Here is a 140,230-nt window from a genome sequence, read left to right as displayed (position 1 = left end):
GTGATTTCAACGCCAGAGTAGGTAAGAACTTTGAAGCCTGGAAAGGAGTATTAGGCAAGCATGGCGTTGGAAACTGCAACTATAATGGTCGCCTTCTGCTGGAATTCTGTGCGGAGCAGCAACTCACCATCACCAACACTATCTTTCAGCAGAAAAATAGTCTGTAGACAACCTGGATGCATCCTAGATCCAAGCATTGGCACCTCATTGAGTACGTCTTGGTGCGACAGAGAGATGTTTGCAATGTTCATCTTACCCGCGTGATGCCTAGTGCAGAATGCCAATCAGGCCATCAACTTGTGCACTGTAAACTTAACTTCAACCTTAAGTTCAAATCTAAAAGGGGTGGTATTCCAAGGAGGAGACTTCAAGTTAACAATCTTCAGTCAGCCACAGTGAGAGACAGCTTTCAGGCAAATCTTCAAACTAGGCTCGAAGATCATTCCAAAGATCCTTCTCCTGAAACACTTGGGAAACATATTAAAAATAGCATCCTGCAATCCTCTGAAGAGTCCTTGGGGTTCTCCTTCAAGAAGAACAAGGACTGGTTTGATGAAAACAATCAAGAGATCGAGGAACTGTTGAGGAAGAAGAGAACTGCTCATCAAGCACGCCTTGCTCAGCCATCTTGCCATGTCAGAAAAGCAGCCTTTCGTCTGGCATGCAGCAAGCTCCAACAGAAACTTTGTGACATCCAGAACAAGTGATGGATCAATCTAGCAGGAAATATTCAATTATGCGCAGATACAGGTGATTACAGAGGATTCTATGAGGCCCTGAAAACAGCATACGGGCCTACATACCAGGTTCAAAGCCCTCTGCTCAGTGCAGATGGCCAAATGCTTCTGACAGATAAAACCTCCATTCTGAATCGATGGTCTGAACACTTTCAAACTCTCTTCAGTACTAGCCGTGTAGTGCAAGACTCAGCAATTCAGTCCATCACATAGCAACCGGTGAAGAATGATTTGGACATTGCCCCTACTATGGGAGAAACTCTTAAGGCCATACAACAGCTGAAAACTGGCAAGGCAGCTGGGGTTGATGGAATTCCACCTGAAGTCTGGAAACATGGGGGCCAAGCACTCCATGCTAAATTTCATGAGTTTGTGGTGCGCTCTTGGGAACTAGGCGAACTACCATCAGACCTTCGAGATGCAGTCATCATCACCTTGTGTAAGAAGAAAGGAGTCAAATCAGACTGTTCAAATTACCATGGTATTACTCTGCTCTCCATTGCTGGCAAAATCCTGGCAAGAATACTTCTGAACAGACTAATACCCGCTAGCAGAAGGAATTCTACCTGAAAGCCAATGTGGTTTCAGAGCCAAGAGGAGTACCACAGACATGGTATTTGTTCTCAGACAACTGCAAGAGAATTGTAGGGAACAGAACAAAGGACTCTATGTAACCTTTGTTGATTGTTACAGGATGAAAATTGTGTGAACAATTTTCTTTGCATTTCTGTGTGTTTCACCTTAGCATGGCTGGGTGCAGATAGTAAAAAATGCTGCACCACTAATATGGCTGCAGGCCTTGTGCCAAGATGCCAAGGAGGAGTTTTGGCAGGTGAATAAAGTTTTCTCATCTCCTGTGACCACCTGTTGTGGTCCAATTAGCAGTGGACAGCAAAGCATGTTTTCCTTATGTAACCAATGTAGTGTGTACAAGAAGCTAAGCGTCATGAGCATTATATAATCTGTCTTTTTCCTAATAAACCCGGCATTTGCCTGATCATATTGATCCTGGAGCAATCTGTCCATACCCTTCCATCGAAAGTTGATCTCACCAAGGCTTTCGATACTGTGAGCAGAAAAGGTCTGCGGCAGATTTTGGAATGTTTAGGATGTCCCCCAAGCTCCTTAAAATGATCATCTTCATGAGGATCAGCGCAGCCAAGTCAGATATGGTGATGCACTTTCTGAGCCCTTTCTAATAACAAATGGTGTGAAACAAGGCTGCATTCTTGCACCAACCCTATTCACAGTCTTTTTCAGCATGATGCTCCAAAGGGCCACGGCAGACCTCGATGATCAGGACCGTATCTACATTCGATATCGTACTGATGGAAGCCTATTTAACCTAAGGCGACTGAAGGCCCGTACTAAGACCTTAAACCACCTTGTCTGGGAGCTGCTTTATGCTGACGACGACGCCCTTGTTGCCCACACAGAGGTAGCTCTGCAGTGTTTAACATCCTGCTTTGCTGAGGCTGCTGAGCTTTTTGGGCTGGAAGTCAGCTTGAAGAAGACAGAAGTCTTCTATCAACCTGCACCTCAGGAAGCCATCCATCATCCCCGTATCACCATTGGCCAATCAGAGCTCAAATCAGTCCAGCAGTTTAATTACCTAGGTAGCCTCATCTCCTCGGACGGTAAGATTGACGGAGAGATAGACAACAGGCTAGCAAAGGCATATAGTGCTTTTGGAAAACTCCACAAAAGAGTATGGTGTAATAAACACGAAGAAAAGTACCAAGATCGGTGTTTACAGAGCCATAGTGCTGTCTACTCTCTTGTATGGTTCCGAATCATGGGTCATCTACCGCCACCACCTGCGTCTCCTAGAACGCTTCCATCAATCCTAAACATCCACTGGTCAGATTTTGTGACCAATACATCTGTTCTAGAGCAAGCAGCAGTCACAAGTATAGAGGCCATGTTGATGAGAACACAGCTGCGATGGGCAGGGCACGTCTCCAGGATGAAGGACCACTGCCTCCCTAAGATCTTGCTTTATGGTGAACTTGCCACTGGCTGCCGCATGAGAGGAGCCCCAAAGAAAAGATACAAGGACTCCCTGAAACAACATCTCAGCCTTGACCATATTGATCACCATAACTGGTCTACTCTGGCCTCCAATCGGGAGGCCTGGAGACACGCCATCTATAACGCTGCTGCTGCTTTTGAGAACGCATGCAGGATCACTCTCGAGGAGAAAAGACAATGCAGAAAGAGTTGTCTTGCCGATACCATCTAAGGAGTCCTTCTACTGTGCCTTTTGCAACCAAACTTGTCTATCTCGCATTGGCCTCTTTAGCCACCAGCGCGCTTGTAGCAAATGTGGGTAGAACCCTTCCCAAATCTTCATTCACGAAGCCTAGCCATGATGACAAGTGGGCCAATATGATTGCTAGGAAGGGGATTTTTGGGTACAGGATTATTGTTTAGTTGTTTTTGTGTTCTTTTGTTGTTCTGCCAATACACATATATCCTTTAATAAAGGGCTGTTATTTTTTCTTTCTCCATACTTCCTCAATTGGAGTCTCTTAATTTCAGATTTACAATTGCTTAGAGGGAGGAGTTTGATCTTCCTCATAACTCATCCTCCTTAGCAAAACACTTCAGTCTCATTAAACTGAGTCAAATGCTTTTATTTTGATTGAATGTTACCCTTAAAATTTGCCAAGTTCCTTTATTGTCTAAAGTTTGCCAGTAAAAGTTTGTAGTTTAACTGCCTGTAAACATTGTCATGTTTTTCCCTTGTGCTCCCTCAGGGTATAAAAAACCTAAGCCCCTTTATGGAACTCACCAGCCGAGTCTGGGGCTTTACACCCTGGAACACAACCCATGCTTTTTTTATGTGTTTGGCACAAACAGTCCAACCGTCAATCTGACCTTCTGACTGCAGTTCAGCACTTTAAGGCCTGTGGCTTCTCTCTCACCTCTCCCAGCTCACGGTACACCTTAATGAAGAGGGAATGGTAAGACCCTCCATGTAGGGTGGTACTTTGGAGCAGCTGTGGAGTAATGGATAGGGTTAAAAGTTAAAGGAGAATAAGAATTACAGGAGACCCAGCTACTGCTTCCCAGATGAAATGTGGTCACAATGCCCCACAAAGGTTCCCTAAACACTGATAACCACCTGTTATTGGAGGATGCACTGGAGAGGAGAGTGATGTGAAGGCACTGTGGCCTCCCTCCACAAACATCCTGCAGGAAGGGGAACATTGTGACACTTTGACCATGCCATATCTGTCCACCAAGAAAGATAGATGCCAAGGACAACTACCCAATTAAACACTTATGACTAGATTCACTCAAAAGCCACCTAAACCTAAAGAAATAGTATGAAAGGAAGTTGGAAATGGGGAGAAACTGGAGGAAGATTTCCACCAAAACTGCTAAGATCGGCTAACGGGCTGAACCTGTCTTCCCTCCTCCTGTACAGGGACACCTGTTGGGTGAGAAACTTATGCTATGCGTGTTAAATACTGCTTTTAAGGACTAGAGATCACTTTTGCTCCATAATATATTAGTAGATTATTTTGTATTAGAGTTTGTGCTTCTGCTTGCTTTATAGTATCATTAGATTGCTTTAAATATGTTTTTGCAGTCAGACACTATCACCGATGACTACAAACCTTATTAACCTGTCACAATTTGTATTAATAAAGAGTGTTATTCTGTAAACTGTTAGAGTGAGTCCTATATAAGGTGCTGACAGTTTACCGGCAGCAGAATAACACATGGGAAGACCTGCTGAGGGGTCTCCCTTATGCTGTTGCATGGCAGCCTCTGCAAAAGGGTAGCCGAATTACCCTGATCTTGTAAATATGTTTGGTGAAGAGTTCCCTTATGGAATATCTGACAGACTGGGTCGGACTTACATGGTTTTGTTTTCCCTGGGACACTAACAGACAAATAAATCTCTGTGGGTTGAGAAAATCTCTCTCTAAGGGTCGGGCGAATTCCCCCCCCTTCACATGACAACAGCTGATCAGTAGCTCCCAAATGCCATGTTGGCCATGTGGTCCCTTGAGCCTCGAAGGCAGCTAAAGCCATCCTGACATTTGTTCTGCAAGATGAGAAGGCTTGGGAGGGACTGAGGTTGGGAGACAAAGCACAAAGGTACTTGTTTTCTAATGCACTGTGAATTAGCTCACTTTCACTCTCTGGCAGAATGGGCTGCCCTTGTCGAAAGAACAGTTCAAGCACTGTGTTCCTGGCATCTCTTAATTTATTAATCATTTATTGAACCTTGAAAGCACCTTGCACTGAGAAAGATTATCCTGATCCTCCAATCAGAAGCAGACAGGATGAGTACAGCTATGGCTAGGAAGAACTAACAGAACAAACTATTCCCACAATGCTATCTTGGTTTGGCTTTCTTGTTCTGCGACAGCGGTGCCACCAGCTGGCAGGACCTGAAATCTGTCACAAAGATCAGAAAAAGAACATGCACAAGAAGTGAAATGATGACAGCCAAGGAAACCTGCAGCAGCTGGGCTGGGAGTTGGAGGCAGGCAGCAGATTGAGTGTTGAAAAGTGTATTGGGACTGGCTGAGCTGCAGTTCATTTCCCCACAGTAGCCCTCACAGAGCTGTACTTTGCATTGGCAGCTAGAAGGGTTTTGATAACACACCGGTGTTTTGGCTACTGCTGAGCACAGCACCAACACTGTAACATTGTTTCCTCAGTTGAGGGCAGGATCCTGGGAGGGGACCCAAGTAGGCCAGCTGACCCAAACTGACCAAAGGGATATTCCAGATCATATGACATCAGCTCAGATATAAGAGCAAAGGCACAGAGCAGGAGGGTGGGCATTCATTGTCTCCAATGGCTGCCTGCTGAGAAACCATGACGTGTACTGAAGCCCTGCTTCTTGGGAGTGGCCGACCACTGCTGCTCATGGGAAGTAGAGAATAAACCCTGCTATCTTTCGCTTCCGTGTGTGCAAGCTTCACTTTCCTATAAATAAACTGTCTTATCTCCACCCACAAGTCATTTTCTTTTTTTTTTCCCACCTCTACCACTTCCCTGTCCCTCTGGGGAGTGATAGAGCGGCTGGGTGGGCACCTGGCATCCAGCCAAGATCAACCCACCACAGTCTATTTTGGCGCTGAACGTAGGGCAAGATAAAGCTAGTTATATATATATTGCCTGCTATAGTAATAGTGACACGGAGCCCCGGGCTGCACGGAAGCCCCGCGTCGCACACAAGCCCCGCACCACGCAAGCAGAGCCCCGGGCTGCCGGAAAGACCCACGCCGTGCACGCGGAGCCCCGGGCTGTACGGAAGCCTCGTGTCGTGCACGCGGAGCCCCGGGCTGCACTGAAGCCCCCCGCCACACGGAAACCCTGCGCCACACACAGAGCCCCGGGCTACACGGAAGCTGTGCCAGGGGAGGTTTAGGTTAAATATTAGAAAGAATTTCTTTACAGAGAGGGTGATCAGATGCCTTTTTCTGCTTGCCTTTGCACCCTAAAATTCAAAAATTTTTTGCCTTTGAATGGGAAAACCCGGATACAGGAAGACGATCACAGCTCACATGGACTGTTCTTCCACAAGGATATAGAAATAGTCCAACAATCTTTGGGAACCAGCTTGCCAAGGATCTCGAAAAATGGACTGCACCTTCAGACAGCGGAGTCCTCTTGCAGTATGTAGACGATTTATTAATTCCAACCAAGACACAGGAGGAATGTGAAAGCTGGACTGTGAGCTTCTTAAACTTTCTGGGGATGAAAGGGTATAAAGTATCTAAAAATAAAGCCCAGATTGTCAAGAAAGAAGTTACTTATCTAGGATATGAAATCTCAGGAGGACAACGTCGACTTGGACCAGAAAGAAAAGAAGCCATCTGTAAAATACCTTTGCCCCAGACTCCGAAAGAGCTCCGCACATTTTTGGGAATGACTGGCTGGTGTAGGCTTTGGATCTACATATATGGACTAATAGTCAAACCTCTATACCAGATTCTACAAGATGGAGATCAACAATTAGCATGGACTGGAGAAGCTAAGCAAGCCTTCCATCACCTTAAGAAGGAACTGATGCAGGCACCTGCACTGGGCCTCCCAGATGTAACTAAGCCTTTTTTGCTCTTTTCACATAAAAGGCAGGGAATTGCACTGGGGGTCCTGGCCCAGCAGGTCGGACAATATCACCGAGCAGTGGCATGCTTCTCTAAACAGTTAGATGAAGTGAGCAAAAGATGGTCAGGATGTCTGAGGGCCGTAGCTGCAGTAGTACTGAACATACAAGAAGCCTGAAAGTTCACAATGGGACAGAAAATGACTGTTCTAGTGTCACGCGTGGTTTCAGCAGTGCTCGAACAGAAAGGCAGTCATTGGCTCTCGCCCTCCAGGTTTCTCAAATACCAAGCCACTCTAGTAGAACAAGATGATGTTGAAATCATCACCACTAACATCATAAATCCAGCAACATTCTTATCAAGTTCAACAACCACAGAGGAACCGGTGTATCATGATTGCATTGAAACAATTGAAGCAACCTATTCCAGCTGACCGGACTTGAAAGATACACCACTACCTGAGGCAGAAATGTGGTTCACCGACGGAAGCAGATATATGAAAGATGGAATCCGCAAAGCTGGTTATGCGATAACAACCACAGATCACATCATTGAAGCACAAGCACTCTTTGCTGGCACCTCTGCACAAAAAGCAGAAATAATAGCCCTTACTAGAGCATTGCAATTAGGAGAAGGAAAAGACATTAATATTTGGACAGACTCAAAGTATGCCTTCGGGGTAGTTCATGCTCATGGAGCAGTGTGGAAAGAAAGAGGGTTACTCACATCACAAGGAAAACAGATAAAGCACACAGAAGAAATCTTAAAATTACTTGAAGCTGTCCAGTTACCGAAAAAACTTGCTATTATGCATTGTAGAGGACATCAAAAAGGGAATACAGACCAAGAAAAAGGCAATAGATTGGCAGATCGAGGGGCGAAAAAGGCAGCAGAAAACGGCCAGGTAGAACTGGCCTCCCTAGTTCCTGATGGCAAAATCATAGAGGTAAGCCCTAATGTATCATATTCAAAGGAGGTCTTAAAATTAATAAAAGATCAGCGAGCTCAACGCAAAGGTAACATGTACTACTTAGAAACAGGACAAATAGTGGTACCTGAAAGGGTACTATGGAAAGTTGTACAGGCAGAAGATAACAAAACTCATTGGGGGGCAGATGCACTACACAAATACCTAAGGAAACAAATTATAGGACGAAATTTATACACTACAATAATCCAGGTTACTAAACAATGCAAGACTTGCCTTCAAAATAATCCTCACACAACCAATAAAATCGAGATAGGGACAATTGGCAAATGTAATCTCCCAGGGCAACACTGGCAGATAGATTTCTCTGAGTTGCCTAGGAAAGGAGGTTACAGATACCTGTTGGTTTTGACAGATACTTTCTCAAATTGGCCAGAGGCTTTCCCGACCCGAAGCAATAAGGCTCGAGAAGTTGTCAAGGTACTACTTAACGACATTATCCCCAGGTTTGGAGTACCTGACATCATCTCCTCGGACAGAGGACCACATTTTGTAGCTAGCATAATACAAAGAATTAGCAGCATTCTGTAAATCAGTTGTCAATTACACACTCCATATCGACCACAGGCAAGTGGTCAGGTGGAGAAAATTTGATAAAACAGCAATTGGCAAAAATCTGTCAAGAAGTAAACTTACATTGGTACCAAGCTTTACCTCTGGCCTTATCGCGAATAAGGGTCAAACCTAAGACTAAAGAAGGGCTGATCCCTTTTGAAATGCTATATGGGAGACCCTATGAGAATTATTATCAAGGAGAAGATCTCATACAAGTTGGGGAAGGATATGTACGGGAATATCTGATCTCATTGAGTAAACAATTGTCAAAAATTAACAAACAAGTAATGAGTACTCGCTCAAGAGGAATAGACCAGCCCTTACATAACATTTCCCTTGGAGAGTGGGTGTATGTTAAAACTTTTTCAGGCCAACCACTAGAAGAGAAGTGGAAAGGACCATACCAGGTGCTTCTAACAACCTACACAGCAATCAAAATTAAAGAAGAGCCCACCTGGATTCATTATTCACGAGTGAAGAAGGCACCTTGAGAAACATGGATGTCAGAACCTGTAGGACCAACCACCCTCAAGTTTACTCGACGCTAACTGTTGGAACTCTGATAAGTATAATAACTGGCTCAAGCCATTACCTTAGACTGGCCATGGTCTAGGACTTATATTGGATATTCTGGTATGTCTGGAAAAAGCATTTCTAATTTAAACCTGGCCACTTTGGTCATGCACAAAAATAGACCATATTTTGTGTGGGAAAAAAGAAATGGGCTTAGTACCTTAACTGGAATACGTGGGAAAACACAGATAGGATGTAGAGGAATTAACATACCTGACAATGAGAAACAAATATCCCAGACACAAATCACTGTAAGAGAATCTATAAAAGGAAACCTGATTGGTAAGTCCGTCTGTATGTCCGATCAATGCTGGCACAACTTTACCATAGATACACCAGTTTCTGTAATATGTCTTTGGGCTACTCTGAAAGGAGACAAAGCACTATCAAAGAAATTTATAATAGACACCACAGTAACAGCAACATCACAGACTCCTGCTCCTTCATCACACCCTCAGAATATACAAAAAGAAATCATAATCTTTCCCTTGTAGGACCTTATGTAATTAGACAATCTAATGAGCAGAAGTTACTCTCGGACCCTACATATTCTCTGAAAAAAGTCCAAGTAAAAATACAAACAAATATATCCTCTATAAAAGAGGATTGCCAACCCTTCATTCTCCAAAGTCTTAAAGGGTGGAGTGCTTGGTTAAAAACTAGATCCCATCATGAAAGAGCCCAGAGAGATCTAATGGGATGGTTGGATCAGGGCTAGGAGTATTAAATTCAATAGATCAGGAAATGTTAATTAATAAGCTCAGCACTGTAACCTCTGATTTGGGAAAACTGGAGGGACCACTAAGATCATCATTAATGACTATAGCTGAAACAGAATCTCTTACTACAGATTTAATGATCTTGTTAACTGAACACACATCTAAAGATTTTCCGGTTGTGACTAATGTCTTTGGAAAATTACAAAAAGATGTTTCAGTAGCAATACAGTGTATCCAAACTCAGCAATGGATACAATCTGTATCGGCAGGAATTATAAGAGAAGGAACCTCTGGAATTTTACCTCAAGAGATAAGAGAGATCATATCCAGACAAGACACCACAAGCAAATTTGAAAAAGAACATCAAGCATAGTGGCAGTTAGTAAACTTCACATATAACACAGAGCAGGAGCAGATAGAGGCATATGTTCTTACCATCCGTGAGGCAAAAGAACAGACCATATTTCCTGTCTTAGCATTAGGAGCAATACATCGGGACATTGTAGTTAGACTTATAGGGCATAATGTCTGGGCAAGCTATGACAAGGACATGAGGAGGTGGCAAACTGTCAACACGAAGGCCTGTATACCTAGAGAACAACTAGGATATGTGTGTGAAAATGCTGTAATAGAGAAAGAGGATTTATGTTTAGATACAGAAGACAGTGTGTGTACATTTGAAATGTTCCCAAATACACAGGCACAGTCCCAAGTGTATTATGTGGGTAAGGGATGTGCCTGCATCAGGACACCTTGCACCAGTATAACAACTGATAATTGCAAAGAATTAACTAATGGTACTAACTTCTGTGTTTGCAATTCTACTAAAATAATAGGATGTGACTTTAGGTACACTGCTCCTGTGACCACCATGCAATTGATCTCGGAAAAATATATGTTATATCATGAAGTGCCTAAACTACAAATAGGCATGGACATTAATACCCTCCGGAAAATGCTCTATCATCCTGATATTGAACAAATGATGGAAAAGGTAAATGCTACTTCACGTCGCATGCTGTGGCAAGTGAAACACGATACAGCTGAGATAAAAAACATCGTTACAGAAATGGCAAAGACTGGAGAACATCATTGGTGGAGCATATTTCTGGGATTAACCAATAGACATTCACCCACGGCAGCTCAGCTATTTAACTTCCTGATTCACCCGATCTTGGTTTTGATGCTGGCAGCTCTCCTCCTTACAATCTATGGATGTGGTGGAAAATAAGAACTATAGCACAACAAGTACACGTGCTCTGGACTGTACAAAAAGTGATGCAAAAGAATTTGCATTAGTTAAAAGAAAAGGGGGGAATTAAAATGAAATAAAATTTAGCTATGTTAATTTAGCTATGTAAATGTGACTTTGCAAAATGTAAAACTGCTTAAAAGTTTCTGCCCAAACTGTGGGCAATTAAGATAAAAATAGCTTAGGGAACAGGAAAGGCTTTTTAGCACGTAGAGAGGGGTGGGGAACCTAAAACTGTTTGAAATGATAAAACTTTATGTAACTACTCTATAATGGTAAGAATAGGAGGTAAAACTAAGTGTCTATTTAGATAAAGCAGACTGCAAAAAGAGTGTGTGAATAGATAATTTTAAACTTGCTACTTACAAACTGTATAAAAAGTTATGGTATTCCTTTGCTCAGTGGAGTGCACTGGGGAAAACATCTGCCCCTTTTGCATTCCCCGGCCATAATAAAAGTGCTTTTCATATTGTTCAAAGGTTTCTTTGAATCACTTGGCTCTGCCATTCAGAAATTAGCGATGGCGGTATGATTCGGAGGGGTGCCACAACTAGCTGAAGGGGAGGAAGCTTGTGTTTTCACCTAATGACTCCTGAGTTTTGGTCTGTTTCGGGCAAGGTGGACATACCTGAAATAACTCCAAATATCAGAAAAATCTGTAGCATGGGGTGGGGAAGAACCCAGATGTATCCCCAGCAAGGGACAGGCTGTACTATGGTGTCTTGTCAGCTGTGTGTCCCTTGCGTGCAGTTGCAGTCCAACCATGTGCAGGGCAGCAAGCAGGAGTGTGGAGAAGGGAACTTGGGAGGTCCTAGGGCAGAACGAGAATTCCACCCTTCCTGCTGTCCAGAACCTTCTGATTCTCTGCAATGTCAGGAAATGAAGGAGCAGGTCTCTTTGCAAATAGGATGGCTGAAAAGCCAGCAGGCTGAGGATTTCCTTGGCTCTTGGATAAAACGTCCCTCTATCTCCCTGTTGTGGACTGAGAAGTGACTGTGACAGTGGAGTGACCCTGTCAGGTTCTGTGTGTACCGAACGGATGAAACAACTGTGACGCCCCTTGTATTTTTGCTGCTACATTTGCTCAGTGCTTCTCTTGACCCTCAGTCTGCAGGGGTGAGGGAACTGTCTTAAAACACCCCCACAGTTGGTGCTGTGAATACAAGTGGCTGAAGCCGGAGGCCTTGCTCTGAGTTGGCATTACACTGATGCACAGTATGCCCTTGTTTTCTTCCTTACCTGTTCACATCCTTGGAATTGTGTTTAAAAAGTTTGCTCAGCTGATTTTTACATGATCTTACAACTGGTTATTTGTTCTCCTTTATGCTGCTTTTGTTGTGAATTTTGTTCTCTTTAAAATATTTCTCTCTGGAAGTACATTACTGCTGCCTCTTGCCAGAATTTCATGGACAAAGGGACTAAAAATACAGGCAGATAATGTGGATCACATCTGAGGAACAAGCTGTAGGCTGGAATCTGGCCTTCTCCATCCTTCTGAGCTGCACATGTAGCTTGAAGCTGAGTATAGAAAGGAATAATCAGACTATTTTTTCACTGTTGTAGGCTCAAACATACTAAATATATTAGAAAGTAGGTAAATTAACTTTTAGGTAATTAATTTTTCCTTCCCTCTTGGAATAGTGGGCAACATTTCTACAGTGCTCTGAAGGGAAGGACCTTTGTGGTTATATTTTTAGTTTCTTACTGGTATAATATTGGTTATAACAAGTCATCGAGTACAGGTAACTTTGTCTCTTCTGTAGAAACCCAGTTTTTTAACTCTGTCTCAAGAATTCGGTGTACCTTTTAAAAGGTACTGTGAGATTTGCTGGGTCTTCTACTGTTGCATTCTAGAGCCCAGCTCTCCCATGGCTGCTGCCATGATCCAGCTGCATCCAGGTAATGTCTCTTAGTATGCTGTCTGTAAGGATTTTTTTTTTTTCACGGAGAGCTGTTGGATTTGCTCCAGACAACTGTGAGGAGAGTTCTTGTGATGGAGCAAACTGCTTCTCCACCCATCTCCAGTGGCAGGAAGTGAGTAGACAGGTCTGCTTTTGAGGATGTGGTTATTTTCTCTGCTTTATTTTGTCTCCAGAGATATTCTTCCCATTAATCAAAACTGACTCTGTCTCCTAATTCTCTTAAGAGGTTTTCTGCTTTTTGTGGGAGGGTAAGGTTTGGATTCTAACTATAAAAAAACAAACAAAATAATTGACAAAAAGGCTTCATGGCAAACAAATGGTGTCTCCCAAACTCTTTGTACTTAAAATAGATCCCTTTATTCTTATTTTTTCTTACTGATATCCTCAAGATATTTAATACACTGTCTACAGTTATTTATATTGGCTTCTCTTTTTTATTTTTTACAAAGTTTGTATGACTAACTTCTTTTTGAAATCAAGCAGTACTCTCAGGGATATTTTTCCCCCACTTCTGGGCTTATGCAGGGATGTTGAGTCCGTGTATGCCACTGTTATTGTCCCAGGGTGACTGAATAACATTTAGAACCAAACCTGTGTACTTGGGACCGAGCCAAGAGATGATACTGTTGATGAACCACAAAGTACGAAACTTTTGAAAGCCCATCTTGCAGACCAGTAGCTTTTCTCTTCAATAATAAGCAGTGAGCAAAGTAATTAATTTACCCCCCATAAAATGTTTTCATAGGATTATGTGTATGCCAGCCCTACTTCATCACCAGGTTGACATAATTTCTGCTACTCTGCCTCAAGGACAAATATGGCTTTGGCACTGACCTTGTTCAGGCAAAAATACCCATATGTAGTGAGTTTCTCAGCAATGTTTACAGATCACAGTGTCTGTTCTGTCTGGGCACAGGTTTTCACAGGTGTACCGCAGTACCAAAGACTTGACTTTGGGCTTTTAATAAGAAACAATAATGCTAACTCCAAATATTTAGAATGTTTCTGAGAGTGAGGTGCTATAAAGACTTTCTTTTTCTATTTTTCCCTTTCCTGAAAGCGAAATCTCTGCACTGAAACTTCTCCTAATAAGCTGTCCAATTTTTTTATGACATCAGGGGAAAAGCTATCAATTTTGGATCCCAGGGTGCTGCCAGCTTTATTTCCACATCTGGTAACAGTGTCTATATAGGTATCCAGTGTCTCCTATAACTTTTCTTTCTCTCTCAATTGTTTAGTGAGATGTTCTCCTCCCATCTTACTCTATCCTGTGCCCCAGCAGCCTGCTGAATTTAAAGAGAGCAGCATCTTACGGCAAAGGTGCTCCTGCACTTTATCTGCTACCCCCCTCAAAACACTGCGCTGTCAGTAAGACCCAGCTCTAAGATACCAAAATATGCAGTGAACAGGCAGGATGACACGTATCAGCTGAAAGCTCTGTTTGGCTCGGACTTTCAGGTTTGCTTTTTTGTTTGTTTGTTTGTTTCCTGTTAAGAAAATATTTTTTCCTCCACTGTAATAATTAAGGGAAGTACTGAGATATGAGATAAGAAAGTAAGTCATGGACTATTGCAATAAATGTGAATCTGAGAGTGCCTAAAAGATGTTACTAAATTACATTTCTAGTGACTGTATTGGTGGTGATAATACAGAATCGCAACTTTAATGTTTAGAAATTAGCATGTAGTACTTCTTGTTTCCTATGCCATGCTTTCCTTTTTAACAGTGCCCTGGGGGAAGAGTATCAACAGCTTAACTTTTAAGTGGACTCTGGTTTTTAAGAACATACTAAATGTGTTTTTGGTATCAGTAAGTACTTATTTTATTTGCCATTTGTCTTACATTTTATACACCTTTAAAGTGCCAGCTGTATTTTGAAGACATTCTTACAGTTGTTTCAAGTGAAATTTTGAATGCTACAAATTTGGAAAGAGATTATTTTCCTGTGAATAAACTGCCAAAAAAAAAAAGGGGGGGGGGGAGTGAGGAAAGACAGGTTCAGGAGATGGCCTTACTAACTGTTTTTTGAAGTTGTTTACCTAAATAGCCAAAATTATTTTGAGATGCATGCATAAACGTGGTGGAGAAGTAGAGTTTTTGTATTTTTGACAATTTTTGAAATTTTTCGCAGTGACTACTAACAGGTTTTGCTTTAGAAATAGAAGGAGTATATATTTATCTTTGAACTATAGGAATGTTTATATGTGTTTGAATTTTAAATTGAACATGAAGCAGAAATATGTTTGTGTTTTACAGGTTATGGGGGACTTCCTGAGGTGCAGGTTGATGGAGGACCTCTGTCTTCTTTAAGCTGACTTCTAGCCCAAAGAGCTCAGTAGCATCTGCAAAGCAGGATGTTAAATGCTGCAGAGCTGCTTCTGTGTGGGCAACAAGGGTGGCGTCATCAGCATAAAGCAGCTCCCAGACAAGGTGGTTTAAGGTCTTGGTGTGGGCCTTCAGTTGCCTTAGATTGAATAGACTTCCATCAGTACGGTATCGAATGTAGATACCATCCTGATCATCGAGGTCTGCTGTGGCCCTTTGGAGCATCATGCTAAAAAAGACTGTGAATAGGGTAGGAGCAAGAATGCAGCCTTATTTCACACCATTCTTAATTAAAAAGGGCTCAGAGAGCGTGTTGCCATATCTGACTTGGCCGTGCTGATCCTCATGGAGTGAGATGATCATTTTAAGGAACATGGGGGGACAACCTAAACATTCCAAAATCTGCCACAGACCTTATCTGCTCACAGTATCAAAAGCCCATCATCCCCACATCACCATTGGCCAATCAGAGCTCAAATCAGTCCAGCAGTTTAATTACCTAGGTAGCCTCATCTCCTCGGATGGTAAGATTGACGGAGAGATAGACAACAGGCTAGCAAAGGCATATAGTGCTTTTGGAAAACTCCACAAAAGAGTATGGTGTAATAAACACGAAGAAAAGTACCAAGATCGGTGTTTACAGAGCCATAGTGCTGTCTACTCTCTTGTATGGTTCCGAATCATGGGTCATCTACCGCCACCACCTGCGTCTCCTAGAACGCTTCCATCAATCCTAAACATCCACTGGTCAGATTTTGTGACCAATACATCTGTTCTAGAGCAAGCAGCAGTCACAAGTATAGAGGCCATGTTGATGAGAACACAGCTGCGATGGGCAGGGCACGTCTCCAGGATGAAGGACCACTGCCTCCCTAAGATCTTGCTTTATGGTGAACTTGCCACTGGCTGCCGCATGAGAGGAGCCCCAAAGAAAAGATACAAGGACTCCCTGAAACAACATCTCAGCCTTGGCCATATTGATCACCATAACTGGTCTACTCTGGCCTCCAATCGGGAGGCCTGGAGATGCCATCTATAACACAGCTGTCTCCTTTGAGAACACACGCAGGATCACTCTCGAGGAGAAAAGGCAACGCAGAAAGAACTGTGTCTTGCAGAATATACCATCTAAGGAGTCTTTCTGCTGTGCCTTTTGCAATCGGATATGTCTGTCTCATATTGGCCTCATAAGCCACCAGTGTGCCTGTAACAAATATGGATAGAGCCTTCCCAAATCTGCGTTCGCGAAGCCTAGCCATGATGATGGTAACAGGTTATATTTTCATAAAAACAGAAATGCATAATTAGATCTTACTCATCTAAGAGAAAGACACAAGAATGATAATTTCTTAGTTCATAAAACACAGTGACATGAAACTCAGAAGTATGTTTGTGTGAAAATGTGTTTGGATGGTGGTGGCCACCGTGAGAATGTGAATAGATGAAAATGTATGTATGTGTGTAGATAGATGATGATTGATATGTTTTGATTTTGCTCACAGATACACAAACACTCTTAAATAAAAAACAGAAGACACATAACCCTAAATTGGAGTTCCATTTGCAGAAGTATTTTTAGATTGAATAAAAGCTCTCATGAACAAACCCTATATTAGAAACACCTTTAAGCAAAAGTTAAGGAGCACAAACCGTGAGGTCATCAAGTTGTTAAGTTTGATTCAAGGCCATTTACTTATGGGTCGGTTCTGGTAAAGTGTTGAAAGGATAACTTAAATAAGGTTAATTTCTGATAAGGAATAATGAGAATAGGTTGAGTAGTCTGTTTAGACTGGTTAAACATGTTTTGTATTGATCCATGGTTATTTGGTTTGACATTGTTTGAAATTTTTTCTTTTTACATTTGTTCCTTGTTTACTTTTCTATATCTAACAAATGTTTGATAGTCTTTTTTGATTAGTTGAATATTTTTAATGTTAGTGCTAGATTTGGGAAGATAGTTATTGTGACATTATTTGGAGTTTTGTGCATTTTATTATGTGTCCCCTGTTTGATGTCGTGTGTTCAACGGGTGATTGGTCAGAGTTTCTTCCAAGCCTTTGTTTTTCAATTTAAAAACAGAAAGGGGAAATTGTACCAGGCAGCTTTGACCTTGAGCTACAGCTGTAGCCTGGCAAAAGAACAAGTAAAACATCATTAAGGAAGAGAGTGTGAGAAAAAGAAGAAAAACAGGTGCAGATAGAAAGATGTGTTTGGACATGAGAAAAGCTGCTGACGACCTATCAAGAGGCGAGATAAGTCGCGTGCACAGAAGCAAGAAACCAATTAGAGATGAAATATGGGCATGTGGACAGGGAAAAAAGGGATAAAAAGAATGAGTTTGTTTATAATAAAATCCTTGCCTGCCAACTTGCAGTCTGAGCGCATTATTGTCCATCGTCAAGAAGCAGCAGCAAGAGTGACCCTCTAGGAATAGAGGGTAGCTTGAGCAGTTCAGCTACAGCTCATCCAAATCCATGGCTGTGACAGGAGGCAAGCCAGGAGCCACAGGTTATACTGCTACCAATGCCTTCTAGCTTTATCCTACCACACATCTAACCCATCATCTCCTGCCTGTCTCCAGGGCCATGGATACTGGGGTTTTTTTTGCATCTCTCAGTTTTGATATAAGGCTCAGTAAGATGACAGGATAGTATTCACATGCCTTTTAGACTCTCCTCTGTAATGCCTGCTACAATGCTACAGGGAGCAGAAATGACAAAGCTGAATACATGGTCTCCCATAGCTTGCAAACAAAGCTGCAGTTTGTCCATGACCATGGAAACAAGCACCTCAGGGTGAGGTCAAGTGTGAAGATAGGGATGCAGGAGCTGCTTTTAGACAATTGATTTTAACCTCCAACATTAAGCTTATATCTTTTAAGGACATTCCTCCTCTCCAAAAAAAATAACCTTCCCAATTCTAGGAAGGCAAGAGGAGGCAGGGAAATAGGACAGGTGGACAGAGGCCTCACTCTCCTATGCAATGAAAATATGGTGAAAGATCTAGGGTTACAGCTATAGTTTTGGTACATAAGGTCTTCCTAGAACTCTTAGTCCTATACTTAACTGTCCACCGATAGGTATCTGTGCTGTACAATATTTCTAAGAAGGTAAAAATAACATGATTAAAAGGAAACTCTTGCCTCAGAACAAATGAGGTATCAGAAGAAGAGAACAGGAAGGACATGCTTTGAAGAATGTAACAGTCCCAACTTTGCCATTAGATACATTTCCTATGGAAGCAAGGAGTGTTATTTCAGCTGTACAAAGAACAGGACTGATGTTTAAGCTATGAAACATAAGAATAAGATGAGAACCTGCCCTTGGGATATCAATCCACTCACTGGTGAAGGAAAAACAACAGTTCACTTTGTTTCCTTTGAATCAGTTGTGTCCACACAGAGGCTGGACTGTTACAGGGAGAACCCTGCCATGGATTTACTTGCAGTGGGATGATTACCAAATAAAGGAAACCATCAGCCAAGCCAACACACTCTACAAATACATTTTATTTAGAGATACCCATAGTAAGATGCACGAATACTTTTTGTTCACCAATTTTCAGATCACACAGCCACAAGTAGTAGAAAAAACAAACTGCAGTTAATTACAATTATCTATGTAACAGGGCAGTACTAAAAGATCCATTTGTCAGACTACAGCATGTTTAATGATAGATGAAAATGTACAGATCTAGGTATTTAAAAAGTGCATGGGGCATTGCCACATACACAAACATGTTTTTTCAAAGAGCAACATCTTTCTGGCATGTGAACACAGTAACCCAGTTAATACAAGATGGAAAATTAGGCTCTTAATAGATACATAGAATCATAGAAGATTAAGGGGTTGCAATGGACCTTAAAGATCTAGTCCCAAACCCCTGCCATGGGCAGGGACACCTCCCACTAGACCAGGTTGCTCAAGGCCTTATCCAACCTGACCTTGAAAACTGCCAGGGTTGGGGCATCCACCGCCTCCCTGGGCAACCTGTTCCAGTGTCTCGCCACCCTCACAGTAAAGAATTTCTTCCTAATTGTGCTGGTTTAAAAGTAAACCATCAGGAGAAATGAACCCAACTCAAGAGAGATTATAAGTCAGAGTTACAATTTACTAAAAATAAATTACAGTAGATGCAACGATACAGAGAAAAACTGGTTTTAACCCACAAAAGCAGATGTATAACCAAGGCCCCTGGGACAAGAACAGAACAGTGTTTGTTGATCCCTGTGCTGAGCACCACGTGGCCCCCCTGGGTGCAAAGTAAAAGGAAAGGAAAACCCGTTGGTCCAGATGATGGTGGCAGTTCTGTTGAGATAATGATCACAGTCTCGTCGCGAGTGGCAGTGGCAGTCCTGTTGGAGTTCTGGTCCTCCTCTCAATCTGATGAGTGGTACCAGAAGTCCCAAAACCCCAACATTATATATGATCAGGTTCAGGTGGGAATATCCAGTACCTTCCCCAGGGTGGGGAGTTTCACAATGGATGATTTAACTCTGTGAGTCATGGAATATTTTTGGAATCTTTGATGGTCTAGGTGTTGCAGCTGTCTATTGTGCCAGTCGGTAAATGAGCCTACCAGGGATGGGGCCCCGCTAGACCTGTTGTTCACACACAGAGAGGGGTTGGTGGGAGATGTGGTGGTCAGAGGCCGTCTGGGGCACAGTGACCATGAAATAATAGAGTTTTCAATACTCAGGGATGCAAGGAGGGCCATCAATAAAACCTCTACACTGGACTTCTGGAGGGCAGATTTTGGCCTATTCAGAAGACTAGTTCAGAGTGTACCCTGGGAAACAACCTGTAGTGGATTTGTAACCCTCCCTGGGAGGGAAACGGAACTAGGGTAGGTCACCTGATGTATATTTTACCAATAAGCTATTCCATACCATGTTACATCATCTCAGATATAAAGAGATGAGAAGGAAACAACTTCCTTCTTCTCTTCTGGGACAGTTGCGCGGGATAGACGGCTGTTTTCAGAGGAGGAAAATACCTTTCATGGGCAAGTAGTCTTTACTGTGAGTTTTCCCTGTGTGTATAGTGCTTATAGTTCTCTTTTTCTTCTCTGTGTAAATATAAAACTGCCTTTCTCAGCAGCTTTGGTTTTGCAAGTTTGGTTTTTTTTCTTCCCTTCCCTCCTCCTTCTCCCTCTCGGGGGGATTGGGCAGAGTCTCAGTGGACACCGGGTATTCAGCGAAAGTTCCGATAACACAGCCCTTGAAAACAAAGGGGTCCAGGAGGGATGGACATGCTTCAGGAAGGAAGTCTTGAACACAGAGGAGCAGGCTGTCCCACTGTGCCGAAAGACAAGCTGGCGGGGAAGACGACCAGTCTGGCTGAAGAGGGAGATTTTGAAGGAAATTAGGCCAAAGAAGAGAGCCTACCAATTATGGAAAAAAGGGCTGGCTACTTAGGAAGAGTTTAGGAATATAGTTAGGTCATGAAGAAAGAAAATTAGAGAGACGAAGGCACAACTTCATCTCGCCACTTCTGTGAAGGATAACAAAAAGTCCTTCTACAGACACATCAATAGCAAAAGGAGGGACAAGGAAAACCTCCATTCTTTATTGGACATGGGTGGGAACATAGTTATCAAAGATGAGGAAAATGCTGAAGTATTTAACACCCTTTCTGCCCCAGTTTTCAACAGTAAGACAGGTTGTCCTGAGGACAGCTGGCTTCTGAAGCTTGTAGAAAGAGATAAGAATCTGAATAGCCCCCCTGTAATCCAGGAGGAAACAGTTAACCTGCTGAGCCACTTGGATCCTCACAAGTCTATGGACCAGATGGGATCCACCCTAGGGTGATGAGGGAGCTGGCAGAAGAGCTCACCAAGCCGCTCTCCATCATCTTCCAACAATCCTGGCACACTGGGAAGGTTCCAGATGATTGGAAGTTGGCGAATGTCACGTCAATCCACAAAAAGGGCCGGAAGGAGGACCCAGGAAACTACAGGCCTGTCAGCCTGACCTCAGTGCCTGGCAAGGTTATGGAGCAGATCATCCTCAGTGCAATCACACATCACCTACAGGATGGACAAGGGATCAACCCCAGTCAGCACGGGTTTAGGAGGGGCAGGTCCTGTCTGACCAACCTGATCTCCTTCTATGATCAGGTGATCCACCTGGTGGATGAGGGGAAGGCTGTGGATGTGTCTACCTAGACTTCAGCAAAGCCTTGCACACTGTCTCCCACAGCATACTCCTGGAAAAGCTGCAGCCCATGGCTTGGACAGGGGCACTCTGTGCTGGGTTAGGAACTGGCTGGAAGGCCGGGCCCAGAGAGTGGTTGGGATCCGGTCACCAGTGGTGTCCCCAGGGGTCAGTGTTGGGCCCAGTCCTGTTTAATATCTTTATTGATGATTTAGATGAGGGGATTGAGTCCACCATTAGCAAATTTGCAGATGACACTAAGTTGGGGGGGAGTGTCGATCTGCTGGAAGGCAGGAGGGCTCTGCAGAGGGACGTGGACAGACTGGAGAGTTAGGCTGATTCCAACGGGATGAGGTTCAACAAGGCCAAGTGCCAGGTCCTGCACTTTGGCCACAACGACCCCCTGCAGCGCTACAGGTTGGGGACAGAGTGGCTGGAGAGCAGCCAGGCAGAGAGGGACCTAGGAGTTTGGATTGACAGGAAGCTGAACATGAGCCAGCAGTGTGCCCAGGTGGCCAAGAAGGCAAATGGCATCCTGGCCTGGCTCAGGAACAGTGTGGCAGCAGGACCAGGGAAGTGATCCTTCCCCTGTACTCAGCGCTGGTGAGGCCACACCGCGAGTGCTGTGTCCAGCTCTGGGCTCCTCAATTTAGGAAGGATGTTGAGGGGCTGGAGCAGGTCCAGAGAAGAGCAACAAGTCTTGTGAAGGGACTCAAGCACAAGTCCTATGAGGAGAGGCTGAGGGAGCTGGAGTTGTTCAGCCTGGAGAAGAGGAGGCTCAGGGGAGACCTCATCAGTCTCTACAACTACCTGAAAGGAGGTTGTAGCCAGGTGGGGGTTGGTCTCTTCTCCCAGGCAAGTAGCAATAGGACAAGAGGACAGAGTCTTAAGCTGTGCCAGGGGAGGTTTGGGTTGGACATTAGGAAGAAGTTCTTCATAGAAAGGGTGATTGGGCATTGGAATGGGCTGCCCAGGGAGGTGGTGGAATCACCGTCCCTGGTGGTGTTTAAGAAAAGACTGGATGTGGCACTTAGTGCCATGGTGGTCTAGTTGTCAAGGTGGTGTTAGGTCATAGGTTGGACTCAGTGATCTCAGAGGTCTTTTCCAACCTAGTTGATTCTGTGAAAGCCTTTAAATTGGATCAAGTCAGCAAACAGTCACTGATGCACCTTCGATTTTGTCTTCAATTTAGTTATAATATTGAGTAGCAGCAAAAGATGCCAGTTCTCTAGTTGACTAAAGCATCACTGATCAGATTAACAAACAAACTTGGTCCAGATGCAGGGCACATCCACTTCCTGATCTGCTGACAGCCACTCTATAATATGGATGCAAGAGAATTACAGATTCTGTAGACTGTGCAGGAGTGGAGTCTCCCCTTCCAAGGTAGCCAGCCAGCCAGTGAAGTTTAGCCCCGGACTGATCTTTCTACAGTGGGCTACAGGTTTTCTTTTTATTATGACTCGATATTTCTCATACTAGGCAAGCAGCTTTGAAGTGACTGTTAAAGGCAAACTAGGAAGAAATGGGAGGAGAGGAAAGTGCTAAAGATTAGAAAACAAAGTTAAACCAATCTGTTCTACTCTGAAAAGTGACTACGATAAAAATAGGACCTTACCGAATTTGAAGAAACTCCAAAGTTAGCAAGAACTAAAAAAGAGAACTCCAGATTAGGTCTGCACTGGGATACAGAGAGAACAGATGCAGTTAGCACAGGAAATACACATACATTAGAGCTCCATGACCATTTATTAATGTCAATACACTGATGACTAATTATGCTGATTCTAAATACAAAGGTAGTCTCATGGATCAACAGAGTGTGGTACTGTACTTCAGTTAATCATGTCCATTGAAGGCCACAGTAAGTGAAGAAGTGTTCCTGTTTCCATGCTCTTACGAACAAATTAACCTTACAGCTGGGAAGGGACATCTTGTATCAATCACACCATCCTCTATCTGCATAAGAGACAGAAACTTAGCCCAAACTCCAGATGTCAGTTTAAGAACAAAGATATCTTTTGCCAATTCAGAAAACAAAGCACAATTTGTAGTGTCTTTGTATGAAAAATAAAAATTACCCCCCCCACACTTTTCAGAGAGAAGAAACAATTTACAAGGTAACTGAATGCTGAGCCCCATGTGCAGACAGACTGGTTTCACATATCTGCAATTTCCCACTGTTCCATTTGCAAGCTGCGTCAATAACTTTGAACAGTTTTACCTGACAGTTAAAAATGTGCACTGTAATATTTGAAGAGAGCTGTTACTACTTCACTTGACAGCTTCTGTGATAGTTCAGGATCCAGCACTGTTTCTGACACAGCTCATGAAAGAAACAGCAAGATAAGAAAAGCTCTGTTAAATGGGTGAAATTGCAAGAGTTGTTAACAAACATCAGACCCTAGATTCAGAGCAAAAACCAACAAGTATCAGCAAGCCCTGTTTTTTTTTTTTCAAAAGCTTTGGATCTTATTAAATATATTTGGGAAAAAACCATGAAAACCAGTTTGCTGTAAGACATCCTGCCCTCAGGCAACAAGTTGTGATCACCGCACATTTTAAAACACCTTGTGTAGTTTGTGCATCATATACCTCATAGGCAATGGGGAAGATCCAGTATTTGCGTGCACATTAACATACCAGCAAACGCTGATAGATGTCACAGGTAAGACTGATACCAAGACAAACCAGTGCATTAATTTCTGTCTACACCACATCCTAACACAAATGGAACAAGTCACAAGTAACAGTACAAACCTGTTGCAACTTCAACACATATATCTTAGAAAAAGACAGTGCATGTACCCAACCCTAAGACGATGAGTTTGTGAGATAACTTTACAAAGATCAAGGTACCAGAAGAGGAAGGCACATTAACCTCCAGTTAGACTGTTTTGGTATTATTTGGATGAGTCATAGTGATTTATATACCCTGAGACTGTGGGAGGCCTTGAAAAGGAAAGGAGACAGGTGAATGGGCAAATAAAAAGTACAAGTTTAATGAGATTTTAAGATTCAGCACCTGAATTTTCCCTTTTAATAAGGAAATCTAGAAAAGCAGTTCCTAAGAAAAGAATGTATTGACTCCTACATTTTTGTTCTGATGTCAAAGAATCAACATCTAGGACTATAGAGACATCACACACTATGTTGCAATGGTTTTTATACACTCTCTCAGTTTCAGTCCAATTACCAGAATTTGTATACAATCAAGTATACTTGGTGTTTTTTTAGGTTCAAAAATGGTCAGGCAGCCCAGATTTTCTCAACTCTGCCAACCCTGGCACCCTGTTTGTTTTAGATCTGTGTGTACTTTCTTAGACCACACCACTCCCAGCAGGATACTAGAGGGAAAGGTTGTTAGAAAATGGCACTCAATTTTTAATTGGGAAGATTCCTTTCTGTCAAGAGCATTCTTCTAATTAGCCAAGTACCACAAGTATCACATAAAGAAACCCAGCATCACAAGCAAAAAGATACTTCCTAATTTAAATCCTTGAAAATTAACATAGAGAAACAAGAACAACAAGGATATCTACTTGATTCCTCTAAAAATGTTTCTGATTAAGCCCTTTCACAAGTACCTCCTGAGCAATGAATAAGTATCCCCCCTCTATATTTTTAAATTCCTCAGGAGTTCCGAGAGCAATACCAAACTGTTGGACTTTCACCATTTCTCTTGTGCCCTTTGCCCATCCTCAACACGCACCAAAGTGCCCACTTGCAGAAGCAAGGGAGAGCATACACAGGAGATTCCTTCAGACAAGATGTGGCCATATTCTCCTTTCCACTCTCCCTTGTCTGCAACACAGACAAATTCCTGATGTCTGTGCTTCAGAGACTAAGTTACTGAAGGCACTGCAACACTCAGAAATGCATTATAAGTTGAGGCCATGCCATGGGCTCTGGCTGTAGGGTGGTCAGCAAAGCACAGGGATTTTTACTTGGCTTTAAGCTAGAGAGCATATGCCTGGCTAGCACAGGAGTCCAGGGCTCAGCATGGGTTGGCCTGAAGATCAGCTCCACCTGCATCACACACAGCTCTGCAACTGTTTCTAGGAATGAGCTGTACCTCATTTCAGCAATTTAGTCATAGCAGCAATTACAATAGAAGCTAAGAATCTCTCAGACACCTTGGAAAAATGGGTTTATGGAAACTGAGGTGATCAGACCATTACAAATAGATCTGAGAGCTCCCATCCGGCTGCTGAAAGACACTGCTGCTTTGCCAAGTTACAGTAACTGACAGCCCATCTGTTCTTGGTTTCTTGCAAGCAAAGAAAACAGGTGATCTCCATCAAGGCCTGCTTTATTTCATATCTGCACCAGGCAAGGGATATTAATTCACAAGGTCAGTAAGTGCCTCTCATCTGAGGGGCAGAAATTAAGACAACAAACCATCACTTGACATAGCTGGATCATAACTTTAATCTGTTAACTCTGCAGCTGCAAGCTATATACAAACAAGTGTTCAGGTGAAGGAAGAGGATGAAATTCTGGAGAAGAATAACTGAACATAAATATCTTAATCCTTAAGATACAAAAAGCAGCCAAAGACTTAAAATAGAGGCAGCAAATATATCCCCATAATGCAGTTCGGGAGTTCCCCTCATTAAGGAAGTCACAAGAGTCACCAGCAATGTGAATGTAACCTTTGTGGACAGACTAAGTCCAGTAAGATCACTGGGCACTCTTGCCATGATCATAAAAATGGATCTATGTGGAAAATGAACAATTGAGATTAGGAACAAACACCTATTAACTGTTCTTTGGTAATTTATTCACCTTGGACTAACACCAGCACAACAGATGAGGGAACCAAACAAATGGACTCACTTCTTTATTGCAATCCCAGAAAGCGCCCAAGGAGAGCACTAGCAATTCTCCCTACCGGACTTGACTGTACAAGGGAGAAAGCTGGAGGAATTACCAGAAATAAGGTGAAGAGGGCGAGCACCACCCTCATGCCTATGCTCAAGCCAACACTGCAAAGTAGTGTCTGCTTCCTTACGAAGGTCTATCACATAACACCCAATTGTTACTGAGGGGTTGCTACCCAGCAGAATCTATGATTCTACTCTTCACCTTATTCCTGGTAATTCCTCCAGCTTTCTCCCTTGTACAGTCAAATCAGCCAGGGAGAATTGTATTACTGAACCCATAATTAAGTCACTAGGTTTGATTACCTGTGATTATGAATACTGAAAATGTGATACCCAAATTAACTGAAAAGAGGTGAGCAGTAAAATTAACTACTTCCTACACTCACTGGCTGCACAGAAGATCCCACATGACTGAAAAATCATCAGCAGGAAGAAAAGTCTGAAAGTCTGTTATAATTAAAGTTCTTTTCTCTCTTTCAAGTGCCTAATGTGAGATAAACCAGAGTCTGTCCCCCCCCAGAAATAGACTGTTACTGTGTAATCCTCCCAGCAGTGAAACATGTACTAGGGCAGCTGCCCAATTCTCCAGTCTGAGCCAGCCTCAAAGGTCTATCCGGTTTAAAATAAAGCAAATTACAGGTCTCAAGCACGGCTTGACAGAATGCCAGCAAGCCCATTTCTGCTCAACAGAGGTCATCTCTGCAAGTACAATATTGCTACAGGAAACACTGGGATGATTTGAGGTGGAGGAGGCAACCCCAAACAAACCATTCAGATGGGCAGGAAAGAGCAAGGGAGGGAACTCGCTAAGAAACATTGGAAAAGACAGCCTGAAAATGCAAATGCCACTGGGTCTTAGCAGAGCACAGCAAACCATTCAAGAAGCTACTGAAACTCAGTCACCAGGCTTAATTCCATGCTATTTGAACAGGGTGTGCTCAACTTGCCTCCATGAAGAGATGAGAGATTCCCTACTGTACAGTCATTCCTGCACTACAATGGGAAACCACTGCTTCTCTCACCATGATCCCGGATTTCAATTCTGGTCTCTAAACCAGTAGGGGAATAAAATCAAATCAAGTAAGAAAACCTGGCTTTTTATCCTGTTTCTCCTATGACATATTTGGACAGTTGGCATATCATCACCTTTCTCTGCCTCAATTTCTAACACTGACTGGACCAAAAGTGACATATGACCAACTACAAAATATTCTGAAACTTAATATCTATATTGCTATATTGCTACAAGCATTTAAAGCCACGGAAACGGGCTAGGAATTAAGTTCCCTCTGGCCAAATTTGTGTGTTTGCAGCACTATCTAGTTTGTTCCCAGTTTTTGGGGGAGCTTTTCATATAGCAACTATTATAGATTAGGAAATCAGGGAAAATTTTCTTCCTTTCTTCCCCTGCCCCACTCCAAGGAAAAAAAACGGAGTGACGGATGGGGGGGGGGGGTAAGGGAGGTTATTAGCGTTACAAAAGATGTAGCCTGCCTAGGTTAATGACCCATTTGGAGAGAGGGAGGCGTGGGCTGGTTCTGTTCGGGGAGGTGAGGGGCAGACTGCGTGGCTGGCTCCCTGGGCGCAGACAGGCATTTTGGGGAGGGGGACCGGAGGTCTAGTTTTCTTTTGGCTGTTCATCCTGGTGAGCTCGACTTCTCATCCTGCTGGCTTCGACCTGCCTGACTGCCCCACTCCCCGGATCTGCTGTGCTTCATCGGAGAGTTTGCTTGCCCGCGGGAGAGGAGGAGTAGTTTTTGAGACACCACCACCTGAGACAGCGGTGAGTTCCCGTGGGAGTGTACTGCCTGCCTTCCTTTTCGTCTCCACGGAGGGAAGGACCCCTCATCTCCTTCTCGGCTTCCTCACGCAGTCCGAGACCGCTCTCTCCAGCCCCCCCTCTTCCCGCGGGGTGACTGCCAGAGCTCACAGCGCCCCCTGCCGACCACGACCAGGTACTGCAGGTCCTACACCTTCCAGCGGTCCAACAGCGCCCCCTGCAGGCCACAACAGGGCGTTGCAGACCCTGCACCTTCCAGCGGTCCAACAGCGCCCCCTGCAGGTCATAATTAGGACTGTGCTAAAGGGCAGAGAAGTACTCATTTAGACTTTTTGTTGTTGTTGGTTTTTTTGTTTGGTTTTTTTTTGTTTTGTTACTGTTTTTGCCAACATACATATATCTTTTAAAAAAGGGTTGTTATTTCTTCTGGGTTTTTTTCCACATTTTCCTCGAGTAAAGCCCCCTTAATTTGACATTACAATTGCAGAGAGAGAGGAGTTTGGTTTACCTCATAACTCATCCTCTTTAGCAAACAGTCCAGTCCCATCTGACTGTGACATTTTTGGCACCCAATGTGGGGCCTGGAAAGAGGAAAGGTGGAAAAAGAATTACTACCCTTTGTGTGAGTTACGCGCATTTTGAACCCCTTGTGTGATTGACACGCGTTTTGAACTTGTAGGCACCATGATGTTAGGGGTTGTTGCTTTCCTCTGGCATATAACCATGCCAAGATATCTGTCCCACCTGTCAATGTGTTTCAGTTCAGATACTAGTACTCTCATTGCGATAAGTACCTTTGAGTTTGTGCATTGGGTATATGACATGGCAAACTCAGCACCTGTGATTTTCATCCGGAATATGTCCTCAAGGATGCACTACTGCTCTAGCCTAAGCTGTTTCCTCTGGGGTTTTAAAGATAATAGCACCCATTCCTATGGAGAAACACAGGGGAATGCATGCGCCCAACCCTTTATTCAGTTCCCTTTTGGATACAATACCATGGCCTCTGGGAAGTTTAAATCCTTTCTAGATGTCAGAGACATTTCAATTGTTGGGCTTTTCATCCTAGTTTGTGCCATTATAGTATACCTGATATACCAAGCCAAGGCCAAGAATTACCGAGAAGGCGTTCAGGAGCCTGTCCCAGGGGTGGAAAACCTCGAGTGGCATGGGTTATGGGAGGACATGGGTAAATTCCTAGAAAGTTGTTCAGCTCCCATAACATGGAAGCTCACCCTTGAACAACTCCTGAACCGTACAAAAATAATGAAAGCCGTGAGGGAGAGAGGTCGTGATGGATCCATGGAGAGGCAGTTGGCAGCTGCATGTGGGGCCTTGGCCATTGCCTACAGGAAGTTGCTTGGTATGGTGCAGCACTTCCAGGGGAAAGGAAAAGATGAGAACAAGATGCCTAATACCAAGGTGACTCAGGATAAGGCCAAAACTAAGGGGCAGACCAAACCAACGGAAGTTGCCCCTATCCAAAGGAAGAAATATAAAGCCAAATCAGTTCGCCCAGTTGACAATGATGGAGGCAGGGTCCCCACAAGCGGCTGCTCCAGAGCCAGAAATCATTACTGAGTCTTTATCGTATAATAACCTCCGGAATTTACGGACAGACATTGCTTGTCGTCCGAGTGAGCCCGTTCTGGCCTGGGTGATCCGAGTTTGGGACTCTACAGGTGATGCAGTAAACCTTGATGGCGGTGAAGCGAGGTTCCTGAGATCTATTGCCCAAGATGTGGGTATTGAGGAGGCGTTTGTGAGGGAATCGAAGCCCCTGTCTCTCTGGGCACGGCTCTTGGACAGTGTGAGAGAGAGGTTCATTTACAGAGATTCCTTGCAGGCTGGAAGACCATAGAAGGAATCCTATGGCTGAGAGAAATGGCATTGCTGGAAGTACTGTTTGGAGGGGATGGGCAACCTACCAACGATCCTGACAAGGTTAAGTGTACACCACAGATGTGGTGGAGCTTCACACGTATGGGGCTGTCCACACATAAAGGTTACCTGACATCATAGCAGGCTGGGGAGAAGCGGGAGCCAGTGATGTCTGTAATAAATAAACTTCGGTTGTACAACAGTATGATCGAAGGACCACTACAGGCCTGCATCTCCTCTGTAGAGACAATGATTAATGAGCTCAAGGAATTAACTACAGGGTTGAAAGAGAGGATTGAGGGAAACAATGTCCATATGGCCCCAGTGAGAACCAGACGCCCCCCAGCTAGAGAGAGCGGACAGACCTCACGAACTGAGTTGTGGTACTTCCTAACTGACCATGGAGAAGACATGAGACGGTGGGACAGGAAACCTACCCGTGCCCTAGCAGCCCGAGTACAAGAGTTGAAGGAGAAAGAAAAGGGGAAGTCTGCGAAAGTGAGTGCCGCACCAGTATCCTGCGGGCAGGGATCTGACCTGCTAGAGGGCATCTCCTGTCGACATTCGCAAGAGGAAAATGGTGACTGGCAGGGTGAAGACAAATGTTAGAGGGGTCCTGCCTCTAGCCAGGTAGAGGCACGGGACAACCGTGTCTATTGGACTGTGTGGATCAGATGGCCTGGCACGTCAGATCCACAGAAATATCAGGCTTTGGTTGATACTGGCGCTCAGTGTACGTTAATGCCCTCAGGACATGTGGGACCAGAGACTATTTCCATTTCTGGGGTGACTGGAGGGTCTCAAGAGTTGACCGTGGTGGAAGCTGAGGTGAGCTTGATCGGGAAAGACTGGCAGAAACACCCCATTGTGACCGGTCCAGATGCCCCATGTATCCTAGACATTGACTACCTCAAGAACGGGTACTTCAAGGACCCCAAGGGACATAGATGGGCTTTTGGAATAGCTGCTGTGGAGACCGAGGCAGCTAAACAGTTGAACTCGTTGCCCGGCCTCTCGGAGAGCCCTTCGGTCGTAGGGTTGCTGAAAGTCGAGGAACAGCAAGTGCCAATTGCCACCACAATAGTGCATCGCCGGCAGTACCGGACGAACCGAGACTCTGTGATCCCCATCCATAAGATGATCCGTGAGCTGGAGAGCCAAGGGGTGATCAGCAAGACCCATTCACCCTTCAACAGTCCCATCTGGCCTGTGCGTAAGTCTAGTGGAGAATGGAGACTGACCGTGGACTATCGTGGCCTGAATGAAGTCACCCCACCGCTGAGCGCTGCTGTTCCAGACATGTTGGAGCTCCAGTATGAGCTTGAGTCCAAGACGGCGAAGTGGTATGCCACTACTGACATCGCAAACCCATTCTTCTCCATTCCCTTAGCAGCAGAGTGTAGGCCACAGTTCGCTTTCACCTGGAGGGGCGTGCAGTACACTTGGAACCGACTGCCCCAGGGGTGGAAACACAGTCCCACCATCTGCCACAGACTGATCCAGGCCACATTAGAGAAGGGTGAGGCTCCAGAACACCTCCAATACATTGATGACATCATCATATGGGGGGACACAGCAGAGGAGGTTTCCAAGAAAGGAAAGGAAATCATCCAGATCCTCCTGGGAGCTGGTTTTGCCATAAAGAAGAGTAAGGTTAAGGGACCTGCCCGAGAAATCCAGTTCCTGGGGGTGAAATGGCAAGATAGGCGTCGTCAGATCCCGACAGAAGTCATCGATAAGATCACAGCCATGGCCTCACCAACCAGCAAGAAGGAAACACAAGCTTTTCTGGATGCCATAGGTTTCTGGAGGATGCATATCCCGGAGTACAGTCAAATCGTAAGCCCTCTCTATCTGGTTACCCACAAAAAGAATGATTTCCAGTGGGGCCCTGAACAGCAACAGGCATTCGAACAGATTAAACGAGAGACTGCACATGCTGTAGCCCTTGGGCCAGTCAGGACGGGGACAGATGTGAAAAATGTACTCTATTCTGCAGCTGGGAATGAAGGTCTCTCCTGGAGCCTCTGGCAAAAGGTGCCTGGTGAGACTCGAGTGTCGTGGTTTGGACTTTGATTTTCCCCAGAGGCTGAAAAAGTGGTAGACCCCAAGGGGTGGAAACCCTTGGAAGTTTTGAAGTTCTGCCCAATGGGCGCTCCTGCAGAAATGTAAACATATCACAACCAGACCGGAAGAGAAGAGTTGTAGTTTTGGTTGAGAAGTGGTGGCCATGTTGTGAGCCACGAGGTAGGGGCTCTGTGCCCCTTGGGGCCTCTGGCCCCCTCCCAGCCCCAGCGGGGGGGGGGGGCTGCAGGGACCTGGAACAGCATAAAGCTGGGCCAGGTGCCTGTAGTTATGTCGGGAGATGTTCTCTCCATGGGCGCAGAGTAGCAGCCGACACTGGCCGGAGAAGGTGGCAGAGAGCCAGGAGATAAGACCTGAACTGAAGAAGCAGCAGAAACAATATGCAGCACCGGAGAGAAGACTCCTGGAAAGGGAGGAGTAGAAGAGCAGCAGAGAGACAGAGTTTGGGGTAAGAGACTGTACCAGATCCCCCAAAACTCCCTTGGAGACCCTCTTGGAGAAGAGGGACATGGACTCCTATTTTAGAAGAGCCTTGGAGTGCTACAGCACAGAGAGAGAGGAGCTGAGAAGCTCAAAAGACGTCCTGGAGCTGGACCAGGACGGCCAGATGGAATGCGGGGGGAGTTGACCTTGGTTCTTCCCCCCCCCTTGCACTGCTGCCGCGGTGGCAGCCTGAGAGACAGAGCACGGAGCTCTGCAAACGGGAATTTGAATCCCCTGAGGAAGGGACTTTCACGAAGATGCCCCTGCATTTCGTGATATGCCTGTGGTGATGCGAGTCTTGTCCCTGCTGGCAGTCCACAGGTGAGGCCTTCGCTTGGACCGAAGGAGAGCCGAGGGGCTTGGAGACCCCCTTGTGTATGTTGAACAGAGATCCAGCTACAACAACCCAGTTACTGCTGCATGGAGGACAGAAGAGGAGCTGCTGCTTAAGGACTGGAAGGGATCTGTCCTTCTTTCCCTCCTGGACTTTTATTTGGAGGGGAGAGGAGACCTGATCCACTGTAAATACTATATGTCATGGTAGAGATAGTTGTAATCATGTCATGTGTATAATGTGATGTTATATTTATTTGTACAGTCATTGTAATATATTCCCTTTCCCCCACTTTGAGTCTGGTGTGTTTTGTCTGGAAAAACCCATCTCACATTAGGTTGAGATGTGGGAGGGGGGAATGGAGCTAGGGAATTGGATTTCGGGACTATCTCAAACCATGACACTCGAGGCTGCCCACTTGGGTTCTGGAGCCGAAGCTACAGGGGATCTGAAGCCAACTACACCCCAACAGAGAAGGAGATCCTAGCGGCTTATGAAGGAGTACAAGCTGCCTCTGAGGTGATTGGCACAGAAGAACAGCTGCTCCTGGCACCTCGACTACCAGTGCTGAACTGGATGTTTAAGGGAAAGGCGCCCTCTACACATCATGCCACTGATGCTACATGGAGTAAGTGGATCGCTCTGCTCACACAGCGTGCCCGTATTGGAAATCTGAATCGCCCTGGGATCCTAGAAGTCATCACAAATTGGCCGGAAGGTGAGAGTTTTGGTCTAGCAGATGAGGAAGAAGAAGAGCAGGTGGTACGGGCTGAGGAAGCCCCAGAATTCGATAAACTACCGAAAGAAGAAGCACGCTATGCCCTCTTCACTGACGGTTCCTGTCGCCTTGTAGGAATGAAGTGCAAATGGAAAGCAGCTGTATGGAGCCCCGCCCGACAAGTTTCAGAAGCTACTGAAGGGGAAGGAGAATTGAGCCAATTCGCAGAGCTCAAAGCTGTCCAGCTGGCATTGGACATTGCTGAACGGGAGAAGTGGCCAAAGCTTTACATCTACACTGACTTGTGGATGGTAGCCAATGCTCTGTGGGGATGGTTGGACAGATGGAAGAAGGCCAATTGGAAACGCGGGGAAAAACCATCTGGGCTGCTGACACGTGGCAAGACATCACTACCTGGACAGAGAAGCTCACTGTGAGAGTCCGTCACGTAGACGCCCATGTGCGCAAAGGCCAAGCCAATGAGGAGTATCGCAACAATGAACAGGCAGACTGAGCTGCACGAGTCAAGGTGTCACAGGTGGACCTGGACTGGCAGCACAAAGGAGAGTTGTTCCTAGCACGGTGGGCCCATGATGCCTCAGGCCATCAGGGCAGAGATGCCACCCATAGATGGGCACGAGACCGAGGGGTGGACTTAACCAAGGACATTATTTCCCAGGTTATCCATGACTGTGAGACCTGCGCTGCCATTAAACAGGTTAAGAGACTGAAGCCCCTATGGTATGGTGGACACTGGAGTAAGTACAGGTATGGGGAGGCCTGGCAAGTCGATTACATCACACTGCCACAAACCCGCCAAGGTAAGTGCTATGTGCTTACCATGGTGGAAGCCACCACTGGATGGCTGGAGATGTATCCGGTGCCTCACGCTACTGCCCGAAATACCATCCTGGGCCTTGAAAAGCAAGTCCTGTGGCGACATGGCACCCCAGAGCGCATCGAATCAGATAACGGAACTCAATTCAAAAACAGCTTAGTTGCCACCTGGGCAGAGGAGCATGGCATCAAGTGGGTGTACCACATCCCATACCACGCAGCAGCCGCAGGGAAAGTTGAACGACATAATGGCCTGCTGAAAACCACCCTGAAGGCATTGGGTGGAGGGACAGACAAGCACTGGGATCAGCATCTAGCAAAGGCTACATGGTTAGTTAACACCAGAGGTTCCATCAACCGAGCCGGCCCTGCCCAGTCAGAGTCCCTCCACACCGTGGATGGAGATAAGGTCCCGGTGATTCACGCGAGGGGTGTGTTAGGGAAAAAGGTTTGGGTTAACCCTGCCTCGAGCAAAGAAAAACCCATTCGTGGGATTGTTTTTGCCCAAGGGCCCGGCTGCACCTGGTGGGTGATGCAGGAAGATGGAGAAAGTGCATACCTCAGGGAAACCTTACTCTGGGGTGAACTGGTTGTAACTGTATACTTGTATCTGTATGTAACCCTGTACCTGTATCTGTATTTGTATCTACCTATTAGTGGATGTGTACATAGTTGGAATACTGCATGTACGTATGAGGATCGAAGATTTAATCTGATAAAGTGTGGTAGCATGGGAAAGAAAAATTAGGGGTGGATAATGTTATAGATTAGGAAATCGGGAATTTTTCTTCCCCTGCCCCACTCCAAGGAAAAAAAAAACGGAGTGAGCGGGGGAAAGGGAGGTTATTAGCATTACAAAAGATGTAGCCTGCCTAGGTTAATGGCCCATTTGGAGAGAGGGAGGTGGGGGCTGGTTCTGTTCGGGGAGGTGAGGGGCAGACTGCGTGGCTGGCTCCCTGGGTGCAGACAGGCATTTTGGGGAGGGGGACCGGAGGTCTAGTTTTCTTTTGGCTGTTCATCCTGGTGAGCTCGACTTCTCATCCTGCTGGCTTCGACCTGCCTGACTGCCCCACTCCCCGGATCTGCTGTGCTTCATTGGAGAGTTTGCTTGCCCGCGGGAGAGAAGGAGGAGTTTTTGAGACACCACCACCTGAGACAGCGGTGAGTTCCTGTGGGAGTGTACTGCCTGCCTTCCTTTTCGTCCCCACGGAGGGAAGGATCCCCCATCTCCTTCTCGGCTTCCTCACGCAGTCCGAGACCGCTCTCTCCAGCCCCCCCTCTTCCCGCGGGGTGACTGCCAGAGCTCACAGCGCCCCCTGCCGACCACGACCAGGTACTGCAGGTCCTACACCTTCCAGCGGTCCAACAGCGCCCCCTGCAGGCCACAACAGGGCGTTGCAGACCCTGCACCTTCCAGCGATCCAACAACGCCCCCTGCAGATCATAATTAGGACTGTGCTAAAGGGCAGAGAAGTACTTATTTAGACTTTTTGTTGTTGTTGTTGTTGGTTTTTTTGTTTGGTTTTTTTTGTTTTGTTACTGTTTTTGCCAACATACATATATCTTTTAATAAAGGGTTGTTATTTCTTCTGTTTTTGTTTTCCACATTTTCCTCGAGTAAAGCCCCCTTAATTTGACATTACAATTGCAGAGAGAGAGGAGTTTGGTTTACCTCATAACTCATCCTCTTTAGCAAACAGTCCAGTCCCATCTGACTGCGACAGTCCCTCCCCATGAGAAGTTATCTTTGCAAGAAAGCACTCTGAAAGCAGAATACACAGAAGCATGTGAAACTTGGGAAATTTTACATCATTGTCCAGACTCTTCTGAGAATTGTCCAAAGCTTCCTATGCAGAAAAAAAGGGAGGAAAAGGGCACTTACACTACCAGGCTTTAGGACCACACATTGAAGTACTTGTGGAGATCAGAGTCAGCAGAGAGGGACATTTTCCAGGGGTGCCAAGGTGACCTCTTCAATAACCTAGAGACTGCTGACTGCAGAAAGATCAGCCTCCATGTTTAGAGACTAAAGCTCAGTCCATACAAATCCCCTTTTGGCCCCCTCACTCAGACCTGGAATTTTCTTCAAATTAATAGATCAACATCAGGGCCAGGGTTTCCAGATCAGGATTTTGGCACTGGTGACACTAAGCGCCTAAATACTTGTTTCAGCAGAATTAGAGGACACTCAGACTCAAATGTCTAGTTTCTTTAGAGGAGAGGAAAACCAAATAGGCATCTCAAATCAAGCCCAACAAAACAACTAACCAGAAACAACTAAACTGTGATAAGAATGATCTTACATAGTAGCTGGAGGAGTAATCCTAGAAATACACATCCTGCCATACTTCACCAAGATTTGTTTTCCTCTGTATATTTCCACTTTTCAAAGCCCCTAAAATAACCAAAGCAGTATGCTGCCATCACAGAACAACACAGGCACCATTACATCTTTAAAAAACAATGAACAACTCTACATAAAATTTGAGAGCTCCTTTGCTACATCATAGTTTATAATTTCACCATGAACTGAGCAACCAACCCACAAGGGAAGTAGAATTATGAAACACAGCAAGAGGATCTGTTTGTGAGGTACCCATGTCAGTACTCAGTGTAAATTATACTTCTGAGACAGGTGCACATCTGGGAGACCTCTTATCTTACCAGGATTTTCACCTGGATGGGAGAGAACTGCATTCCTTGCAGGATTTTCATCCAAGTGTCCACTACCTACTGGAAATTAAGCCCAAGTCTCACTGCTTGGCATTACTGATGAAGTTAGAGAGTACAGAGACAAGAGGGACCACAAAGACACATGCAGACTAACTCTAGGCAATTTGGTGGGAACTGCATATGGGACTAGAACTACTCTACAGCGGTGGCTGTGATCTCCAGCAGACACAGGAGAACAGAGCATGTCCCAGCCTTGTCTTTCTTCTCAGCTTCAGCCAACTGCCCATTTGGCACCAAAACAGTGGGATATAGATACACTCTGCTCCACTGGTGACAAGGGCAGGGGAAAGGCATTCATCTCAGCAGAGGACAGAGGTGTCAGTAACAAGCCAAGTTTGGTGCCTGCTAAAAGGCTAGGAGGAGCACCCTTGAGTCCTGCATTTTAGTGAGTATTAGGTAAGACCAGCACCCTGGAATGCACACGCTTCATGGCTGGACCTGAAGAGCATTGGACTTATTCTCCCCACCTAGTCCCATGTGAAGTTTGAGGGAGTCTGAATGTAGAAGGCAGCAGGGGATTCGGGAAAAGCCTGAGCCTCTCCTACAGCAATCAAGATGACAACAGATGCTAGCTCAATGTGAGCTAACAGCAAGTTATCTTGCTACATGGAAAGCTTCTAGCTTGCATTAGACAAGACCAAGATGCACTCTTTAACCACAAAAAAAACTCCACAACGTTTTATTTATTCCATTGGCTTATTAGAGGAGATGGCCAACCAGAACAGCTAAAATGGGAAAAGTTTCCACAACCTGAGACATAAAGACGTGCTGGGTTTTAGGCAGTTTATGAAGAACCCATGAGCTACCGCAGCAGCATACTAAGGAACCTTGACTCATCTGGAAAATTGATAGATTTAGTTCATTTTGAAGAACAAGAACACTCATGTCCCTAGCCCCCATTTCCTCTCAGCACCTCTGCAGGCCCTCAATGTAATGTCATCCTGCAATAGCCACACTGCAGAACAGCCTATACAAACTCCTGTTGTGCAAGCCGATACCTGGGAGAAGCAGAAAAGGAACAGTGGATCAATTTTTGCTCTTGGCACTGCTGAAAACTACAATTCAAATTCAAACACATTTTTGAGAACTCCTGCACTTTGGGCTTGATGGGCAATACCCCTGGGGAATCTGTCCCTGGGCTCCAATTAGTGCAGCTTAAAATTACCGTATTCCTCTATGCATAAACAGTGTCATTAGACTTGTACTTTTAAAACATAAGATTAACCCAGGTTAGGGCCGGGCACTACAGATAAATTAGTAGTTTATCTCTTATAAATATTTTTAATATTTTTTAATTACAAGTACTCCTCACTCCAGGTAATGGAACTGACACAAAATACCTGCAGACACACAGCCCCTAGACTTTCACAGAAAGCCCAGGAGCAACCACTCTATAAGAAAGGAATCCTACCTCACAGCAAAGAAGAGGAGGGGACACATGGCCAAGAGAGCCTAAATGTGGGGGAAGAGTCATTTGGAGTAAATACAATAAAAAAAGGATTTAAAAACCCCTTCATATAAAAGATCAAAGAGGTTAAAGTAAAAATAATGGTTCAAAAAGATGTACAAGACTGTTAGAGACCAACAGAAAACTCTGCCAAAAAGTAACTTGCATTTAAACCAGAAATCAATGGCATCGCACAATTTGGTTGTTAAAACAGGAAAGAAAAGTGGAAATCTGTGTAAAGATCAGCATTTATGAAGAGTTATCATTAGCTCCAGAGACCAGCGTAATTCCCATGAAGTCCTGATGGAAGGGGGCCTCCTGCCACAAAGAGTTTTGTTCCAGACGAGTCATAACAGTGGGTGTAAACAGCATTTGGGAAGAAATGTATGTCAGAAAAATAATTCCTCCAGGTTTCATCATGATTCTGTAAAAGGAAAGTTTAGATTAGTACTGTTGTCAAACAAACACAAAACCTTGTTTCACAAAAGCAGAAGGTAGCTTCCAGAGCCTTAAAAGGGATCTTCTCTGTTAATACTCCTAAAGCTTCAGGTAGATCAATGAGAAGATAACAAAGTTCTCCTGAATCTTTTTCTGAGGACATTTGGGCCAAACATTGTAGAGAGGAGGTGAAGGGTAGGGAAGATATCAAGTTTCATTAAAGTTACATCACAATGATACAAAAGATAATGGAGAGAAGTTAGACAAAGCCATTAACTGCTTTATGATAACATACGGGAAATTGAATGGGAAAGTGCCTGCCATGTCATTACCTCAGAAGGCTAGTTTCTAATATTGCACACAACTAAATTAAATCTCTCTTGCTTTGAGTACCACATTAGAGTAGCACATTTTTAAAGGAAGACAATGTAATTTGTGTTTGAGGTTCTGAAAACTAGAAGTTAGATTACATTAGGAAATATAAAGATATAAAATCTAGTTCATTTATGAATCAGTGCATAAGAACAGTAGTCAGTATGCCTTACACTCAAGCAACCAACCATTCAATACCCTTTCATAAAGCTTTTGTAGAAAGCAATTCTGCAGCACTTCTTGCTTCTCAAGATTACAGTTATTGGTTACATGATCACTGTTTGACTGGGACACATTTCATACAATAACTTCCATTACTACAAAAAGAACCGGTGTAAACTCCTGTATAAAGGGTTTCATACAACTACAAGCTACTCACCAGCCAGCCTTTCCCAGTAGTCAACTTCAAAATTTCACTTCCTCCTAATTTCTGCTTCTGTCCATAGAGCGTACGTGGGGGCTTTTCATCCAGGAATCTCTGGGCTCGGATATCGTAAAACAATAAGGAACCTTGCCCCGTTCCCACTGTGATGATGTGCTCGTAGAAGCTCACCGATCGAATACCTGTCAAATAGAGAAGGGACACACAATGCAGTAAGGAAAATGGATGTTTTGGCCCTGCAGTGCTGCTGCTTGATGTTTAATATTTTCTTTAAGAGGAATTACCTACTAGTATTCTCAACAACACACAAGTTTGAAGCACACACTACCATGGAGCAATAAAGACAAATGCCATTGATGCTACTGAAACAGCAGCTTCAATTACATATACTACTTCCTTTCTCCTCTGATGTCATTAGCTACACTGATGGTGCATAGTAAGAAGCTTAATTCTCAGCAGGCCCCAGCTCTAACAGATAAACAAAGATCACAAGCCATTTAGGATCAAGAATAGCTTTGTTCTGTTTTTCACAAGCCTCTAAGTGAACACACCATGAGTACATGGCAGCAGACAGAGGAAAGAATGTTACATTGGTTTCCTCCACGAGCTCACACCGTCTAGCTACCTGCCAAGCTGTGATGTGACTATGTAAGAAAAATTACTGTCCCAGCTGCTACCAAGTGCATTTTGCTGGTCAACAGGTATAAGCATAATAATCACTAGTCACTTTTAAATAATTTTGAGGCTATCCCTGCTTAAATATTCTCACACCAGCACACCTTACTTGGTAGTTAGTACTTTTAGCACTTCACCGAGCAATGAAAACAGAATACTACAAGCAAAGCACCACCATGTTACACCAGCACATGGGAAGCTACAAGTTTCCAGTCCAAACAAAGCATTCTAACACAATTCATTTATGACATTAGATTGAGTAAAAGAGTACATCCTGTTTTCCCAAAATCTTAGTCTGAAGCCTCAGCTTCAGATTAAACTTCCTTCCCTTGGAAATAGTCTTGTGGAGATTCTATACATAGGAATTTGCAATTTGCAAAGTGTCCTGTAATCTCATCTCTATTTATTGTGCAAAAGGTTTGCTCTGTCTAAGTACTCTAACCCAAACAACTCTTCTATGCAGATTAAACCCCACCACATCTATGCTTCCCCTTTCTGCACAACATGAAGGCAGGTTATAAACCCTAGAGCTTTTTAACCTGTCTTTAAAGTACCACCGAATTACAGGAGGGGAAGAGTGAGTTATGCCAGCTACATTCACATGCCAAGCGCTGTCACTGTACTAAGTGAGGCTGAACATCACAAAACTTGTGACATACTGGAATACACCCAGCAGTACACATGACAGCAGACATCCAAGAAGTGTAGATGCAGAGACTTTCCCCTTCCCCTCTGTACAGAATCCTAACTAGAAACATATCCTCATTCTTCCACCTCCACAACCTGATGTTACGTCCACAGCCACCAGCATCTGTTACACACACTTAGAACAGGCAAGGCCACATTGTTGTGTTCCAGATATGAGGTGAAGTCTTGGCTGCAGGTTTAATAGGTGGGAAACCACTGTGCAAGTCTCACACCTGCTGAAGTAGATTTACCAGATTTGTACAAGAATCTCTAATTCAGAGAACTACAAGTGCATCTGAGCAACTTGGGAGACATCCCTCCCCCCTCATTGTTGTCCTGAACCGGGTTCTTTCACCCAGTGTGCAAGAGTCCGATCACCACAGAGTCCAGGTATTTGATTTATTTACAGTTCTGAGCAGTAAGGGGGGGCTGGGTGGCAAATCCACAAAGCCAGCACACCAAGGCAAAGGAAGGCCTACTTATATGGTTACAATCTTAGGCTATTAGCATATCTTACTTAAGTCACTACTTGGCTAAGTTGCTATTGGCTTATCATTTCTCTACTGCAATTTAAAGGCATAGTGTCCTAGTTAGAACAGCTGGGCCCAGTTCATCACTGGATGGGTGTAACCCAAAACTGTGTATTCTATAGCCTTCCATGCCATTTCCCAGAAACTGTTGTCAATAGACTATTTGCACCCTCTGCCCAGAGCAGTCTGACTCATCAGGCTACAAACTAGGTGCTAAGAGGCCTGCGAGATAGAAGGGTGTTTTTCTCCTCACACCCATTGAGGAACCCCCCCCCCCCCCCCCCCCCCCCCGCCCTGAGGGAAGTACTGAGCATTCCTGCCTGAACTGGAGAATATATAATCTTGGAGTCTTGGGACTTTTTTAACCCCTCCTGGGATCCAGAGGAAGACTGCAGATCACCGCTCTCAACCAGACTGCAGACCACCACTCTCGACTGGACTGCAACCACCACTTTTGACCAGATTGCAACAGCACTCTCACCAACAGGTTTTCCCCCTCTCCCTTTACTTTGGACTCAGGGGGCCCAAAGAACACCACTCTGTTCATGCCCCAGGGTGCTGGGTTATACATTTGGGTTTTGTTGGTTAAAACCAATTGTTTGTCTGTATAATCGTACTTATTGTATTATTTTATTAAATTGTTATTCTGACTTATAATCTCTCTTTTGGGTTGAGTTCATTTTCCCCTGCTGGTTTACCTTTAAACCAGCACACATAGTGTCCCAAGAAATCATGGCACATGCTCAATGAATAGTGGTCTTCTTGTGAGTAGGGGGTCCCTGAGCTAGGGGTGTGATTTTCACTATTATAATGAGCAAAGTTCATCCCTAGGGCAAGTTCTCATCACAGAACCAGTCAAAACTGGGGGTTTGTTGGCTCATCATTAGACATCCTGGATAAGAAAGGTGTTTTCTTTTTTGTTTTCCCCTCTCTTCAAGGACTTAGGCCATCAATTTTCTGTTTTCTACATTCCCATGGTTATTGCTTCAATTGCTTAACCACTGTTATTCATCTTGTTATTTGGAACTTTGCTCCTGTTATTCATCACCAGTACAAGGGCCTGGCTCTGGCAAATACATGCAGAAAGCTTTAAGCCCTCTGTAGTCAGCAAGAGCAGTCACTTGGATAAGAGGAGAAAGGCACAAGAGCAGACCTCCTCTTATTTTTGCTTCAAAAGTGCTTATTGACAAGCAACCCAATAGAACACTTACTTAACAGAGACAGGTGATGGAGTATGAAAGCAGATGGCATATACTTTTCAATGCAATTTATTAATAAAAAGCTATAAAATACAGAAGAACTGTGAATCTTTCTCTAACCAAAAATTTTAAGAAAACTGAAGGAATCCATGATGTACCTGCTACTAAGTAGATGTTTAGAACATGCTTTCAAGAACAGCATTTCAAATTGGCTCCTAAGGAGTTGAAGTACCTCAGATTAATCATTCCCATTAAACTAAAAGCACCACTTGTGCCTAGAATTGATCACAGTAAGCTCTCCTACATTCCCATCACTCTACCACCTGTGGGCCTGGACTATTTGGGTGAGCAAATTGAGTCTTACTCCTGAGAGGCAGGGAGCTCTACAAATCCCAAAAGGAAATGAAGATGCAGTAGCATGTCCTATGCAAAGAATAGACACAGTCTGTGCTGCACAAGCTCTGTCCACTGTATTAACATTGCTGCCTTCAGGATTATAAAGTCAAGGGCACACAACATTGCTCTGCAGGTCAGTCAAGCAGAAAGCAGTTGCTCTAACAGATCGAGAACTACAGTCCAGGGCCTGCACTTTCCCATACAGCTGCTAAGAAAAGCAACAGTCACAAGATGCACTAAAAAGCATTAGCTACCATCTCACATAGAACAGACAGGGTTATACTAGGTAAAAACCAGCCCCAGTTTCAGTCTGACAACCTTTCTCTGACCTGCTTTTGTATACAACACTAGTGAACTGAAATTAATGTGGACTTACCATGTTCATTGGGTGCATTTAGAAGCTGAAAGCACGTTCAAGTAACACTTCGAATCACTTAAAAGCCAACCCAGATTTTAGTTTGCAAATCAATAAACAGCCTACTTTCTAGAGGTGCTGCAACACTCCAAGTCCCAGTGAGACCAACAGAAAGCTGAAACAGTCAGTATCTTGGGAATTAATATGGTGCCTCCACCATCACACACACACACACACACACAAAATTTGCCTACTATGCAGAATAGAAAACAGCATTGAACAAAGGCTTTCTCCAGATATGAACTAGCACCCCAGAGATAAATGCCTAGAGTCAAGCTAAATAAGGACTCCAACTTATTAGTCTGGGATTAATATGGTTTAAAATGGGCATCACAGCACAGTGCCTTCTCATGCTTGAAAATAAAGAGTATGGGAAGAAGCTTATGGGACCATGTACCCTGCAAACCCTCAGGCTCAGCCCAGGTGTAAAGTTCAACTGGACATACCGCATTCACATCAGAAAAGGAAAACAGCACTCAAATCTGCAAACTTTTTAAAGAGTAAGCTTTTGTATATTTAAAGCAAATAAATACACACTGATGATTAAGTGTCTCACTCATGGCTTTAAAATTACAAAGCAAGCATTCACTCACAGCACTGACACCCAATATGATAGCATAGAGCAGATAGTATGCTTTTTTCCTGTTCCCAGAGAAAAATGCAAAAATAGACAATAGTGGTATAAAGACTGGATTTACTTTGAGATGAAGTAAAACAGAATAAGACAGTAAAAAATAAGCAGAAGTAAAATGCACAGTGAAAGTTCAGTAATAAGCAAAATGTATGCTTTCAAAAGTTAAGTAATATTTCAATGGTGTGCAATGTAGTTGATCATAAAATCACTGATGTTGTCCTTCATTAGATTTCAGAGTTGCTTTTATGTTTGGTTTGTTGGTTGCTCAAGGAATAACGTCATAAAAGCAAAACCTATATATGCTTTTAATGATTTAGTCTATCACATGAAAAACCCTTCCTATTTATTAGAAGCTTACCTTATTGCAGTCTTAATAGCTACTTCTGCAAGCAAACAATTTGAAGCACACTCTGACAAATTTCTTACCACTGCCGCGTTCTTTGGAACAGATGGATTTAACATTGTGAGAAGGCTGCCTCGGATCCAGAAAGGAGACATGTGCCTGTGATCCTACTGCATACACTGACCACTCCTGACCATAAGCCAAACACACATTCTCCCTGCAGTATGGCAACTTTGTGGAAAGTAACTGGAAAGAGAGGAAAGACAAATCAATACATTATGAGAAAAGAGCAAAACATTAATAGAACAATTCTGTAAGCTATGTTCAAGGAAGCTGAAGTGAAAAAAAACAAAATGCAGCTAAAAAATAAGTTCATCCCAACAGTAGAACTTTAAGAGAAAAGCAACAACCTGACCCAGAGAGAAAAAAATCTGAAGGAGATTGGATGCCTTATCTGAACCAAACTGAGATGATAAAGGTTGAAGCCAAGTATTATGCAAAGAAAGACATTTTGGTATATTGTTTTACATTTTTCTAAGCTGCTGTTATTTCTTCAACAGGTATACACAGACATCATCTCTCAGCTGAAAAAGCTTACTTCATACAGTAGTATAGATATTTCTGAGTTTGATCTGCAATTACATTTAACTAAGTACAACTTCCTTAATGAACGCTGCAAATTAAGTATCCGATATACTCTATAGAAAAGTTCATTTGAGCTCACCCAGAACTGGCAGAAAGTTAAGAGCATCTCTTACCCTCCAAAATAAGATGAGTGGGAAGTTTCTGTCTCCAAGTTTTATTATTTAGGACATTGCATTTTACATAAAGATTTTAAGTGTTTGTCATGGATAAGGAATGGTATTCCCCAATTTAGTGTTCCCACTGAATCACCCCAGACCATGTGCCACTCACTCACTTCCTCCCTACCTCCCCGTGTAGCAGGATGGAGAGGAGAATTGGAGGCACAAAAAGGTAAAGATCACAGGCTGAGCTAAGAACAATGTGCTAGAAACATCAATGAAATAAGAAAACGAACAGTAACAACAATACTAAAGACAGGAATAGAGGTGGATTCTGCCCCTATATATCTTAATGGCATCAGGGTACATTGCGCACTGGTGTCAACCAAAGCCTTATACTCTTGTGGTTCTTATGTGCCATTGAATCCACACAGTCCAATAGATCCGAATGTCCCTTTCCTCCACCTGGCTGGAGGCAGGGCCCCTCTAGTTCTGGTCATAGTACTTGTTGCTCACTTCTTGTAAACATGAACTGGAGGCCCCTTCAAGAGGATCAGAAGTAACATCAGCCCTTCTATTCTGTCTGAGGACTTGCCCACTGGAAACTGGAGGGGCATTTATTTGAAAAATTTCCTGTGGTGGTTGTTCTTCCTTTCAACTCATATCTGTGCTGCAGGGCAGAGGTGTATTTTCCATCCCGCTCCCTCATGTCCTCTCCGTCATCATGAAGGTAAAACCTCGTGGTGTTGTCCCCTCTCTCTTGAGCAGGAGGGCACTTGCTCCAAATAGCAGAGACACTGGTCTGTACTGGAGGGGTATGGGACATTTTCTCTAAATTGCTGGAAGTCCTTGGACAGTCTTTCCACAGCCAAAACGCAGGCCCATAGGGAGAAAGAGAGACTTTCTTCATATTGCTGGAGTTGGACAAGCAAATTATCCAGTTTGTTCTCCTTCTTTCCATGACATCACTGCCAATGAGTTGGGATACAATGATGGCACGCTCCGTAGGAACTTCCGCCACGTGGTTTGTGTACAATGGACTTCATCTGAATCTACAGGGGACTGCTTGTTACTTGAATCCTTATAGGTTACCTCCAGCACAGCTAATTCTCTCAGGTACTGGATACTTTGCTCCATGGTGTTCCACTTGTCTCAGTGCACTAATAGATCGTCCTTGAAAAGATAACTTTCTCTCATGTTTGACAGGAGTCGCCTCCAGAGGCTGAGGATTTCTGTCCTCTTCCCAATCCCCTTGTCAATGCCTGCAGCCCTGGACAGGGATTGCAGCTGCTTGGCTTCACTACCCTCTAATTTCCAACTGTGGGTCGCACTATTCCAGCATCAGAGCAGCAAGGTCACAATGTGCTCACCCAGATGGCAGCTGAAATCTTTTCGCATATCTCGCATCTCACCCCAGGGACAGGGATTGGGTGATTATCTCTGGTCCTGCCTCTTCCTCCTGTTGTGAGGGCCCTGTTTCCTCTTCATCCCTCACTAAGGGAACTGATTTTGTCTTGCATTTCTTCAACTGTATAGGTACGACTGCTACCAGCACGGGTTGTTCCTCTGGTTCAGCTGCAGTTTGAGTGGCCACAGTGCCTGTTGGTCTGCTTTCCTCCTCCTCCCCCTGAGGGTGCTGTCTAGTACTGAGCAATGTCTGGTAAATAGTAGCCAGGGCCCAGCCCATTGAATAACTTTGCGCCTCTCTGGAATTACCACAGTATTTTCCTTTCAAATATTCTGCCACTTTATCAGGGTCCTGTAGTTGTTCAGGGGTGAACTTCTAAACCATTGGAGAAGTCCCCAAAAACTTGCCCATGTCCTCCCACCTTCCATGCCACTCATGACTATCTACCCTCAAGGCAGATCTCTGAATGACCTTCCTAAAATTCTCTTTTGTAACTCTAAACATGGTGTGGACCACACTGAGGAGACCTGGCAGACTTAGCAACAAGAACATGCTTTCCTTAACATCCAAGGGGAATTCAGAATTGCCAAAAGCTGTTGTACCAGGCCTGAAGGAGGAAAAGGGGGTGAAAAGCTGGAGAAAATCATCCTCTCCTTTTCCCCCCACAGACTGGGTACGATTATTAATGAATTCCCAGAGGTAGCACCTGAGGTAAGGGCAGGAGAGCAACACTCAATACACATCCCAAATGACCCTCATTGCCCTTGATTTTATCATGTCATAAACTGAACAACAAAGCAATCCTGAACCCTCTCTCTGCTCTGAAAAAGGGCGTTGCCAAGAGCACATAGTGAATATATAAGAATATACACAGGGTTATGTACCACAACCATGTGAACAGACCAAGCAACATTTGACCAGTGGCTCCATATCTAAAACAGCAAATGCTTAGATCAAATTTGTTTCCAACCCATGCTGGTCAGATTTGTTGTTATCTCAATGCTTCATGCCACACGTTGGGTGCCAAATTGACTGTCATGGTGTAGGAATGGTACTCCCCAATTTAGTGTTCCCACTGAATCACCCCAGACCAAACACTGCTGCTCTTTCTTCAAGCATTTAAAGGAGATAAAGAATAGTGAACAGCCTTAAATGCTCAGCCATTTTTTAAGTTTTACAGCAACAGAGAAGCACCTTTGATAATGTGTACTCTGCTTTCCAAAGATGAAAATAACCATCCAGGGACACAGCTCCCAGCTCCTATTATTAAAAAAAAAAAAGTAAGAGCATTATTTTCTGTATTAGAGATGTCCTTACAAACTCACATTCTAGGTTGATTCTCCAGTATATTTGATTAAGATTATTTTTTTCTTTTTCAAATACATATGGACAGTTTTAGGACTACTCAACTGTCTTGCGTATCTTACTGACCTTGTTCTTATTGTTGAAAGCCAATGCTCGGACTTTGCAGTTGTCAGGATTGGTGTTCTCCTTAGGGATATCCTTCAGAGCCCTGTGTGTTATGTGGGCATAGACAGGAACTTGAGAGACATTATGCCTGGCATTGCTTTTGGACAACACGTCCTCTGTGACTTCCCAGAGACCCATCGAACCATCCCGGGAACCTGAATAAATAGTCCATAACAGCATTTCACATATACATAATTCCCCTTTTTAAAAAATGAACTGCAATAAACAGTAAGGTCTGAAAGAAAGAAAGGATACTTTAGATTAATTTAATCTAACCAAACACACTGTTGGTGTCTATATATTAATTATTGTTAACAAAATCATGATTTTACTGAGCTGTAAAGTTGATAACATTGCAAACTCATTGTCAACTGGTTTGTCTATGTGGTTTCCAAGAAGCTAGATCACCTCATCTGTTTTCAAATTTATTAGGATGCATCAAAAAACCACAATCCTGTACATTAGAGACTCACATGTAGAATAAACTCAGAGGCAACTGAATAGCCTATGCATTCAGCCTGAGCCTGGCTTACCAAGGCCAAGATTGACAGTCTGTTAAGCCAATACAAAAACCTCCAAGAAAACTCTGTTGGGTTTACAACAATTTTAGATCGCTTGATTTCTGACAGTATGTTTATGGATATGTACATGCACATTAGTGAGCTGAACAGAAACATCTATTTAAAACAACAATTTGTACCAAATCTATTTTTAATTTCTTTTTTAAACTCATGCAATCTCTTATTTAAAGAATATAACACAGGAACTGAGTCTGAACAAGCAAGAACTCATTTTATTTTTCTACTGAATTTGAAGATATTAATACAAAATATGAATCAATAAGAGTACCAATACTGAATGAAGGAAGCTAAATGTCTATGGTTCATAAATCAACACAGGTTTAATCCAAGGTCCTATACCCATCTCTTCTGGTGTTTAGGTAACTCACTTCTAAATCAGCTCTGACAGATATGACATGTACCTCAATTTCTTCCCTACACAACGTGACAATGTTTTTTTTAATGCAGATATTTGGGTTGGAAAATTTCAAGGATCAATTCAAGGATTAGCTTTTTTTTTTATATTACTGAATTCTCAATTCAAGTATTTCATTTTTATACAAGACTTACAATTTTCTGTCACCTGCAGTTTGACACCTCCTTGTACAGAATACTACAACCCTCTCAGCACAGAAAGACAGTAAACTACTACATTAATTCAACTGCATATTGCTGCCTTTACCTAAGTTAAGTAATATTTTATGAAGTTACACTGATTATCCAACTACACTGACTAAAAAGTCAGTAATTGACCTTTTCTATTACAACCTTCTGTATTAATTACCATAGTATTTATGCATATATATACACACACACACCACTTTACTGATAGCTTGATAAAACAGAGTTTTTATTAATCAGTCTTTCATAAAATTTCAGGAAACCAATACTGTTCTGCTGTATTCAAAGTTGTTAACTGACAACCAACATCCCTCTTGAAATTATTCTTGTGTAGGATCCTTCCCCCTTGAACTTACTGTGTTTAGACACCTGCTCATGGCAACACCTACTGTAAAGATAGCAGTATTCCCTCTAATACTAGAAAAAAAAATTCAATCTAGACCAGGGTCCTACAACAACAACAAAAATAACCAAAACAAACAAACAAAAAGACAAAGCACTGTACTAAGACCAAGAATGGTTTAAATAGGCAAAGTAGTTCCAAGTGATTTCAAATGCCTTATAAAAGTGCTTCCCTAAGACCTATCAAGTGCTGTAAATCAGTATAAAATTCTGGGAAAAATAATAAAAATTAACTTTACCAGAAACAGCCATAGTATCGCTTATCCATGCAATTGAAAATATCCAGTCCTTATGTCCATCCTAAAAGTAAAGAAAAAGACAGATTTTCTGTGCCATTATATTCTGCAGTAGTCTCAAGGCAGACCAAAAAAAAATCAAAGTGAAGAATACTTAAGTGCAAACTCAGAAGGAGAGACCTATGTTAAAAACATATAAATAAGTTTCCAGTATCAAGCTGGAGCAGTTGTATCTAACAGTAATTTTAACTTTTATTGATTTTAACCTGTATAATTAATAGAGAGCAATTAGGTGATAGAAAAAGATCTCTGATCAAGGACAAATTAATCTCAATTCTGAAGACTTGGATTTTTTCCATTTTGAAAGCAGTGTTCTTTACTTCTATAAAGTAGCTGCATACTTTTATTTCCTCAAATGCACATCCCTACTATAAAAAGAAACCAAAACATTATGATTACAATATATGACCTACAGATTAATTTTTCAGGAATTTTTTACTCAGCAGGTGAGAAGCCTATGGAGAAAAAAAAGACCATAAGGCTCTAGTTCTGTTTGAAAAGCTGCAGTCACAGTGGCACACAAATGAATAGCAAGTCATGCAAATCTTCAGAGTCAAGCCTTTCTGCAGCTGGTTATCTCCTGCTGCAGAAACTCTGACCGAACCTCTGCTGTTGTAGTTAATGTCTATGCAAAGTCCTGAATCAAAAAGGAAAAATAAGAGAGAAGTGCTTACAGGACAACACCATACTCATTTCAGCCTTTTTTCTTTTTAAGAGTGGGTGTTTTAAAAAGGTCTCACAATGTTTCAGAAATAAAAACAATACCAGAGTCTATCAAACTGCCACGAGCCACTGGGTTAGAACTAATCCTCAAAGCCAAATTCTGTCTCTGAAATAATACATATATAAGCTACACTGGAGAAGGGAAAACCTTGAATCATCTTTACAGTTTCTCAAAAGACCTTTTTCACTAAATCTAGTTTCAGAGATCATCATCGCCACAATTAGACTTTTAACAGTTAAGATCTTGTTACATTTTCAACGCTTAAAAGTAATCTGAAGTAGACCTGAATGAGGGTAAGGAAGAAGAAATCTGACTCAGAATCCTGAGAATCGACTCGCATGTTTATGTACTCACTCATATTTAAGATATCTTGTCAAAAAAGACAACTTGATCAGGAATATTTTCAAGCTTTCAGAAATTCACTCTCCACTACAAAACTCCCAAATCTTAACCTTGCTCTGACCTTATGCACTTCAAAGTAGTAACTCTTGGGACAGAATACACTTTTCCCAAATACTCCCACTTACATCTCCCACACACACAGGATCAAGTGTAGGCAGATGATAAATTGCAAGACTGTTGGGGTTGTCTCCACCTGTGGCCAGAAGGGTCCTTGAGGGGTTGAGCTCAATGGCATGAATACCACATCCCTGCTGGTTCACCATGCCAGGTTCACGATCTTTCAGAATAGGAATCTTGGTAATTTGACCGGTCTGGACATCTATTACAAATAACTGGGGGGAAAAAAGCAGATACAAGTCATTATTGAACAGATAAGAAAACCAAGATGGTCAAATATCCTCCCTATTTTGAACTAACATTCTTTTAAATGTAGAATCCACAAATGCTGCAAGTATGGTTGAAAAATGCATATATTCCTTCCTAAAACAACTAAACTAACTTAATTACAGTGGGTTTTACTTTAATCACCCATCCTGGTTTTGGCTAGGATAGAATTAACTTCCTTCTTAGTAGATGTTACAGTGCTGCATTTTGGATTTAGTACGAGAATAATGTTGATAACACAGTGATGTTTTAGTTGTTGCTTGGTAGTGCTTACTCTAAATCAAGGACTTCTCAGTTTTCCATTCTTTGTCAGCAAGCAGGTGCACAAGATGCTGTGAGGGAGCATAGCCAGGACAGCTGACCTGAACTGGCCAAAGGGATATTCCATACAATATAACATCATGCTCAGTATATACAGTGGGGGGAGTTGGCTGGGAGCTGCCAATCACTGCCAGGGGACAGGTTGGGCATTGGTCAGTGGGTGGTGAGCAATTGTATTGTGCATAACTTGTTTATCTTGGATTTAATTTCTCTTTTTCTTCTTATTATTATAACAATATTTTATGTTATTTCAATTACTAAACTGTTATCTCAACCCACGGGTTTTATGTTTTTTCCAATTCTCCTCCCCATCTGTGAGGGACTGAAAAAGGTTATTAGAGTTATTATTGTCTTGAAACAACTCAGTGTGTGAGGGGAGGGGACAGATTGGGTTCTGCCAAGGTGGAATGGTGCTCTACCCCCCCATAACCCCACCTCCTTGAGAGCCTCTAGTGCAGCTGTCAGTCACTGGCACACTGGGAGCACTGCCCCACACCACACCCCCTGAAGCCCCTAATCCAGCCTCAGAATGGCTAGCACACTGGAAGCCCAACCTGGAGGGGGGGGGTGGTGTGGCCACAAGAGTTCAGAGCAAACAAAACCAACACCATGTGGCTACTGCACAGTCACAACCTTACTGTCTGGACACATGGAAGCTGGAATTGCACAGAAATCAAGGTAGTAGCTATAATTCTCTTTTTCTCTCTTCTTCTCCTAATCTCCTTTCTTGATATTTGGGTAACATAAAGCTGGAGGGGTTGGATTTTGCTAAGTTGTATGGGTTAGCATGTGCTAAGTCATTGTTTTGTGAAATGATTTATTTTGGTTGAATGTTGCCCTTTAAACTTTTGCCAAGTTCCCTTATTTTCTAAAGTTTGCCAGTAAAAGTATGTTATTTGACCTCCTGGGAAATGTGTAGCTTCTTCTCTCACGCACTCTCTCAAGGTATAAAAAGAACTGAAGGCCCTTTAATAAATCCATCAGGTGGATTTTTGGAGCCTTGTATATTTTTGAGGTAAAACCCCTTCAATGAGCTTGTTGATTTATTTGCTCTCACAGTTGTTGCACTTGTTCTCAGAGTTGTGTTGTGTGGGAACAAGCTTAGTCACTCTGCACCTGCATTTAGTTAATTGGAATCAAAAGGGAGGACTGACCTTGGCTGAGTGTTTTGACAGAGAGAATGTTGTGTTTCTCAAAGTGGAAAACCACTTAATGGTCCGCATGATAGCATGTGTTTCTGCTCATGGCTGAACACAGCCACCACATGATGCAAGTGTGAATGTGTGGGATCAAAACACTGGTTTAGGATGATCCTGGGAATTCTGGTTAACTAAAAGACAACACCAGGTGCTGTTTATGAGAGAATATGAATAAAAGGGGAACACCGAAAAAGATCAGTGGAGAAATCCCAAAATCAACTTCTGTATGTGTATGCAGCCTCATCCTTTCAGCACCCATAGTGTTGTGTAACACTTTACTTGCAGCATGTGTTCCCTGGAGTGGTGTTTATCTATCATCCTTGAGGCCTGGGCCAAGGTTATCATTTTGTTGTACTTTGTAATGCTGGCCTATGATATGATAGAACTGCTGGTTGTGAAACCAACCTGGTATGTGTACTCAGCATTGCCATCCTATCTGTACTTTGGGAGCCATCTATTGGGAACTATTAACAGTTACATCTTTTGCCTTTTCTCCTCAGATAGCCAACCTATGGGGGACACATCTTCCAATATACATCCATCCAACATCTTCCTTCTCCTCCAGGATGATTACAGTAGTGTTTGAGAATTTTAAAGATTTTGAATATCCTTTGAATACCCTTGAAACCAACCTGGTCCTTTTGCTAGGAGCCAGCATGTTGTTGCATGTAGTTCAGATCTTGTTTAAGGTTAAACAACTATTTAAGAACATCATCCAGAGATCTGCCTCGAGACTGAATAGTTCTGAGTGTCAGGGTGTGTGGGAATAGTATGGGCAAGTACCTAGGGCAGTGGGCACCGCCAGTGTTTTGGAACCTCATCCCTAAACAAGTGCAGAATTCAGAAAAAACAGTAAAATATTTGCAAAAAGTGTATTGTCACCCTGGCAATTCCAAAGAGACACAAATCACTGCAATGTCCTGGGACCTGACCCAGGCCTATCAAGTCCTCTTCAACATGACTCAGTATCCTCAAGAGGAAAGAAGGTTTCTGAACCCGATGACAAAATGACAGGCCCTGCAGCTACTCTACTCCAACCCCGGCAACAGACACTGCAGCAGAACTAGAGAACCAACCTGTGCCAGTACTAGTTGCCCCTGTACACAAGAAGAAATGGACACAAAAAACACCTCAGTAAAGGAGGATAAAGCAGGGCCATCACAGGAACAGGAGGAAGAGACAGAACAAGACCAAGAGGTAACCAAGTATCTATCTACCAGAGCCTGAACTGCAAAATCTATCTTCCCTTATATACAATACTGTGAGCAGAACAGTTTGCCAGGCTCTTTCATCAAGTATACTTCCATTTTTTGACCTGCATTTCAGAGACAACAGTTTGGGGGGAAGGAGGGGGGGAAACAGGGACCCAACAAAGTTACCAATTAATTAAATATAAGTGCCCTTCCCATGCATCTTAAACTGAAAGCATTGACTTTATACAGCAAGATTAAAACCCAGGCCTATTAAATGCCATTTCAAGGTAGCATGTAGACTCATGTCCTCTGCTGCTGCCCCTGCACACAGAACAGCAGATGAACAGGCAGCCCTATCTTTTAGTTGATGATACGAATCAATCAAAGGGTGCCACCTTGAGCTACAGCATGTTTTTATTATGCAAGCAGGACAGATGTAGATTTACAAGGCACAAACAACACACATGAAAGAGACTGCTTATTCCTCACATAAGAAGTGCTTGACATGCTCTATGCTCCAGCTCTTCACATACTGCTCTCAGAAATCACAGGCATGTTCTTGTCATTCGTACTAACATTTGAAAGAAACCCAAGATAAACACATTGACCTGCTAAAAATAGAATCACTAAGAGAAAATCAATTGTGATGAAGTTTCACAATTGGCTTAAGCCAATCTTTGAGAATCCACTTGCCTCTTCCTCATCCACTCAGTCTCACCACTCCTGTGACAGCAACTAGTCCTCAGGTAGCTGTAAGGTCAGCTGGATTCTATTTCAGGCTTAATTACTGTTAAAAGACTTTTCTTTATATAGCTAGGCCTTGCTTCTTAAGAGCTACTACATGAAAGCCTCCTGCTGTGTAACTATGAATAATAACAGAACATCTGAATTAAAAAAAAATACACACACCCCCCCTCAAAAAAAACCAAAACAAAACACTGTCCCACACAGGTCAGATCACTGAGCATGGCTTTTGCAAAAAAAAAAAATCTTGAGGCAAAGAAACAATCACACCAACTGATATACTTTGAGGTTTAAGAGCTGCTTGATGTATACATTCTTTACAACACTCAATTCATTTCTGTGGCACTAACCAACTTGCAAAGAAGAAATTTGGGATTTTGCACTAATTCAATCAGAATTTCATACATGAAATTGCAACCTCAGCCAATGAAGTTGGGCCACTAACTCCAGCAGAGAGCATTACTTAAGAAGTGTGATCTTCTCCATTTATTAATCACATAGAACATTATTTTAATATTTCCCTATAAAGTGATGCTTTGGAAATGTGAAATCTAAAAGAGTCAGAAGTGGTTTCAATTTTTGCTAAAGCATCTAAAGATACATAAGCAAGGGAAGTTATTTGAACACTGAAAATAGATTTAGAGTGGAAAAAAATTACAAAGTGAAAACGCAAAGGATAATCCTGAAGATCTGAAATTAACTTTTTTCAGCTCTGAAGAATATCTAGAGTTTAACCATAGTTTTTAGTTTTGTAGTAACTTTTTGAAGTCATAGAATCACAGAATTGTTAGGGTTAGAAGGGACCTCTGGAGATCATCCAGTCCAACCCCCCTGCCAAGGCAGGGTCACCTAGAGCAGGTGACACAGGAACACATCCAGGTGGGTTTTGAATGTCTCCAGAGAAAGAGACTATATGACCTCCCTGGGCAGTCTGTTCCAGTGCTCCCACCCTCAATGGAAAGAAGTTCTTCCTCATGTTGAGGTGGAACTTCCTGTGTTTTAGTTTATGTCCATTGCTCTTCATCCTGTCACTGGGCACCACCAAAAAGTCTGGCACTGTCCTCTTGGCACCTGCCTTTGAGGTATTTAGATGCATTGACGAGATTGCTTCTCAGTCATCTCTTCTCCAGACTAAACAGACTCAGCTCCCACAGTCTCACCTCATAAGAGAGATGCTCCAGACCCAAGTCAGCAGCACAGAACCATACATAAAACCAAATGATAAAAAACTTAGAATAACGAAAATAGAGCTTTACTAGCAAGTTTTGCCAGGCACGTTAGCTACCATTTAGCAAAGTTAGCGTTGTTCTGACAGTGTGAGTAAAGTTTCTATTTCTCCTATCTCAGAATGCCCAAATAAGGAACAATATAATCTTAGAGAAGTCCTAGAGAATAAGATAAGGGATGTAACTCAAACAAGATGTAAATTAAGGTCTGTGTACCCAAATAAGATAAAGAACAAACGCTACGTTTTTTGTGGTGAAACACAGTGATGCTGTGCCTGCTCAAGAACTGAGGTCAAGACAACAAAGAAGACCCAGAAGGACCAAAGAAGGACTTCCAAAAGGGGTGTGACTATGTAAAGCAAACTAATGAATATGTATTAAGTAAGCAAGAATATCTAATGAATATGTAAAAAGTATGTGTAATAAAAAGCCCTGTCTGTCATTTGGTACTTTTGATTAGAGGAGCTATCCTCCAGCATGCTGAATAAAGAATGCCCTTTTTAACACCTACGAATTGGTGTTAAGGAGTTTGTTTCTGCTGCTTTTCAGTATCAGTTCATTAACTTTACATTTGCAGGACAAGAAGAAAGATCCAATTCCACTGTTGCTTACCATCCTACAAATAGATGTAAATCGCTCTATGTGGATTAGACAGATGCTGCATAAGGTACAGGCCTCGCATTCAGGTTTCCAGTCATCTGCATAGTGCCATATTTTCAGAGGAGAATGGGTGATTGTTAAGCATTACCTTCATTCAAAATTAACTGTGCACAATTTGGACTCCGCACCTAATTACTTCCTAATATTTTCCTTGGCAGTCTACATACTTCAATTATGATAAGCATCATTTGGGAGTGGAAAAATTAACAGAGAGAAGAGAAAGATAGGTGGCACTTACTGTGTTGCATTTTGTTCCACACACCACTTGTCGGTGGTTCAGCCACTGGGAGGCAAATACTTTATTAAGGATTCCAAGGTGAAATTCTCTCTCCTTCAGGAGGCTGGGAAGCTGCTGGGCTGCATACCCATGCAACAAACGGTGGTAGCTGGACTCATTCTGCATCCTGACCTCTCTACCTTTCAGGTAGTACACCACAGACCTTTTCACTGGGGGGAGTCTTTTCCTTTTCTGAACTGAGTGATCCCACCCATACTGTGGAAAAGAAGCATGGAACTTAGATAAAGCAACTAGAACAAACTAAAGACACAAAGCCTTCTAAATTCAAAGATATTCTCAGCAAAATACTGAAGCCTTCCAAACTACCCATGGCATACTGTACACGAAGATTAACTCAGAAATACTGATAAAGCCTTCAGCAACGTAAAATTAAACATAAATATTTCCTAAAGAAGTAACACTGCCATGATATTGAAAACAGCACACCCTGGTTTGGCACCGTTGGGACACCAGAAGCTTATAGAAACAAGAGGAAGCCAAGAAGTACTTTAAATGGAAAAGCAGCCCCAACAGACTCCCGCCGTGAGCTCGGCAGGTTTGAAGGTGACACTGCGGGGGCCATCTGATACTGATCGCGCCGTTCATCGGCCTCTTACGGCCCGGCCTGGGGTCGCCCCGCAGTAACGCTCAGCTCTGGGGCGGCGGGGACTCGGCGGTTACGGGCCGAAGAGAGAGCAGGGACAGGGCTGCCTGCCGTATGGCACCGAGACACCCCTCGCCACCGGGGCCAAGACTATTCCTCCCCACCATCCCCCACCACCTCCCGTCCTCCCCAGGACACCTTCCCCAAGCACCGAACCCCCCCCCCCCCCCCTTTCCCCACCTCAACCGGGCACCGGGACACGGCAACCCCCGATCAGGGTCACCCCAGGCACGGGCACGTAGGCTTCTACCCCCATACACCCGTTTCCGCTCCCCAGTCTACCTGCTCCCCCTGGAGCCCCCCGGCGGCAGCCGTCGCCGCTTTCCGCTTCCTGCTAACTGCTTTCCGGGCCATAGTAGAAGAAGGAGAAGAAGCCGGAGAAGACGAGAGCCAAACCCAGGCCCCACATGGAGCAGGAGGGGAAGGGAGCCACCGGGATACGGGGCATGTAAGTGCGGGGAGCCGGGCCCAGTCACTCCCTCCGCCACAGACCCTACCGACTGCGCTTCACGACATTTTCCCCGAAATGTTTTTACGACAGTCGCACCGCTCCTTTACGACGGCTGCCCCACCCCGCCCCGCCCGAAAGCCTCGTTTCCTAGCAACTGGAGGAGGCAGGGCAGCGAGCTGGCCCACACTCTTTGTGGTTGCCAGGCAGCGTGGCCGGGGCGGCGCCCCCTGGCGGCGGCAGCGGGAGCTCGGAGTGAAGCTTCCCGGCTTCGCCCTATGTCCGTTACCCGGTGCCCTGCATGGATCGGCGGGGCTGGCTGGCAGCCTTCCCGGACTCCGTCAGTTTGAGCATAAGAGAGGCCCTATATTATTAACACCGTTTCCAGCACAAATCCAAACCCGAGCCCCATACTAGCTACTGTGAAGCAGATTAACTCTACCCCAGCCAAACCAACACAGTGAACGTTTACTGAGAGCCAGCCTGTGAGCATATTCCTGTTGATTGTTGTCGTGGGTAGAGTGGGAACTTCAGGCTAAGTTTATTAGAGAAGCCCTCCCGTTGATTCACAAGGTGCAGAAAGGAATCCCTTGCTTTCTAAATTTCTTCTCAGAGAGGAGCCTGGCTGCAGCTGGATCCAATCTTAGCCCCAGACTTTGTTTAAGTCTAAGGAATTATAGAGGTGTGACTGAACCTTTGTACAAATTTGTCCCACAGGATTAAGGATGGCAAAACAGATATATTTATATAAAAATGAATGATTTATTATGATAAATGATTAGACAAAAATATCTTAATCAGAATTATTTACTTTGCAGTCATCATCACCATGGCTAGGCTTCGCGAATGAAGATTTGGGAAGGACTCTACCCACATTTGCTGCAAGCGCACTGATGGCTAAAAAGGCCAATGCGAGATAGACAAGTCCGGTTGCAAAAGGCACAGCAGAAAGACTCTTTAGGTGGTAACTACGCAGTATAGAAGCTAAAACTACTAGTATAGTATAGTGCACTATATCAAAGCAATTATATGAAAGCAATTATATTAAAGCTAGAAAAACCCCCAAACAATTATTAAGTAGAGATTGATGTTACTCACCCACACCAACAACCAGCTGTGTCAGCTTTAGCATTTTTAGATAAGGATGCTTTACCATATCTGCCACATCTTCACCTCAATATCAGGATGTTTAACTTTGGGGTTGATGAGTCAGACTGGTTTTAGCATAATTCAACACCAAAAGCAGCATGATACACCCTCTCAGTCCACCACTGATAGCTTTGCAAAATAGGGCATTGTTCAAGTTGTTTTACCCCCTTCCAGGCAGAGCATCCTGCTACAATTGTAACATGCACAATCTATACTGAAATTCTCCATCTCTCCTGTGGGAAAATCTGACCACAAGCATAAAACACCTCTTCCTCCCCTTCCACTGCTAGCCCAGAGGGACTAAAGCCTGGCACTGGCTTCCCTTAGATAGACCCTTTTAACTAGCTTGGCTTTATCACCTGGCTTCTCAGAGTGAATACAAAAGCCCAGTGCACTTTGCTTGGTGCACGAGGGGCTTGGTCAATCTTTTAGGTACTCTACTCCACCAAGAAACTCCCTTATTATAGGGGAATTAAAGGGCATACAAAATATTTGTACTTGATTATGCTGCTTTAAAACTGATGTGGATGGATGTGTGCTTTTCCTTATGTTCACGTGGCTCATATGTACTTTTTCCTATGCTTATAGAGGCAAAAATTAAGAGTAACCCAAACCCAATGATCACCAATGAGTGACATTGTAGAGAAAAGAAAAAAGAATACAGGAAAAGAAATGTGATGTACAGGCAGACTGCAAAGAAAGCCACCTCCTGACCACTTGAAACCCTCTGGTGTCTCAAGTCACATGAAATCAGTAAACATACTATTTTCCTAATAAAGATGGCATTTCTTTTATGCCTTTTTTTGGGTACGTTTTCACCTAACAAACCTCAAAGACAAGTGTAAGGGTAGAAGACCCTTCCATAAGATTTATGGCAAGGAGATCAGAGCTTGTTTTACTTAAGAAGACTTTCCTTCCTAAAAGAGGCATCTTTCCCAGAGACAGTTTTAGATGTTTTCTCCTCCTGCATTCCAGAGAAATTCTCCCTGGTATGAGCAAAAGATAAGTCCTTGCAGACTTGTCGAAGGCCTCCACAGAGGTAGGGCAGGGATGATAAAAGCCCTGAGAAGAACAGGGGGGGTCTTTCCCCAGGGCCCAGTGTTTGAAAACCATTAAGATTAATGTTCTGTAAGTCTAGTGTTCTCAACTTTGGAAAAAAATTTTCCTACAATCCTTCTACTGCCTGGCATTTTGGGGGTACCTGCATGTTATCTTACTTCACTACAAGGGTGCTGTTGTTGCAAATGGTTTGATAAAATAATCAAGATTTGATAATATAAAAGTAGTTGTGATTAAAGGTAGAGAAGCACAATGTATTAGAATTGTTAGGGGTATTGTGTTTGAAAGAATGCAACCACAGGAACTTTGCCAAGAAGTTGCTGGACCATACAAAGTTGCTTTGAAGTCCCCCGCACCCTCCCCATCTTGTTCCAGGAACTGTGGATCCCAATTAGTATAGCTAAATAGTATAGACCAATGATTGTTGTAGGATAATGAAATAGACAAAATAAAGCTTAACCATGTTAGCATAACTTTTTGAAACTTAGCATGAGTGTGGCTTTGCAAAATGTAACTGTGGGCAGTTAAGATAAAGGGGATGTAAAGGCTTGCATGAATGGGTAAGATAAGGGAACGTAATGGCTTGCAAAAGAGACCTAGAGGAGGCCAGAAAAGAAGCGCTTCAGCACAGTAGTAATCAATAACTTTGCAAGGGAAACAGGAGATGGGTGGTGGTATGGTTGCTTGAAATGATAAGGCTTTATGTAAGAACCGTATAGTAATAAGTATAGGGAATAGGTAACCGAATGTATAATAAGACAGCTACAAACCGGACTTTGTACCGATTCTCAAAGAATGTATATGATAGATAATATCTGAAACTTGCTTTCTCCAGTGTATAGAAAGCTCTCATTTTTTTTTACTTGTCGGACACACACATGGTGGTTCAACCCCTGCGTGGCCCCAGCCGCAATAAAAGTGTGCTATTCTATACAGTACATACTGTGTAGAGATTCCTTTGAATCAATAAGACTATATACCTAAAAGAACCGATCCTTTCAAAGCTTAGATTCAAGAGTGGGGCAACTGGACCATAACTAGTATATAACTAAATAGAAGAATAGAACTTACCTAGGCATAACTAGTATAAAACTGAATAGAAGAATGAAACTTATGTAATGATAAGATCTATAAACTGTATGGATTTTGTAGTCGGATGAACATGTTTTGGAGGAGATATTCCCCTGTGTTTCCAGCGCTGAATAAAGGAATGTCAACTTATTCACATCAAATTGGTGTTGGATAAGTTTCTTTCGTCACATTTGGTGACACTGTGAAAAGCCAAATTGAAAAAAAAAACTAGAAAAGAGCCTCACAGTCTTTCCAGCTTCCCCTGAGGATAAAAAGCCCAAGGGATAATTGTCATTTGGCTTTTTTCAGTCGTGATTTACCATGATTAATGCTCCTCTCTACATCCTCCCTCACAAATACAACTGCCATATGCATTTTGGACAAACCACCTCAATTTTGGACCAAGTCCCTCACAAAAGGCTGAAAACTCACTGTAAAAGCTGCTCTTGGGGGAAAGTGCCATGGTCCAGTGCATCCTGGCAGAGGTGCCTCCTCAGTTGTGCCGGGTGGGTACACAGCCCCTCGTGAGAGGACAAGTGCAGGTGTCGAGGCAGCCATGTCTGCTGAGGGAAGGGGCCGAGACGTATGGAGCGAAATGCCCCCTTTGGGCGTGGCTCGCCACCTTCATCCAGCCCCCGTGGAAGCCTGGGAGAGGGGCAGGAGGGGCTAGAGGAGCCCCCAGGCAAGGCCGGAGCCTGGAACAGACCCGCAACCAGGACAAGAACAATGACAGGGACAAGCCCAATCGCCGCCACCTCCGCCCCGCCCCTCACAGAAAAAGACAGGATTCCCCTTGCCCCGCCCCTCTTCCCGCTGACGTGATGTCCCTGTGAGCGCCTCCTGATTGGGTCGGCGGGAGTAGGTGACCTCGCGGTGTGACGCCAGTGCGTCGCTGGGGAGGCGAGGCGAGGCGAGGCGGAGGGCAGGTAGGCAACATGGCGTCTCCCGGTTGAGGGGCTGAGAGTGGTGGTACGGTGCGCGTTTGGTAAGGGCGTGACCGCGGGGCAGTCGGAGCCGTCAGGTGCCGTGCAGGTAACGAGCGGGCCGGTAGGGAGTGGGAGTGCAGATGCTGGTCTCCCTTGTAGTGGGGTCTGGATGAGGGGCGCAGCGGGCCGCTCCCCGGGCCCTCAGCCCCGCCGCCGAGTTGAACGTCGCTGCCGCTTCTCCTTGGCCGAGGCGAGGGACCATCCACGCCCCTGTTGTGATTCAGCAGATATGACGTGCCGGCGGGGCGCCCGCGGAGCCGCTGGCCTCTCGGGGGCGGGGGATCGCACGTTGGGGGCTGCTCCCCCGGCCGTGGGGGGAAACGAGCCTGTGAGCGCTGCGTTCCTCCATGACCTTGTTCCACCGTCACGGCCTCTCGGTACTGCTTTTGAAGGTACAGTTTAATGGAGATGAGAACCTGCGCGGTCAGTTCAGAGGGACAGAGTCCTGGCACTCTATCCTGGGCTGGACCCGGGGAGCAGAAGGAGGTCAGGCAAGTAAGGTGACACTCTTTTCCCTGAAATCTGCTTTTCAGCAGTTTCGGGGACTGCCTGAGTCAAGGGAATACCTTTCTCCTTAATAACCCTTGATGAATTTGTCTCCTAAGAGCTGATTGCCGTTGAAATCTGAGTAAACATTTAGTGTCTATGATATTTGGAAGTAAGTTCCTCCCCATGGTAATTAAATCTTTTGTGAAGAACCAAAACATCTGCTTTTGTTTGGGGGAGGCAGGGTGTGTGTGGTTTTTGCCGAGTTTGCCTTCAGGCAATTTGTTAACTTCTGGCTCTTGTGTTGTAAAAACCATAGTACTCATCTTCCCCATGACATTTGTGACTTTAGATTTCTACTGTATTTACTCTTTGGTTGCATCTTCTTTTAGGCTCAAGAGCCAAAATCTTGTTTACTTCATGGGTCATAGCCCCCCACATCTCTGTTTATGCTTATTACCTATTTTTTTATATTTTTCACTTATCTGATCTACTTTTGAATGGGAAAGAGGCTCACGATTGAGATGCAGACATATCATGGATGTGTATGCTGGTGTAAGAATACTTCAGTTCTGTAGTTTCTAACTTCCTGATAATGCTTTATGTTTTGTTTAGCTCAGTGCTTACAAGAAGTAAAACATTCAACACTTTTATGAAGCTATTTAGTATAATTCAAGAACTGTCTTTCTGAGTTTTGATAGCTCAGAATTTGTCTTTTTAAAGGGAAAGTTAAGATTGCTTTGGTTTTTTACTAGTAAAAGAAATTACAATAGATGGAAATGAATAATCACCTTATCAAGTGTTTTTATTCCCCACATGACTTAAAAATTCCAAACAAACCAAAAAAAAAGAGTAATCTTACAGAAATCTTATCATGTTGATGCTGTATCATTAGAATAGAGATAAGCAGGTGGACTGGCACTTAGCTGTGCAACTAATATAGCTGCCATCCTTTACTCAGTGAAAATATATTCATATTGATTTTAAGCACTTTGAGGTGGATATTCCTAAATGACAAGTTATTGCCAAATTAAGGAACAACTGACTTGTGACTGGTGATGTAACTTCAGTGGCTGTGCTACTGATAGAAGGCATGCTGCATCTCACAGCCTCTTATGGGGTTAAGAGGCTTTTGTGGGATCTTGGTGGAGGCAATCTTACTCCAGCTGTGATCTAGGGTGTTAAGGAAAAAGAGGAAGAAGCGGTGCTGCAATTAGCTAGACCTCTTTCTTGCTTTCCTTCCTTTATCCTCAGAGCATGGGACTTTCTGCCCCTGTGAAGCACTCCTGCAACTGCTGGCTTCCTAGGGCTGACTGTGCATAACTGGCATCTCTGCTCTGTAATAGTATTTTTCAAGGAAGACAAAAAACCTGATTTGACCTCTTTCTGTCCTTTTCTCCATACAGAACAGAGCTATGTATGTAGCACTGTACTAGCTATGGGGAAGGGAGTGAGACTGAGATAGTATGTGTGTGTGGTGGTAACGTATCAGAGTTGGACTGATTTATTCAAGGCCACGTGCAGGATGGTGTTAAGTTGTAGTACCACAACTGTACTGCTACTTAATGATTTCAGGTTTTTGTACATGCAGAGCTGTGATTCAAGTGTGTCAGTGGTGCTTTAGATCACCATTGCAATTGGGTGATTTAAACTTTTTAGACTGTCCTGGTTTCAGCTGGGATAGAGTTCATTTTTTCTCAGTAGCTGTTACAGTGCTGTGCTTTGGATTCAGTATGAAAATAATGATGATAACACAGTGATGTTTTGGCTGTTGCTCAGCAGTGCTTACCCTGAGTCAAGGGCTTTTCAGCGTCTCATGCTCTGTCAGTGAGGAAGTACACAAAAAACTGGGAGGGAGCATGGCCAGGACAGCTGATCTGAACTGGCCAAAGGAGTATCCCATACCATAGAATGTCATGCCCAGTATATAAACTAGGGGAATTACCCAAGAGGGGGCCAACTGAGGTTCAGGGATGGGCTGCGTATCAGTCAGCGGGTGGTGAGCAATTGTGCATCACTTGTTTTTCTTGGGGTTTATATCTCACTTTCTTTCCCTGTTTTATTAATGTTATTATAATGTTAAATTTTACTTTGTTTCAATTAATTAACTGTTCTTAACTCACAAGTTTTACTTTTTTTCTAATTCTCCCCATCCCACTGGGGTGGGGTGGAAGTGAGGGAGTGGCTGTGGGGTACTCTAGTTGCCAGCTGGGGTTAAACCATGACACACCCTTTTCTTGGTGGTGACGTAGCTTCTAGAGTAGTGAAGCTGATCTCAAGAGATCTTTAAATAACTTTGGTAGCAGTCAATAGTAGGAACTACACTAAACCCCCATCTGCTCTTGGAGTTGGCAGAACCTGTGTCATCCCCTTATTTGCTGTGTTTGGAAGTCAGGCCAGCCTTAGATGTTAGTTGCAGATGCTTTTCTCTTGTGACAGGACTCTCTTTTTGGAAAGGGTCCATTTTAAAAAGGTCACCCATTTGCTGCAACAGTTAAAAGTGAATTTAGAATAGGTGCATCTTCTAGACTCTTGTTTGGCACATCAGTCTCTGGCTAAAGGAAAAGCTTGCACTGATCTGCCTTGACCACAGGGCTGTGTCTATAAGTAATTTTCGATTTTCTTATGCTTTTGCCTGGAAAACTTGTAGTTCTAAAGGCTTGTGTGGTGTATAAGCTTTAACTTCATTGGAAACTTGTATGGCTGGTAAGTCATTCAGTGACTGAAAAACTGATACATTAGTGTACTGTGTTTTCTCAGTCTTGTAGTGTTTTCCCTTCATCATCATCATGGCTAGGCTTCGCGAACGAAGATTTGGGAAGGGCTCTACCCACGTTTGTTGCAAGCGCGTTGGTGGCTGAAAAGGCCAATATGAAATAGGCATGTCCGGTTGCAAAAGGCACAGCAGAAAGACTCCTTAGATGGTATATTCTGCAAGGCACGATTCTTTCTGCGTTGTCTTTTCTCCTCAAGAGAGATCCTGCGTGCGTTCTCAAAAGCATCGGCAGTGTTAAAGATAGTGTATCTCCAGACCTCACGATTGGAGGCCAGAGTAGACAAGTGATGAAGATCAATATGACCAAGGTTGAGATGTTGTTTCAGGGAGTCCTTGTATCTTCTCTTTGAGGCTCCTCTCTTGCGGCAGCCAGTGGCAAGTTCACCATAAAGCAAGATCTTAGGGAGGAGGTGGTCCTTCATCCTTGAGACGTGTCCTGCCCAATGGAGCTGTGTTCTCAGTAACATGGCCTCAATACTTGTGACTGCTGCTTGTTCCAGAACAGATGTATTGGTCACATAATCTGACCAGTGGATGTTTAGGATTGTGCGGAGATAGCGTTGATGGAAGCGTTGATAGAGGAGAGAAAGAGGCGGAGCCTCACCAGCAGGTGCTGCGCCCCCATGGAAGAGGAATGGGGAGCTTCGGGGCACACAGAGGTTTGCCCTTCCAGGTTTGGGGGAGGGGAAGGGTGTCGAGCGGGCCGTGGGGGTCCTCAGACTGGAGGGAATGAGAGTGTTTTCCCTTATTTCTGTGTGAAATGTATGGCAAATTAACTTATGTCCCAAATATGCAGTCAGGATCTTGAAGGAGGAATAGACCTGTCCATTATCAGTTAAGAACCTTAAATCTGTAACCAGCCCAAATAGTATGTGCTTTTAGCAAGTCCAGTGTCTTTAAGGAACAAAGTGGGACATGACATGAGGATAGCTGCGTAACCACAGGTGTCTAACATTAACGTAATGAATCCATATGGAACAACAGAGTGAGAGATGCCATGCTTCTCTGAGTGTGGAAGGGCTGTCTTCCACTCTTTAACTTCCCACTGACTGATATGTACTGAAGTAGAAGGTCTAGTTGCCCATTATGTCATGTTAAGCAATGGCACAATTTGAAGAATCAATTTCTCCTAATGTTTCTCACTGCTAGGATAAAGCTATCCAACATCTGCATGCCCTATACAGATGTTATTGCCATCACTAGAGTGTTGTCTCGTAATCCAGTAATGTGATATGTATGCAGACCTACTCTTCAGGGGCCCTTTTCTCCCTGTCTTTCCTACTCACATATTCTGGAAATGTTTTTAAAAGTGCTGTTTTATTGATTCCTGTCCTTCTGCCCCTCAATCATTGCACTGGAAATTACAAACTGAATTAGTTTGATGTTATGGACTGTCCTTCAAATTTAGATCACTTGTCACAGTTGCATGGATTGTTGATCCATGGGTTGTGTATGCAGCAGAGATCTCATCCCTTCCTCTCTCCACTGTTGCCAGTGTAACCCCTATTCTGCATTTGGTTATGAAGGGAGGAAGGGGTTGAAAACATAACATTGGTGGGGAGATAGGGTTATTTTTAGTTGTTTTCACTCCAAGTGACTCTGCAGCTGGGAAATGTTAAAGTGTGGGAAAATTTCACATATTGTGTTTTCCTTTGGGTTGTTTTCTGTCTGTTGAAAGAAATGGAATTCTCTCAAAGAAGATAACAGAATGTTGTTAAAGACTTAAAAGCATTCTTTCCCACAGGCTTGGGGAGAAGGGAGATAAGAGAGTTTAGAATTGTAAAAACACAGCCTGGTGATGAATTTGTGCTTGCCTCAGGCCTTTGATATGTAAGGCAAAGCCCAAACTGGGCTGGCACTTTTTGCCCTTGTTAAGATTGGACTTAGCAGTGTATGTGTGTCCCTTCAATGATGGAATAAATCTATTCTTCACACTTCAGCTGTGGGTTGTGGCCATCTTGGTATTACCTGCGTATAATCAATTTGCACAGGTTAAATGTAGGGTGACCACTTGTACTTATATCCCATAAGATGAAGACGTCATTAGATTTGTTTTAACCAGTGGCTATTGAAAATTGAATGGAAACTTCCTACCAGTGTTTGCTTCAAGGAGGGTCTGCTTTGTTCTTGTTGATCTTCAAATAGACCAAGAACCTTAATGTACTTTATTTCCTGGATTGCAGTAGATGCACTTAAAACTTTTTTTTTCTGTTAAGGCTAGTGAAAGTGATGCTTTTTCTTTTTTTTTTTTTCTGCAGAAGGTGTAGTTGCAACATGCCAAATTTAGTTGTACAACGACTTTACCCAAAGACCTGTTATCAGTGGCTCATATCACTGTGCTTTATGAAAGGGGAGTATCTCCATGCAGCTGACCATGCTTCTTGTTTGCAGAACCATTAGAGGTACAAAGCAGAAGCAGTTGCTGCAGATTTTGGGGTAATGTCATCCATTTGGATACTGCAATAAATTAAAACAGAATCTGTTTTGTACTGAAGTAAACTCTGATCAGTTTTTTACTGTCAGTCTCAGAGATCTCAGTTGCGTAACAATAATTGAATGCTTACATAGCTGGGAAGCTTTGAGAGAACCTTTACTTCTGTTTTATCTTAGCAACAGGCACTGTCTACTTCTGGTTTTGTTGCATATACAGCAAACAGAATTGTTAATCACTGCACACAGTAACATTAGAACAGGCTGCCAGCCACATTTCATCACCCCCTTTCCAAAAAACTTTGAATTAAAATAGTGGCTTGCAACTAATCAGATTTGATAGGCTATTCAGGGGCCACTGTTACAAACATCTTGCTGTTGCTCTGTCCTGCACTATATACATGTTATAGGTTAGAAATCCAGGAGAATTTTTCTTCCCCCTTCCTCCCACTGTAGGAAAGACAGAGTTTGAATGGAAAGAGGGAAGAGAGTCAATTAGCCTTACAAAAGAACTAGCTGGCCAGGCCGCATTCCTAACTGATGGCCCATCAGAGGCTGGTGGGAGAGGGGAGGAGTTTTGGGAGGGGGTGGGGGGGGGGAGAGAGGCAGACTGCAGAGTTTGCTCTCTAGAACGGAGACAGAGTCTGTGTGCGGGCATTTCTGGAGAAAAAGCCTGGAAACCGGGCTTTTCTGGCTTCTCATCCTGGTGAAGCCGGATCACTAGTCTCAGCTGGCTTTGTACACTGCCTTGTGACTCCAGCCGGAGCCTACTGTGTTTTCATTGGAGAGCTCTGTGCTCACTGAGGGAGAGAGAAGAGGAGCCTTGAGACACCATCATCTGGGAACAACAGTGCGTTCTGTTGGAGGTGGATGGCTTTCCTTTCCCCTTTTCTTCCATTGGAGGAAGGGACCCCCATTTTCTTTTTCGGCTTCTCCCGCAACCCAAGATGACCCCCCAGACCCCCTCCCCGCATGGTGACCGCCAGAGCCCTACAGCTCCCCCTGCAGGTCAATACAGAGAACTGCAGGCTCTACACCTCCAGCAACTCAACAGCGCCCACTGCAGGCTAAAAATTAGGACTGCGCTAAAGGACAGAGAAGTATTCATTCAGACTTTTTTTGTTGTTTTTTTGTTTTGTTTTGTTTGAAGGGGACTTTTTGGGTACAGGACTATTGCCTAGTTTTTTTTGTGTTGTTACTGTTCTTGCCAACATACATATATCTTTTAAAAAATGGGTTGTTATTTCTTCTGTTTTTTCCACACTTCCTCGATTAAAGCCCCTTAATTTTGAATTCACAATTGCTGAGAGAAAGGAGTTTGGTTTGTCTCATAACTCATCCTCTTTAACAAACTTTCCAGTCTCTTTAAACTGAGACAATACAGAATGCGGATGTTGGTTATAGCCTTTCACTTGTACTGAAACAAGTAGTTATAGTAAAAACTTAAACCACTGTTTAAATCTGAAATACCTGTGATGCTTAAGAAATCAGTCACTCCTTTTCACTGTTTTTCAGTGTAAAATTAGTAGTAGTTCATGAATGTAACATAGGCAACAAAAATAAATCTCTTTAAAGTTGGGTGGTTTTTTGGTATTTTTGTAGTTTTCAGAGTGAATGGTTCATCCTCAGTTGTGTGTACTTAGGCTACACAATGTGTATTAGCAGGCTGTACCAGGGTGAATTTATGCTGATACTTTTGGTCTGTGTTTGGCCCCAGCCATCTGCAGTAGTTTATATTCTCCCTGCCAAGTTCACTGATAAAACAGTGAATTCGTCCTTGGAGGGAGAACTTCTGTATAAACTGTTTTAATTGGTGTTCTGTGATTGGCTAATTGTCCTCTAAGGTCGCTTGAAAGAGAATTTGAGGAGGAGGAGGATGAAGTAGCACCCTCAGACTCAGTTAAGAAAGACCCCCAAAGCATACTGCGCATGCATTAGGGGATTTCCGAAGTTCTCACGCATGCGCAGAAGAGATGCACTTACATAACCAGGAGGTGGGACTGAGGGCCTGTGGCTGGGCTGTTGTAACAGGGAAAGGCAAATACTAAGTCAGGGGAAAAGCAGGTTCGAGAGATTCTGGAACGTGAATAAACCAAACACCGTTGCTAGTTGGCAAAAATAGCTATTTATTAGAAAAAGGTGGCAAACAAGGAAAAAGGAAAAAAAACAAGACGCCTGAGGGAAAAGGTTCAGGGCGGAGGAAAAAGTGCATAAAAGACCCTAGGAAGAAGGCTCCCCCCCCCCATACTCACCCAGGTGTCACCTGTAAGCAAGTCTTACCCATCCTAACCAATAATGAAGTCTCTCTGCAGCAGCTGCGTGTTCCGGGGGGGTGGCAGGCTCCCACTTCAAGCAGGCGTCCCTGCTAAAAGCAACTTGGTCCATCATGAAGAGCCGACCCGACCCCCCAAGAAGCGTCTCTACCTTTATAAAGATTTTGAGAGCACCTGCCCCGGGGAGGTGTGGCCAGCACCGCCCTGTCCGGGGCTCTCAATCCCACCCTCTTGGTTATGTAAGTGCACCCCTCCTGCGCATGCGAGAGCACTTTGGAAATTCTCCCACGCAGGCGCAGTGAATTGGCGGGGGTCTTTCCAATTGAGGCTGGGGGATTCCTTCATCACCTTCCTCATCACTTTGTCCTCCAACTGCCCCTGACGAGCAACTGACCAATCACAACAGACCAATTAAAACAGTTTACACAGAAGTTCTCCCTCCAAGGCCAAGTTCACTGCTTTATCAGAAGACTTGGCAGGAGAAAACATAAACTAACTGCAGGTGGCTAGGGCCAAACACAGACCAAAAAATAACATCCCAACTTCGTCCCGATACAGCGGTGCTGGCCACACCTGGGAGGTTGTGGTCACTCAGTTAATTGTATAAAAGTAGATAGTGCTTTCTTGGAAGGCAGTTAACTTCACACCAAGGACAACATTGCCTTTTGGCAAGGAACACCTGCCAGTTTTGTGAACTCACTGACTCTCCAAGGATGCAGCTTCTGCTATGGGTAATTATAGGCATGCTAGGTCGGTAAGGTAACTATGGGCAACAACTGGGTAACTGGGGAGGTTGTGCTGGGGGCTTATTTCTCTCCTCCTTCCTCCCTTTTGTGTTGGTTCGTTTTGTTGGCCACCTCTTGGTAATAAATATTGGGTTTTGTTAAGCTTTTAATGGTGTCATGGTTTCAAGCTTCAGTATGTCTCGAACCCTTCCCCAATACACAGGCAAAATGGAAGTTGCAAGATGAGATCTCTTCTCTGAAAATCATAGATGTGCTAAATTGATTATGGTTGATAACTTGAGGCATTTTGGTTTCATCTGACTGATAATATTTCTCATTTGTCTGAAGCTGAGAGTTACTTCAGAGAATTCCTCTGATCTGGAATCTAGGAACACTTGCACCCCAAAATGAAGCATATAGCAAGAAAAGAACAAATAGTTAAATTGACTTGAGTTATCACTGAGAAAGCTGTTTCAGGTATCATTACCAATCATGGCTAGGCTTCGCGAATAAAGATTTTGGGAGGGCTCTACCTACGTTTGTTACAGGCGTGCTAGTGGCTAAAAAGGCCAATACAAGATAGGCATGTCCAGTTGCAAAAGGCACAGAAGAAAGACTCCTTAGGTGGTATATTCTGCAAGACACGATTCTTTCTGCATTGTCTTTTCTCCTCAAGAGAGATCCTGCGTGCGTTCTCAAAAGCATCAGCAGTGTTAAAGATAGTGTATCTCCAGACCTCACGATTGGAGACCAGAGTAGACAAGTGATGAAGATCAATATGGCCAAGGTTGAGATGTTGTTTCAGGGAGTCCTTGTATTTTCTCTTTGGGGCTCCTCTCTTGTGGCAGCCGGTGGCAAGTTCACCATAAAGCAAGATCTTAGGGAGGAGGTGGTCCTTCATCCTTGAGACGTGTCCTGCCCAATGGAGCTGTGTTCTCAGCAACATGGCCTCAATACTTGTGATTGCTGCTTGTTCTAGAACAGACGTATTAGTCACATAATCTGACCAATGGATGTTTAGGATTGTACGGAGGCAGCGCTGATGGAAGCGTTCTAGGAGTCCCAGGTGGTGGCGGTAGATGACCCATGATTCGGATCCATATAAAAGAGTGGACAGTACAATGGCTCTGTAAACACTGATCTTTGTACTTTTCTTCAAGTGTTTATTTTGCCAAACTCTTTTATGAAGCTTTCCGAAGGCACTATATGCCTTTGCTAACCTGTTGTCTATCTCTCCGTCAATCTTACCATCCGAAGAGATGAGGCTACCAAGGTAATTAAACTGCTGGACTGATTTGAGCTCTGATTGGCCAATGGTGATATGGGGATGATGGAAGACTTCCTGAGGTGCAGGTTGATCGAGAACTTCTGTCATCTTTAAGCTGACTTCCAGCCCAAAGAGCTCGGCAGCGTCTACAAAGCAGGATGTTAAACGCTGCAGAGCTGCTTCTGTGTGGGTGACAAGGGCGGCGTCATCAGCATAAAGCAGCTCCCGGACAAGATGGTTTAGGGTCCTAGTATGGGCCTTCAGTCACCTTAGGTTGAATAGGCTTCCATCAGTACGGTATCGAATGTAGATACCGTCCTGATTATCGAGGTCTGCTGTGGCCCTTTGGAGCATCAGGCTGAAAAAGATTGTGAATATGGTTGGTGCAAGAACGCAGCCTTGTTTCACACCATTCGTTATTTGAAAGGGCTCAGAAAGTGTGTCGCCATATCTGACTTGGCCGTGCTGATCCTCATGGAGTGAGATGATCATTTTAAGGAACTTGGGGGAACAACCTAAACGTTCCAAAATCTTCCATAGATGTTTTCTGTTCACAGTATTGAAAGCCTTGGTGAGGTCAATAAAGGTTACATAGAGTCCTTTGTTCTGTTCCCTACACTTCTCTTGCAGTTGTCTGAGAAGAAATACCATGTCTGTGGTACTCCTGTTGGCTCTGAAACCACATTGGCTTTCAGGTAGAATTCCTTCTGCTATGGCGGGTATTAGTCTGTTCAAAAGTATTCTTGCCAGGATTTTGCCAGCAATGGAGAGCAGAGTAATACCACGGTAATTTGAACAGTCTGATTTGACTCCTTTCTTCTTATACAAAGTGATGATGACTGCATCTCGAAGGTCTGATGGTAGTTCGCCTAGTTCCCAACAGCGCACCACAAACTCATGAAATTTAGCATGGAGTGCTTGGCCCCCATGTTTCCAGACTTCAGGTGGAATTCCATCAACCCCAGCTGCCTTGCCAATTTTCACCTGCTGTATGGCCTTGAGGGTTTCTCCCAAAGTGGGGGCAATATCCAATTCATGCTTCACCGGTTGCTGTGTGATGGATTGAATTGCTGAGTCTTGGACTACATGGCTCGTACTGAAAAGGGTCTGAAAGTGTTCAGACCATTGATTCAGAATAGAGGTTTTATCTGTCAGAAGCGTTTGACCATCTGCTCCGAGTAGAGGGCTTTGGACCTGGTATGTAGGTTCGTATGCTGTTTTCAGGGCCTCATAGAAACCTCTGTGATCACCCGTATCTGCACATAGTTGAATTTTTACAGCTGGATTGATCCACCACTTGTTCTGGATGTCACGAAGTTTCTGTTGGAGCTTGCTGCATGCAAGACGAAAGGCTGCTTTTCTTTCATGACAGGATGGCAGTGCAAGGTGTGCTTGGTGGGAGGTTCTCTTCTTCCTCAACAATTCCTGAATCTCTTCATTGTTTTCATCAAACCAGTCCTGGTTCTTCTTGAGGGAGAACCCTAATGATTCTACAGAGGACTGCAGGATGCTGTTTTTAATATTGTGCCAAATTGTTTCAGGAGAGGAATCTGCAGAATCTGTGGAAAGTTTTTTGAGCCTTGTTTGAAGATTTGCCTGGAATCTGTCTCTCACTCTGGGTGATTGGAGATTGTTAACTTGGAGTCTTCTCCTTGGTATACTGCCCCTTTTAGTTTTGGACTTAAGATTGAAGTTAAGTTTACAGTGCACAAGTTGATGGTCTGTTTGGCATTCTGCACTAGGCATCACACGGGTATGGTGAACATCGAGGACATTTCTCCGTCGCACCAAGACATAATCGATGAGGTGCCAATGCTTAGATCTGGGATGCATCCAGGTTGTCTTCAGACTATTTTTCTGCTGAAAGATAGTGTTGGTGATGGTGAGCTGCTGCTCCGCACAGAATTCCAGCAGAAGTCGACCATTATCGTTGCAGTTTCCAACACCATGCTTGCCTAATACTCCTTTCCAGGTTTCAAAGTTCTTTCCTACTCTGGCATTGAAATCACCAAGGATTATGATCTTATCATCTGCAGGAACCTTTTTCGTGAGGCAGCGCAGGTCGGTGTAAAATTTATCTTTTTCAGCAGGGTCAGCTTGGAGAGTTGGTTCATATATACTAAAGAGGACAACATGTTGCTTGTTGTGTAGTGGAAGGCGTAGGGAGTTTATGCGGTCAGAATGACCTGTCGGCAGATTTTTGACTTTAGGAACAATGGAGTTTTTAATCATGAAGCCAACTCCTGAGAGATGCCTTTTGGTTCTGGGCTTACCTGACCAAAAGAGTGTGTAACCGGCACCATGTTCTCTAAGGCTGCCTTCCTCATGGAGATGAACTTCACTGAGAGCAGCTATATTAATGTTGAGACGTGAAAGTTCGTAGGCAATTAGGGCAGAGTGACGCTCAGGACGTCCACTGTCTGCAGATTCAAGCATGGTTCTGATGCTCCAGCATGCGAGAGTCAATTTGGGTACACCTTGTCAATTTGGGTACACCTTTGAAGGCAGGTGTATGCCTTTGTCTTTTGATCTTTCTGTGACCGCATGAGTAGAAGATGCCCATTGGCCGTGGTTAACCAACCGGGTGAAGGGGGAGATGAGCTTTGGTTAGGCCACCTTTTCTAGGCCCCTCTCCATGTGGAGCAAGCAGTGCTCTCCTTGAAAAGGCTGCTTGGTCGTTCAGGATGCTGCCGCAAGAGACTGTCATCTCCGGTCAGTCTCTAACGACCAATGTTCTGAACTGCCTGTATGCAGGGTTGGGTCTGCAGCTTACAGTGCACCTTATCACCTGCCGTTTTGACCCTCGCCTGTCACTACAGGGCTTTGCAAATGTGGGTAAAGCCTTCAAGCCTGCGCAGTGGATTTTTTAGGTGAGACGCAGTATGTGCAGAACCGGACCCACCCTTTAATCTTAAGGATCATCTACCAGGGCCGAGTGAGCTTGTACAGTGGCAACGAGGTCCTCAGGACATAGGTTTAATTAGAGTATCTTTAGATGGATGACCTTTCAGGACTAAGCGAGCTCCATCTGCCCGGGTTTTGGATTAGTTGTCCTTCTCCTAGGATGACTGCCAGAAGGCTAGCGAGCTCATCCTGCCCATGGATATATTGTATCTGACCCTATGGTTTTGACCTGTCTGGCATGGGCGACCCTACTGAAGGCATGTACCATCGCCAGCGTAGCTCGCAACTGCATGGGGGTACACAGCCTTGTTTCCCATTAAAACGGTTAGGGCAAGCCTTTCACTTCCTACTTTTCTGCCACCCATCTATATTCAATCCCAGGGTAATACCCAGGAACATCCCTTTGTCCCGACCACCCTTTCAGGACGCAACAAATATATCCAGAACATACCGAACCTTGGTAGTAGGTGCAGGTGAGCCAAAACCAAACCGTTCCAGCCCCTGTACCCATCTGGGGCTTGGGTACCTCTTAAGGCCCCAGCCCGGCCGAGACCCCCAACCCCCAGAAGAACCCACTATCCACCCTGACCTTATTGTTCCCCCCACTGTGTTACCACATATCTTCCTACGCACTGCTCACCTGTGACACTTAATACAGACCTGCCCCGCCCACCCTCCTGCCAGTCCGAGGACCCCCACCGCCTGCCCGACACCCTTCCTCTCCCCCAAACCGGACTGCCAAACCTCTGTGTGCTCTGAAACTCCACCTCTCCTCTCCCACAAGGACGCAATCCACGCCGTCGAGGCACCCCCTCTCTCCTTTTCCCACTCGGGGGCGGGGCTGCGCGCGCAGGGGTGGCCCCGCGCATCTGGGGGGGGCACCGCCTGCCACCCTACGCATCCAGGGGGAGGTGCTGCCCGCAACCATTACCAATAGGATGCTTCTAATTTGACCAGAAGAAAAGGTATGTAGATATAAACTTCAGCGAAAACACCACTGGAAGGAACATCAAAATAAAATGATAATTAAAAAATACCCCAACTTCCCAGCAGCTTCTCATGAGTCACTCTTGGTAGTAAAGTTTTTTCCTCATCTATTGATGAGACTCCCTTTGGTATTGCTTGCCTGCACCAAGTCACACTTCTCTGTGTTCTCCTTGTTGTCTGGCAGTACAGGTAAATGGTCATTCAGGTTTAAGTGATGACATGCCAGGTGGACTCTCTTGGTCACTTCTGTGTTGTCCCTTCAAGCCTTTCCAGCTTGTCATCTCTGTCTTTGTGCCAGTTATTTGTCATCAGTTTTGTCTTGTCACTTCTCTTTTTCTGCATCTTTGTTGATTTTTTGTTTTTTTGGTTGTTGCTCTCATCTTGGGCTCTGCTATGCTGTGTTCCTCTGACTGGCTGGTTTTAAGAATGTTGCCCTGGTGCCTCAATGTTAGGTGGAAAATGAATATACAGGCAGGAAGAGAAGAGGTTGCTTCAGTTGCTTGCTGACATTAAAGTTGCTTATAACTTTAGGCACTGGTAGCCCTGATCTTCTCTTCAGAGGATTAACCAGAACTAAGAATGAGGGAATGAGACTAAGGAGGTCTTCATTTATAGAAGAGAGCTTACAGGTGGCTGTAAGAAAACCTTGTAGTACTGTATCATTTGGGTTCATGGACCAAACAGATGTATGTGCAGCTGTAAAATCGTTTATTCGCACGCTAACAAGCCCATATATACCTCCTGTGACATCATGTGGTATTTCCCACAGTCCTTAGCGAGTCCTTATAGTGGGCATGCTCTGTAGAGTCTTTCTCCGGAGGCGTGACACAAAGACTACACTTCCCATGCTTCCATGGGACATGTTCCTGTATAATGTTAACCCTTCCCCCACATATCCCCCACTTTTATTATAACAAGTTTGTAAAACAGTTTAAATTTAAAAACTTTTCTTAACATAAAACAATCTTATCTTAACCATCTATATAAATCAGGGCCTAACCCGGTAAGGCCTTTATTAAAACTGGTTATGCTACATATTTAATAACTTTATTAACTGTGCAACCTTCAATTATTCGGGGTTTATAAATATGGTTTATGTAAGACTTTTTATCTGAGGGTATTTGTGTAACTGGGTGAGAAACATCAGCTTTATTTTAGGGGAAAATGTGCTAGGATATGGATATTGCACTTGATTGCTATTTGAGGACTTTGTTGTGGTTGAGGTAGTGTTGTTGTATAAATGTGCCTTTATTTGAGATATTGTTGATATCGAGTGTAGTTGAATTCTCACACACACACATACTCACACTTTTTTTTTCATGCAGGCGGCCACCAGTCACGCATTTCATACTCACATGTTCTGCATATTTATTCTGTTCTGCTTTTTTAATCGTAAGTATGAATTAGCAGTAGTTATTGACTGTGTATTTCTTCTGGTTCAATTTCATTAATTGTTGTTTCTGGTGGTTGTTCCTGTTTTGAGGTAGAGTTAATGTAGGGTCTAACACACATAGAGGGGACCCATCTTAATCGTGTACCTGTGGATACGCATGCATACTCTCTACCCCATGTCACAAGATCCACCAGTTCTGACCATTTTCCTGATATTAAGTCTTTTATCATGACCAGTGGTTTGGGAGAGGATAGCACCTTGGATTCATGTTGTTGCTCATATCTATTGTGATCTGAGTCATCACAATTTAAAAAGTTCAGAACATATAATGCTTTCCGCAGGCGTTCCTGTGGACTATAGATGGATTCCCCCTTTTTTTGTTTTTGTATAATTTTTTTTAATGTGCGGTGTGCCCTTTCAACAATAGCTTGTCCTGTGGGTGAATGTGGAACTCCTGTGCTGTGAGATACACCCCAATCTGTAAGAAATGTTTTAACTTTTAATGAGCAGTAAGCAGGACCATTATCTGTCTTTATGATTTTTGGGACTCCTAAGACTGCGAAGCAGTTAAGCCAATGTTTGATAACATCTCTTGCCTTTTCTCCTGTGAGTGCAGTGGCATTGATGTATTTAGAGTGGGTGTCTACGGTGATGTGTACGTATTTTTGTCGGCCGAATTCAGCTATGTGCATGACAGTGGTTTGCCATATCTTATTGGCCATTATGTCTCAGGGATTAACCCCTTCCTTAGATGGCATTGGGGTAAATTGCTGACAATCAGGGCAAGACATGATGATGTCTCTGGCCTGGTTCATGGTAAGTTGGAATTGTCTTTTCAGGGAGTGTGTATTTTGATGGAAAAATTGGTGAGAAAGTTTGGCCTGCTCAAGGGTTTTGGGAACTGTAGCTATCATAGCAGCAGCATCTGCTCTTTGATTGCCTTCTGTTATGGGTCCCGGTAGTTCTGTGTGGGAATGGGCATGCATTATGTAAAAGTCAAATTTTCTGTGATTGACAAGGAACCACATAGTGCGTATCTCTGCAAACAAATAAGGATTAGTGACATCTCGAAGGAAAGAGGCTTCGAGACATGAAACCAACCCCGCAGCATAACACGAATCAGTAATGATATTCAGTGGCTGATCACAAAACAACTCAAAAGCTATGCGGATAGCAGCAAGCTCTAAAACCTGTACAGAACCCTGGTCTATGGTCTGTACTTGATTGTCCCAGTGTCCTGTGACAGGATTTATCCATGTCACTGCGGCCTTTTTTGACCATCCAGACACATTAAAAACAGTGATGCCTGATACAGGTTGTGGTCGGCAACGACGCATGGCCATTAGAGGTAGATTCCCCATTTCTGCCCAGAGTCTTTGCTTTGGAAAGTGAATGGAAATGTCACCATTGTAGTCTGCCAACGCAGCCTGAAATCCGACGTCCTCTGCGAGAAGCCAGTCTAAGTTGTCTTTGGCTGCTGGAATGTAGATGGTCTCGGGGTCTCGTCCATCCATCTCCTGCAGACATCCTCTACCTTTAACAACAAGCTTAGCAAACATGTCATTAATAGTCCAGACAGTCTTAGGTGGAGAGTGGGGCAGAAACAACCATTCCAGTATCCTCAGGGGGTCAGATTTTGTCTAATCCCACTGGAAAAGGACGGCAAAGGGTTGAAACTTGCTGGAAATAAGGGCAAGGCGAATGTGTAGGTCGGGATGTTGTCGTCTAACTTGTTTGTTTTCAATAACCTGAGAGCATATTTTTAGAGCCTGTTTTGCTTCTGTGGTTAGGGACCGAGTAGAGGTTAAAGTTGGGTCACCTTTAAGTAATTCAGAAAGTGGGTGCAGTTCCTCTGTTGTGATCCCCAAAATAGGCCTAAGCCAGTTAATGGCTCCTAATAGTTGCTGTAAATCATTTAGTGTCAAAGTGTCTGTTACCTTAAGACTGTGGTGCGATTTCCTGCTGGGTGATCTTCCATCCGAGGTAGGCCCAGGGTTGAGTTCATTGGATCTTTTCTGGAGCGACCCGCAACCCTTCTTCTCAAACAGCATTAGTTAAGGCAGTCAAAATAGATTGTAACTCAGTCTCTTGGGTGGCTGTTACCAAGATGTCATCCATGTAGTGGTAGATGATGGCTGAAGCATAGAGCTTCCGGGCAAAGTGTATGGCATTAGCTACCACTGTCTGGCAAATGGTTGGACTGTTTTTCACACCCTGAGGCAATACAACCCAGTGGTACCTTTGCATGGGCTCCGCATGATTGAAGGCCAGAATCGAGAAGGCGAAGCGAGGAGCATTGTCTGGATGTAGAAAGATAGTAAAAAACCAGTCCTTCAAGTTGATTACTATCAGTGGCCACCCTGCAGGAAGCATGGCAGGTGAGGGAAGTCCTGGTTACAATGCTCCCATTGGCTCAATGGCTGTATTAACTGCCCTGAAATCCTGTAGCATGCGCCACTTGCCACTCTTTTTAGGGATGCAGAACACAGGGGTGTTCCACTGGCTAGAAGTTGGTCCTATATGCCCAGCATCCAGCTGTTCCTGCACCAGGTCTTTCAGGTGAACTAGCCGTTCTCTTTTTAGGGGTCATTGATCTACTCAGATGGACTCATCTGTTCTCCATTGCAGTTTTATGACTGTGGAATGGCTGATCAATGACCCCTATGGAAAAGCCTGAGCACTTTTCGTCGCAATCTGCATAACTGTGCCGAATTGTCCTAGGATGTCCCGCCCCCACAAGGTGCATGAGATCGGAGCTATGAAAGGAGCAATCCGGGCAGTCTGTCCCTCTGGCCCCAATACAGTGCACAGATGTGCACTCTGCCTGGGCCTCTGCATGCCACCTACCCCCAAAATGGTCGAGGCAGGGAACACTGCCAGCCAGTCAGAAGGCCACTCGGTGTCTTTGATTATGGACACGTCTGCACCTGTGTCCACTAGGCCTTTCAATTTGCGCCCATCAATGCGACACATCATCATGGGCTGAGAGGTGGAGATTGTCTTGGCCCAAAAGATTTGTGGGGCGCCTGTGCTTCCAAACGCCCCGGTGCCTCTCTTGCCTTTTCCCAGGGGAGAAGCACTGTAGAAGGGAATTAACTGGGCGAGCCACTGCCCTTTGGGAATGTAGCAAGATGGCACAGGTGTCCAGGCCATGATTTGGATCTTGCTATGAGAATCCAAATCAACCACTCCGGGTAGGATGAATAAACCCATCTTTGTGGTAGACGAACGTCCGATTAATAGGGCATGCACTCCTGCCCCCAGGGGCCCCCAGACCCCAGTGGGTATCAAAGCCACTGCAATAGATGTTTAAGTCACTGGCTCGCTGGAGGCCAGGTCCAGGCCAGCGCTGCCTGAGGTGGCGGCAAGCAAGTCGCTGACCAATTGTTTGGAGCCGTATTTGTGTGGTTGGTGAGGGCGTGCAGCTTCATGCCCCGTCTCCAGTTTCCCTGTGGCGCCGCCTCCCCCTGACCACTGACCCGGGACCGACATTTGCTAGCCCAGTGCTTCCCGTTCCCACATTTGGGGTAATATCCCGGAGGGGGTTTTTTAGGGCAGTTTTTTCTAAGGTGGTCAGGCACTCCACACTGGAAGCAGCTGTTCCTCCCCTTTTCCCCTTCAGGTACCCGCAGTTTGGCTGCCAATGCCATGGCTAGTGAGTTTGTATGGTGATCGATGGACCCCACATTTTGACAAGCCCAGACCATTTCAGTGGTTGTTCATTGCTCACGTTTAGGGATGGACTGCAAAGCCCATTGGCAATCATTATTGGCATTCTCGTAAGCAAGCTGTCTGAAAAGCAACTCTCTCGCTTCCTCATTCTCAATCTGCCTTCCTAAGGAAGCCTGCAAACGATCTAGAAACTGGGAGTACGACTCAGTGGACCCTTGCAAAACCTTGGCAAAAGACAGATTGATGTCTCTATCCATGCCTGGGAGTTTCCATACCGCCCACAATACAAGCTTTGCAATCACCTCATATATTTCTCGGGGGTAGTCTACTTGGGACCCGGGCGTTGAATGTGTCCCCTCCCCCGCTAAGTGGGCATAGGTCATCCCTGCTTGCGAATTGCTCTGGTCATTAGCATAAGCCGTGCAGTTCTCCCAAAAATCCATAAGCCAAACACTGAACTGTGTTATCGGTACTTTGGCTGAATGCCCAGTGTCCACTGAGACTCTACCCAACCCCCCCCAGAGGGAGAAGGAGGAGGGAAGGGGAGAAATGAGAAAAAAAAAACTTGCAAAACTGAGGCTGCTGAGAAAGGTGGTTTTATATTTACACAGAGAAGAAAAAAACTATAAGCACTATACACACAGGGAAAACTAACAATAAAGACTACTTCCCCACAAAAGGTCGAAAGGTGTTTTCCTCCTCTGAAAACAGCCGTCTATTCCACGCAACTGTCCCAGAAGAGAAGAAGGAAGTTGTTTCCTTCTCGTCTCTTTATGTCTGAGCTGACGTAGCATGGTATGGAATAGCTTATTGGTAAAATATACATCAGGTGACCTATCCTAGTTCCATTTCCCTCCCAGGGAGGGTTACAAACCCACAAGTTGTTAATACCATTTTTAGCAGTGCGATCCAGTCATGGGGTGTAAACACATATGTGCTACTTAGGGTCTCCAGGAACGAAAACATGTGGGGCGAGGAAACACCACTCTCTTTAACTATCTGCCTCAGTTCCTTAACAACATCATACGGTACACTTTGGAACTGAAGGGCTTGCCGGGGCCAATAAATGACAGGGCATGCATTCACTACTTTTCAATAGCCCACGTGTAACGCTTCTTTCTGACACTTCTCCCACATGCCTATGGAAGCACCACTGCATGACTGCGTAACCGATTCCCCTTCTGCATCCTCCATAAACTCGCTGTCTATTTGCTCATCATACTCATCTCCCTCCTCATACGGAGGCATACTAGAACATGGCGGCGGAAGGGAGAGCTCCACTTCCATCCCACGGCAGGAGCAACATGACGGTGCCCTTGTTGCCACACGGCTCCCACATGTTGGTTGCGCAATTGGCGGGGGCAGAAAGGGACGCTCCACTTCTGCCCCATGGCAGGAGCAAGATGGCTGCGCCCATCTTGCCACATGGCTGTCGTGTGCCGGTTGCACAATCGGCAGAAGGGAGAGCTCTACTTCCACCCCGTGGCAGGAGCAAGATGACTGCACCCATCTCGCAGCCACGTGACTGTCCTACGGCAGCTCTGCAGCGACCATGTAGCCGAAACGGACCTGCAGTTCCTCTCCTATCTCATGGCAGGAGCTCATCGGTTTCTCCTCCGTAACGACCACGCAATACAGGCAAGGTAACAGCTCCTCATTAGCTACGCACCGGTAACCAAGCAGCGCGACGTCCGGTGCCGCACTGAGCGGAGCCGCGCTGGCTCCAACAAGCGTGGCGAGTGGCACTGTGGGGGCCCCAGGAAGTGGCGCTGTGGGGGCCTCGGCGAACGAAGCCATACCAGCCCTGGCGACTGCGACGAGTGGCGCCGCGGGGGCCTCAGCGAACATGGCAAGTGGACCCCCTGCTGCAGGCCCTGCTCCATGCACCCCCACACCACATGGTGCCACCACGCCATTTTCCTCCCTTTGTTGGCAGCAGGAGAATGGTGCCACGCCGATCCTTCCGCGATCTCCCCCCCATCCCCTTTCCTCTCCCTGTTGTGAGGAACCTCCCACACCTCCATTTCCGCACAATGTCTCTGGGGAAACCCAAGGGGGGAGGCAGGGGCTGCAGGAGGGAGAGGGGAAGTGGGGTTCATTGCCGTGGCTGGATTTGCTTGTCTGCTGTGAGCCTTTAAGGCGTTCATTCTTTCTTTCCAGGCAGCTAGGTTTGTAAACACCTCCATGTCTCCAAAACTCGCTCTATCGAATAGTCTGTTTTCGATTCTTTGCCAAGATTGCATTTTATGGGTTCCAGTTAGCGGAAGTCCCGGTTCATATATGGCAATCCAATTTAAAAGCGCCAGCAGTTTATTTTCTCTTACATCTTTTTTCTGCATTTTAAAAAACTGGCGAATGGCTTCAGCATTTTCTTTCATTTCTTGGGAATACCTCCCTCCTCTTCTGGTAGCTCACCTCTGGCTGCTGAATGCCGATTTTTTTTCTTTTTTCTTCAATTCCTTTTCAGTCCTTGTTCCTTTTGTCCTATCCTTCCAGAGGTGACTGGTGCGCATGATATGTTTTGAAGAGCTCTTCGCTTTTCCTTTGATTTCTACCAGGAGGATGCTACGGCAGACGTCCCAAAGCCTAGTGCTTCTGGTTACTGACGCCTGTTGGTAGTCCCTGATTCAGTCGCCATTTGTAGCATTTGGGTTCATGGACCAAACAGATGCATGTGCAGCTGTAAAATCGTTTATTCGCGTGCTAACAAGCTCTTATATACTTCCTGTGACATCATGTGGTATCTCCCACAGTCCTTAGCGAGTCCTTATAGTGGGCATGCTCCATAGAGTCCTTCTCCGGAGGCGTGACACAAAGACTACACTTCCCATGCTTCCATGGGACATGTTCCTGTATAATGTTAACCCTTTCCCCACATAGTACCATGCAACTAACTTGTTTCCCTAGCCCAAAAAAGATGTTTTGTGTTCTTTGTCAATTTAAAACATGCAGTAAAGCATCAGACCAAAATTTGTTCCCCTATGTGCCATTCCCACAGATGCTCTTCAGTATCCTGTTCTGGAGTCTGGATAACAAAGGCAACAGTGATAGTGCTGCAGTCGTCCATTAGCTGGTTTAGAGCAAGGCTTTGGGACCAAGTCCTTTAAATTTCTAAAAGAGCAGTAACAAAGGTAAACAAACCTTTACTGCACAGTGTTACGGCTTTGATTAAAGCAAATATAGTTCAGGCCCAGAAGCATAGTAGCAACATCAGTAACTTTCTAACTGGCTGCAAATTATTTTCTTTTCAAGCCAGCAAGACAGAGCAACAGCAAGATGCTTGTAACAGTGGTCCCTGAATAGCCTATCAAATCTGATTAGTTGCAAGCTACTATTTTAATTAAAAGTTTTTTGGAAAGGGGGTGATGAAATGTAGCTGGCAGCCTGTTCTAGTATTACTGTGTGCAGCACTTAACAATTCTGACAGTGCCTTCTGCAGTAATGGTATCTTAAGTGCACACTCACAGTGCATCAGGAAGAGCAAGTGTGATATAAAATCAAATGCTACCTGAATCTACAGTGTGACTGTCTCTCTGGAAATGGTGCATTTCATGATTAGTTTGCTATTGATGTGCCTTAGCTAGTTGTGTAGTTAAAATAAGGTGTTGTATATGGCAATCATTTTTCCCACTCTGCCTTGAACTTAATGCAGGTGCCTGGTCTGCATGAGGATTTTACTACAAGATTGCCAACAAAAACAAGATACTTATTACTTATGTGAGATGTTTTGACACTAAGGATGCATCCAAGGATTTATGCAGCTCTAGATTGATATACTACTGAAAACCTCCATGGATGCTAGATGTGCACATCTTCAGTTTTGCAGGATTTTTATGCATTGCTACTAGTGTCCCTGGAACAAATTGATAGTGTCACGGTAACCTAATGTTCAGTTACCCAATATTGTGAGATGGTAAACTTAGTATGTCCTTGCAATGGCCTGCTGGAGATGGGGTATTGTAATGGGTTTGTTACCCTCTCTGAGAGGGAAACGGAACTAGGATAGATCACCTGATGTATATTTTACCAATAAGATATTCCATACTCTGTTACATCAGCTCAGATATAAAAGACAGGAAGGAAGTAAGGTCCTTCTTCTCTTCCGGGTAGCTGTGCGGTGGCGGACGGGCTGCTTCTTCGGGGGAGAAGAGCGTTCATTGTGGGAAGCAGTCTTTGTTGTTAGTTTTTCTCTGTGTGTGTAGTGTTTATAATTTTTTTTCCTCTTTGTGTACATATAAAGCTGCTTTTCTTGGCAGTTTCGGTTTTGTAGGTTTTTTTCCCTTCTTCTCCCCCTTTCCTCCTCCCCTTTCCCTCCAGAGGGAGGTTGGGCGCAGGCCCAGTGAATACCTGGCATTCAGCCAAGGTAAACAAAAACAGGTATAAATTATTATTCTAAAAATGATCTCTGAATTTTCAATGTCCTTTATTTAGGTACAGTCTGGAGTAAGCTGCTTCTGGTAAATGAGGTAGACAGCATAAACTCCATTGCCTGTAGATAACTGGTACTGCATTGAAAAAACTTCCTTGTCAGTTGAGTTGCCAAAGTGAGGAGTTTACTTTCTCTCATCAGAAGTTTTAAAATCCTTTAGAAAATGAGCACTTGCTTTTCAGTCTGAGGTAGTAACTAGAAGAAAGACAGACTTGGAGAAATTAAAGAAAGGAGAAATTAAAGAAAGTGTGTAGAGGCCTTCTCCCAAGTTCAGCTCTGCTATAATAGTAGTGAATGATGGGCAGCCATAGTACATGCTTGCAGGCAGTGTCTCAGTCTCCAGTGCAGTTGGAAACAGTGAGGCTAAGAGTAAGATTGGGGAATGATGGGTGTGAATGTTAGATCTGCTTCATGGTTTGCTTTGAGTGCTGTCTGCTGCTGGTGGGGGTGTGCCAGATAATTTCATGGTTTTGAAGAATCGCTGTTGGGCATTTTAGTATATGAGCTGGAGGTCTTCAGAAAGAAAGGGCAACTGATTCTTTGTCATATATAATGGCGCAAGGAGGACTTAAAAAATCAGTTATTTGAAGAATTATGTTGTAGTGTCTTAAGAAAATCTTGTGATGTACTTCTAATCTAGAAAAAGAACGAGTTATGTTATTGAACACACCATGAGCATCCTGGAGGAGGAGTTTAGCTAACAGCTAATTAGGCAGCTAATTCTATCTTAAAAGCAGCTCTTTCTCAGGACAGACTGGCTCTGTGTTAAAAGCTGGCTAGGTGCTTCTGTGTTTAACATCTTGACCATGTAGGATGTGCATCCAAATTTTAAGTTGTTAGTAAAATTCTGTGGGCAGTGAATGAGGCCTCTTGTTAGCATTGTTTTCTTGTGTGTATCGAAAAATATCTTCCTAATGGTACCATTTATTGTATACCTGTATTGTGCATTACCCATTGTGTCTAGACAAGTGCCACACTGGCTAACTGACTGCATACCCAGTATGATAGGATCCCTTTTTAGAGCAGCAGGGATTAAACTGGAGAGGATCAGTGTGGTATTTCCAGTAGGAAGGGCTAGTCTTAATGCCAGGGGAGGCAGGGTGTGCTCCATGGTGCTGGGATAGAGATGCCTCTGAGCACTGTGATCTGGAAGTCTCTGCCTTCCTGATCTGCTTCTTGGCTCTGTTTTTCCTTTCTTCTTCATTTTGCCATTTAGATTGTCAGACCCCGGGCTAAGTTATTTGTCTGCTTAGTCAGTTCTCAGAGCTATAAAATAAGTTTGCTTATCTACCTTGGGAACAGGATAAACAGCAAGTGTCTGCAACATGCCCCATAATCTAAAGATAAGACAGTGTAGAACTGCATAGGCTTATGCTGTGCTACATATATAAAGTTGTTAAAGCTGTTTTAAAATGTTTTTCAGGTTCTAAATGGCTTCTAAGAAGTTGGGATCTGAGTCTCATGGTAAGTGAAATTTGGCATCCCTGTCTCTTCAATAGAATGAATCCTACTATTGCTGCTGACTAATGTCCTAGCCTAGACAGTCCATAGAAACTAATCTGTTTAGCCTCTGAGTAGTTTTTTTCTTAGAAATGAAGTGCCTTGGCTTCCTTCTTGCATAGGTGCTTGCTGATGCTGTGCTTGTTCTCTGGTTAAGCTGAAATTCAGCCTGTGACTGTTTCCTACTCCTTCATGGCAGAATAATACCTTCCCCTTCCCCCACGTACTCCTTCAAAATCAAAGCTGCAGTTGTGATACTGATTTGATGTTTGCCGAAGTGGACACTAGATCTAGCTCCTTTCTATGGAAGTCATTTGAACAGCTGGATTGAAAGTGAAGCTTTTAATATATCATAGAACTATGTTTGTTTTTTGCTTAGCAGTGAATTTTTTTCCTAAATTGGACTAATCTGGTTCATCAGGCAAGTGAAGAAGAGAATATCATCTTCTGCATTTGAGATGCATAGTGTCATGCAGATGTTTGGAATGATAAAAATTATTTGCCTGTGTATGTGCTTATCTCTTAAGGAATAATGTTTCTGTGGAACATTAAAGTTCAGTTAGTTGTATGTAATGTATCTTCTTCAAATCAGTAATCATTCAGTGCAGTACTGAGAGGTTCATGTGAAATTGCTAACATAATTTTTCATGCTATAGAAACTTCTGCTTTTAGAAACTCAACCTTGATCTTCCTGGATAATCTTTCAGATAAGAGGGTCCTGGGGAATTCCAGTTTTCTTTGAGCTTTTTATTCAGTCTGACAAGTGTAAAGTTGAACTACAGAATAAGAAATGCCTCACTAAAATACATGGTTAAGGATTAATAAAAATGGCCTATCAAAACTTAATTTTTAGATGGTCTCCTTTGTGGCCCAGTGATCCTGCTGCAAGACAATTAATTTATTTATTGGATTGCTGCCAGCTCTTCAGCAGTTGTTATCTTGTATCTATGAACACTCTGAACTGCTTGTCTATTTGAGTCTATTTTTACTTCTCTCTTCTGCTTCTTAAACCAGACTAGTAAAGACACTGCTCGGAGCTAGAATTCAACCTGTCTTAAATATTTTGCCAAAGAGTATGGTGTGGTGGAACATGCTTCTGGCTTCAAAATAACAAAATCAAAACAAATGGTGCTGTAAGCTGGCTACTTAACTTGTCTACTCTTTTGTGTACCCTCTATTCCTAATGATAGCAGTGACACTGTCACTGTATTGTTTCTGAGGAGTAGTGGAACAGCTTCCTTGGCTTATTATGTCTTAAGAAATCAGCAGGGCAATTTTTTCAGTTTTCTCCAGGGTTGTTAAGAAATAATTACACCAAGTGAATTTTGGCTTGCTGTAAACATCTAGTCCAACAGCTACCTTCAGCTCAGTGTCTCTGGCAGGCTGATGAAATCAGTCAACGTAGCTGATGCATCTTTTGTACTTATTGTTGAGCTGCTTATTGGAGGTTAAGAGGACTGTCGTTGAATCACAGAATGGTTGAGGTTGTAAGGGACCTCTGGAGATGGTCATGTCCAAACCCCCTGCTCGAGCAGAGCCACCTAGAGCAGATTGCTCAGGACTGTGGTCAGATGGAAATGAAGATGGGAACATAAAGTATGGATGGAGTGGAAGGAACACTTTTCCTGTTTTGGAAGGTATTCTTAGCATACACCTATAACTATGCCTAAGCATGTAACTTCAAATGCTCTCATCATTAGAATAATTGGAAGTTCAAGTTTAAATTCCAGTAATTAGTACCATCTAGAAATGCAGCTCTCATCTGTTGCACAAAAAGTATGGGTTATACCAAGTGCAGCATGTTAATATTGCTGTTGTATTCTCACTGTCACTATACAACTTGAAAACTTTTAACTCCAGTTTCTGAGAATTATGTATGTTTTGTGGGACCACAAAACCTAAGTTCTACTTGGTTTCAAAACTGTTCCCCATTTATAACTAGTAACTTGTTTTATCTGAAACGTTTCCATTTTTCTACCAAACTGGAGGACACTTCTATGAGTTGACCAGCATATTACACTGGAGAGAAATCTTACTCCCATAGTAGAAACTTGGGCCAGGAATATCATACAGTACATGGTGTCAGAGATCAGACTGACAGGTAAAGTTTTGCCAGGGCTATTCTCAGAACTTCCTCAATATGCTTTTAACTGCTAGAATGATGAAGTGACTAACAGCCATATTAACTAACAGTTTAAAAAACCCTTTAATTGCTTCACTTGAACATGTGACTATTTAACAGTGGCTTGCATAATACTTTCTATGTGTAGGTTTTGCTCATTGCTTTAGAATTTCTCATTTAAAACAATTTGCACCCTTACCCATCAGTGTGTTCAAGCAGAAGGGTCATCTGTTTACAAAAAAAAAAAGGATTCTTGGCTTTCTGGATCAGATTTTAACTTCACTAGACTAGTACTGTTCTGATTGGGCTGGAACAAAGTGAATACTATGTGCATCAATGTTTTGCTTCAGAAAGACTTTTTACTATCAAATGTCCTAAAACGGTGTGTTTCTTAATGTGTACTTGTGGGTTTTGTAGCAAAGTTGTATTCAAGATGAGGTTATAGCAGTGGTCATTATTAAAGAAATAAGCATACTGGGAAGAAACTAGGTGGGGTTTGCTATTTGTTTTTTTTCCTGTACCAAAACAAAGAGTGTTGCTATGTAAATACCATAGTGTGTGTTTGTACCCTCTGTGGCTAGTATCTATTTTAGGCAAACAAGAAGTCTGTGCAAGAGGAGGTGTCTACCACTTAGTGTGTCAGTAGGTCTAATAAGACACATATTTGTAATGCAGTGCATTAAGAGGCATGGACTCAGCAAAGGGGGCGAAAAACTGAGACATTTATTCAAAGGCTCGCAACCCTTTTATAACCAAACACAAACAGAAAACATTCCTTATAAAGCAAAAGGTGTAACTGCAACATCCCATTGGCTGCTAGCTGTTGCCTGGGGAGACTGCAGTTTTTCGGAGCTACAAACTCATCCCTGTAATGAGTTGCTCTGTGCTCTGCAAGGTCTGGTTCTTTCCAGGCCTTCAGCCTGCTTATCTCACACAATTCCCCTCTTTTTATGTTTTAAGAACACTTGTTTAATTGCAAACATTTCAAAAAATATAGTATATAAAAAATATAAAAATATACATGTAAACCAATCCTAACTGCAACAAATTAACTGTTTTACCTTCATCCCTTAAAGTGATCCCCAAAAAGGTTAAAGCCTTGCATTAGGCAAATAAAGGACCCAGCCATCCCAAATGTCCTTTATTCCACCGAAGAATCTTGTGTTGTACCTCGGTGTTTCAGGGATCTGTCCTCTGTCATTTGTCAGCTGGCTCTCCAACCAAGCAGGTCCAAAATGCCATAGCAGGAGAAAGGCTGCAATTTTACGTGGATAGCTGTGGCAATGCTGGTTTAACCCATCTATCTTGAACTAAAACCTGTAGAAACGTAAGCATACTCTCTTCCTCATGTTGTGATGGGAAATGGTCTTTTCCACTGGCCTGTTTGCAAATTTTTGATTATAATTTGGGCTTTTCCTTGAGGTTTTACATTATTTGTATTCGATTTAAAAATTTAATATATAGCAGGCTTTGGCAATGCATTCCTGTGGGGTTAACCTGTACTCCCCCCCCGCTTTTGTTTTTTAAGGAGAGATCTTGAGGGTTAGTGTCGATAGAAGGTGCAGGCAAAATCTGCTGACAGACTTGTATAAGTGTGTTTTATTTGAGGTATTGTTGCTTGGATTCACACACACACACATTTTTTCATTCATGCTGGCGGCCACCATTCACACTCCACACATACATGTTCTGCATTTTATTCTGTTTTTGCATTGCTTTTGTTGATTGGTCCCAGTGAAACTGTGTGTGACTTTATGTGGTGTATGTTCTAATACTGTAAGGGCAGAAGGGCACTTGCTGAAACAATTAGAAACAAAGGCAAACATTATTTTAACAACAAAACAAAACCAAATACCACGCTGCCACACCAGAAGACTCTACACTGTAAACAAAAAGCAAGCATTCAGTGATTCCACTCCACAGACTCTCTCTGCCCTATCTGATTTCACTGTTCATTGTGGTTCCTCATTTTCGGAGTTAATTTCATTTCTAGGAATTCCTATCTGTAGACATCGCAGGAATCAGACGACAGTTCTTTCCATTTTCATTGAAAGCAGCTTGTCATTGCTTGCTCAGGCATGCGTCCAGTGCCCTGGCTCCGTGGAGACAAACATTTCCGATTAATAACAATATAAATTTATACAATGATCGATCTCAGAGGGTGACAGTGTAAAGACAGCTTTAAGTGCTTTAGATCTACAGATATCCCAAAGCAGAAAACATCCTTCCCACACAGTGGTGCAAGCAAGCAGCTGATAAGGTTTCAGTTTGATGTGTTTTGTTTCCCTTCCCCCATATCCTGTAGGCAGTGAGATGAAAAGCAAGGGAGGAGAGGGGTTTGGATTTTTTGTGTGCCCTCCTCCACAGACTGAAAGGCAAAAACACTTTTTTCTCCAACCATGTGATAAACAAAGTCTTGAGTTTCTATAAGTTTTTGAATAATAGTTTATTATATGGTAAAAGCAAGAAGCCGGCTGGGTGACAGAAATGGGAACAGTTTCCCAAATCTGCACACACCTACTACAGGGTACATTTAGTATTTATCTTAGCTACTTCATGCATATTAATTATATAATATACATTCTACAGGTTTTTGCTAAGTATTTAATATATGGGTTTTCTTACAGCTAAAGCTAAAAGGGTTATCTCTACAACCCGTCATAATTCATGCATTCTTGGATGAACAGGCGCCTAAAAAAAACATATTTTATTTTTGGGATAGTAGGGAGGTTTAGGGCCTCTTGACCTTGTAAGGGTCTGTTTTATTTCTTTATGGGGGTGTAATTAAGTTTTACAATCCGTTTGGTTTATTTTGATGTAATCACCCATTTGTTTCACAAATCACAATTATTTATTTATCACAAACCAGAAAGTTGTAAAGTCCTGGTTTTTGAAAGTTTTACTCTTCCCCCACCCTGAGACAGCAGTAGAAGATAACAGAATCCACCTCCCCCCAGCCCCGAGAAAGTGGCAGTTTAACAAAAGGCTCTCTTCTGACAGAGAGGCTGCTTGTAGTTGTTCCTCCACTAAGGGGTGTGTGAGAAAGAGAGTCTCGAAATAAAATAATTTTCCCAAATTAGAGTTTATTATATAGTAGAAGCAAGCAGTGCTGGGTGACAGACGGAATCTGGCTCCTAAATCTGCCACCCCGATATGGGATACGAGGTCAGTACTTATTTTAGACATCTCATACATATTCATTACATACATGCATATACATTTTACATTGCTATTCCAGGTATTCAATACATGTTTTCTTTTACAGCCAAGACTAATTTGTTATCTCTACAACAAGTTATAAATCCATACATTTCTTGACAAAGAGGCACCAGCATTCTGTTGATTCGACTTAGTTCGGATATACCTCATGTCCAGGGTAATAGGGAGGGTAATAATCTGTTTTATGTCTTTATGAGGGTGCAATTAAGTTTTACAATCTGTTTGTTTTTTTTCTTTCCTGAGGTTACACTAACCCATTTGTTTCCCATTTGTCTTTTTTATCGACAGGAATTATTGTCTGTGCTTATCACAGGTGTAAACGTAGTAGCTTTGTTTTAAGGAGGGGCCATTGATCTACCCACACAGGGTCATTTGTTTCCCAGGTTACCTGTGGGATTTGCTGCAACAGAGTGGCTCTTAGGAAAAATCCGTTGTCGACTGATTCCCCTATTGACTCAAGCAGTCCCTCCCACACAGAGTCAGTGTTTCCGGTAGGACTAATGGAGACAGGCTTATTGTCTGAGCTATGTATGACCACGATGTCCTTGCTTTGCTTCGGAGAGGTCAGCCCAGGAATACTTGCTAAACAGGCATGAGTGTTCCTTAAGGGCCATTGTGAGGCAGATATGACCATTACGTCTGCTCCACTGTTAACAACGTTAGATATTTCTGTTTTTGCCTCCCGTGCCTGCTGTTTAATACGGGTAAAAGGCAATCTCTGTGTGCTTGTGTCCGGAATGGATTTAGAGGTGTGAGAAATAGAAACCCAGTCGGGCAATTTCCAATCAGAATTTTATTATATGATAAAAGCAAATTCAGCGCTGGGTGATCAGGGAAGGGGTTCAACAACTCCCAACGCCTGTCACACCCAAAGAAGACATTTGTTCTACATTTATTTCCAGCTACTACATGAATATTCATTATACATAAGTATAAACATTACACATTGTTAGGTACATGAGTATAAACATTACACATTGTTAAATCAGACATTCCACAGATATTTCTTAACAAGCATTCATAATTTATTGTTAAATCAGACTTTCAGCAGATGTCCGCTTGTTATCTATACAAAGTTATAAATTTTAAGAAAGATGCTATTATCTAGCTAACTAAACAAAATTCTCCCACTATAAATCTTACACAAGGTAAAAGGGAGGTAACTTGTTTTATCTCTTTATAGGGGCCCAATTAAGTTTTATGACTTGTTTTTCTTTTCTCTCCAGGTCATATTGACCGTACACTGTTTTCTCTTAATTAGCTCGAATCATTTTCTCAGTTTATCACAGAGGCGTGCACGGCTATTTGTGTTATTTGCTGCAGCCTGGCGGGACATGTCTGGGCTTGCACCGTGTGAGAAGCATGTTTACCCTGCCCCATCAAAACATCTGCAGTAACCGTTTGTAAGAGGTTACGTGCCCCCGCAGCCGAATTTGCAATCGTTTGTTTCTCTGCTAGCTGCTTCAGTTTGGATTCCCACATTGTGTACTGCATTTAGGTCATTATTAAGCGAAATAGTGTTTTGAAATCATGAGGGGTAAACACTTGGTACGCCCCCCCCCCCCCCCCCAAAATCTGCATCTATCACCCCCAGCAACACTATAAGACCTTTTAAAGTAACGGATGATCTGCCGATTAGTAAAGCTGCTTTTTTGTGACTCAAGGGGCCACATGTAACAGCCGGTAGCTGCGCGACCTCCGTGTCCCTCAGCGTTAAGTCTGTATTGCTGGCTGTGCTGGCGAGCAGTTCGCAACCCCCCAACCGGAACGCCCGCAGCATGAATCAGAGCGCGGCCAGTGCCAATAACGCGCTTAGCGTACACACCGCCCGCCTCAGCACCGACAGCCCTGACCCCGCCAGCAGTCTCGGCTCGGGCAGGCGCGCGTCCCCGGCGCTCTCTCGGACCATCCTCTCCTCCTCGGGTCGGAGCAGCAGTGGCAGCTGCGCCCCCCCCCGCAGCGGAATCTACAACCGCCCGTCCTTCTGTCAGCCGTCCCGTCCCACCGCTCCGGAGCCGCCGCAGCCCGACTGGGGCCCCCGGGGAGCTGAGTTTCTCCTCTTCCTCCTCCGCCATCAGGCTCTCCTCCGCACAGGAGCGGCCCCGAGCCCGGCGACGGCCGCGGCCCCCCTCCGCACAGATCCCGGTCAGGCGAAAACAGACCCGGAGAAACTTTTAAAGCTGCTGCGTCCTCCGCGCGCCCCGCCCCCCTCCCCCCCCCGTACTCGCGCCCACGTGTTCTGAAAGTTAGGAGAGTATAAGTTTAAATCCTTTTCCTTATCTGTAAATTCTGGATCCTCTTCGGAGTCGTCCGACAGAGAAACCGACGCTGCGGCGGCGACACTGTGTAAGCGAAGTTTGCAGGGACGGGGCAGTGGTGAGGTCTTTGTTCCTGGTCGCGCCGCAGGCTCCGCGAATGACGGTGGCAGTGACGGCGGCAGTGGCGGCGCGGAAGGCGTCATCCCCGGCGACACAGGAGATGGCGGCAGCGGCGGGGCATGGGGCGGCGGCGGCGGCGGCGGCACACAAGGCTTCGGCTCGTGCTGCGCCGGCGGCTCGGAATCACCTGCCGTTTCTGCGTGGTCTTCTCCGGAGCTGGCATGAGCCTGCAAAGCCTCGAAAACTGCTCTCCATTATGTTAATAGAGAAGTAGCCATTTTATTGCCTAGCGTGGCGCTGTCCCATAGTTTGTAACCGATATCGTCCCAAACTCTCGGGTCATATATTGAGGTAATATTTAATGTGGGAACAGCTTTGGATGCCCACAAAAGGACACGTTCTAAATTTTCTTCTTCTACCATCCTCCTGTGAAAAATAGAAACCCAGTCGGGCAATTTCCAATCAGAATTTTATTATATGATAAAAGCAAATTCAGCGCTGGGTGATCAGGGAAGGAGTCCAACAACTCCCAACGCCTGTCACACCCAAAGAAGACATTTGTTCTACATTTATTTCCAGCTACTACATGAATATTCATTATACATAAGTATAAACATTACACATTGTTAGGTACATGAGTATAAACATTACACATTGTTAAATCAGACTTTCAGCAGATGTCCGCTTGTTATCTATACAAAGTTATAAATTTTAAGAAAGGTGCTATTATCTAGCTAACTAAACAAAATTCTCTCACTATAAATCCTACACAAGGTAAAAGGGAGGTAACTTGTTTTATCTCTTTATAGGGGCCCAATTAAGTTTTATGACTTGTTTTTCTTTTCTCTCCAGGTCATATTGACCTTACACTGTTTTCTCTTAATTAGCTCGAATCATTTTCTCAGTTTATCACACTCCCATATTTTTTAAGGAATTTAGCAAAGGCTTGCGAGACTGTCTTTTGCTGTTCAGTTAATGGAGTTCCCAATTTGTTCTCGGCTGCTTACCTTAACGTCCAGTGAAGGGTAATTAAGAGCTCTATTTTTGTCGCTTCCTTTCAGCAAAAATTCCTGTAACGTTCAGCCGAGCTGCACTGCCGGAGAAACAGTTTAGTTTCTGTCACTGTGGGCGCCATTTGCAGTGCATTAAGAGGAATGGACTCAGCAAAGGGGATGAAGAACTGAGACTTTTTTTCTAAGAGTCGCAGCCCTTTTATAGCCAATCACAAACAGAAAACATTCCTTATAAGGCAAAAGGTGTAACTGCAACTTTGCCCTTGTGACCACTTCCGTACAAATGTGACTTCCTACTTGTTTGCCAAAGCTTGGATTTTAGTTTAGCTTATCTGCTCTAAAGCTGGGATTTTTAAAGCCTGTTTTGAATATGGCAAAAAAGAAGGATCTTTTTAGAGACATAACAGAATACAGTGTTCAGGAGAGCTTCAGTTTCCAGTTGTATAGGGATAGTCTTGTCACAAGGGAAGCTAAAACATTCGGTATATTGACTTGAAAATCTGTTAGTTGTTGGATTGTTGTGTGTTTGGGTTTTCTTTAGTAGTTATGAGCTAGAACATTACAAACAAACCAAAACAAAAACCTACCACCAAAAAAACAAAACTGAGGCAATGAAGTCCAAACAGATTCAACTTCCTTTGTATTGAGTCACCTGGTATAGTTTGGGCAGCAGAGATAAATAGCTCCCAAATACAGAAATGTGAGTCTTAATCGAATGCATTAAACTTGTAAGTTTCTTTATACAATTTCTGCTTTTGATCTTAGGTCCTTTCAGTTATCTTGATGATGTCCCATTTAAGATAGGAGACAAATTTAAAACCCCAGCAGAGGTTGGATTACCCATTGATTTCAGCCTGCCTGATTCTTCTAAGCTTGTCAGAGAAGCCCAGGTAAGTGATGTGTTTTGCCTTTCTGCTCTCTTCCCCCTGGCCCTCAACATGTGGTGCTATAAACTGCAAGTAGTCACAGTTTGCACACATATTCAATGTTATTCTTGACGGTCCCATAGTGTCATTTTGTATGTCAGGCAGTAGTTGCAGAAGATCTGTTAGAATGTATCGAAAGATAAAAATAAGATAGGCTGTGCAAAAAGCTTCTACTTTTTAAAAAAATTAATAATATTTATTTTAGTGTATCTACTTCAAAAAAGCAGAGCGTTTTTGTTGTAGTAGTTATAGGTCTAAATATTACCCTGACTGAGTAGCATTTTTAAGAGGAAAAATGCTAAGAACTGATATACCCATGCTATGGCATGCTTGCAGAATCTTGTTTGAGGGTAACAAATGTTTCTATGACCATATTTTATGTGTTCTCACAATAGTGGGAGGAAGAAATAAATTTTCAATTCTTGTTTTCTGTGCAGTTCTGAGTGGGAATTCTTTTCCAGCTGTAGGGCAAACAGGTTACAGCTTGGTACATGGATGGCTTCCAGGTCTTTGAGGAGCATGTCTCTGTTATAATAAACTCATAGTAGTATAAAATCAATTGCTTTAGTGTATATGTTGAAAATCTAATCTCCAAATGCAGGTTGTGATACAAGAAGTCTAATTGAACTATGTTTTCTTGTTTGGGTCCATGATTTTCCTTGGTCAGTCCAAACTGATGATTGTTTTAATTTCAGTTGTGACAGATGATTCTTTTTTTATCTTTTTTTTTTCTGCCCTGCAACTCATCCACTGGAGAGCTGACTATCTCAATTACCCTACATCATGACTTTTTCATTATAACCACTAAATGATTACCTGATTGTCCTAATACACATATTTCCACCCAGTTAAGGTGGTGTGGAAGAGCTAAAGGAGACTAATGTCCTATTGCTGGCTTCATTGTGCTAAGTCTCTATTTTCCTGCCAAGCTGAGGCTCAGGTATAGTATGCCCAATTGGCCTGCAGCACCCTGCATAATAGGATGTGACTATGTAGAGTATGCATCTTGCAGTGCAATTTGACTTTTTTTACAGCTGTAGTGAGAGCTGTTAAAAAAATAAAAGTGCAGGGAAGCAAAATTGCCCAAATCCATATATTTTTATATAAATACCCCCCTTTTTTAATATAAAAAAAGTATTTGGTCAGTTTTGGTCTATATATATAACCATACACACACACACACACACACACAAAAACCCTGATAGCTCTGCTCAGACAGCAAAGAATGTGTAACGAGTAGTGCTCAGCACTTCTGCCAGTGATTTGTTTTTCAAAATTGCCTTGCTGATAAATTGAGTAACACACCTCTTGGAGTCTTAGAGCTAAGGGAATGGAAAACTTTTATGCAGTTGAGACAACAGGTCTCTATGATCCCACTGGAGCCTGCTATAGGATAGGATGTGGCGCAACACATAGTGAGTCCCAGAAAAAGCTTAGTAGAGGCCTAGCAAGCCTTGCTGGTTTGTTGCTCTTTAGAGATAGGAATTTGTATGACCTAGCAGTCCCATGGTAAGAGCACTCCAGTTATGTGCCATTATCCTGGCAAGGGTATTTTATGACTTCTTGTGAATCACAGGTAGGTTATGCCTTGGACGTAGCTTGTAGCCTGTGTTCTCTGAACATTTTGTGGTTATTTAAAGAGCATTTGAGGCTGTTCATTCTTATTAAGATATTAAAGCTTTAAGTAGATTTTGTCTGTTCAGAATTTTGTCCTCTCAACCAGGCCACTACTGTGACCAGTAAACTGGTAGTGAGTAGCTTACAAATGGCTTCCTGTGCTAACCTGTCCCTGAAGGAGCTGATGTTAAATGAGAAAAGTTTGTGAGATCCTGTCATGCCAGTAACTGCAGCAAATTTTGCTACTGCAGGTAGTTGTCATCATCACTGTAGCCAGTATATCCCCTTTGACTGGTGAGCCACTGGCACTGGAGTAAGAATACCTCTTAAACTAGTGGGTATAAAACTATAATATCAAGTCCCTTAGAAATATTTTAGGGGGAACTGAGTAATATTGTATTGTTCTTTGGATGCAAAAATACTCTGCTGTAGTCTTGAATGACTTGTGGAACTTGTGGACAGGAGGTAGTTAGGTGGTGCCAAATCTGGATATGATTGTCTATCTAGTAGACTTGCCCTTGCTATATCTGTTGTCTTGGGGGGAGAAGGTGGGAGGGCTGTGAAACTGATCTTGGGATGATCAGTAGCTCTATAGCAAAACTAAATGTAGGAAGGAGGCAGAATATGATATTCTAATCCAGACTACAGACAGTTTGGTGCTAGAGACTAAAGGAACTACTTCTGAGGTCTTTTAGTTTTGCCAGTCTGTAAACCTACAGACAAGATATGCTGGGAAAAATTGATGCCTGTCCATGGTGTAGTGGGTTGAGCCTGGCCAGATGCCAGGTACCCACTAAAGCCACTCTCTCACTCTCCCTCTGCAACTGGACAGAGGAGAGAAAAAAAACCAGCTAAGGATTCATGAGTTGAGATAAGAGCTGGGAGAGGTCACTTACTGATTACCTTCACAGGCAAAACAGACTCAAAGTGGGGATAATACTTAAATTTATTACTAACAGAATCAGAGCTGAAGAGTGAGAGATAAAACAGTCTTAAAAACACCTTCCCCCCACCCCTCCTTCCTTCCATGTTCTCCCTCCTCCCCCCCAGCAGTGCAAGGGGATGGGGAATGGGGGTTATGGTCAGTTGTTGTTTCTGCCGCTGCTCAGAGAGAGGAGTTGGAGTCCTTCCCCTGCTCCCGTGGGGTCCCTCCTATGGGACACAGTCCTTGATGGACCTCTCTGGTGTGAGTCCATCCCTTGGGCAGCAGCTCTTCCCAAACTGCTGTCCCGTGGGTCACTCCTCCATGGGGTGCAGTCCTTCACGAATGAGCTGTACCAACATGGGTCCCCCACAGGGGCCACAAGTCCTACCTGGGAAAAACCTGCTCCAGTGTGGGCCTCCCTCTCCATGGGCTGCAGGTCTCCGGCAGGACCCTGCTCCATCTTGGGCCTCCCACGGGGTCACAGCCTCCTTCATGCATCCACCTGCTCCAGCATGGGCTCCTCCATGGGCTGCAGGTGGGTCTCTGCACCCTGATGGTCCTCCATGGGCTGCAGGGGCACAGCTACTCCACCATGATCTGCACCATGGGCCACAGGGGCCACAGCTCCAGCGCCTGGAGCACTCCTCCCCCTCCTTCTGCACTGACCTTGGTGTCTACTTTGTTGTTCCCATGTTCTCACTCCGCTCTTCCCTGGCTGTAATTCTTTCAGCACAATACCTTTCTGTTCTATGTTATCACAGAGGTGTTACTATCACTCTTGATTGGCTCAGCCTTGGCCAGCAGCAGGAAGTCCGTCCTGGAGCCAACTGGCATTGGCTCCACCACACAGGGGAAGCTTCTAGCAGCTTCTAACAGAAGCCACCCCTGTAGCCCCCCCCGCTCCCAAAACCCAGCCACAGAAACCCACTACACATGGTAGTTCATGTAGCTCTTATTCTATGTTACTTATGTTGCTGTTAGAAGTAGTGACTATGATCCTTATAATTTATCTTTTTTCTCCTTTCCTTTCCCCTTCACCCCCGGCCAGTATGACTTCTCACTGGAAAAGAAAACAATTGAGTGGGCTGAAGATATCAAAAAAATTGAAGCTGCCCAGAGAGAAGCTGAACACAAGGCAGAAGAAGTGCTAGCAAACTCAAAAGCAGCTCCAGAGGACATCACCAAATTGGCGTTCTCAGAGGGACCTTGCCCTAAAGTCATGCCTCCTCCTATTAACCCCATCCTTGCTAGCCTGCAGCACAATAATATTCTTACTCCCACGCCAGCCAACAGCAGTGCTGTGAAGCAAAAGGTTCTCAGTCCACCTCATCCAAAAGCAGACTTCAACCCAGCTGATTTTGAATGTGAAGAAGACCCTTTTGACAAACTGGAATTAAAAACTATCAATGATAAGGAGGAATTAAAAAATATTCTTGAAATTCACGTTGATACTACTGGGCCAATTGTTGCCCAGCTATTAGATAATACTTTGCCCAAAGGAGAGTCTGTGTTGCAAGATGAGAAAGTTCTGACATCCATAGAAAGGGCTACGCTGGACTTCAAACCCCTTCACAAACCCAATGGCTTTATCACTTTACCACAGTTGGGAAACTGTGAAAAGATGTCCTTGTCTACCAAAGTGTCCCTGTCCCCTATCACTTCAGTGAGCAACATCAAATCCCTGTCCTTTCCTAAACTTGACTCTGATGAGAGTGATCAAAAATCATCAAAGCTCATGAGCACTTTCCACAACACTACCTGTCTCTGCAATGGTGCTTTGCTCAGTTCTTTGCAGACCTGCACTCAGAATGAAGCCAATGAATTGAATGGACACCATCTGGTTGGTCTTTCTGCTGTAAATGAGGACAGTGGCATGGAGACATCAACATTATCCTCTTCATCCAGGCTGCCTTCCCTGGCTGCATCAACAGTTTGTACAGAAGAAGAATCATCTCAAAGCACAGCAACTATGGTAAACATGCAGTGGATTAGAATTGGGGTTGCTGGGGAGATGTGGAGGTGCAGAGGCAGATGTTGCTTCTAAAATGTCCTGTGGTTTTAGGTTCATTTTATGGGAGAGATATGTAGATCACGTGTGGTAGTTCCTCTTCATTTATGTTGCAAATTGATCAATTAAACAGGTCTTCATGTTGGCAGTTCTGAACCTCAGATTATTACTCTGCAAGTTCCCCGATATCTGATATTTTTAGACCAATTCTGGTGACTTTTCTTTCAGCTTTTTGGTACTTGTTCATAGTTGCACACTATTGAGCTAAGCATATGAAATGAAATCTTTGTACAGTCCAGTGTTTTGTCTTATCCAACTGAGATATATAAGATTCTGAACTGGTCTTAGGTTTTTAATTAAATATCTACTAGATTTGTTCCTTGGCTTGCTTATATGTTTGCTGGAAATAATGGGAAATGCAGGCTTTTCAAGGAATAGAAGCAATCACAGATTAAAGAAACACATGTGCTGTGTCATTCAGGGGAGAAAAAGTGCTTACACTTGACCTGGAGTGAAAGAATTGTCTTTTGGGTTTCTTTTGTGGGGGGGGGGGGTTTGTTGTTGTTGTTTTTTTAACATTTAACTTATTTATTTTCTTCCTGAGGTACTTTCAAAATATAACCTTTTAAAAGGATGAAAATGATGGTGGTCTGAAACCTGGTATTTCCTTGTAAAGGAGGGAGGAAGGATTGCTTTGTGGATACCAAAAGCAGTCTTGAGGATCATCTTGGATCACTAATGCTACAGTTGGTGGCTGTACAGCTCTGAGACAGGAGTCTGATGTTTCATTTTCTCAGACTTGTAGCGAGTTCCAAAATTACTTTGGGGACACTTAACTTCATGCCAGTTATTGTCTTTGTGAATAAGAGCAGAAATTTGAGTAAGTGTTGTGATTTAACCCTAGCCAGTAGCCAAGCTCCACACAGCTGCTCGCTCACTCCCCTACCAGTGGGATCAGGGAGAGAATCAGAAGGGTACAAGTTAGAAAAGTCATGGGTTGAGATAAAGACAGTTAATTAGGGAAAGCAAAAGCCATGCACACAAGCAAAGCAAAATAAAGAATTCATTTGCTACTTCCCATGGGCAGGCAGGTGTTCAACCATCTCCAGGAGAGCAGGGCCCCATCATGTGCAATGGTGACTTGGGAAGACAAATGCCATAACTCCACATGTCCCCCACTTTCCTCCTTCTTTCCCTGTTTTTATATACTGATGCCCTGATTTTGGCTGGGGTAGAGTTAATTTTCTTCCCGGTGGCTGGTATGGGGCTGTGTTTTGGATTTGTGCTGAACACGGGGTTGATAATATAGAGATGTTTTTGTTATTGCTGAGCAGGGCTTGCACAGAGCCAAGGCCTTTTCTGCTTTCTGTACTTCCATGCTGAGGAGGGGGCTGGGGGTGCATGGGAGGCTGGGAGGAGACACAGCTGGGACAGGTGACCCCAAGTGACCAAAGGGATATTCCAGACCATATGGCATCATGCTCAGTATATAAAGACCTATCTGTGTCTCCTCCCAACCTCCCATGCACCCCCAGTCCCCTCCCCAGCATGGCAGTACAAGAAGCAGAAAAGGCCTTGATGTCGTGCAACCTCTACTCAGCAATAACAAAACATTTCTATGTTATCGACATTGTTTTCTGCACAAATCCAAAACATACTAGTACATACTAGCTCCTGTGAAGAAAATTAACTCTATCCCAGATCGAACCAGCACATTCCACCCCTTATTCCATACCATTTACATCGTGTGCAGGTCCTACACTATCCAATACAACTTCATTAACCACCACCCCCATTTCCATTCCTTGATATAATACACAGATATCATTCCCTTAGTCTATGGACCATCCTTGAAAAATGTCCACAAAATGTCCTTTGAGTTCATTTAGTCCATGACTTTGGGCTCCATGTGTTCCGGTGGTCACTCAGGACAGGAGAGGTGGTGTGTTGCTTGGAGTTAGTGGGCACCATGTCCAGCTCAGGTCGGGTCACTGCTGTACTTGCAATGCTGCTTGTAAGGCTTCTCCTCCATTGGTTTGGGTGGCTCCTGTTATAGTAATTCCTGTAACATACAACTCAAATCATGGCTGACAACAATTTAAAGGTATATCCATTACAATCTCCACCCCTGGTCCTTTTAGGATGGGTTATAGGGTTCAACATTACATTGAACTCCTCCCCTGGCTGCAACAAGGGGTTCCTGCTAGAGTCCCCCATTAGTATAGTCACATCATAGTCCTCCATGGCTGCAGGGGAACGGCTGCCTCACCATGAGCTGCAAGGGAATCTCTGCTTCCCCTGCTCCAGCGTGGGGTCCCTCCCACAGGAGACAGTCCTCTTTGAACTTTTCCAATGTGGGTCCTTCCCATGGGCTGCAGTTCTTCACAAACTGCTCCAGTGTGGGTCCGTCATGGGTTCACAAATCCTGCCAGCAAACCTGCTCCAGTACAGGCTCTTCTCTCCACAGGTCCTGCCAGGAGCCTGCTCCAGTGCTGGCTTCTCGTGGGATCACAGCCTCCTTTGGGTATCCACATGCTCCAGTGTGAGGCTCCTCCACAGGTGGCAGGTGGATCTCTACTCCTGCGTGTACTCATCCACAGGTCACAGTCCCTTCGACTCAAGTTCACACTGAAGTTCCAGCCTGTCCAGTACAGAAGCACAGGAACAGCAGCAATGCCCTGGCAGCGTTGATGGAAGCGTTCTAGGAGTCGCAGGTGGTGATGGTAGATGACCCATGATTCGGATCCATATAAAAGAGTAGACAGCACAATGGCTCTGTAAACACTGATCTTTGTACTTTTCTTCAAGTGTTTATTTTGCCAAACTCTTTTATGAAGCTTTCGGGAAGCACTATATGCCTTTGCTAACCTGTTGTCTATCTCTCCGTCAATCTTACTATCCGAGGAGATGAGGCTACCTAGGTAATTAAACTGCTGGACTGATTTGAGCTCTGATTGGCCAATGGTGATATGGGGATGATGGAAGACCTCCTGAGGTGCAGGTTGATAGAGGACTTCTGTCTTCTTTAAGCTGACTTCCAGCCCAAAGAGCTCAGCAGCGTCTGCAAAGCAGGATGTTAAACGCTGTAGAGCTGCTTCTGTGTGGACCACAAGGGCAGCATCATCAGCATAAAGCAGCTCCCGGACAAGATGATTTAAGGTCTTAGTATGGGCCTTCAAAGGTTACATAGAGAGCTTTATTCTGTTCCCTACACTTCTCTTGCAGTTGTCTGAGAACAAATACCATGTCTGTGGTACTCCTGTTGGCTCTGAAACCACATTAGCTTTCAGGTAGAATTCCTTCTGCCACAGCGGGTATTAATCTGTTCAAGAGTATTCTTGCTAGGATTTTGCCAGCAATGGAGAGCAGAGTAATACCTCAGTAGTTTGAACAGTCTGATTTAGCTCCTTTCTTCTTATACAAAGTGATGATGACTGCATCACAAAGGTCTGATGGTAGTTTGCCTAGTTCCCAACAGCGCACCACAAACTCGTGAAATTTAGCATGGAGTGCTTGGCCCCCATGTTTCCAGACTTCAGGTGGAATTCCATCAACCCCAGCTGCCTTGCCAATTTTCACCTGCTGTATGGCTTTAAGAGTTTCTCCCAAAGTGGGGGCAATATCCAATTCATTCTTCACCAGTTGTTGTGAGATGGACTGAATTGCTGAGTCTTGAACTACACGGCTATTACTGAAAAGGGTCTGAAAGTGTTCAAACCAACGATTCAGAATAGAGGTTTCATCTGTCAGAAGCGTTTGACCATCTGCGCTGAGTAGAGGGTTTTGGACCTGGTATGTAGGCCTGTATGCTGTTTTCAAGGCCTCATAGAATGCCCTGTGATCACCCGTATCTGCGCATAATTGAGTTTTTTCAGCTAGATTGATTCACCACTTGTTCTGGATGTCACGGAATTTCTGTTGGAGCTTGCTGCATGCAAGACAAAAGACTGCTTTTCTTACGTGACAGGATGGCAGTGCAAGGTGTGCTTGGTGAGCAGTTCTCTTCTTCCTCAACAATTCCTGGATCTCTTGATTGTTTTCATCAAACCAGTCCTGGTTCTTCTTGAAGGAGAACCCTAAGGATTCTTCAGAGGACTGCAGGATGCTGTTTTTAATATTGTGCCAAATTGTTTCAGGAGAGGAATCTGCAGAATCTGTGGAAAGTTTTTCGAGCCTAGTTTCAAGATTTGCCTGGAACCTAGGCACAATACGGTGAGGTGATAAGCAGTACAGCAGCAGTGAAAGCAAAAAGCAGCCACCGATGATTACTAGACTCTAATATACAGTCAGGCAAGCAAGCCCATGGCAAGCACAGGAGCCTGCCAATAATAAACAGCTGCAACTTTTACCTAGCACATTCCAATCAAATCTGTCATTATCTTGAATCCTTTCATCCCCAAGTTGGGCACCAAAAAGGACTTGTGGTTTAACCCCAACCAGCAACCATGTATCACATAGCTGCTCGCTCATTCCCCTACCAGCAGGATTGGGGAGAGAATCAGAAGGGTACAAGTTAGAAAACTCACGGGTTGAGATAAAGACAGTTTAATAGAGAAAGCAAAAACTGTGTACACAAGCAAAGCAAAACAAGGAATTAATTTGCTACTTCCCAGGGGCAGGCAGCTGTTCAGTCATTTCCAGCAAAGCAGGGCTCCATCACGCATAACGATTATTTGGCAATACAAATGCCATAACTCCATGTCCCCCTCCTTTCCTTCTTCTTCCCCTGTCTTTATACACTGAGCATGATGCCATATGGTATAGAATATCCCTTTGGTCAGTTGGGGTCAGATGTCAGAGCTGTGTCTCCTCCCAACTTCTTGTGCACCCCCAGCCTAATCACTGGCAGAGCAGTATAAGAAGTAGAAAAGGCCTTGATGCTGTGCAAGCACTGCTCAGCAATAAAAAAAAAAAAAATCTATGTTATCAACACTGTTTCCAGTATACAGCCCCATACTAGGTGAAGAAAGCTAACTGTACCCCAGCCAAAATCAGCACATCTGTAAACTTGTGGATATTTTTTTCCCAAAAGAACCTAAGATCTAGATACCAATACTCATGAAGCCTAGTAAAAGCTGTATAGTCAAATCCTCTAGCTGGCTCTAAAGTAATCTGGTTGCTTCTGTCCAATATAAATGCTGCTTCAGTGATTCTGTGGCCTTACTGACATACTGTAGATATGTGCTCTGAAACAAGTGACACAGCTGCTCTCCTGTTGTTCTCTCGCCTCTTTTTAGACTTAGGTAAATGCATTATTAATTGCGAATTACAGTATTCTGACAACTCGTGTTTGTCAGAGCACAGCAGAACTGTTGTTTATTGATGACTAGAACAAATTTAATGCAATAAACTTTGGCAGAAGCAGCAGTGTGCTGAGCAACTGCTTACTGCTACTGCTACAGATCACAGGTTTGAGAGGTGATTGTACGATTGTATGTAGCTCAGAGGTGAAATCTTGAGGTATGACACATCTCTGGGGACTAACATGAAAGATCACTCACAACTAGATAGATGGGCATTCAGATGATCACATTTTCGCTCTAACTATTCAAATCTCTATGCTGCATTAAAACTTATTAAAGACCAAGAGGGAAGGTATATTCTCAAGGATACTGTAAGGAAAGATACAAACCAACAAACAAAAATAATAAAGATCTTCATTTGAAACTGTTTCTACTTTGAAAGTAGCAAACCAAGAAATAGGTATGCCAACAGAACTAGTTCTTTCTGTTTAAATTCCAAGACTTCAGAATGTACTTGTTTCATATTTCCACAATATGGTCCCAGTGGCTGGAAAAGGACAGTTGAGTTGCAAGAAATTGAATCACAGAATCATTTAGGTTGGAAAAGACCTCTCAGCTCGAGTCTAACCTTTGACTGATCACCACCTTGATAACCAGACCAGAGCACTGAGTGCCACGTCCAGTTGTTTCTTGAACATGATTTGAATGGAAGTAAATGTAACAAAATTTTGAAATTGAAATTGTTGGAAATTGAAGTAAATGTAACAAAACTCCTCAGAATGTGAAAATGATAGAAGGAAGTCACAGTCATCTCTGTGACTGGGAGCAAAAGGGTCATGTGTCCCTTCGAGGTTACACAACAATAAGCCTGTCCTTTTTAGAAAGCCTTGAGACAATTATATGTCCCAGTGTATTCCACAGTGATTTTTATATAGAAATTTTTTTCTTACAAGACTAGAAATTGTAACTTTGGATTTGGAGTTACCACTGAAGTTTATGCTTTACCAGTGAATTGGATCTAGGGTTCTTTGGATGGAAATAAACTTGTGATTACTGAGACTGCACTGATTCTGTTCTGGGTGGTCCCCTCTCCTCAGAGTGTTTTTGGTGGGGGTTTTTTTGTGTGCTTGGGATTTTTTGGTGTTGGTTGGTTGGTTGGTTTTGTTTGGGTTTTTTGTTTTTTTGAAGCTCACTATTTTGCTTTTTGCAGCTTTGGCAGAGTGGAGAAATGACTAGTGAAGTCAACAGGTTGGAATTAAACAAAGCTGATCAGATACCCAATTAGTATGATTCATTTAAAGAAATCTAGTTGCAGGAGAATGGGGTACAAAATATATATCGCTGCAGTAGCATGATGCATGCAGGCACACCAGCTGCAGACAGGGCTCCCGGCCTCTGTATGAAGTCCCTAAAAGTAAGCACAGTGTGCAAGCACATACTGAAAGCAATGCACATTTTCTTCTTGAAGGGCACTGAAATGCAAGTTTGAGATGTAAGGGGGCATGGCTGCTGAATGACCAGTCCTGGCTTTGTCCCCTGCAATTCCTTTATGTGTTTTCCTCCTCTGCTGGAAGTCACTGACCACAAGCACAGGTTGTCAAGCTCAAGTACATTGAGGAAGAGGAGTTGGTCCTGGACTCTTGAATCTCTGGTGTCAGAAGCAGTTTTGGTCTTCCTGGCTGCAGCATCGATAACAAAGCATCATCCTTCAGTTTGATAACCAGTTGATTTCAGGGCTACTCCAGAACCCCATTTCAGTGTATCCCATATTCTAATGCTTTTTGTTTTGGCAAAAGTGCCTGGAGGAAAGGAGGTGTGTGAAGAGCTTTGAACCCCTCTACCACCATGAAGAGAGGTTCTTGCATAAACCAGTCCATCAGACCAAACATAATTTCTTGGGCTTTGTGTCCTAGAAGATAAATTCTTACCCTGGAGATGAAAATGGGCAGAAATACAGAACAAGGCCTTCTTTCCCCCCCCCCCCTTTTCCTCTCTCTCCCAATAGATGGAATTTGTCAAAATCCTAACATATATTCTCAAAATTGTTTTTCTATTAATAGTTTTTTGTTGTTGTGGGGTTTTTTTTTTGTTTGCTTTTTTCAGTTTGGGCCCAAAGAAGGCTTTTCTGAAAGAAGTGGACAAACTTTCAAGCTATCTATGTTGGCTTAAAAAGGTATTAAGAAAAGGCAATAAACAGAAGGTCTTGGTCCTAAGTAATTTCTTGTAGTCTGATTTAAAATGCAAGAAGACTTTTAAATGGATGAATTGAAAAGGGCAAAGTTCTGACTTTAAGCTGCTGTTATCTTGGGCAAAGTAGTATAAAATGATGGGTTGGTTCTGCCCTCTGGCAGCCTGGTTCTGCAGAAATGGAGCAGGTGTACAGCAAGGAACATTACCCAGCCTTGTTGGTGTACTGAGAATGGGACCAAGTGTTGAGCATTGGTAGAAAAATCACATGCTCTTTTTAGCCAATGTGCCATGTTGTTCGTATATGGTGGTGTTGTGGATAAGTGATTTAGGTCACTTAAAGAATCATGATCTAAGGTATTAGCAAAAGTGGTTTTAATATGAATTTTCTAAAAGTGCAACTTAAAGTTTGATGGCAAGGTTCACTCTATTACTTATTACATGGATGAAACATATGAAGAAAAATTGAGTTACAATTGAGCTAGAATGATTTACACAGAGACCAAAGATGCAAAAGGGTAAGGGAAACCCTTCCATTGAGTCATGAAGTTCAGAGTGGACCTCCTTGCTTTCTAAACTCCTGACAGAGCTTAGGTGTGACTAGGTCCAATTTTAGTATCAGACTTGGATGACCATTTATGTCTAATGGAATTAGCTACATGGATTTCATTAGTATTAATTCAGCATGCTATCAGTCACTTAACAAGGATTTGTTGTGAATTAAAGGGTCTCTCCACCTCAGGTAAGGAATCTCAAAAATTGAGAGGCATCCCAGCTCAAGGGTAGAGTCACTGGTGTGCAGTCCAGTTGCAACTTACAGAGAACTCAAATTGGACTCACCTGAAGATCTGTCATTGGTAGAAGGTCTCTTTGCCTCAAGGAGTAACCTTGAGAAGCATCCTAACTCAAGGGGAGATGACCACCCTGCAGCCACACTGCCTAGCAGGGATAAAGTGGTTGGCTCTTAGTCAAATTGCATATGATGGGAAAGGTATGCATGAGACTCCTTGTACCCATAATTTTCTTTGTCCCTTGTTTAATAAGTCTTGGAAAAGTCACACGCTATTCATGTGTTGATCGCACAGTCATGTTCCAAGCTCATATGCATCTATGTTCTCTGCTTCTTTGTGTGTTTCATAGAGCTACAGCTCAGACCTTTATCTCCTTTGGAACCTGTACCAAACTACTGCAGGTTTAGTTAAGGGGGTTGAGTGCATCCATCACAGGTGTATCAAATGCAGTGCTTTGAGAGTAGAAAAGAGGTATATGTTTCTCTTACTCCTTCTCATGGTCAAAAAAAATTAAGGGAAGTCTCTAGGCAATGATTTTAAAATTATTACTATCATTCAGGCAGTGTAGCACTGGGTCAAGCTGAACAGGAGCCAGCATGTTACACTGAGCTTTGTGAACATGTAGAAGTCACAGTGACAGAATAAACAAGCTTACAATTATTATGAGAGGGGACACATCCTTCTTGAAGTATAATCTGTTTTTGTAGAGTGCTGAAAGAAGAAATTATCTTTATGATGTCTATTCAGTAACTACACACAACTGTGTAATGTCTGCATCCCACATGTGGAAGCCTGATCAAACCACAAGTCTCCCTAGTATAGTAAAGTTATTCCCAGATCTCTCCCATAAAACCCTTCTTCCCCAGCTGTAGCAAATTCTGTTCACTAATGCATAATATTTATAGTCATCTTATTCGTGTGTTGTCCAACAGGTACACCCAGACTACAAGGAAACAGAAATCCCTACGGTAAGTTCACAAATACCTGAGTGCTTGCACTGGATCATATTTCTGAAAATCTCCAGAAATAGTGTTCGAGTACAGAAGGTGATGAGTAAACTTGGGGTAAAGGAAGCAATCTGCATGCTTCCACTGAGATACAGGGTTTGACTATATCATAAGGTTGGGTATTGAAAGGTTTTCATCCACTGGTAGGAGAGGGTATGTTGGAAAGAATTTGGGTTGTTGGTTGTTTTGAGGATTAAAAAAGTATAGTGGGAATCAGACTATGTGCACTGCTTGGTTTCATCCGAACAGTGAGTAACTTCCCAAGGGCAGTCTAGAAAGCCTCTTGGATTAATTACATGGGGTATCCTGGTTCTGCACTATCACCTCAGCCTCTGGATTTTCCCCTTTAGGTAATGCATCAAAATTTCCTCGTGTCTAAAGTGCCCAATAACACCAGCTGCACAAAGCGGTCAGGTGGCCCCACTCCTGAACTACAGCAGGCCCTCTCTGCTAGTGAGAGGCAGTGCATAGAGACGGTTGTCAACATGGGGTATGCACCTGAGGACGTCCTGAAAGCCATGAAGAAGAAGGGGCAGAACATAGACCAAGTAAGAGCTTGTGCAATGGGGAAGAAACCCTTGATTGGATGCTGATTCTGCTGAGAAACAAACTTGTTTTTGCAAAATGGATAGGGGGGAATATATTTATTCTAACAGGGGGTTGCAGCCTGTAACTGCTGGGACATAAACCACTAGAGAAGTTGTCATCTGGCAGGAAAGGCTCCCAAAACAAGTGTCCACACTTGTTTCTGATGAGAGACTGAGTTGGCCACACCTGTGGGTGCTGGGTCAGAGCTGCACTGAGCTTGGGATGGACCCTTAGTTCCACGTGAAGCTGGGAGAGGTACCGGGCCTTCCCAGGGGCCACAAAACCATCTGAAGGAAGCTTAGCATGGCTCTATGCCATGCTTAGTGCCATGTGACAAAAAACCAGCCAACTTCCCTTGTTCTAAGAATGGGTTGCAATGCTGATGTCTCTCCTTGTAGAGAGGGATTTGCCCTTGCAGGCTTACAACACCCCTGAAAGGCTCTTGCAAAGCACTGCTGACAGACTTTCTTTTGTGTGCTGTGTTGCTTCCTGCCTTGTGCATTGCCTCAAATGCTTGCTAAAACCAGGTCACTGAGCATAAAGCGCTGCAGGGTGAAGCATGGCTCTAGGTCTTGAATCTGCTTCAAACAAACATTTTAAAGCAGGGAGAGTATGGCCAACTTTCTGTGTGGGAAACCCTAGGTGGGCTGTGTGCAGAGCATTGCCTGGCAGGACTGTGCCTGTTGCCTGGGGAGGAGGAGCATCCCAGTGACTCCTTCTTGTGAAGCTGATCTGCTTGCTGGCTACCTACACATCGAGAATTATTTAAGCTGTGTGCTGGAGTGAACTGTAGTATCAAATGGAAAAAATGTCCCTTAGGATGGTGGTTTTAAATCCTGCTGTATTTGCAAGCTGCATTCTTTTCTGTACCTAGCATTACCTATCTGACCTTTCCCCTTAACTCTCAAAACTGAGGACAGATAAGAAATTTGGCAGTGGTTTCTGTGTGTGTGAGCTGGGATTTGCAGCTCACTCACCAGTATGCTGAGTTGATCTTGAAAGGTTGACTGCTTGTGGATGTCTGAGAGGAAGCTAAAAGCTGACATATATTGACTGCTGAACCTACAGTTTCATCTTAAAAACTTGTAGTATAAAAAGCACAGTTAAACTTCTAAAGATTGGCTTGTGAGACTGTTTTGACTAGAGCAGAAGATGATGTTCAGAGCTGGTGGGAGAACACAGGACAGAAGGGCTCGTCTGCTTTCTCTGAACAAATTCTTGCATAAAGACTGTCTCAGATCTACTAGGAAGGACTTTATCTGAGTCCCTGGTGAAGCCCAGGGTAAAGTTGTGCTGAGCCCCTCTGAGTGGATAAAGATGGTATTCAGCCACATGCTGCAAATGCTACTCTGCAAGCTTAATTTCTTTTCTTCATTCCCCACAGGTTTTGGATTACCTGTTTGTACATGGACAGCTTTGTGAGAAGGGCTTTGATCCACTTCTTGTTGAAGCAGCTTTGGAAATGCACCAGCGTTCAGAGGAGAAGGTGAGGGCGCAATGTGTGCTAGAATAGAGAGAGTGTGCAGTTCCTCTGGCTTTTGTGTAATGCTGCCTTATTTCCAAAATTGACTGCTGAAGAACATTGCTGTGGTGATAAAGTGAATATGTGTTAAAGCATTAGAATTATTCCGTGTTGCTTTATCATTCTCACTTGAATGCATTTTTATGGGGACAGGATTTTTTCAAGACCCTGATTATTCTGACTGTAATGTTTTGAACCCAGAGTTCTCTTGTGGGCAGGGTGCTCGGTATAGAGACAGTTAATTTCAGAACCAGCAAATTATCTTTCAAAATGTGTCAACCTGCCCTGGCCATGAATTTTCTCCCTTGTACAAATGCATCTGCCTGGCTGCTCAGCAAATTGGGTTAGTGGTCTCTCTTGAAGAAGATCCAAAATGTTTTTTGAGGTCTGGATGTTTTGCAAACACCAAAAATACAGAGGCAGGAACAGGTAGCCAGCTCAGAAGACAGCAGTATCTTTTAAAGTTTGACTGTCTGTTGTGTGCCAAGTTATTATATGAAAGTTTTAGAGGTACAACTCAACCCCCCCAGACATAGAATCATAGAATGGTTTGGGTTGGAAGGGACCATAAAGATCATATAGTTTCACCTCCCCCTACCATGGGCAGGGACACCTGGAAGCTGGCCTTGAACACTTCCAGGGATGGGGCAACCACAACTTCTCTGGGCAACCTGTTCCAGTACCTCACCACCCTCACAGTGAAGAATTTCTTCCCAATATCTAACCTAAACCTACCCTCTTTCAGTCTAAAGCCATTCCCCCTTGTCCTGTCACTACATGCCCTTGTAAATAAGTCCTTCTTCAGCTCTCTTGTAGCCCCTTTAGGTACTGGAAGGCTGCTACAAGGTCTCCCCAGAGCCTTCTCTTCTCCAGGCTGAACAATCCCATCTTTCTCAGCCTGTCTTCATAGGAGAGGGGCTCCAGCCCTCTGATCATCTTCATGGCCCTCCTTCAGACTCGCTCCAGTGAGTCCATGTCCTTCCTGTGCTGAGGACCCCAGAGCCGGATGCAGTACTCCAGGTGGGGTCTCATGAGAGCAGAGTAGATGGGCAGAATCACCTCCCCTGACCTGCTGGCCACACTGCTTTTGATGCAGCCCAGGATATAATTGGGTTTCTGGGCTGAAAGCGCACATTGCTGGGTCGTGTCCAGCCTCTCATCCACCAGCACTCACAAGTCCTTCTTGGCAGGGCTGCTCTCGATAGGTTCATCCCCCAGCCTGTATTGATACCATCATTTGTCCTGACCCAGGTGCAGAACCTTGCACTTGGCCTTGTTGAACTTTATGAGGTTTGCACAGGCCCACCTGTCAAGGTCCCTCTGGATGGCATACCTTCCCCCCAGTGTGTCAGCTGCACCACATAGCTTGGTCTCATCAGGAAACCTGCTGAGGGTGCACTCAATCCCACTGTCCATGTCACCAACAAAGATGTTAAACAGCACCAGTCCCAATATTGACCCCTGAGGAACGCCACCTGTCACTGGTCTCCACTTGGACATTGAGCCCTTGACTGCAACTCCTTGAGTGTGACCATCCAGCCAATTCCTTATCCACTGAGTGGTGCACCCATCAAATCCTTGTCTCTCCAGTTTAGAGACAAGGATGTCATGCGGGACTGTCAAATGCTTTGCACGAGTCCAGGTAGATAACGTTAGTTGTTACTAATGTCATATATATGCCTTCCTGGCTTTCTTGGACTTGGTGATGAGCTTGCAAACAGAGGAACAGTGTGAAGATGGGAGAAGTGATCTAGTTCAGTAAATGAATTTGCTACAGGCTGAACTCCAAATCTGGAAATGGCTAGTCTCCTGATCATGCATTTCAACCTGTTTTGGTTTGGTTTGATTTTGTCATCATTCCCCCAAAGTGGGGTGGAGGTCCTGTAAATGGCAGGGGGTCCATAAAAGTCTGATCAGTCATTCGCTTCTTGTTACTTTATTTTTTACAAAATTCAGGGAGGATTTGTGGTTTATGTTGGTAGTATTTTACACAGTGTGTCCAATAGGATTTGTGCTAATCCCACAAGTTTGCCCTAGATCTGAAGAGCCATTTGATAGCAAGGGCTACTGTGATGTTCCCAAAGTAACTAAAGAAATTCAGATGCAACAGTAGTTGCTAGATGTGGGGGAGTAGGGTGACATTAATCAGAGTTCGTTAGGGCAGGCTGATAAATTTCGTATTGGGAGAGACACCCCACAGAAGGAGCTTTGGTGCCCTTGCTGAAGAGGATTTTGGAAATGCAGGACTGCAAACACGGGACTGAAGGTGAGGCTCCATGGGCTACTGCACCCAGAGCTCTGGCAACTCTGGTGTGAGCAGACTTTCTCCAACCAGAGTTGAAACAGGCTGTACTTGGGGTGTAGAAATCCACCCTATGGGGTGCCCAGTCACTGAAGACTGGCTCTGTGCTAAACCTCCACTGAGCACTGATCCTCTTTTCTCTTGCGAATAATGGACTGTCTGTGTCTTTCAGATCACAGAGCTTCTCCAACTAATGAGTCAATTTAAAGAAATGGGCTTTGAACTAAAAGACATTAAGGAAGTCTTATTATTGCATAACAATGACCAACAGAATGCTTTGGAAGATCTAATGGCCCGTGCAGAAGCCAGCTGAAAACACATTCCTGGATTCTCATCATACAGCAGAGCAGGACCAGCCCTGCCACCTTCACATCCAGGGTGACTTAATCTCAACAGGAAGGAGTCTGGCTTTTTGCATATAAGGGAGAGCGTCTGCACGAGTCTGCCCATGTGCATCCCTCTAGGATTTCTTTTTCCCCTGAGAACCAACTTTCTTTCTGAAATTAAATTTTTAAAGTGTCCTTTCCTAAGTTTCCTTTTTCCAGCTTGGCCACAGAGAATTTAGACTGCCCAGCCTCTACTGGAATTGTACATAGGTAGAGATGGAGTGGTTTCTCCCACTCATTGTTGCACCGGAGTTGAACAGAAGAACATTAAGTTGGTTCTGAAACTAGAATGCTTTGGTTCTTTGAAGCTGCTTTCATGGTATCTGCTTGTACTGAATTACTTGACTGTGTCATAGTCCAGATTAACTGGTTAAATTTGACCTCTAGTGCAATGGAGTTTTATTTTTTAGGGGGAAAGTCTGCAACTTAGTAAAACACTGGTTTGTAAACTGTCACTATGCACAGAGAACCTGTTCCTCTTGGTTTTTTTTTACCCATGCATCCAACACTTCTTCCAGACATGAGTGTTCAATGTTGAGTGGTGTTTAAGTTCCCTTGAAACAGGTAAGCTGTGAACTCTATCTAGACCTTCAACTTATCTTGGTTCTTGAACCTGAAGGCAGAGAGCTGGAGCTCAGTATTCTTAATCCCCCAGGTTTGTAGGATATTTAAGGCAATGCTCTGCAAGGAAATCAGTTATCTTTTTGTTTTAAATAATACTTGGTGTGATGCAGGAGGTTTCTTTCAAGCACTTTCTTTAAAAGAGATATATTCACTGCACTAGTTCCATTTCTCACACTGCTATAGAATTACATAATAGCATCTAGTACTAGAAATCAGGTTTTGGGTTGGTATTGATAGTTAAAGTTCTAAATACTTAAAATATCAACAGTCTTGAGGAATCTTTAAAGTAATTTGCTAAATATTTTGATTTTGAAGAAGAACATCTAATAAAACCCTCAATATAAGTCCCAGTGTCATGGTTCCCATCTCTCATGCTCTTTGGCTTCAGCAAATTAACAACTTGCTGGATCCTGCCTGCCCAAGTGCTGTCTGCTCACGTAGACACATGTGAACACTGTGTGTTGGGCAGAACAACCAGAGGTCTCCAGGCAGATGGCTGCAGTGGTGCAAAAACCAAGCCTAGGGAATTTGTGTTACAGCACGGAGATGGGAGCATTGAGAACTTAGGGAGAACTTCGCTCATTTCCTCAGTTTAGGTTTTCCAGTAGGAGGTTTTAGCTCATCAGGACCCCGAAGGAGATGACATTTGTCTCTATTATGTAGTTAACTTCATATAACAAAAACATGTAATTTGGGTCCAGTGTTAACTCCTGGAATTGTCTGTGAGGTTCTCAACTACATTAATTACCTTTACTTAAAATAATGCTGAGAAAATATGTACCTGGTAAGTATCTAAGAGATGTGGAGATGAATGATGAGTAGGACCAGGACATTGCCTTGCACGTATCCCATAGTATTGAGCTTAACCAGCTTCTATTAGTGGGGCTGAAATTAAAACTTGTCTAAGAAGGACATTCAGCACACAGAGGCCTGTGGGTGCAGGTAAAGCAGTTGCCCAACTTTCCTTCCTAGGTGAGAAATGTGACAGTTTGAAATGAGGAAATGGGGTTCCTGATTAATCAGAAAAGCTGGAAAACAAAACTCAAACTGCTTTACTGTCACTGCTGAGAGCATTCAGTTGTGTTGCTTGTTTCACTTTTCTCATAATTATTATCCAAACAAATCTGTCTGGTACTAGGCAATCCTGAAGGGGCAAGAAGTCTTGCCAGCGAAGAAACGACTATTTAGACCAAACTTCTGAATAAAATCATCTCTTCGGTTGTGTTAATGTGTTTTAAGTTTTTTCAGTCTCTCCACTACAGTAACCACTCTGCTTATGGAGACTGTTGTACTAGTGAGAGCAGAGAGGTGAAGACAGAAAGTGATACCTATAAAAGCTGGTGGTCTCCTTCCAAAGAGATGTACCCCTCTGTGTCTTCCCTGGTGATGCTGCTCTTGCTTTGTTGGTGAGGTTTCTGGATTTATATCTGTATTGGGTTTGCATGGCCAGGTTTTGGTAGAAGAGGGGCTATGGGCATGGCTTCTGTGAGAAGATGCCAGAAGCTTCCCCCATATCCCATAGAGCCAATGCCAGCTGGCTCCATTGCTGGTCAAAGCTGAGTCAATTGGGAATGGTGGTAGCACTTCTGTGATAACATATTTAGAAAGGGGAAAAAACTGCTGTGGAACAGCAGTGTTATGGTTTAGCTAAATTTCTCCATACCATCATGTGGTTTTTGAGGAGGGCGGGGGGACACACTTTGCCCCCCCCCCCCCCTCGGGGGGGGACAGGGAGGGACGAGGGCTCCCACTGGGACAAATCCCATTAGAACTTAGAAGAATAAAACTGCTGGCACAAGGGAGGCCTGGTCTCTTTGTCCTGGGCTGTTACTCGGAGGAGTTTGCTGCTTGCCCGCTGTAGCCGCCACGGGGGGACCTGCTTGGCTACTGCCGCCCGCCCACTGTAGCCACTGCGGGGGACCTGCTTCGCTGCCAGCCGCTGTGGGGGGACCTGCTTCGCTGTCGCGGCTCGCCTGCTGTAGCTGCTTTACTGCTGCCAGCTGGGGAAGCCCCCTTTGTGTGCATGGTGAGCTGTTGCTGGGGTTTTTTTCTCCGTCGCTCGTCCCTGTCGTTTCCTGCCACTCGGAGCCCTGCCACCGCTACAGCCGCCAGCATCTCTGCCTGGAGTCGCCGCTCCCGCGTGGCCGCTGCTGCCATTGTTACTGCTCATACAGTCACAACTCTGCCCAGGCTGCATCGGGACCACGTGACCGTGTCGGGACTGCGTTGTCATCTCGGCAGCACAGAGTTGAGAGAGTGGTTTTGGGTGACATTTCCTCTGTTATTGTTTGATCATTGTTTTATTCTGTTTTGTTCTCCATTTTTAGTAAAATTGTTATTCATTTTCATACTCCACTCGAATGCCTCATAATTTCAAAATTGTTCGTAATTTAGGGGGAGGGGTTTCTATTCCATCGGAGGTCCCGCCTCCTGGTACACTGTCAATAAAACCAAGACAAGCAGCCAAAAAAGAGTTGAGCATATGTGAGAAACAACTCTGCAGACACCAAGGTCAGTGAAGAAGGAGGGGGAGGAGGTCCACTAGGGGCTGGAGCAGAGATTCCCCTGCAGCCTGTGAAGACCATGGTGAAGCAGGTTGTCCCCCTGCAGCCACAGTGAAGGAGATATCCACCCTGCAGCTTGTAGAAGACCCCATGCCAGAGCAGGTGGATGCCCAAAGGAGGCTGTGACCCTGTGGGAAGCCCATGCTGGAGTTTGCTCCTGGCAGGCCCTGTGGACAGTAGTCCACATTGGAGCAGGTCTTCTGGCAGGACTTTGACCCCATGGGGGACCCATGCTGGAGCAGTCTGTTCCTGAAGGACTACACCCCATGGAAAGGACCCATATTGGAGAAGTTTGTGGAGGACTGTCTCCCATGAGTGGGACCCCATGCCGGAGCAGGGGAAGAGTGAGGAGGAAGGAGCAGCAAAGATGACATGATGAACTGACCGCAACCTCCATCCCCCCTGTACTGATTAGAGGGGAGGAGGTAGAGAATTTGAAAATGAAGTTGAACCTGGGAAGAAAGGTGGAATGTTTTAAGGGTTGTTTTTATTTCTCACTAGTCTAATCTGCTTTGATTGGCAATAAATTAAATAATTTACTCAAGTCAAGTCTGTTTTGCCTGTGATGGTAATTGCTGAGTGATCGCACTGTCCTTATCTCTGCCCATGAGCCTTTTGTTGTATTGTTGTATTTTCTCCTGCCCTGTTCAGTTGAAGAGGGGGAATGATAGAACAACTTGGAGGGGATTAATCTGGCGGCTTAAGGGAGAGGCAGTTCTGAAGAAACATGTAACAAATGACACAATGTGATGAGACTTGAATGTTGTTTTGGGCACTGCATCGCTTAGTTACTCTGGTACTGTTGTTCTCTCCTGTCAAGTTATGAACAAAACAGCCTGGATGTGGGGAGGTCCCACTGATAACTGGTGTGTGGCTGGGCTCTGCCCTGCTGCTAGCTGGTGAGATGATGACTGCATCCCCAGTAACACTTGAGGCCTTAGGGCTTTTCCTTAGGTTCTTGGACCAGATTGATTTATGTACCTGATTTATGTACCTGGCACTGCTTTAACTTTATCAGACATTGTTTGGCCTTCTTGTGCTAGCTGCTGCCAGATACTGAGGTCTGGGCGCCTTGGTGGAAAGGTTTGTGAGAAGTGTAGAAGCAGATCCAAAACTGGTGGCTGTGCTTTGAGCTGCCTGAGCTGCCTCCTGATGGTTCTGGACAGCAGCAGCTTGGTAAAGAGTCTGACGCTGAAGAGCCATCAATCACCCACATGGCAGCCGAGGGCTCCCACTCTGTCTGCATAAGGCTGGAGACCTGTTGGGATGAGAGGTGCTGCTGTGGTTGTTGACTTGTTTTGAGTGACTTCGTTTTTGGGATCCTACAGTCAGTGAGAGCATGCCCCGAGGCTTTCTTCAGTTAGCCTTGTGGCTCCTGCAGCAACCGGAACACTCCTGGGCAGTGCAGGTCACCAACCCCAGATCCTTTGTCATCAGCTTTTCTGCACAGTGTGTGGCTAAGCAACTCTCCATGCTGGGGAGACTGCAGGCTTCTGTTGCAAGGGTCATTTTGCTACTGCCACAGGCTGTTCAGGTCAGCTACACATGGCTGGAGGTTGGAGGACAGCTTCTGAAACATCAGCTATTTCAGCAGGCCAGGTGTGAAGGGGATCTAGTACTGATTCCCAGCCCCAGTTAATCTTTTGCAATCAAACATTTTTACAGTCATTTTGGAAACATTTACTTTAAAACAAATGTTACCAGACTTCTGTGGTAAATTGAATTTTATTTTAAATTATGTCAATTATTCAAATAAAATATCAAGCATCTGCCATGAGCATTAATAGTCTCTGTTACACCTGAATACAAAAATGAACCCATTTTAGTTCTGTATTTATTTGATTGTACATGGCCAGGCTCTTTTAATCTCAGACTGCTGTAATGACAAACACTTTCACATATGTTCTTCAAGTTGAAATGAAAAACTTTCATATCAGGTGTCAGTATAATATCAAACAACAGGAAGGAGATGACATTTTAAAATGCTCATTTAGCACATTTTCACACAAGAATTAAAGTAGCATCTAGGTAATAACCTTTTATAGTTTCATACTGTGATTAACAAAGTCTTGAGTTTCTAGAAGTTTTTGAATAAGAGTTTATTATATGGAAAAAGCAAGCAGCCGGCTGGGTGACAGAAATGGGGACCAGTTTCCCAAATCTGCACACCTACTACAGGGTACATTTAGTATTTATCTTAGCTACTTCATGCATATTAATTATATCATATACATATACATTCTACAGGTTTTTGCTAAGTATTTAATATATGGGTTTTCTTACAGCTAAAGCTAAAAGGGTTATCTCTACAATCGGTCATAATTCATGCATTCTTGGACGAACAGGTGCTTAAAGATTTAAAGTTCTACCATATTTTATTCTTAGGATAGTAGGGAGGTTTTAGGGCTTCTTGACCTTGTAAGGGTCTGTTTTATTTCTTTATGGGGGTGTAATTAAGTTTTACAATCCATTTGTTTTATTTTGATGTAATCACCCATTTGTTTCACGAATCACAATTATTTATTTATCACAATTCCCTCCTTTTTTTTAATTAACTTATTGATTCGTGACTTTTTGATTTTTATAATATTACCATTGTATATTTTGTCTTAGTTATTGTATACAGTAATAGAGTCAAAAGTTTCAAAAATGTCTTAATTTTATTTTAAATTTTCTGTTGGCGATGTTGTCTACGCAGATCTTGGCGTTTTCTTGACTTTGGTGTAATGTATTTAAGGAAGTTGCTTTTTTAATTTTGATTGCAGTTCGTGTAATTAGCATCACTTGATATAGATTTTTCACTTTGGCTCCAGGGGTTCACCTGTAAAACATCTTACATATATATAATCTCTAGGTGTATGTATGTGTGTATGGCCAGTCTTCACGAACGAAGATTTGGGAAGATTTTCGAGCCTGAGCAGTGGATTTTTTAGGTGAGACACAGTGTGTGCTGAACTGAGCCCACCCTTTAATCCTGAGGTTCATCTGCCGAGGCCGAGCGAAGCTCGGACTGTGGCAGCGAAGTCCTCGGGACGTAGGTTCGTTTAGAGTGACCTTCTCTTCGATGGATTGCCTTACAGGGCTGACGAGCTCCTTCTGCCCGGGGAACTCCTCTGACCGGGAATCGAACCCGGGCCACGGCGGTGAATCTCTAGGTATAACATTATGAATTGGCCTCTCGAGGTTACAAGCTTGTTTCGAGGATTAGCTCTTTAACATTTTTAAGTTGTTTTTATAAATGTACAATATAATTTTTTAATAGTACTTTTATCATGTTTCTGGCTAGATTAGTTTGACAAGGATACGCCTCAGGTCAACCTGAAAAAGTGTCAGTGAGAACAAGGAAATATCTATACCCCCCTTTTTCTATCCTGTCTTGGATAATTATTTTTTCTATTTGTCTTATTTGAATTTTGCTATGAGTCTCCTGTCTCACAATGGTATAGAGATTTCATGTTACTATATTTTGGCTTAGATATTTGTATAGAGCTTCTGCTCCTAATGTGTTTTCTTGTGTTCTGTTATGATAGGTGCTCATAAAATAGAAGAGGATATTACTAACTTACTCTGTGGTGTCTTGGCCCATTTGTTTTTCTTCTATTTTTCCTCTTAAATTCTGGATTAACTTTCAGTTTTCTTTAGAGTATCTAGGCTCTGTATTTGACTACTGAATTTGAATTTTACCGTCAGGGATCAAATATTGGATTTTGCTTTCTTCTGCTTTTACTGACCTTTTTGCTTCCGATCATCCATGGCATTTCTTCTTTCATGGCCAGTAACACCCTTTTTGTTTGGTGAGCTTTTCAATGCATAATAACAACTTTTCTGGCAACTGAAGTGTTATAATCTCTGTTTTTCGAGTTAAGGTATTGACAGGGAGGGCTCTTGCCTTTATTACTTCATTTATCGTGGTTATTGCATATCTAGCTTTATGTCCTCTTTTCTAGACGAAATTTTTTCTTTCTGTGAATCAGAAGTTTTTAGCATCTTTCAGGGGTTCTTCTTTCAAGTCTGGTTGTCTGGAGTACGTTGCTCTTATTGTCTCTAAGCAGTCATGTGCAACTGTATTTTTGGTGGCTTCTTGAAGAAAAAGCTGGATTGACAATATTAGTGATTATTTTGTTCAATCAGTGTGGCTTGGTATTTCAGAAAGTGCTGAGGTGAAAGCTAATGATTTAAATCAAGGGCTGGAGCCCTCATCAGTTTTGTTTTAGCTTATGAAAAGCTTTATCAGTTTCTTTACCCCAAGTGAGTATGTTGGACTCACCTTTATGAGTTCACACAGGGGCTTTACCAGAAGTCCATAGCTGTAGATCTATAAACTACATCATTCGGTCATTCCAAGTAATGTTTGGAGCTCTTCCTTTTTCTGTGGCCGAGGAGTCTGGCAGATAGTTTCTTTCTTTGCTGTTTTTAGGGTTCGTTGTCTTGCAGCGATTTCGTAATCGAGGTAGGAGACTTGTATAGCTACTTGAGCTTTCTGTGGAGAGACTCAGTACTCAATTAATCTGAGACAGTTGAGTATGTTAACAGTTCATTCAATACATATTATTTTGGATTTTCTTTCTCGTGTGAGGATTTTCTCATTTAAAAGCGAATAGTGATTAACTTTCAGGGCTCCAGGGCAGGCAGAAGAAAGCATCTTTTAGATCCAGGACAGTAAACTATTTTAGCTCTGGTGTTAATTTAGTCAGCAGTGTATATGGATTTACTACTATGGAGTGCAAGCCTTTAGTTATCTTATTTATTGCTCTAAGATCTTGCACTATCTTATACTTCCCATCAGGTTTCTTTACTGGTAAGATGGGAGTATTATATTTTGATTTATATTTTTTAATAACTCATGTATAATAAACTTTTCTATATTGTGTTGAATTCTTTCTTGATTCTCTATTTTTAGGGGATATTGTTTAATCTTTATTGGCTGTGCCCCTAATTTAACTTTTACTTCAATTGACAATGTTATTTTTGCTCTTCTTGGAGTTTCTGAAGCTCATACTTTGATCAGTTACTTCTTCATGTATGCTGCTTGAACTTTGAGTCTCTATTAGGGCAAGATTTAAAATCTCAATCAATTGCTCCTTTTTACTTTGAATTTTATTTTGTTCTGTTCAAATTTAATTTCAGCTCTCAATGGCTCTAGTAAGTCTCTTTCCAGTAAACAAACTGGTGAGTTTGGCATGTTCTAAGAATCTGTGGATTTCAAATTGCTTTTCTAATTTGTATTTTAAAGGTTTCAAGAAATGAACTTTTTCTGTTTGACCCATGTCTCCCCTTATCGATACAAAACTTACAGCAGTGGGTCCTAAAGTTTGATTAATACCTAAAATGCAGCTCTTGTATTGATTAGAATTATGCTTCCTGATTTTTGTTCTTTTAGTCTTTTTGTATTGGGGATCTTGGGGCTATTTATAGCCTTTTAGGACTCAACACAGCCCCTTAGGATTCGGTCTAGCCCCCCCCTTTCCCCCCCGGGTACAAAGGAGTTAATAAATTCCCTGCTCCCCTTTCCCCAGGATAGCTGTAGTAATCAGGAAGTATAAAAGGTTGTTAAACTGCTAGGACAGAATAACAAAAGACAAATATAATAGTCATGGTATTATCTAGTGTTTTGATAGTATTATTCAAAATTTCAGTCCGATTTTGTATATGTATCACTTTTTGGAGATTGGTATTTGTTCATTTTCGCACAAAAATCTTTTTCATCCATACCATCTCCAATCCGAGTTTTGGTGTCTTTGCTTGGTTACCAGGTTTGTCTGCTGAAATGAACTTTTTATAAATAGTTAATTTCCAGTATATTGCCAACCCATATTGAGAGTAAAGCAGTGGTTCCCCTTCTTGTTTCACTACAGCCCCCCCTTTCTCGTGTTAGCTTGTTTAATGGGTGAGGGGAGGGGTCACAGCAGCGACTGGTCCAGGGGAGAGTAGGTTGCCCTCAAGTAACTGAAATAACTGTCTTGCCAATCACTGTAAAAGCGGTGACTCCCCTCCTCCCCTGTTTCAAAAACATGATTTTCAACACAGAATATTCATTAAAACTATTTTCATGTACATTTTCCAAGACAGCGAACAATCTGGCATTGTTTCAGGTTTGTGAGGATCTCTAAAAGTGCCAAACTTGAGACACAGGTAAGCAAAATAATCCATTTTATCACTTGTGAACACATACCAGCTCTTCTAAAATCAAATTTTTAACAGTAAAAACTTCACACGCTTTCTCCTACTACATTGACAAACACAACCATAGACCCACTACAGCAGGGCTTCCAACACAGCATAAATTAATCACTTTCTCTCTTCTTCCTCCTCTCTCTTTATCACTGTTCAAAACCTTCTCCAAATTTAACTGCAAATATGGGTGAAGACATTCAACTGCATACATATACATACTTTTAGGACCTGGTGTTTGTTGTTCTAAAGGACAAAATATATTACAGAAATAACTTTCCTCTTCTCAAGTCACCTAAATTAAAGTTATAGACTCCCTTGTCCTGCTCCTGCAGGACACCTCTTCAGTTTCCCCCCTTCCCCCCTCCTCCTACTTGGGGAAGACAGAAAAAGCAACCAAGAGCCAAAGCTGGTACTTCACTCTGCGGTGTCTCCGGGGTGTGTCGGGAGGGGACACCGACTCTGCAATGGCACACAGTGCCCCCAGCTCGTGTGCCAGGGCAAGGTAGATGACTCAGCACGGGCAGGCCGCCGGCAGCCGGGCTGAGGGGGGTCTGGCGTTGGTGAGCGCAGGGGGGCACTGGCAGTGTGAGCCCGCTCCTTACAGAGATCTGTCTGTTTATCACAGGGTTTGGGGCACTGCTTGGACGGTTGCTGGGCTGATCCCAGCGTGTTTCGCGTGGGCTGGTAGTGCAAAAGGGAAGGTCTAGTCGTTCTCTCCAGTGCTTGAAATAAACTGCTAAATTTAAACTTGTTTTTCGAGAGGTATTGTGAATTTTTCTCTTTGTTCTAATCACTTTGATTGTAGTTTTACTGGCTTTATAATTTTGGAGAACTTTGGTTATATATTTTCGATTAGATTCAGTCTTTACTATGAATTTACATTTTTCACCTTGAGGTTTTAATTCAGTTTTGTCAAGAGCTGGTTACAGTGTGTTATTCTTGGAAAATAGAGCTCTTGACACTTTTAATCCCATTTATTTTTTTCAAATAGTTTCAAGTCTCTCTGTCTTTTCAGACAATTTCTTCTTAGATGACCTTTTCTTTTACAATAAAAACATTTTACTGCCTGGACTCTTGAAACAATTTGTTGGGGTCTGCTCATATACACTTTTTGGGCTTCTCTCAGTAAGTCTTTGAGCTCCCCTTTTCCCCATCCATCTAATTTCTTTAGTTCTCTTTTAATATCACTCCAGGCATAATTTATAAACTGGACTTTCAACAGTATTAGGCCAGCTGGTGTATCAGGACTAATGCCTAAATATTGCTGTAAATTTTTCTTTAGTCTTTCTAACCAGGTAATAGGGGTTTTATTTTTTTCTTGCTGATCTTTAAATGCCTTTTTGACATTTTTCTCATGGGGAACAGCCTTTCTGGTTCTTTGGGTCAAGGAAGTACAGTACTCAGTCAGGGCTGAGTTACATTCCCAATCGAGTCCTAAGAATTTGTTTAATTGTTCAGCTACTCCCAAGAGGTCTTCTAGCAGTTTCCCTATTTCTTTCGTTGTTTTTAAACTTTTGTCTTCTTCATCAGAGCTTTCCTGATTTATTAAAAAGGTTCTGATGTTTCTTAGGGCTGTCTTTTTTTTTTCTTTGGGCTTTAGTTCTTTTGGGACTTCCATAGCCCTGATTTAACAGGGTCGTGAGGTTTACAGCCGAGGGAAGTTGTGGAGAAGGAGGGGGAGTATTTCTTGGGGCTGTGGGAACTACAACCGAGGGAGTTTGTAAACAATAAGAAGGGTTATAGGGGAGAGGTAAGTTACCTAATAGTTCCCATTTCGCTTCTTTTGATCTCTTTTCTATTGGCCTTTCTTTGGTTAACTTACCAATACTCTCAATATCTTCCCAATTTGATATCATTACCCCCAAAGGACTGGTAGGGGTAATATCCAGCAATGCCTGCTTGGGCAATGCCTGCTTGCTCCCTTTTCTCTTGGGGCTGCCTTTCTTACTGAATCCTTGCCCCATAGTTTTCCAAGGTCCCTTCTAGAATCTCTCCACCAACTCTCTGGGATCCCTTCTAAACTCTCCCCACTGACACAAAGGTCCCTCCTTAAGAATTTTCCACCGACCCCAGAGGTCCAATCACCAATTCTCTCGCTTCTCCCGGCCACTGGCTGTTCCGTTCGCACGGAGACAGAAATGCAGTTAAAAGGGCTACCGCAATCACTTCGCAGCAAAGCTGCGTCTCATTCACTCATTCACTCTGACCTCTCTTATCCGCCCAACCAGGGAATACTCACAGTCCGTTGTTCTTCCCTGGGTCTTCGTGCACGAGGATTATGGGCCCTTTTGCTGCAGCAATCTGGGAGCAATCCTTGCTTTTACCATATAACCATATAATGTGTTACTCCAGTCCTTTGGAAAATTAGACCCGAAATAGGCTGCTGAATTCAGCGGGGGCCCTCCCGTTTCGAGTACTAATTAACTCAGCAGGGCTCAGAGAACATCACATCAGGAAAGTCACCAATTGTGATAAACAGTCTTGAGTTTCTAGAAGTTTTTGAATAAGAGTTTATTATATGGAAAAAGCAAGCAGCCGGCTGGGTGACAGAAATGGGGACCAGTTTCCCAAATCTGCACACCTACTACAGGGTACATTTAGTATTTATCTTAGCTACTTCATGCATATTAATTATATCATATACATATACATTCTACAGGTTTTTGCTAAGTATTTAATATATGGGTTTTCTTACAGCTAAAGCTAAAAGGGTTATCTCTACAATCGGTCATAATTCATGCATTCTTGGACGAACAGGTGCTTAAAGATTTAAAGTTCTACCATATTTTATTCTTAGGATAGTAGGGAGGTTTTAGGGCTTCTTGACCTTGTAAGGGTCTGTTTTATTTCTTTATGGGGGTGTAATTAAGTTTTACAATCCATTTGTTTTATTTTGATGTAATCACCCATTTGTTTCACGAATCACAATTATTTATTTATCACAATACTTTTTTTTTTTGGTGAATTTCCCACACCAACAGTCTGCTAGGATAAGATGAATGTCAGGCTTGGTCTTTTTTCTAGCTCGGAGTCTAATTGCCCGCTATTGAAAAGCTAATGACTTTCCTCTGCAAAAAGGGGGACTCTTGTTTGTCTCTGCCCGAGGCCGTGGGGGAAGGTAGATTTTCCTGTGTAACCTTGCCAGAGGGAAAAAGGGCTGGAAGGGGGGAGAGGAAGAGGCAGTTTTTGGCTGGGAGGTGCTTGGGTTTCCCGGGCTTTTTACATTTTTTTTGGGGGGGGGGAGGAGAGCCACGCGGGGTGGACTGGAGTGGTTCGGTCTGGTTTTTGGATCGCTCGCCTAGTTCAGGAGGGTGTGGAGGTCCCTGCCTGCACCTTTTTTCCCCTCCCTTCCCGTGTAGGCAGCACTTTGCATCCATCAACAGAAAGGGTTCCAGCTGGAGTCAGCCCTCAAAAAGTGAGTCCCCCTGAGGGGAAAGGCCGCCCTTCCCCCTTCTCCCTTCCCGTGCCGACGGCGACTCGCGCCCTCTGGGAGGTGCATCGGACCGACCCAGCTGCCTCCTGTGCGCAGGTCCCCACAGACGCGGCGGCCGCCAGAGCCTTACAGCACCCCCTGCTGGCCGCCATTGAGTAACTGCAGCCTTCTCTTCTCTCGAGGCACAACAGCGCCCCCTGCTGGTTGAAAGGAAGTCACTGCAGCTCCCGCATTTCGCTGGGGCCCAACAGCGCCCCCTGGTGACCATGAGTGAGTCACTGCAGCCCCTGCCTCCCACTGCGTGCCAGCGCCCCCTGCTGGGCATGGTTATAACTGCACCAAAACTCAAAAAGTACTTCATTGTTTTTGGTGAAAGTTGCGGTTACAGAGTAGTTGAGTGTTTTGTTTGTTACATATATATACATATATTTACTGGTACCACAGAGATTTTTGATTTTTTTAACTTTTGTAGATTTTAGAATATGTTGTGGACTAAACGTAGATTTTAATGTAGCTGTATTATATCCCTTACCCTTAATGTAGCAGTTTACACATACCCAGTCCTATTATCCCATTTCATATCAATCCCTCTAAAATTTCATTAGCGTGTTTAGTCTTTTCAAGGTAGAGTTGCTCCCTAGGCCTGGACCAGAAGATATCACAGAGACAGAACGACCTTCAAGCCCAGAACTTTGGAGGAACTCCAAGGACTGTACGTGCTGTGAAGAAGATGAAGATGAGGAAGAAGGGGTCCCAAATGCCCCCAGGCCCAATTCCCAAAGGGCCGTGTTGGGGGGCATAATGGGGAAGAACCAGGAGTGGACAGATCTGGGATTGAATGGGTGTTATCAAATCATAGAGCTACTGTCTGGGGGGTGCACGTGGTATGTATTCCTCTGGACCTGCAGACTCATTAAAGGACCTGCTCTCTTTATCTTATTTTATACACTAAATTGGCCCAGAGTCTTTTTCTCTGCAGTCTTTTTAGGCAATGTAGTAAAGAGCTGTTATTTCCTTTTCCACACTTTTTCGTCTGAAGTCTCTTAATTTCAAAGTTATAGTAACTTAGAGGGAGGAATTTGGTTTTTTTCTGTCCCGCCCTCCTTGGTAGGCATTTTTGTCTTGTTAAACTAAGACATAACCTTAAGACTGGAGAGGAAAACATTGCCATTTTTGACAACAGCTTCAGCAGCTTTGGTAGTTTCCGTTGCATACTGGGGGCCCAGTATCTCTTGGGTATTCAACACCTCAAGCATGTCTGAAGTCCTTTTATTGCCAAGGATGGGTGGATTTTCACAGCCAGCGCTGCTTAATGGTTTTTTTTTATTTTTTTTCAGTCAAGTCTCACATTCAGTAGGGAAAAATTAAATTCTGAGAACAGACTGATTATAAAATCTCACATTTAAAAAGTGTCCTAGTTAGAACAGCTGGGATCAATTCATCACTGGATGGGCGTAGCCCAGGACTGTGTATTCTATGGCCTTTCATGCCATTTCCCAGAAACTGTTGTCAGTAGAGGCCTGCGAGATAGGAAGATGTTCCTGTCCTCATACCCTTTTATGGAATTCCCCGCTCTGAGGGAAGGACTGAGCATTTCCTACCTGAACTGGAGAATATATAAACTTGGAGTTTCAGAACCTTTTTACCACTCGTGGGATCCAGAGGAAGACTGCAGTTCACCGCTCTCAACCAGATTGCAACTCACCACCCTCAACTGGACTGCAATCACCACTTTTGACCAGACTGCAACAGCTCTCCCACCAGCAGGTTTTTTCCCCTCTCCCTTTACTTTGGACTCGGGGGGGGGACCAAGAAACACCACTTTGTTCATGCCCCAGGGTACTGGGTTATACATTTGGGTTTTGTGGGTTAAAACCAAATTTCTTGTCTGTATAATCGTACTTATTGTATTATTTTATTAAATCGTTATTCTGACTTATAATCTCTCTTTTGAGTTCATTTCCCCTGCTGGTTAACTTTTAAACCAGCACAAAAAGATATAGTCTTGTGCATTGGCTAGATGGCTCCAGTTTAAAAAACATTATCAGACCTCTGAAAACTGCTTTTTTGTTGTGTTGTTTTGTTTGAGTTTTTTTTTTTTTGTTTCTCAGTGTTCCTGGACATTTCTCCAGGGAGTGAATAGTTCCTGCTCTGAGAACTTGCATTGGAGCTCAAATGTGCCAAACAGACTTGCCTTTTTCACAGTAGACTGAATAGGAATAACAGGTGGCTCAAATCTGGCATCTAACTTAAATCCCATCTCCTCTGCTTATGGAAATTTTTGGTCACTCATCTGTCTTGTCATAACTACCTCTGAAAATAGCAAGGTTAGGACATGGCACTATTGGTTGTGCGAATGGTTCTTCCTTGTGTGTTGTTTTAGAAATTACCAGCTTGGGTAAGAGACTTTAAATGCCTGTGAATGTACTTTGCTGAGCTACTCTTTAAAAAAACTGAAAGTGTAATCAACCAATACTCATCTCCCAAGTATCAGAGTACATAGAGGGAAAGTTTCCCTCCCTCTCACTGCATTACTGGCTGGGTATCTCATTTTGCTGTGACCTGTGCACATGTCCTACAGTCCGACATTTTTCTCAGCTTCAAACTGTTGCAAAACTCCTCAGCAGCTCCCTGATAGCCCTGTTTTCTGTATGCTTACAGAGTGCTGGGGAAACTACTGTAAGTGCTCATGTCCATTTATGCTTTCAGAAGGTGCAAGGACTACCCAATTGCCACATATTATCTTCATCTTATGCACAGGAAAGCTCTCCCTGGTCCCAGGAGGTGGAGGGAGGCTTTCTAAGAGTTGCTTGTTTTAAAGGGGAGCTTGGTTTAATGCCTGTTCTTCTCTCCATGGTTTTAACAAGATACTGGTAGTGCCACTGCTTTATATCTCTCTGATGACTGTCAAGCACCACTGCTCTGCACTGTGTACAAATGCCACTGACACTAGGAGTCCTTCCCTTGTGCTTCTGTTCCTCAGAACTATGCTGTGTGACATTCCTTGGAGTGTTTGCACAAAATATGCAACCCAGATAACTGAGTGTCACTGTGATTACTGTACTGCTACTCAGCTAAACCTGGACTCCTCAGGGTAGCTGTAGAAGCAGGCAGTAAAATCCACAGCTGGTCAGACAGCAGTGTTCCATTAACCTTGGCATTTTTGACTACTGAGCAGGCTTTGATTGAGATACTACAGACATTACTGTGGAGACACTGAGATGGATGAATGTGCTGCGACAGCCCTAATTTTGGAGTGGGAGTGCTCACACAGCATGTTGTCAATGTGTGTTTCAAGGTCACTGCCTTCAGCAAGTGGACTTGCTTTGTGGTTCAGATGTGATGTATGCAGCAACAGAACTTTTTCAAGGCTCCAGCTGATCATTCTGTAGTTCTTGATTCAAATATAAGCTTCATATAACAGCACTGTTATCAGCTTCTGAAAGCCCACTGCCTCTAACCAGACCCTTTTTTGATGTGAAAATCAATGTCAACCTAGATGATGAGCACTCTACAGCTGTGCCATAGTGCAGACATCAGACATGGTTTACAGTGGGTAAGCTGTTGGCCTCTCACTGTTGGCAGCAGTATGAAACCCACATGCTTATTAGATGAACAAAGTCCCTACTAAGCCACTTGTTGCCCATGACTTAAGCCACCTCTTTCAGGAGCTCTGGAGTATTCATCTGTTGCCTAAAAGACTGCGGAGAAAAAGACTCTGGGCCAATTTAGTGTATAAAATAAGATAAAGAGAGCAGGTCCTTTAATGAGTCTGTAGGCCCAGAGGAATACATACCACGTGCACCCCCCAGACAGTGGCTCTATGATTTGATAATAAGATCCATCCAATCCCAGATCTGTCCACTCCCGGTTCTTCCCCATTATGCCCCCCAACACGGCCCTTCAGGAATTGGGTCTGGGGGCATTTGGGACCCCTTCTTCCTCATCTTCATCTTCTTCACAGCACGTACAGTCCTTGGAGTTCCTCCAAAGTTCTGGGCTTGAAGGTCGTTGTGTCTGTGTGATATCTTCTGGTCCAGACCTTGAGGTGTTTTTCTACAGTTCTACCTTGAAAAGAAGACTAAACAGGTAACAGAATTTTAGAGGGATTGATATGAAATGGGGTAGTAGGGTTTGGTATGTGTAAACTGCTACATTAAGGGTAAGGGATATAATACAACTGCATTAAAATCTACATTCACTACACATCTACTTCTAAAATCTATAAAAATTTAAAAAATCCAAAAAAAGCTCTGAGGCATCAATCCCAAGCACAGATATAATGGCGACAATAGCCTTCCTTCTTCTGAAAGTGACAGCTCTTACTGTCCTGCCTTGGCTTCCAATTACCTATGGTCTAGTTATGTTAGCGTACGTAACAAACGGTGGCTCCTCTCTCTTTTCTGGCTTCTGTTTCCAAACACTGTTCTGGATAGCTTTTGAGCATTTCTGTTCAGATCTGTGTCTGTCTTCAAAGTGTTTTTTATTTCCTCCTCCTTTTCTCGGCAACACAGAAATGCCTTTAACATGTGAGAAGCTGCTATGATACATGAACAGGACTGCCTACTGCTTGATGAGATATTTAAAGGCTGCTGAATTCTTAAGAACGTGGATTACTGGTCTTAATGAAATACAAAGCTTGTGATGCCAAGTAGTCATCTCTCATTTACTCAGAATTCTCTCTTTCCTTATCTAAAATACACCCTAATCACAAATATCAAATTGAAAGCTACCCTCTACCCACCTCCACTCTGCAGCACCAAGTGTGACAAAACGCTGGCTGTCATTTTCTGTAGCTGTTCTTGTGCATGTGCAAGCAAAGAAGGTTTAAACTGGTGGAGGTGTTTGCAGGGAGATGTCAGTGCCAGGAGAGGCTAAATAGAGCTGAAGCTGGGATCACATCATTTGGATACACTTTGACTTCAGTACCAAGGTTTCATCCAACTTAGTCATTAAATTCAGAAAATCCTGGTGAGGAAGGCAAAAGGAAAGTTTTGGGAACAACAGCAGCAGCAGGTTGGAGAAAATCAGCATATTTTATGTACTGCAGCAGTACATAAAAGCATGTTTTTCATTCTTCAGTCTAGCAGATTAAATCAACATTTCTTTATTAAAATCCTGACCCTTACAGACACACAAGGTCAATGCCTCTAAATACCGAGCTTCACTTAGTGCAGTAGTTTCATTTGTTGGTGAAATGTAGTTTTATCTGTTGGTAAAATTACAGCTAATACGATGGTTTAAAAATAAAAATATAAAGCACCTGTTGTCACCCTTCTACACAGATTAGCTTTTTAAAGGTTTACTAAAGGGATAGTTCATCTTACATGCAGTTTTACAATGGACAGAACTCTGTTCCTGACACCTCTCATATTGGATCTACCAATCATGAAAGTAAATGGTGAGCTGGGCCACTCATTGATCAGACATAATAGTCTATTCTTGGCAGATGAAAGGGATTATTTCACATCAGGTCACAGGGACAGTCCAATTCCTGCATGGTTACAGGTCTGCTAGATCTGACATGAGAAATCCCAGCAGTGTATATAGCCTCGACCAAGGGGAACTCTACCTTCCATAGCAACCTGCCACACAGATAAAAAGTGATATGAAACTGTGATTAAAACTGAAATGGAGGCAGTTAGTTTTAAGTAGGGCTTGTATTAATAAGGGAACACTCAGACTTGCTCTGCTCTCCAGCTGAGAGCAGAGTTTGGTGCCTCTGTTCACAGATCAGTGTCTAAGAAGCTGGGAGATGTCAGCATCCCCAAGGCTAGGGACTTCAACCGCTATGCATGAAAATCAGTCACTCAAAAGTGTATTTGGCAGGTTTCCAGTTATCTTGTGCACTGTATCTTTGTCTTGCAGGGACATCAGGATGGTAATGAAGCCCAGCCCAGTTGCTGTGGCATAGTTTTCTTATGCACTTTAAATACTGATTGATTCAGTATGTGACTGGTCTCGGCAGGAGTCTCTCCTGTGGCCAAAGTTTCAAGTCTGGAGAAGTTGCAACCATCTGAAAGTGGAAGGGGAAAACTGATATGGGAAATCCAAGTGAATTTCATTGCCCGAAGAAAGGTCATGTTGTGAAATAACACTACAGGATATGTTATTTACATACTGCTTGGAGGCCTGGCAAGCTTGTCATAATTCTGCTAGCCAGAAAATGATTGCTTGCTGAAAGGGGCAAATAAATGGAGGGGGGAGGGCTGGTGTCCAATGACCAACAGACTTAGGAAGAACAATCTCAAAAGATTAAAAAAAAAAAGACTGCTTTGTATCACTGCCTTTTCTGCCAAAAAAACCCCCTAACACAGTTTTATGGCTCTTGTGTTGCTTTGTGAACTTCTATATGTTATCTGGTAACACGCCACATGAAGCTGGAAATCTCAGCAAATAAGCTGTATGGTAGCTTCATTCTGAAATCCCTGAGTCAAGAGTCCCTGTAGTTGTACTTCAAATCTGAACTGTGATAGGAATTAAAATGGTTTGTGTGGTGGGTTGACCTTGGCTGGATGCCAGGTGCCTACTAAGCTGCTCTATCACTCCCCTTCCCAGCTGAACAGGGGAGAGAAAATAAGGTGGAAAACAGCTTGTAAGTTAAGGCAGTTTACTAAAGCAAAAGTGAAAGTTTGTGCACACACAAGCAAAGAGAAGAAAAAAAAATTATTCTTCACTTCCTATCAGCAAGTGATGTCCAGCCACTTCCTGGGAAGCAGGGCTTCAGCATATGGAGCAGTTACTCTGGAAGGAAATTGTAAATAACAAATGCCCCCCTTCCTCCTCCTTTCCTTCACTTTTATGTCTGAGCTGACATCATATGGTCTGGAATATCCCTTTGGTTAGTTTGGGTCAGCTGGCATGGTTGTGTCCCCTCCCAAGTTCTTGCCCTCCCCCAGCCTACTGATGGGTGGAATTTTGGGGAGACAGCACTGATGCTGTGCCAGCACTACTCAGCAGTAGCCAAAACACTGGTGTGTTATCGACCCCTTTCTAGCTACCAATGCAAAGCACAGCACTGTGAGGGCTGCTATGGGGAAATGAACTCCAGCTCAGCCAGACCCAATACACTTTGATAATGCAGTAATGGAGCTTGGCTTTATTGATGAGAGAACTAGGAAAGCAGGAGTTCTCACTGGGAGATGTTAATAGTTTGGGCATGTCTGGATCCAGTCCTAGCCCCAGACTTGGTCCATGGTTTATGTCTAAAGGACTTATGTCTAAGGTCCAGAGAAGAGCAACAAGGCTGGTGAAGGGACTCGAACACAAGTCCTATGAGGAGAGGCTGAGGGAGCTGGGGTTGTTCAGCCTGGAGAAGAGGAGGCTCAGGGGAGACCTCATCACTCTTTACAACTCCCTGAAAGGAGGTTGTAGCCAGGCCGGAGTTGGTCTCTTCTCCCAGGCAACCAGCAGTAGGACAAGAGGGCATGGTCTTAAGCTGTGCCAGGGGAGGTTTAGGTTGGATATTAGGAAGAAATTCTTTCCAGAGAGGGAAATCGGGCATTGGAATGGGCTGCCCAGGGAAGTGGTGGATTCTCCATCCCTGGAGGTTTTTAAGATGAGACTGGATGTGGCACTTAGTGCCATGATCTAGTAATCGAGGTGGTAGTGGATCAAGGGTTGGACTTGATGATCTCAGAGGCCTTTTCCAACTCGACTGATTCTATGATTCTAGGACTATAAAGGTGTAATTGAGCCTTATATGATTTTGGATTAAGGATGGCAAACCTAATAATTTTATAAAAATAAAATAAATAATTTATTTAAACACCAAGATCTTGGGTTCAATCCCTGTACAAGCCATTCACTTAAGAGTTGGACTTGATGATCCTTGTGGGTCTCTTCCAACTCAGAATAGTCTGTGATTCTGTGAAAAACCAGCTTCTTGCTAAACAAAGGTCAGGTTTTTGTGGTCATCATCTGGTGATGGGTGTGCACCCTCTCTGCACCTCATCTGTTGTTATGCAGATAAGTGGTTTCACCACCACACACCCAAAAACTCCCCTCCTCCCCTTTGGTTGGGGGGGGGAAACCTGACTTCAGTAAAGCACCTGCTGCTTTTGCAAAAGGACAATTGTTTGAGTCATTAACCATTAACATTTCAGTTTCTCACACACCCCCTCCCCCACCAACCCTCCATGGGCAGGGACATCTTCCATCAGACCAGGTTGCTCAAAGTCCCATCCAACCTGGTTTTGAACACTTCCAGGGATGGGGCAACCACAACTTCTCTGGGCAATCTGTGCCAGGGCCTCACCACCCTCACAGCAAAAATTTCTTCCTAATATCCAATCTAACCCTGCCCTCTTTCATTTTAAAGCCATTCCCCCTTGTCCTGTCACTACACGCCCTTGTAAAAAATCCCTCTCCAGCTCTCATGTAGGCCCCCTTCAGGTATTGGAAGGCTGCTATAAGATCACCTTGGAGCCTTCTCTTTTCCAGACTGAACAATCCCAATTATCTCAACCTTTCCTCATAGGTTTTCCAGCCTTCTGATCATCTTTGTGACCCTCCTCTGGACTCGCTCCAACAGGTTGATGTCTTTCCTGTGCTGGGGACCCCAGAGCTGCATGCAGGTGGGGTCTTATGAGAGCAGAGTAGAGGGGCAAAATCACCTCCCTGGACCTGCTGGCCACACTGCTTTTGATGCAGCCCAGGATGTGATTGGCTTTATGGACTGCAAGTGCACATTTCTGGGTCATGTCCAGTCTCTCATCTACCAGCACTCCCAAGTCCTTCTCATCAGGGCTACTCTCAATCCATTCTCTGTCCAGTCTGTATTGATACCAGTGTTTGCCCTGACCCAGGTGCAGGACCTTGGACTCCTTGCACTTGGCCTTGTTAAATCTTATGAGGTTCCCATGGGCTCACTTTTTGAATTTGTTCAGGTCCCTCCGGATGGCATCCCATCCTTCAGGAGCATCAACTTGTTATATAATAGTTATGTATACAGAATCATGCCTTTTATTAAATTTTGTTTTAAATTTTGTGATCATCAAGGAAATCTCTACTGTTGCCTTTATGCTCATTTTACCTAATTTTCTTTGCCAGAAATGTGTATGTTCCTGATCCAATGCCTGAATGTATTCCTTTAGCTACCAAAAGGAAAAAACAACAATGGAGGAGGGGAAAACATATCAATCACACACTGATGAAGAACTGAATTGCATCAAACCTAACCTACAAATTTGCTATTTCCCTTGTGCACCTTTGACTCCTAATATGTGATGTTCCTTGCAAGGGGAGTTTATTGCTGCCACAGCCATGAACAACATGGGAGATGTGTGCAAGAGCACATGAGAGAGAGCACACAAGAAAGCAAACAGGGTAGAGTGTCGCTGTTGAAACGGACCACGACACAAAATGTCCAGCAAGAAACTTTATTTCAAGGAAAAGGCAGATGCGGAGCTGCTTTTGCAGCCCCTTAAGTACAGGTTTTTTGGCACACGTATTCCACATGGATAGGTTAACTTAAACACACAAACTAGAATTCTTACAGCTAATAGGTAGACTTTCTTAGCTCTACTTTCTCACAACAATCCTGCACACCTGTTCTTATTTTTCTTCAATGTTTATATTTTTCTCAACCACTCTGTTCAAAACAGGTCCTTGTTCTCATGAGACTGTTCTCTGTTCCCACGGGACAGCTCTCTCCCGCTGCTCCTCTTCTCTCTCGGGATGCATCAGTATGTTGTCAGGATCAGGGCCTCCATTTTCAGTCACCCTCTCGTTCCATCTCAGGGGCTCGGTCCCACCGAAATTCCCCACAGTGGAGAGCATGCAAAAGAGAGAGAACGTGTGAGAGAGCAGAAACGCATGCAAGAGAGCTACAATGTGCAAGGTGGGGGAAGGAGGAAGAAAAAGATGGAGCACTCAAGAGAGCACATGCAAGGAAGCACATAGGAGAGCGGGAGCACAAGAGACCATGCAGAGGAGTACATTTAGAAAGAGAGCAAGTACACAAGAAAGAGTATGCACGCAAGAGAGAACAAGAGAGCATGTGAGAATGCACGTGAGATGTGGGAAACCTCAGCTGGTCCGAGGTGTCTGAGGAATTGAAACTTGATATTGACCTTGAGCAGATACCCTTGTATCCTTGAGAGTCCGGAAAGTCACGAGAAGAGCTGAGTAAACAAGAACAAGCAACTGCCAGAAATAGAAGTATTGAAGATGTAGCAAAGGAAAGGTCCTCCAATCATGAACTGTTTGTCCTTGAGTGAACCAATTATGTATGGACACACATTCTTAAGAATGATATAAAAAGGCTGGTAATAAACGGGGCCTTTGGGTTTTTGGTGTGTGTGCACAATTCCGTGTGTGTCGTGTCCATCTCAACAGAGACAGTGAGAGAACACATAAGAGCAAGGCATGGAAGACCATGCAAGAAAGAGCACATGCAAGAGAGCACATGAGAGAGAGAGAGAGAGAGAAAGCTAAGGTGGCACATGGAGGGTATGAGAAATAAATAATCTGGTTTTATTATAAGCAAAATGAATTTAGTGGAAAACAGAAGGTGGTGGGATTTTCTTTTCTTTCATTTAATTCCAAGGAGGTTTTTTTAGGCGTATCATGAAAACTGTAAGGTGGAAGGCCCTGTCTGGGCCTGACGCCAGGGAAACTTCGCGGCTGGGAATAGGGAAAGTATAAAAATAAAAATGTACTCTGGGCCACGTGGCTGGCCTCTGTGTGCAGAGAGACCCCTCTGTACGTTTGTACAGAGGGGTACTTCACCAATAAATCAGGAGGGAGAGTAACACCCCCTCCTGAGTCTGAGAAATTACCTTTTAAGGTAAAATACCTGTCACCTACTGAATATGTAACAGCTTATGTAACCAAGAGGGTACAAAAAGGCTCGTTTTTCAAACGGTGGGGTGCTTTCCAGGCCCATGTGACTTAGGATTGCACCCAGTGCTGCAATAAAGAATTTCTTGCTGCAATTTTCCTTGTCCTGCAGGTATTTTTTGCCATTTTCTTAAATTAAAAGCAAGGATTTTTCCTACAAGGGGAGCACTAAAGAAAGGAAGCATGTGCATGTACTGGGTTCCCCTGGATTTGGTATGGAATAAAGAGCAAACCGACTCTCCGAAAGTGAGTCTGGGCTTGGTCAGGCAGTGAAGGGATGGATGGATACCCCGGCAAAGACTCGGAGAGTCCACGGTCCTCCTGCAGCCAAAAGTCAGGTAAAGAGAGAGCAAGTCCTGGCCTGCTCCCGCTTTTTATCTTCTACCTCCCAAGTTCCTGGGATTCTCCATTCCAGGGACTAATCTTTCCGGTGTGTCCCACGACCCCGGAAGAGACTCCAACCCATGCAAACCTCCATCTCAGATGGGAAGTGGGGAGGAGGGGACAGGAGCTCCCCTCACGCTTTGGAAGACATAATGGGAATGAATATTCATTACTGAAATTTGGCCCCTCCCTCCCTCAATTTAACTAACCTATAACAGGCAGTCACAATGGAGTGTTTTTGCCATCATTCCCAGTCAGGATCACTTCAGCTTCCAGTACAGTCAGCTGCTGGGACCCCCTGACACACCAGAAATAGAGGTGGATTCTGCCCCTATATATCTTGATGGCATCAAAGTACATTGTGTGCCGGCATCAACTACAGCCTTATACTCTTGTGGGTCTGATGTGCCATCAAATCCCCACAGTCCAATAGATCCGAATGTCCCTTTCCTCCACCTGGCTGGAGGCAGGGCCCCTCTAGTTCTGGTCATAGTACTCGTTGCTCACTTCTTGTAAATATGAACTGGAGATCCCTTCAAGAGGATCAGAAATAACATTAGCCCTCC

The 140,230-nt window shown here is 43.8% G+C and overlaps 2 protein-coding genes across 3 annotated transcripts; one reads left to right on the top strand and one right to left on the bottom strand.

Moving 5' to 3' along the window:
* Window positions 1–38,719: 38,719 nt before the first annotated feature.
* LOC135405110 (DDB1- and CUL4-associated factor 12-like) lies at window positions 38,720–58,358 on the bottom strand. 2 transcript variants are annotated; one of them, XM_064639820.1, is made up of 9 exons: window positions 58,137–58,358; window positions 57,152–57,406; window positions 51,312–51,518; window positions 50,004–50,064; window positions 48,143–48,336; window positions 47,906–47,971; window positions 44,644–44,806; window positions 39,679–39,863; window positions 38,720–38,913 (listed from the first exon to the last, which is right to left on the bottom strand). In XM_064639820.1, the coding sequence occupies exons 1-9, from the start codon at window positions 58,206–58,208 to the stop codon at window positions 38,755–38,757; spliced, it is 1,362 nt and encodes a 453-aa protein (XP_064495890.1). In that variant the 5' UTR covers window positions 58,209–58,358; the 3' UTR covers window positions 38,720–38,754. The 2 variants fall into 2 exon arrangements, with proteins under 2 accessions (XP_064495890.1, XP_064495889.1); XM_064639819.1 differs by lacking the exon at window positions 58,137–58,358 and adding an exon at window positions 58,035–58,123.
* Window positions 58,359–62,485: 4,127 nt separating this feature from the next.
* On the top strand, window positions 62,486–116,852 carry LOC135405202 (ubiquitin-associated protein 1-like). The gene is made up of 8 exons (XM_064639887.1): window positions 62,486–62,507; window positions 87,333–87,373; window positions 96,907–97,031; window positions 100,658–101,581; window positions 110,771–110,806; window positions 111,196–111,393; window positions 112,818–112,919; window positions 115,430–116,852. Exons 2-8 carry the CDS (start codon window positions 87,340–87,342, stop codon window positions 115,568–115,570), a joined length of 1,560 nt encoding a protein of 519 aa, XP_064495957.1. The 5' UTR covers window positions 62,486–62,507; window positions 87,333–87,339; the 3' UTR covers window positions 115,571–116,852.
* The last annotated feature ends 23,378 nt before the right edge of the window (window positions 116,853–140,230 follow it).

Source organism: Pseudopipra pipra, chromosome W (assembly GCF_036250125.1).
Source record: "Pseudopipra pipra isolate bDixPip1 chromosome W, bDixPip1.hap1, whole genome shotgun sequence".
Lineage (NCBI taxonomy): Eukaryota > Metazoa > Chordata > Aves > Passeriformes > Pipridae > Pseudopipra > Pseudopipra pipra.
The sequence above is the reverse complement of the archived record's forward strand: the minus strand, read 5'-3'. Positions and strand labels throughout refer to the sequence as shown.

Bases quoted from the DNA above. Each gene is read 5' to 3' on its own strand.
- LOC135405202 (XM_064639887.1), top strand. From the start codon at position 87,340: ATGGCTTCTAAGAAGTTGGGATCTGAGTCTCATG. The intron at 101,582-110,770 runs GTAAACATGCAG...GTTGTCCAACAG, and splicing joins CTCAAAGCACAGCAACTATG to GTACACCCAGACTACAAGGA. The intron at 112,920-115,429 runs GTGAGGGCGCAA...TGTGTCTTTCAG, and splicing joins ACCAGCGTTCAGAGGAGAAG to ATCACAGAGCTTCTCCAACT.
- LOC135405110 (XM_064639820.1), bottom strand. From the start codon at position 58,208: ATGGCCCGGAAAGCAGTTAGCAGGAAGCGGAAAGCGGCGACGGCTGCC. The intron at 57,407-58,136 runs GTAGACTGGGGA...TCTTTTCCACAG, and splicing joins GGGGGCTCCAGGGGGAGCAG to TATGGGTGGGATCACTCAGT. The intron at 44,807-47,905 runs GTGCTTCTCTGT...CTCTCTTTCCAG, and splicing joins CAGAGTACACATTATCAAAG to TTACTTTCCACAAAGTTGCC.